This window comes from Talpa europaea (assembly GCF_964194135.1).
Source record: "Talpa europaea genome assembly, chromosome: 12".
NCBI classification, from domain to species: Eukaryota; Metazoa; Chordata; class Mammalia; order Eulipotyphla; family Talpidae; genus Talpa; species Talpa europaea.
In genome coordinates this window covers 8299517-8431758 of record NC_140079.1, presented here as the reverse complement: position 1 = coordinate 8431758, position 132242 = coordinate 8299517, and the positions used below count along the sequence as shown (strand labels likewise).

The 132242-nt window shown below is 55.6% G+C and overlaps 5 protein-coding genes across 7 annotated transcripts; 2 read left to right on the top strand and 3 right to left on the bottom strand.

Moving 5' to 3' along the window:
- Positions 1–2875: 2875 nt before the first annotated feature.
- On the bottom strand, positions 2876–21854 carry GNA15 (G protein subunit alpha 15; the record flags this gene model as incomplete). Its single annotated transcript, XM_084248669.1, has 7 exons — positions 2876–3300; positions 4976–5129; positions 6168–6297; positions 8387–8515; positions 9225–9379; positions 16079–16263; positions 21710–21854. 7 exons carry the CDS (start codon positions 21852–21854, stop codon positions 3074–3076), a joined length of 1125 nt encoding a protein of 374 aa, XP_084104795.1. The 3' UTR covers positions 2876–3073.
- A 10069-nt stretch (positions 21855–31923) lies between these two features.
- On the bottom strand, positions 31924–51335 carry GNA11 (G protein subunit alpha 11; the record flags this gene model as incomplete). The annotated part of the gene is made up of 7 exons (XM_084249540.1): positions 31924–32129; positions 32908–33061; positions 33152–33281; positions 35385–35513; positions 35973–36127; positions 38608–38792; positions 51200–51335. 7 exons carry the CDS (start codon positions 51333–51335, stop codon positions 31939–31941), a joined length of 1080 nt encoding a protein of 359 aa, XP_084105666.1. The 3' UTR covers positions 31924–31938.
- A 29801-nt stretch (positions 51336–81136) lies between these two features.
- Positions 81137–88557, top strand: TLE5 (TLE family member 5, transcriptional modulator; the record flags this gene model as incomplete). The annotated part of the gene is made up of 7 exons (XM_084249041.1): positions 81137–81304; positions 82473–82570; positions 84916–84979; positions 86189–86233; positions 86787–86849; positions 88162–88236; positions 88336–88557. The coding sequence occupies exons 1-7, from the start codon at positions 81278–81280 to the stop codon at positions 88555–88557; spliced, it is 594 nt and encodes a 197-aa protein (XP_084105167.1). The 5' UTR covers positions 81137–81277.
- Positions 88558–103078: 14521 nt separating this feature from the next.
- Positions 103079–122003, top strand: TLE2 (TLE family member 2, transcriptional corepressor; the record flags this gene model as incomplete). Of its 3 annotated transcripts, none has more annotated exons than XM_084249040.1 (20): positions 103079–103102; positions 103174–103271; positions 103612–103675; positions 104130–104174; positions 106193–106255; positions 108109–108150; positions 108425–108608; positions 108842–108861; positions 110935–111042; positions 111306–111350; positions 111870–112019; positions 113761–113899; positions 114727–114890; positions 115906–115982; positions 116496–116745; positions 116918–117165; positions 117302–117449; positions 118922–119072; positions 120065–120141; positions 121765–122003. In XM_084249040.1, the coding sequence occupies 20 exons, from the start codon at positions 103079–103081 to the stop codon at positions 121870–121872; spliced, it is 2205 nt and encodes a 734-aa protein (XP_084105166.1). In that variant the 3' UTR covers positions 121873–122003. The 3 variants fall into 3 exon arrangements, with proteins under 3 accessions (XP_084105166.1, XP_084105165.1, XP_084105164.1); XM_084249039.1 differs by having other exon boundaries at positions 108109–108183; positions 108428–108608; XM_084249038.1 differs by having other exon boundaries at positions 108109–108183.
- A 1717-nt stretch (positions 122004–123720) lies between these two features.
- TLE6 (TLE family member 6, subcortical maternal complex member) lies at positions 123721–131989 on the bottom strand (the record flags this gene model as incomplete). The annotated part of the gene is made up of 11 exons (XM_084248627.1): positions 123721–123825; positions 123966–124042; positions 124296–124446; positions 124815–124956; positions 125449–125699; positions 125787–126039; positions 126604–126641; positions 126737–126843; positions 127655–127808; positions 130931–130972; positions 131978–131989. 11 exons carry the CDS (start codon positions 131987–131989, stop codon positions 123721–123723), a joined length of 1332 nt encoding a protein of 443 aa, XP_084104753.1.
- Between the last annotated feature and the right edge of the window lie 253 nt (positions 131990–132242).

Sequence of the window (132242 nt, the reverse complement as noted above, 5' to 3'; positions counted from 1 at the left end):
CGCAGAGGCCGCGGGCAGCTTCGCAACCCAGCGCTCAACCGCTGCGCCACCGGGGAGGCCCCTATATTACATAAAATTTGCCATGTTAACCACGTAAGTGCAGAGCTCAGTCATATTAGCACATTCAGAGTTATGCAATGCTCTCCACCCTCCATCCCCAGAGCTTTTGTGTCTTCCCCAACTGAAACTCCATCCTCATCAAACACTAACCCTCTTCCCTTCTCCTCACCTCCCCCAGCCACTGGCACCCACCACCTACCTCCTCTCTCTATAGATGTGACTCCTCTGGGGCCCTCCTATGAGTGGATCACACAGGATTTGTCCTTTTGATTCTGGCTTATTTCACTGAGCATCATGTCCTTCCTCAAGGTCCATCCATGCTGTGGCCTGTGTTAGAATGTCCTTCTCTTATAAGGCTGAATAATAGTCCCTAGTGTGCATGGACCACCTTGTATTTATCCATTCATCTGTCCATGAACCCTCAGGTGGCTTCCTGGCTTAGCGAGTGTGAATCCTACTGCTATAAACACAATGCACAAATATCTCCTCAAGACCCTGCTCTCATTTCTTTTAGATGAGTGTTTTTTTTTAAATAAAATGTTTCTAGACAACAAATGCAGAAGAAATGTAAGTATTAAAACCCCTATTTTTGCAACTCCATAATGATGTATCCAAGCAATGCTCATCAATGGCTGCTAAGGCATTTAGAAGTTCGATCATAGAGGAGAAGCATTTATACCTCAACTTTCTGGGGGCTCTTATTGGTTCTGATGGTTTCTCTGATTTGTCTTGTTTTTGATCACAGCTTTGATGGAGTGTTGGCCAAGGATCTTGTTAGTTTCTGGGAACTGCATAACAAAGCATTGCAGACAGGAGGTTTAAAACAGCATATTTTTATTGTCTCCTAATTCTGGAGGCCATAAGTCTGAGATCCAGGTGTCAGCAGGTCCTGCCCTGACTGGAGGCTCCAGGTGAGGGTCTTTCCTGCATCTTCCAGCTCCCGGTGGCCCCATGCCTCTCTTGGCTTGTGGCCACACCCCTCCAACCTCTGCCTCCGGCGTCACATGGCTGTTTTCTTTTGTGTGTCTGTGTCCAGATTTTCCTCTTCTTACATACACCAATCACCATGGACTAGGCGCCTCCCAATCAGTTCATCTTAACTTGATCATATAAGCAATGACTCTAAATACGGCATGTTAAGATGGAAGTGATAGGTTTTAGGGAGGAAGACTGGAGATGTGTGCCATTTTCATCACCGCACCCTGTCAAATGACTGTTGCCATCAGTGTTGACCTCACCTGGCTGAGGTCATCACTCAATCTTTTTTTTTTTTTAAAGATTTATGTATTTATGTATACAACAGCTAGAGTACAGGTCAGAGGATTGAGGGGTGAGAGGATTCACCAGAGACAGAGTGGGGAACAGAACAGGCAGACTGACTGAAATCCACTGCTGAGGGGAGCAGCGGGCAAGACAGGAGAGGTCTGTGGCGCCATGTGGGTTGCTCCCTGGCCAGCTGGGGATCGAACTCATGCTACAGAGGCTGCTGATTGCTTCATAATGCTGTGCTTAACCCCTTGCGCCACCAGGGAGGCCCATTGTTCAATCTTTTTTAAAGCTCTTTAATTATGGAAAATTTCAAAGCTATGAAAGCAGGGAGACAAGTTAGGGCCATACTAAGACTTATACAGGGGGGCCTCCCTGATGGCGCAGGGGTTAACCACAGCGCTATCAAGCTATCGCCAGCCACTGCAGCACGAGTTAGATTCCCCGTCCCGCCAGGGAGCTGACCCATATGGCACAGCAGACTTCTCCTGTCTCCTTGATGTTCCCCTCAGCAGTGTATTTCAGCCGATCTGCCTGTTCTGTTCCCCACTCTGTCTCTGGTGAGTCCTCTCACCCCCCACACATCTGGCCTGTACCCCAGTTCTTGTATGCATAAATAAATAAATCTTAAAAAAAAATCTTAGCTATGTCACCGCCCAGGTGTGTGGCCTTAGTCAAATTATTCAATTTCTCTGCGAGGGGGCATCTTCATCTGCAAAGTGGGGCTGTAGGGCTTGTGCCACTTAAGGCTGCTATGAAGATGCAGCACCATCTGGAGTCAGTGGGGCAACCTATCTTCTTCGCCACCAGAAATAGGAGGTGGCTGCTGTTGTAATTTTTGGTGGGGAGCAGCAGAAGGCAGGCTCCAAATGTGGCCCCAGGGCCACGGGAGAGATTAGACCCCACCTCCTGGCTGCAAAGGGCACACTCCCACTCAGGTTACCTTGTCTTGCACATATCCGGGGACAGCGAGCAGAACTGTCCCCTCCCCCCCAAAGCTGCTACTTCCATCAGGGACAGGTGACCCGAGAAGGGAGCTTGAGAGGATAAACAGGGCACCCTGGAGAAGACATAGGTCTACAGAACGTTCTGGCTTTAACGTCTAGCATTAGCTAAGCGAATAAATACACAAGATCGTAAGGCTCGGCGCGCCCAGCTTCCCGCCTGGGGACGAGGGGTGTGCCTGGGGCCCTCGGTTGATCCCGCCTGCCGCCCAGGGCACGCTGGGAGCACAAGCTTCTAAAAAGGACAGTGTTTTTCGGGGGGCTCTTCCCCCTTCCCGAGAAGCGAGGGCCACAGGCCGCAGGCTGGGCGATGCCCTCTCCCGCCCGCCAGGGGGCGTCAGAGCCCGTGTCCCTCGCCCGGGCCCCGCCCAGGCCGGGCCCTCCGGGTTCCCAGACGCCGGCCCCAGAGGGGACACCCCTGGAGGCGGGGCTTACCCTCCCCAGTCCGCGAACCCCGCTCCTGGCCGTCCCCGCCACCCCGGCACCCGGAAACGCCCCTGTGCGCCTCCTCTGGAAGGTCACCTGGGGCGAGGAGGGGCGAAGGGCGGAGCTGGCGGGGGGCGGCTGCCCCGCTGAGGGGCCAGCGGGGAGGGGCCGGGCCGTCCAGCCCCCGCACCCCGCGCGGCCCTCGCGCCGTCTGGGGTGGGGCCGCAGCGCCCAGCGGGCCCGGGGCCCACGGAGCGCCCGCGCTCTGCACCCACCAGCCCGCAGGTCCGGTGCGCCCAGAGGCGGCGGGGCCTGGGTCACAGCAGGTTGATCTCGTCCAGGTAGCGCGCCAGGACCGAGTCCCGAACGTCCTTGAAGACCTTGCGGATGTTCTGCGTGTCCGTGGCGCACGTGTAGTGGCTGAAGAGGCGCCGGGAGCGGGCGCCCTTCCTGCCCCCGTCGGGGCCGTCGGCGCAGCGCGCGTACATGCCGGCGTACATGTCCAGGATGAAGCTCTTGGCCGCCTCCGAGTCCTGCTTCGGGCCTGGGGCGGGGGAGGGGCCAGTCAGGGCGCCACGCCAGAGCGCAGGAGAGACCCCCCTCCCGGGGCCGAGGGGAGCTCTGGACGCCTCTTCTAGGAGGGCCGCGTCAGGGCTGGGGGACCGTCCACCATGGGGTCTGCACTAGGGCGCCATCTTTTGCTTTTGGGTCACGGTCACCTGGGCCCCGCCAGCGGGAGCATCAGGGACGGACTTGCAGGAGTCACTCGAGCTGGAGGAGCTGGAATGGACCGTGGGACTCCGCTCTGGGAACCTGGGCAGAGCTGTCTTCAAGAGTGTCTCTTGGCTTAGCTTGGAACTAGGGAGATGGAAGCCGGGAGTCACAGAGACAGACAGGGCTGGTGGTACAGAGGCGGGGATGGAGCCTGCTGGGGTGCCTGGGGCCCCGAGCACACACACATGTGTTGAAAGCTCACAGTGATGTGACTCAAGGACTTCAGGAGCCTGAGAGGTGGCTCTGATACTTGCTAGTTCTAAGTGACTTTACGTTACTGTGGAGCCTCTGAGCCTGTTTCCTCACTTGTAAAATGACAGAACAGCTCCAGGCCTCCCAGGGTCATTGTAAGGACTGAGCATAATCATGTGGGGGGCGTGACAGCCAGTAAGCGGAAGTTGGTGAACAGGTGCTGTCAGCGTCCTTGCAGAAAGGCCTGGGGGTAGCACAAGGTTAAGACCAGGGACTGGTGACCCAGGAAGCCTGGGTTCGAATCCTGAAAGGCAGAAGCTGCTCTCACGTGGCTTTTAGGAAGTGCTTGCTCTGCCCTAACCTCTCTATGCCACTTGTATCATCTTTATGAACCTGCACTTGAACAAGACACTACAGAGACCTGTGAGCGCCACGTGCAGCGTGACAGTCAGTGTGTCTATGAAAACTGTGTGTACTAGGAAGAAATGTTAAAAGGGTAATCACAGATTAAAGATTAGCCTAAAATAAAAGGCTGTGTAATTAGGTATGGAAGAGGGGACTACAAAAGATTAGAAAAACATGTTTTAAAAATCTAGTTGGGGCCTCCCCGGTGGCTCAGCGGTTGAGCACTGGGTTGCAAAGCTGCCCGCGGCCTCTGTGGCGCCGATTCGATCCCCGGCTGCTCCCCGGCCACCGGAGGAGGGTCCCACATGGCACGCAGACCTCTCCTGCCGCCCGCTGCTCCCCTCAGCAGTGTACTTCCGTCCTTCTGCCTGCTCTGCTCCCCGCTCTGGCTCTGGTGAATTCTCTCACCCTCCCGCGCCTCTGACTGTACCCAGTGCATGTATAAACAAAAACAAACAAACAAACAAATAAATAAATAAAACATGCCTCTATTAAAAAAAAAAAAATCTAGTTGGGTGCTGGAAATACACGTCCAGCCTTCCAGGTGTGGGCTCTGAGGGTGAAGTGTGTGCAGCAGACCCACACTCAAAAGGTCTGCAAGTAGTGTCAGAATTTCCCTTTTTAAGCAACTGCATGTAATATAAAGCCTTTTGTTACTTCGTCCCCATTCTAGAGAGGGGTAGACTGAGACTCGGAGAGGCCGGGCCATGGAAAGGTCTGAAACTCACAACTGCAAGGTCTTATTTGAAACTCCACTCATTCTGGGATGGGCTAGGGCCTGGATTAGCATCTCACTTGGGAGCTGTTTTGGGAAGGGGAAGGGGAGAGAAAGTTCTAGAACCACTTACCCTGGAAACTGGGGAAGTAGGTAGCCAAGTGCGAGGTGGGAATCTTCTCCTCCAGGATATCAGTTTTGTTCAGGAAGAGGATGACGGACGTGCTTTTGAACCAGGGCAGCTCCAGGATGGTTCCAAACAGGGCCAGGCTTTCCTTCATTCGGTTCTGGGGTGGGCGGGCAGGCAGTCATTGCCCCAGCAAGCTGGCATGGCCCAAACAGGAGCCCTCCCCCATGCAGAGATGGGGCTGTGGGTCTACTGTCCCTGGCTTGGGGCCCCTGGCTTCTGCCTGCTGGGTCTGAGGGAGCTATAGCAGACTGTCTGTGTGCCCGGCAGGGTTTTGTGCTTGCACTAGCTTGCCCCCCAAAATTCAGGTCCACCTGGAACTTTAAAATGTGACCTTGCTTAGAAATGGGGCCTTGGAGGATGTCATTAGTTAAGAAGAGGTCACGCTGGATTAGTGGCAGCAAGCAAATGACTGGTGTCCTTCTAAAGGGGACTTTTGGACCAAGACACATACGTGGGGAGAGCCAGAGATAGAAGATGCATCTACAGGCCCGTGATTGCCAGTGACCCCAAAGCTGACACCGTGGGCTCAGACTTGCAGCCTCCAGAGCTGTGAGAGAATAAATTTCTGTTGTATCAGCTCCCGCCCACAACGCAGCCCTTGGTTAGAGTAGCCCCAGCAAATCAGGTCATCTGGGGTGGCTGCATTCCAGCAAGAACGGTGTCAGAATGACCTCGAATGCATGGACCTCCTACTCCATCTGAAAGTCAAAATTACAGCAACTGACCCTCAGTTCCCCAGACTGTCTACGATGGGACCCCGAAAAGTGAACACCTCGGACGTGATAACATGCGGACCTCCAGCCCCAGTGATAACCAGGGAAAAAGCCCATAAAATGAGGGAAGGCCTTCCTGTCCCTGCAGCGTGACCTGCTTTCCCAGAACAGTTCAGGCCATGCTTCCGGGGGAGGGGCCCCCCAGGGCCTCTTGTCCCTCTCAGGAGCGTGGTGTGTGTGTGTGTGTGTGTGTGTGTCTACACAAGTGCTCAGTGGTCTGACCAAAGATGGTGGAGAGCAGTACTAGAGCCACGGGGCACACGGCCCACCGAGGCGGCCCTGGGGCACTGCAGGTGACATGGTCGTTGCGCTCCGCTGGCCATAGGGGACACAGGGCCCCTGCACCCTCGGTGGCCTCTCACCTCCTGATTGTTCTCTTCCAGGCACTGGTCATATTCGCTCAGGGAGGCCAGGTAGATGAGGGCGATCACATTCTCGAAGCAGTGAATCCACTTCTTGCGTTCTGACTTCTGGCCCCCAACATCCACAATCCTGCAGGGAGCCATCCCCTTTCAGAGCTCGGGGTCCAACACGTGGCACCCCGGGCCCCAGTCACGTGTGGTGTTGCCAGCACCGACATTAACAGCAGCGAGAGGAGGAGTCAACCCCGAGCTGTCTCACTTGTGTGTGACAGCAGGTAACTCCCACCTATTTTATAAGCGAGGAAGCTGGGGCTTGAGGAGAGGGGACTTTCCTGCTCTCCTGCTACACCAGGTTGGACACATCCAGAGCTGGGCTCTGGCTGCGTGGCCCGTGGGAAGTTGTGGAATGGCTCCAGAACCGTCTGCCCACCTGCGAGATGGGGAGGCTGCGTCGTGACACACAGGACTGTCCACTGGCCTCACAGAGGGGCGTGAGGGCCCCCAGAAGGGGCAGATACTGTCCCCTCTGTGTGTGGCCTGGGACAGGACTGGCCACCACCCCACAGAAGCCTGAGCCCTCCCGCCTTCCTGTTCCCTTCTAAGAAATGTGGGTCACTGATAACAGGTTCCGCGTCATTTCCCCAAGACTCAGCCGTTACTCAGGCAGCCGACGGGAAATGCTTGAGCCAGAGGCCTGAGCAAGAAGAGACTTGCCCGCTGCACAGAGGGAAAGTGAGGCTGGTGCCTGCAGCTCCTGGGCTCAAGACCTGCCGCTCTCATGTGACTTCAGACACCCCCAAATCTCCATATCCAGAGTGGAATTGGGGTACACTGGTTGAGAGTGGGGCTCTGAAGACTGGACTGGAACAGATGTGGGGTACGATACTTGCCAGCCTCTTGTCTCCAGGTCTCAGTGTCCTCTGCGCCCTCACTCCAGCGATTAACGCCTCTTCTCGGCCTAAGATCAGACTCAGGTCTCCCCACCTAAAAATCCCCTCCTCAATGCAGGCTTCCTTGCAACTCCCCCAAGTTCCATCTACCTTCACTTCTAAACTCTCAGCCATCCACCCGTCATCTGCCCGTCCGTCCGTCCTTCCACCCATCCATCCCCCCACCCACTCGTGAATTCACTTATCCATCCATTCACTCATCTACCCGTCCCCAAGCCCACCCTTCTCTGCATCATCCACTCATCCACCCATCCACTCACTTACCCACCCCCCGCCCTTCCAGACAGCCACCCACACTAACTCACACACTGACCCTGTGCTAATTAGCACTGGTAAAGCAAGTCCCTAACTCTGCGGGGCTCCCCACCTACTGGAGGATACCCATGGCGAACAGATAATTATGAACTTCCTGGTAAGGACGATCACCTCAGTAGCATGCTTGGGAGGCGGGGCTCAGAGAATGAGGGGATCAACGTGGGTGAGCTGGACATAGCCCCTGGGTCCTCCGAGCCGTCCACAGTCCCCTGCCATCAGCCCACAAGCACAGATCTTGCTAAGTCACCAATGACCTTTTAACTGACCATTGTAAAAGTTGCTTATCTCCCTGTATGCTTCCTGGCTTCTCCTTGGCCTTTGCCACTGACCATCGCGCTGTCTGGACAATCTGTTGCTGCACTGGCCTCCTGCCCCTCTGTCTGGTGTCCAGCCACCTCCCAGATGCCCCAGTTACCTCAGAACCAACCTGCCCCAAATGACTTCATTGTCTTATCTTAACAGCCCTCATCCTGCTGCTGCCACGGCAGCTCTGCCGTCCCGCTGTCACCGTGATGGGACACCTAGAAGTCATTTTTGACTTCCTGCTCTGATTCCCCCACTCTACTCCTCTACTCCTGCCCCATCTACGTCACAAACAAATCTTGCACCATCCCCCATTTCCATTCCTATGGCCTTCCCCACCCTTCCTGCCTGGACCCGGCTCCCATCTCCTCCTGCATCTCCTAATCTCCAGCCGCACCCCCTCGCCAATCCCTCTGGCCTAGCCCTGACCACAGCCAGTCTTTTCCTGCCCAGAAGCCCCTTGAAAGTTAGCATTAGTGTACCCCTATTCATTCTTTAACCCCCTAATACCGGTGTTCCCTCCTCTAAGAAGACCTCCCCTTCTGGCAGCCTCTTGAGGACTGAGACTGGGAAACTCCTCCTCATCCCTTAGTGCCCCAGCTCCTTTGCCCCTCCTACTGGAAGCCCTCCCCACTCCCAGGCTGTGCTCACCGCAGGTTGGTTTTCTGCACAGAGAAGCAGTACTCGTTGATGCCAGTGGTGGGCATGCGGCTGCGGAGCACGTCCTGGGCCGTGGGGATGTAGTCCTCCTCAGTGATCCGTTCCAGGTGGGACAGGTAGCTGTGGAGCAAGGAGCCCTGAGGCCCAGCCTTGCAGCCTTTCTTTGCTTCTCAGACCCCAGAGCCTAGAAAGGACCCTGCTAGGTGAGGAGGCCCAGAGAGGAACTAGGACTGTGGGGTCTGCTGGTGGCCCACGAGCACCATCCTGGGAATGTTGGGAGTGTTGGGGAGAACCAGTTTCACCCTTGGAGCTGCATGACCTCAGGGGCAGCATGAACCCAAAAACAGCCACATTGGGGAAGGGTATCACCTTGGGGGGCTGCCCCTAGAACTGGGAATAGGATCCTCATCATCAATCACCCCAGATGCCCAGCATCTTCATAAGGACAGTGTCATTGGCATGATGATTAGTGTCACCCCAGAAAGGGTGTCACCCCAAGAACAGCATCCATCCAGGGTCAGTGTCACCCCAGAAGCAGCGTGCCCCCAGGAACTGTGTCACCCAGGGTAGCATCACCCTAGGAGCTGTGACATCACAGGAGCCGCAACATCCCAGGGCAGTGGCATCCCCAGATTGTCACCCTGGAGCCAGACCACCTGGCAGCCATCCCGGGCCCAGAAGAAAGTCCCTGCAGTGGCAGTCGCCAGCCAGGCCCCTACTGTGTGTGCCCCCTCGGGACTGCGTCCTGGCCGGGGGCTTGCCCTGTGACTGCCCCACCCAAAGCCCTTGGGCCCCTCTCGCACCCACTGTCCGGGCACCCCAGACTCACTACACGGCAGAGTCGAGCAGGTGGAACTCGCGCCGGCGCTCGTAGCAGGCCCGGATGCCCGCGTCCCGCCACAGCCACTGCATGGCGACCGCGAAGCGCTTCTCGAAAGTGGCCACTTTATAGGGGTCCTGGCTCATGACCAGACTGGCGTGGTGCTGGGGAGGGAGGACAGGGGTGAGTCGCAGCGTCCACTGCCCCCCCCTTTCTCCACGGCTCGTCCGTCCTATGCCAGAACCATCACCACGCGCCCTGCGCGCAGCCCGCCCGCTTCCCTGACTCGCGCCGGCCCCTGTGGGTGTGTGGAGACCCGCAGTGCTGAGTGACCACCAGAGCCCAGGCAGCCCGGGCACCTCCAAGGCCAGGCACCCCCTACGTCCTTAGGCACCAGTTCTTTGGCACCTGAGAGGCAAGTCCCACGACTGAAGCACAAGAGAGGACGCGATCTGCCCGCTGGCACATGGGCACGGGCACGCTCCGCCCCGCCGCGCAGCCCCACGCCCTCGCTCCTTCCCCACAGCAGGCTCTGCGCCACCAGTGCCCCGTCCCTGCTCCAGGAGCAGCCACGAGTGCTGCTCAGATCTCTGCACGGCCCGCGTGTGCACACATGCACATCTGTGCGCGCATGCGTTTGTGAGTGCCTTTGCACGTGTGTGCAGGGTGTGTGAATATATGTGGGTGTGTGCCTTTGTGCTCCTATACACATGTGTGATGTGGTGTGTGTGTGTGCCTTAGTGTGTACACTCACTGGTGGGTGCTCACACATGGGCCAGGGTGTGCTTGCATGTGAATTGGGTTTATTCATGTGCATGTGCTTGTGTGTGCATGTGTGTCTGTGTGTGTGCGTGGACACATACATGCACACTTGTATGATGTGCACGTGCGTGTGTGCGCATATGCAAATGTGGGCACGAGTGTGTGTGCTTGTGCATGCATTTGTGTGTGTGTGTTGTGTGTGTGTTTAGGTGGGTGTGTGTTGTATATGCACTTCTACAGCCCTGACCCCAAACGCCATTGTCTGGATGTTGGACAGGAGGTCAAAGGAATTCAGAGGCCTGGGTAGGCTCTGGGGTCCAGTGACCAATTTGGCCTTCCCTCTGCATCAGGCCAGGCAGGCACAAAACGCAAATAGCTGGGATGAGGGTGGGGAGCCAGTAGAAAGTGGTCCCTGAATATTCTCCCCATCAGTCCCAGGCTGACCAGCAGGAGTGGGAAGAGATGATGGTAGATTATGCCCCTTCGGTGCCCCACCGAACGTGAGTGCCTTTCAAGCTTCTACTGAAAGTGGTTCGTGTCTGAGTGACTGTGGGTGAGGACTTGGGACGGACTGGCCACTAAATAGTGGAAATGTTTAAAAGTTGAAGTCCCATTCACAGTTGCATCAGCACCTATGGAAAGTTTGCAGTCTGTTCTGGGCTTGGCTGTGTTCTCTGCAAATCCATGTGTTGAAGTCCTAACCCCTCCTGGGCCTCAGAAGGTGGCTGTTTGGAGATAAGGGGGTGGGCGCTAATGAAAAATAATGGATGTCCTTATAAGAAGAGGCGGCGAGGACAGACAGACAGACACCCCAGCAGGATGACCTTGTGAGGACACTAGGAGACTGCAGGAGAACCAACCTGGTTGACACTTTGACTTCAGACTGTCAACCTTCATGACCACAAAGACTTTAACTTCTGTTTAAGCCGCCCCTTCTGGGTACTTTATTATGACAACCTGAACAAATACTCTATTTGAGATTTTAAAAAACACAATCAAAATGAGTAATCGTTTAAAAAGCATAACTTTGGGGCCTCCCCTGGTGGCGCAGGTGGTTGAGCGCAGTGCTGTAAAGCTGTCCGCAGCCTCTGCAGCACCGGTTCTATCCTGGCCGGCCTGTGAGGATCCCACATGGCGCGGCAGACCTCTCCTATTTCGCCCACTGCTCCCCTCAGCAGTGTATTTCATCAATCTGCCTGTTCTGTTCCCCACTCTGTCTCTGGTGAATCCTCTCACCCTCCCGCACATCTGGCCTGTACCCAGTTCTTGTATATATATAAATAAATAAATCTTTAAACAAAAATGAAAAGCAAAACTTTGGAGAAATGTTTTTTTTTTTTTAAAGATTTATTTATTTTTAAACAAGAACCAGGGTACAGGCCAGATGCACGGGAGGGTGAGAGGATTCACGGGAGACAGAGGAGGGAACAGAACAGGCAGACAGACCGAAACACACACAGGCTCTCAACCACCTGCGCCAACAGGGAGGCCCTGGAGAAACATTCTTTTAAAAATTAAAAGTAAAAATTATATTCAGTGAAGGTCCTGAATTGATTAATATATGGTCAAAGACTGTGGGTCTTTTGCTGTTGAAAGTCAGGAGACAGGGGCCTCCCTGGTGGCGCAGCGGATTGAACTCCACACTGTGAAGCTGTCCGCAGCCTCTGCAGTGCAGGCTCGATCCCCGGCCAGCCAGGGAGCTACCCACATGGCACAGCAGACCTCTCCTGTCTCGCCCACTGCTCCCCTCATCAGTGTCTTCCATCCGTCTGCCAATTCTGTTCCCCACTCTGTCTCTGGTGAATTCTCTCACTCTCCCCCGCCTCTGACTGTACCCCAGTTCTTGTATAAATAAATCTTTAAAAAAAAAAAAGTCAGGAGACAGGAGGCAAAAGGACAGCCCACTCTCACCGCTTCTAATTACCACAATATTAAGGACCTATCCAGTGTAATAGGCCAGAAAAAGACATGAAATCTGTCAGTTTTGGAAAGGAATATATTAAACTGTGGTTATTCGCAGATGACATGACTATACATAGAAGATCCTAAATAGTCTAGAGATAAACTACTAGAATAAACAAGTGATTAACAAAGCCGCTGAATACAGATCAACATACAAAAGACGTTTGTGCATCTATACACGAGCCACTAGCTAGTGAACACTTTAAAAAGTTTAAGTCCCATTTACAGTAGCATCAAAAGATCCCAAGTATCTAGGGATAAATCTAACAATAGATATAAAACATTCTCTACACTGAGAACCACAAAGTGCTTAAAAGAAAGATTTAAAGATCTAAATAAATGGGAGGCCCTGCCACATTCATTTCTAAGCTGTAATTCTCTCCAAATGAACCTACAGGACTCAAAATGCAATCCTAACCAAATCCCAGAAGAGGGGAGTGTGTGTGTGTGTGTGTGTGTGTGTGTAAATAGACAAGATAATTCTAAACTTTATGTAGAAATGCAAAGGACCTAGCGTAGCCAAGGCAATTCTGGAGAAGAACAAAATGGCAGGATTCCACTACCAGATGTCAAGGTTAGCCTACTAAGAAGTTACAGTCACTAACTTAGTGATATTCACTCAAAGACCGTTCAATAGACCAATGGAACAGAAGATCAAATGTTGATGGATCCAGGCATCTTTGAATACATGATTGATCACACAAGTGAGACTGTAGTGCTGTGGGGAAAGGGTGGCTTTTTCTGTCAATGATGCTGGTATAATTAAATATCTGCACTGGAAAAGAAAAAGAAAGAAATTTGATCCCAGCCCCACACTTTACACAAAAATCAATTCTAGATGGAACATAAATCTAAATGAGAAACAAGGCCTCCCTGGTGGCGCAAGGGTTAAGAAGCAACTGATGAAGCAATCAGCAGCCTCTGCAGCACGAGTTCGATTCCCAGCTGGCCAGGAAGCAACCCACATGGTGCAGCAGACCTCTCCTGATTCACCCGCTGCTCCCCTCAGCAGTGTATTTCAGTCAGTCTGCCTGTTCTGTTCCCCACTCTGTCTCTGGTGAGTCCTCTCACACCCCACACCTCTGGCCTGCACCCCAGCTCTTGTATGCATAAATAAATACTTAAAAAATATATATCAATGTGAAACAATAAAGCTCCCAAAAGATTAAGTATAGAGATTTTCATCATGACCTCTGAGTAAAATAAATATCTTAAGTTGGTCACAAAAAAATTTACAAAAAATGGCTGATAAATTGGTCACCACCAAAATTAAGAACATCTATCCATCTGTTTCTGGTGAATCCTCTCACCCCCCTGCACCTCTGGCATGCACCCCAGGTCTTATATGCATAAATACATAAATATTTAAAAAAAAGATTTGAACTGTTGTTTCATGAAATAGAATATCCAAGTTCCCAACAAATGAAAAGTGCAAATATCCTACAGAAATGCATATATTCTCATCATAGATCTGCAGCTGACCCAGTGCTGGACAGTACTGGGATGGGTAACACACCATGGCACACTTTACGGCAGAAACCAACCACAACTATGTCCTAAAAGACAGGCAAACCTGGGACATAGGACTCAGGCATAGAGGAATATTCTGTAAAATGTTATGAGAATTTCAAAAACAGGTAATCTAACCTCAGGTGATGGAAAATGGGTAGAGGCTACCCTTGGGGAACAGTGACTTTGAGAAGGGACCTCTGGGGACATGTTCTGCTTCTTGTCCTGGACAGGAGCTCCATGTGTATGTTTGCCTTGTGATAATCCACTGAGCTTCCCAGATGGGCCTTTTTCTGCATGGGAGTTATAGCTTAACAAAAAGTTATTTTCTAAAGAAAGGCAGTGAATATCTGCTTCGGTTATTGGGTGCTTATCTGTTGTGTTTTCCTTATGGACTGTGAATCTTGAGCAAAATGCTTTGTGTTCCGTTGCTTATCTATAAATGGGGTGAGGGCATCCAGCTGAAAGGGGTTAATCCAAGGATTAAAAAAATTACACCACCTTCTAACACTTACTGAGCGCATACTACATTCCAGGTGGTATGTATTAAGCCTATGCACTAGGTACTATTTACTAGTCCTCAGCTACCCTTCCAAAGTCCTTGGACCAGCTCAAATCCACAAATCAAAAGTTTTACGATTGTAGAAAAGTAGTATGACATTATATCTATTAGTATGGCTATTATGAAAAACAAACTTAAGCATTGGAAAGGAGGTGGAGAAATTAGAACCTTTGCACATATTTTGTGGGAGTTCAAAATGGTGCAGTCACTATGGAAAACAGCATGGAACGTCCTCAAAAAGTTAAAAATAGAGCCTTTATATGATCTAGCAATTCTACTCAAGGATATTTATCCAGAAAAATGAAACCTGGATCTCTAAAAGATATTAGCACTCACATGTGTACTGCAGCACTAATAGAACATTCAAGATGTACAAGATGTCCATCAATGGATGAGTGGGTGAAGACAATGCCGGAGACAGTCATCCACTGCTTGACAGCACAGAGTGGTGTCAAAGGACAGACCACACAAATGAAGATGGTCCCAATAGGCTACACCATATAGCCTAGGTATATATTACACTATATCATCTAGGTTTGCGTAATTACACTCTGACGCGTGTACAGTGATGAAGTCACCAAACGAGGCATTTCTCAGAAGGCATCCTGCTCACTAAGTGTTACGTGACTGTGTATATAAAATATTGGAATATTGTTCAACCGTAAGAAAGAAGGAAATTCTGCAGCAAGTGACAATATGGAAGAAACTTAAGGACACAGGACACAGATAAATCTTGTATGATCCTGTTTATACAAGGCATATAGGACAGATAAATTCTTGGAAATTGAGAGAATAGGACTGGGGGAGAGGAAATAGGGAGCTTTAGTTCACTGGCCATAAAATTTAGTTACAAAAGATGAATGCATTCCACAACTCTGCTTTTAAAAATTGTGCCTCTAGTGAACACTACTGCAATGTGCACTTACAGTTTCTTGAGAGGGTAGATCTCATGTTAAATGTTCTTAACACAATAAAATTAAATTTAAAAAAAATAAAATTGAAGTTATGCAAGATTAGTAGCACCTCCAGCCACAGGATGGGGCAGAACTCAGCATGGGTCAATTGTATTAGTTTCTGTAAAGGAGTCGATGCCAGACTCAGGACACCACCCAAGCAGTTCGGGTTCCAGTAAGAGAAGACCAAGCCCTGGGGAGTCCACAGGGAACAAGGGGGCAGCTTGCTAGCTTGCTGGCATTAGAGAGGTGCCATCTTCCCCACCCCCACTTGTAGGCAGCCGTCTGAGACTACAGGTCCCAGTGTGCCGTCCACTGGACTTCCTGAGCTGGGGTGTCACTGGGAATTAGGGACAGAGCTAAGCACACAATTGAAACTCTATAATAGGGAAGGAAGGTGGGCTCGGGGGCTCTTGCTTCTATAGCTTTGACTTGCAGCCAGGGATTTGGGGGGACTTGGAGAGTTGTGGAGAAGAGACATGCAGAAACACTTGAGACACATGGGTAAGAGCCACGTGGGAAATCTGTCCTTGGCAGAGACATTGGGGGCCATTATCTTGATTTGTACTTTGATTTCATTCCTTTTTCCCCAGAGTTGCCTTACCCCTTCCTTGCTACTCCCTGCCAGAAGTTACCTACTGGTGGCAAGCCAGCCCTGCTTGGTGAGGCCGTTGCCCATGAGGGAATAGATCATTTTCAAGGTTTTATTAGAAATATCCTTCCTGCTCCTCTCTCCCTATAAACATTAATTCTATTAAATATCTATCACCCCAAGAGTTTACTTCCTCTGCCTTTATGTACACAGATGGCCGGATCCCTTTAAAGTATGCACCCCTTAATAGTTTGGGATCCCTGGGTACCCCTCAGTTGGGGCAAACTGTTTTGTATCCCTTAATAGTTTGGGATCCCTGGGTGCCCCCCATAACGGGAGGATACCAGGAATCCCCCTGGAGGGTGTTCTCAACGAAGGCCCAGGTGTCAGACAGAGCACAACCCTTGTGGGTGCAAGAGGACACAGTCTTACTTGGGGGTCTGTGGGGATATGATCTCACCCTAAAATCTTAAGGGACAGGCCTTAGCAAGACTCACACATGGCAAAGTCACAGGACACTCACCTTGTTCTCAGGCCTACTGAAAGGGATCTGCAGCCGGTCCATGGCCTCGATCATGGTCTGCATGGAGACGAAGATGTTCTGGTAGACCAGGGGCCGAAAGCCCTTGCGGTCCTCCTCCGAGTAGCCGGCCCCGTGGATGATCCGCATTTGCTTGATGAACGTGCTCTTCCCACTCTCGCCAGGGCCTTGGGAGACACAAGGTTGAGTCAGTGTTGGGGGCTCTCCCCACAGCCCCCCCAATTCAGACAGGGCCTCACTTTGTGAATCTGGGCAAGTGTCCCCAACATTCTATGGCTCTTTCCTCATCTGTAAAACATAGTTTGCCAAAATCCACGTCTGCCAGGCAGATGTGAGGCTAAACCAGCGCTTAGCAAGGTATTCCCAGGAGAGGCCTGCAAACCTCGGCCCAGACACCACCCCGTCTACGTCTCATGTGGTCTTTGCATTTCCAGTAACTTTCATAGTTGCAATTTGTACATTTTTAAGGATGTATTTATGCATACAAGAGCTGGGGTGCAGGCCAGAGGTGTGGAGCGTGGTGAGAGGATTCACCCGAGACAGACAGGGGAGCAGAACAGGCAGATTAACTGAAATACACTGCTGAGGGGAACAGCAGGGAGACACTAGTTCAATCCCCAGCCAGGGAGGAGGCCCACATGGCGTGGCAGACCTCTCCTGTCTCACCCTGCTGCTCCCCTCAGCAGTGTATTTCAGTCATTCTGCCTGTTCTGCTCCCCACTCTGCCTCTGGTGAACTTCTTACCCCCTGCATCTCTGGCCTGCACCCCAGCTCTTGTATGCATAAATAAATACATCTTAAAAAATAAAATTTCAGGTAGAGGAATTTTGTAAAGAACATAAAATAGGATAAAGAGTGTAAGGTGATGTGATAACTAAGTATCAAGGAAGACCTCTCAGTAGAAGTGGCTTGTGAGGCTGAGTTCTGAAGGCTGGAAAGATTATTCTTATGTCAATATCTAGAGAAAGAGCACAATAGGCAGCGGGTACAGTCAGTGCAAAGGCCCTGGGGCAGGACCTGGGTATGGGAGAAATAGCAAGGAGACCCTTCTGTTGGAGGGAGGGGGACCAGAGGGAGGAGATGAGGGTAGGGAAGGGTCTGACAGGTCAGCAGGAGGACGGGGCTTTGACCACCAGTGAGGTAGTCCCCCAAGGGCCGTGGGCGTAGGAGGGGCAGAATCTGACTCAGGTGCTCACCATCACCCCTGCTATCTCCTGTGGAAAGTACAAGTCACCGAGGGCAGTGAGGGCCTGTCTGAGACCTGGGCACTGTGGACTGCTGTAGCGGGACAACCAGGTGCAGGACAGGCAAGGGGCTGGGGATCCGGGGGGCCAAGGGGCTGGGAGGCTGGCAGCAACCAAACCCCCCAGCCCCAGCAAATCTCTTTTTTTTTTCAAAGATTTTTATTTTTTTATTTAAACAAGAACCAGGGTACAGGCCAGATTCGCGGGAGGGTGAGAGGATTCACCAGAGACAGAGCGGGGAACAGAACAGGCAGACTGAGGAAATACACTGCTGAGGGGCACAGCAGGGAGACACGAGAGGTCTGCTGTGCCATATGGGACCCTCACCGGCCAGCCAGGATCAGAACCGGCGCTGCAGAGGCTGCAGACAGCTTCATAGCGCTGCGCTCAAACACCTGCGCCACCAGGGAAGGCCCAGCAAATCTTTACACTTTTTCTCTGGGCTCTCTCTCTCTCTTTCTCTCACTGTCTCGTGGTCTCACCTCTCTGCAGTCACGACCTCTCGTAGCCGTCCTTTTGTCTCGAGTGACGCTGCCCTTAGAGCCCTGGCCTCTAGGCTCAGGTGTGCACAGTTCCGCGTGCCCACGCCATAATCCAGGTGTCCACCATCAGGTACGCATGCCCTCACCCATGCGCCTTCCACATTGATAAGACCAAGGCCACAGGTGATAGTCACAGAGGCCAATGGCACAAAGACCTAATCACCTTCATTTACCCTACGAGCGCCTGGGCACACACCCACAAGGCCACCTTGGGTTCTGGCAACACTAGAGCCAGGAGCCAAGGGCCAGAAACTCAGGAACCAAGCCTGGGCCTGCTATCTGAGTGCAGAAAGCTCCCTCTTGGGTCTGTCTCTGAGGCTCCTGCACATGGCGGGGCCTGCTGGCTCCTGGGGACACTGGCCTGGGGCCCTTCCAGGTAGCGGAGGGGTGCTGGTGCAGGAGGAACTGGAACAAACATCAAAAAGGGAAGAGCTCGCCTGACTGGGCCCAGAAAGGAGAAACAGGAGTAGAGGCAAGCAAATGAAAAGAGGTAGAGTGTGGGGTGCAGGGAGGAGCAGGTGCTGTATTGCATGGCTCCCCGGGGCTCTCTGATCCTACAGACCCCAACACACCGCAGGCAACCAGGGCAGGTCTGGGTTGACACCAACTGTTGATAAGTCTGCTGGTCTCCATGTTCAAGAGAGTCATGGTTCCCTCCCTGTGCATGACTTCAGTGGGGGAACCGGGAATGCTGGCAAGGTGGGAATCAGGGGTGACCTCCTGACAGGGGGGCAGACACTGCTGCCTGCTTCTGATCATGACTTTTGGGGCCTTTGCTTTCTAGAGGAATTAAACCTATCGACAAATTTAGGAGTCAAATGGTGTCAGGTTGCAACGTACTCAGAAATGGTTCAAAGATAATGGAATTTGTATGCATTAAATATACATGCATACGTAAATTATAGATTAACTATGCATTCTACAAATTAAACGCACATTATACACTTATGTATAGTGTGTATATGTATATATAGTGAGAAAGAGACAGAAAGAGAATAAAGAAAATATATAAAATTTGACATTTATAGAAGAATGCGGTGCAACTTTTCTATAATTCTGAAGGACTTCAAAATAAAAATTAAGAATGATTTAAAAAAAAAACCCTAAATGTGGGCCTCCCTGGTGGTGCAGCAGTTGAGCGCTGGGTTGCGAAGCTGCCCGCAGCTTCTGCAGCGCCGGTTCGATCCCCGGCTGCTCCCCGGCCACCGGAGGAGGGTCCCATGTGGCGCGCAGACCTCTCCTGCCGCCCGCTGCTCCCCTCAGCAGTGTACTTCGGTCCTTCTGCCTGCTCTGCTCCCCGCTCTGGCTCTGGTGAATCCTCTCACCCTCCCGCGCTCCTGACTGTACCTAGTGCTTGTATAAATAAATAAATAAATAAATAAATCTTTAAAAAAAAAAAACCCAAAACCGTAAATGCAATGTGAGATGCTGAATTGGATACTGGAGTAGAAAAGGGATTTTAGTGGGAAAACCCTGTAATCCAAATTTTGGTGTGTCATTAATAGTAATGTAATAATAGTAATAGTAATGGGGCCTTCCTGGTGGTGCAAGGGTTAAGTCTCAGCACTATGAAGCTGTCCGCAGCCTCTGCAGCACGTGTTCTATCCCCGGCCAGGGAGCTACCCACATGGCACAGCAGACCTCTCCTGTCTCACCCACTGCTCCCCTCAGCAGTGTATTTCAGTCAATCCGCCTGTTCTGCTCCCCGCTCTGTCTCTGGTGAGTCCTCTCACCCCCGCACCTCTCTCCTACACCCCAGCTCTTGAATGCATAAATAAATCTTTTGAAAAATAGTAATAGTAATGTAAAAATAGGGTAATTTCTCAGCCACGACCAGTTCAGTGAGGTTGCGTGAGATGTGACTGGGAGGGGAAGTTGTGTAGCGCAGACAGGAACTCTCTGTACTATCTTTGTCCCTTTTCTGTAAATCTAACATCATTCCAAAATGAAAAGTTCCCTAAAAAAATATAAGCCAAAAAAGCACCCTGTGAGCTCAACTTCTCCAATGCAAGGCCACATGCGTCTCAGATTCCAGACTTCCCTGGGCCTCCAGGAGGGGCCCGATCAAGCTCACAAATGCCCTGGTTGCCATGGCAAGTGCACGTGTCACTGCCACAGGACAAGCAGCTCCAGCAGAACACGGGGAAATCTCAGGCCGCGCACTTCACGCGTATGGAAACTGAGTCCCAGGTGCATTACACGGCCAGCTCGCCAAGCCGGTGCCGTCTGAGTCCAGCGCTCGCAGGCTTCCCAGGATCACACCCGTACGCAGGGCTAACCACAAAGGAGCAATCCTCACCCTCCTCCCCATCAATGCCGTCACCATGACTCAACTCTTAGTATCTCCCAAGCCCAGGTACTCTCTGCAAGTCCTCAGCCAATCCTCACAAAGATATCCACTGTTTTCCCAGGTCCAGGGAAATATGGGGGCTCAGAGGGGTAAACGAATCCCCCTGGAGCCACACAGCGAATGGAGAAGCAGCAGAGTCAGCGCAAGTCTTCCGAGCCCCTCACCAACAAGACACAGGTAGTGAGGGCAAGTGTCATCAAAATACCAGTTAATGTGCCGTTTCCATGGACACGTGGAAGCTGGACAGCTCCTGTGGGGTACAGGGACCCACAGCAGAGAACTAGACCCCTGGCCCCTCCTCAGTTGCCTCCAACTCTCTGATCTCAGGTCTCCCCCAAAAGCATGGAGAACAGAGTTTTTACCAAGCACCCGCTAACCTAATTTTTTTTTTTTGCAATACATTCATTTCCCCAATTTTTGTTTTATTTAAAAAATGAAGGTTGCCACCCACCACAGGCACGTGTGGTGTGTGAATGGATCACAGCCCCAAGTCTGAAAAACTCGGAGGTTCCCCTCTTTGTAGCCCAAGGAGGACCCTCGCCCGCCCCCCCTGCTGGGAGGGCAGGGAGACCGGCCTGCTTCAGGAAGTGACCCCACCCCGGCCCTGCAGCCCAGGGCAGCGCGGGAGGCTGTGGGGAAAGCTGGTCCACGTGGCATGGCTTCAGGACCCAGACGGGAAGTGAAAGCTTCCTCCTGGGAAGGATGAGGAAATGGAACCCAGCAGGGGCTTGGGAGAGGCTGCCAAACCAGCATCATGAGACAGCCACGTGGCTGCTCCCGGGGGCTGGCAGGAGAACGCCCTCCCTGCCTCTTGGGAAGCGGGGTCCTGGAGAACAGGGGGGCAGCCAGGGCAGCCAGAACAGGGGGGCAGCTCCAGCATCAGGCTCAGAATGGTTCCGGACCAACTCCAGACCAACCCCCGGGCCTCCGTTTCCCCATCTGCCCCCGGCGCTCTGTGGCTCTTCTCTCCCGAGGCACATGCTCAGGCCCACCAAGCATGGGAGCCACACAGTACATCTCGGATGAATGAATGAATGAATCTATCAGTCAATCATTCAATCAGGGCCGGTTGGCGATGCTCTGCCCAAAAGACTTGTGCTAAGAAACCAGAACAAACCCGGGCCAAGTCCTGGCTGAGCTAACCATCCTCGCAGGGGAGCCTGGACAGGGGTGGAGAAGGCCAGGGCTGGCCGGCACACCTGAGATCATCATTCCCTTCCCATGACGCAGGAGCTGGTAGGGCGTGCTGGGCCTGCCAGGCAAGCGCCAGGCCCCCATGACCCACCCAACCAGGCCAGCTCCGTGCCCATAGAAGCCTCCCAGGTGGAGGGCCTGGGGCCGGAACCCTGCTCGCGCCTTCCCTGCGCCTCGGTGTCTCGCCACACAGTGGGCTCCCACCTGGAGGCGCCCCTGGGTCCCCCCCCCCTCCTTCTCCTTGCCCCAGGGTGCGTCGCCCATCCGGCTGCTCCCAGCTCACCCAGCAGCAGCAGCTTTAGCTCCCCACGGTCTCGCTTCTTCTGCTCCATGAGGATCCTGTTGATCTCCTGGTCAATGCGGGCGGCGGCCTTCTCATCCTCCGTCAAGCACCAGGGGCAGCAGCGCCAGGTCAGGGAATGGGCCATGGTGCCAAGGCTCAGAGGGCACCAGGTGGCATGGCCCCAGGGTCCTCTGGGGAGGGCACCTCCAGCCCTGCGGCTCCAGAGGGGGGCTTCTGGCAGCGGACGTGAAGGGGCTGCCTTGGGGGTCACCCCCCCAAGGACGCCTTATTTCCCGGCCTTGGGCACCTGGGCAACCCAGCTCGGCAGTGTGGAGGGGGAGAAGGGGAGAGGAGAAGCAGGAGAGAGGGCGTGGAGGCTCAGGGCTCCCCACCCATCTCCAAGACCTGCCGGGACCTGGCCAAACAGGTTGTCTGCAGAGGTGAGGTGGGTGCCTCCAGGGAGGGCAGGGCAGGGCGCTGAGAGCCAACCGCTGTTTGGCCCAGTCCTGCAGCCTGCCTGCCCTCCTTCCTCATTCTGGTAAAGGGGCGGACCCCATCCTCTTTGGACACCACCCCCAGACCGTCCCCAGCCACCACCCCCATCCTCGGAGCCAATTATGAGCAAGTTATCATAACACTATTGATGATCTTTATTCAAATCAGCCGAGGCCAAGTGACACCTACAGCCTGAAGGTGTCTGAGTGGCTCAGGCCAAGCTGCCGCAGCGCACTGAGGATGTTGCCGAGGCGCAGTCGGGAAATGACTCGCCCAGGGGCCCTGGTGGCTGGGGTGAGACAGCCCGGTTTCACTGGTGGGGCCCAGGGCCTGGAGGCTAACTGGGCAACTTTGAGGAGGGGTCATTTGTCTTCTTGCCCACATTTATTAAACACCTACTGTGTGACAGGAGTGACCGAGAGGACCCAAACCCCTCACCTAGCTGCCTACAATCTAGTCAGAGAGACAGAGAAGGAAAAGCATCTAAAACTTTTATTTGAGTCTGTTAGGTGACTATCAACTCAAAGTAAGACAGGAAGGGGGTTGGGAGATGTCAGAGGCTGGGGTTATGACTTTAAACAGGGGTCAAGGACAGGCAGGCTGTGCAGAGGGGCCCTGAGGAGCTGGACCTATTAGTCCAGGACACCGTCCCAAAATCCACCCTGCCTGACCTAGTGGCCCTTGGTATGCTGGAAGGAGAACCACTGCTTCCACAAAGGTGAGGTCCCCAGTTATCTCCAATGCAGCAGATCTCTGCCATTTATGGGTGCAAAGCCCACTTTGCAACTTTCTAGAAGGTGCTAGAATGTTCTAGAAAGTTCCAGATTTTATCTCTCTCTCTCCCACACACACACACGCACGCACACGTGCACAAACACACACACACACACAGAGATATGCGTCACTGGGGTCACATGAGCTCCTCATAGGTGGCACCAGTGAGACTCAGAGAGGGTGCGTGATAAAAGGGTCATCACACAGCAGCAATTATTCCCCCACCCCCACAGCCAGCAAGCCAGGCGCGAACTTGCGGTTTTCTCTGCTGTTGATACATAACGGCACTTGGGAAGTTTGATAGGGGCCCCTACTGGGTCACTAGGACCGCCCCAACCGGATGGCAGTGAGGAGGGGAGGTCCCCAAGGCCAGAGGCCTGGGTAACTTCCCACTCCGGGGAAGGTGAAAAAAAAAAGCAGAAATGGTCTTGGCCAAGCAGAGCTGGAAATGCTGCTCCAGAATAGAAATAACCAGCTTGGCAAAACCAGGAGATGGGCTGAGTCATAGACCCCAGGGGGACAGCGTGCGGCTGGGGCCTGTGCCCTGTTATCCATCTCCCCATCAGACCCGGGGCCCCAGCTCTTTACGACAGGACCAGAACGCCAAGCCCTACTTACAACTTCTGTAGCTCCCGTTGACCGCAGAACAGGGCCCCAGAGCCCTTCACCCCTCAGTCTCAGGGCCCCAGCCTCTCTGAACCCCTATAGCTTCCAAGTAACTCTCCCTTCTAGTTCCCCAAACAGGCAAGTCGATTTCCTTCTATGTGCCAGGCCCTGTGTACAATGTTTATCACGTAGTAGTTCATTCAGGAACATGGGGGTGAGCGTACTTTTAAAAAAATAACACACATGGGCCTCCCTGATGGCGCGGGCAGTTGAGTGCAGCTCTGTGAAGCTGTCCGCAGCCTCTGCAGGGCCAGTTCGATCCCCACCAGTCACAGAGCAACCCACATGGTGCAGCAGACCTCTCCTGTCCCGCCCGCCGCTTCCCTCAGCAGTGTGTTTCAGTCTGTTCCCTACTACATCTCTGGTGAATCCTCTCACCCCCCCTCACCTCTGACCCCGTACCCTAGTTCTTGTGTGCATAAATAAATCTTTTTTTTTTTATTGTGGGTCTACTGGTAATGAATTCTTTCAGATTTTGTGCATGTGTGTGTGTGTGTGTGTTCAGAAAGTACCTTAGTTATACCTTTTTTTTTTTTTTTTAGTTTCACCATTTTTGAAGGATAGTTTTGCTAGCTATACCTTACTGGTTATAATTTCTTTTTTTTTTTTTAAGATTTATTCATTTATACAAGAGCTGGGGCACAGGTCAGAGGTGCCGGAGGGCGAGAGAATTCACCAGAGACAGAGCAGGGAGCAGAACAGGCAGACTGACTGAAGACACTGCTGAGGGGAGCCTCGGGCGAGACAGGAGAGGTCTGCCGCGCCATGTGGGTTTCTCCCTGGCCGGCCGGGATCGAACTCAAACTGCAGAGGCTGGGGACAGCTTCACAGCGCGGCACTCCACCTCCTGCACCACCTGGGAGGCCCAATAAATAAATCTTTAAAAAAAAAAAAGAGGGCTTCCCCGGTGGTGCAGCGGTTGAGCGCTGGGCTGCGAGGCTGCCGGCAGCCTCTGCAGCGCCAGTTCGATCCCTGGCCACCGGCGAGGGTCCCACATGGCACGCAGACCTCTCCTGCTGTGCCCACTTCCCCCCCCTCAGCAGTGTACTTTGTCAGTCTGCCTGTTCTGCTCCCTGCTCTGGCTCTGGTGAATTCTCTCACCCTTCGGGCTTCTGACTGTACCCAGTGCTTGTATAAATAAATAAATAAATCTTTTAAAAAAAATAAGATTCCACAGATAAAGGGCTCATCCCCCAAGACTGCCCTCCGCGTCAGGTCCTCACCTGGACTCCTGACCAGCTGGGTACAAATCAGAGATTTCCTTCCATGCCTCTCCTTCAGGTTGGATTAATTTGCAAACAGAAATGAGGAAACCCGTTTGGATGCGAGGTCACTGGTTTTCACAAAGGCTATAACCTGGGACCGGCCAGATGGAAGAGCGCATGGGGCAGGGGTGGGGAAAGGGCGCAGGGCTTCCGTGCCCTCTGCAGGCACACCGTTCCCCCCGAATCGCCACACACCCACCAACCCGCAAGCTCTCTTAAGTCCCTGTCTCTGGGTTTTCATGATGGCTTCATCACATTGGTATGATTGATTAACTAATTGGCCATTAGCCATGAACCCAGCCTCCAGCTCCTCTCCCCTCCCCGGAGGTTTGAGGTGGGTCTGGAACTTTCAAGCCTCTAATCAGATGGCAGGCTCCCCTGGCCACCAGCCCCCACCCTTAGGTGCTTTCCTCATTGACATAAAAGAGATGCCTTTATCACTCTCAGCACAGGAAATCCCAAGGCGTTGAGGAGCTATGAGCCAGGAGCTGTGAAAGAAGAAAAAAATTTATAAGATATGGGGGCCTCCCCGGTGACGCAGCGGTTGAGCGCTGGGTTGCGGGGCTGCCTGCTGCCTCTGCAGCGCCGGTTCGATCCCCGGCTGCTCCCCAACCCGGGAGGAGGGTCCCGCATGGCGCACAGACCTCTCCTGCCGGCTCTGGTGAATTCTCTCACCCTCCCATGCTACTGACTGTACCCAGTGCTTGTATAAATAAATAAATAAAATAAATAAATAATTTATAAGATACATAGTTCGGTCATCTGTATGACCACATTTATATAGTTCCTATAAATCACTATGTCACAGATGTTATGGGTTTGTTTTTTTTTTTTTTTTTTTTGATGTTCTTGAGGATGTTGTATAAGAGGGATTATACCTTATGCAGCCCTTGAGACCGGCTTCTCTCACTTAACATTTGGTTTCCATCTCTGCAGCAGGGAGCCCATCCTTTTCAGCTGCTGAATACTTTTCCATTGTGTAGACAGGTCATCTTCTATCCCCTTACCTATAGGTTGTTTCCAGTTGGAGTGATCATGAATAGTGCTGCTATAACGTAGATGTTCAGGTTTGACATGAACAGCGTTGTTCATTTCTTTGTTTTTTTTTAAAGATTTTTTTTTATTCATACAAGCACTGGGTACAGTCAGAAGCGCGGGAGGGTGAGAGAATTCACCAGAGCCAGAGCGGGGAGCAGAGCAGGCAGAAGGACCGAAGTACACTGCTGAGGGGAGCAGCGGGCGGCAGGAGAGGTCTGCGCGCCATGTGTGTTGCTCCCTGGCCGGGAATCAAACTCGTGCTGCAGTGGCTGCGGATAGCTTCATACATTGCATCTTAACCCCTTGCGCCACCAGGGAGGCCCTTTTCATGGATTTAATCTGAAATCCCCTGATCAAATAATGATGTTAGATATCTTTCCAAGTGTTTTAAGTGCCATCCGTGTATCTTCTTTGGTGAACTGTCTATTCAAATATCTTGCCATTTCTTTAAGTGGGTTCTTATTACAGTCATGCACTGCATAACAACATTTTCATCAACGATGGACCTACTACACAATGATTGTCCCAATAGATTCTACCCGTACAGTCTCGATGGTAGATTATACCATCTAGATTTGTGCAATTACTATTCGTGATGTTCACACATTAATGAAATCATCTACTGACACACCTCTCAAAATGTATCCCTGTTTTAAGAGACACATGACCACATTATATGTTAATAATTCTTTATATATTCTGGATACAAGCTCTTTTTTAGATACGTGGTTTACAAATATTTTCTCTGACTGTGCTTTGATTTTTAAAAAAATTATAAATGGTACTGTTTTTTAAATTTTAGTTTCAGATTGATTACTACTGTATGGAAACATGTTTGATTTTTATACACTGATCTTGTATTTTGCAACCTTGCTAAATTTACTTATTTCCAAGTACTGTTTTTGGAGATTCCTTAGGATTTTCTATGTGGTATATACCCAAACAAAAGACTAGAGAGCAAAGATTCAAAGTGGAACTTGCACACCCGTGTTCACAGCAGCAATATTCACAATTGACAAAGAGTGGAAACAACCTAGGTGTCCACACTCAGCAAGCAGGGTCAACTAATGAGCTGGGGAAGGCTGTTCGTCTTGAAATTCACTTACTTTTGTAACAAGAGGTCTTGGGGTTTCATTGTGCACCAGCCAAGCTAGACAGCTTCAGATGGTGCCCAGTTACCCCGCAAGTGCTCATGGGCCCTAATATATACACACACACATACACACACACACATATACACACACATATATATATACACTGGTCTTGTTATTTATACACTGCTCTTGTATTTTGCAACCTTGCTAAATTTACTTATTTTTATATATACATGTATATTAAAGATTTATTTATTTATGCACACTGGGGTGCAGGCCAGAGGTGTGGGGGTTGGGGGTGAGAAGATTCACCAGAGACAGAGTGGGGAGCAGAACAGGAAGATCTACTGAAATACACAGCTGAGGGGAGCAGCCAGCGAGACAGGAGAGGTCTGCTGTGCCATGTGGGTTGCTCCCTGGCTTGCTGCAGTGGCTGCAGATAGCTTCACAGCGCTGAGATTTAACTCCTTGCGCCCCCAAGGAGATCCCCAGGTCTCCCTTCTAAAGCAAAGATGAGCGGAGGCCCACGCCCAGGGATGTGCCTTAAAGCCTTAAAGGCAGGAAGGTCGGAGAACAGCAACTAGCGACACCTGCTGGAACTGGGTGGCATGACAGCATGTGCGCCCGCGATGCCTGCCTGGCTTCCTCCAGGCACCCCACTCCCTCGGGACGCCCATCCCCACCTCTGCTTCTGCCGGGGGCCCACTGCCATTCTCAGCGCCTGGACTGTGCAGTCGCATCCATCCTGGTCCTGGCTTCTGCCACAGCATCTACGCCATCCTTGCTCCTCTAGACCAGCGCGCTCACCGGCACCCAGGACCCTGCTTGTCCGCCCGGCAGTGGCCACCAAAGGTGTCTGTGCACCTGAGTCAGGTCCTGCTAGCTCCTCTGCCCACAGCCCCTAGGGCTACCAGCCCCTGGGGCACAAGCCTAAGTCTTCCCAGGACTCACACAGCCCAGCACGATCTACTTGCCCTTCCTCCCACTCCGTCTGTCTGCTCCAGCCATGAGCCTCTGGCTGTTCCTCCTCTGCATCAGGCACGGCCTCCACAGGACTGTGCCCTCTACCTGGGAAACCCTGCCTTTGGGCCACAGGATGCCCCCTCGCCCTCTGGTCTCCCAGGATCCCATTTGTGTGTCACTGCTCAGAAAGGACTTTCCTGAACAGCCTGTTTGAAAAGGCCACTCTCACGCCCCATCCTGCTTCCGTGTTCTCTTTTCTTGGGAGGCTGCACGGTGGTCTACAGTAGCACCTGCCTCACCCCGTGCCAAGGCACATGCCACTGATGGGAGTAAATAAAACTGGAAGAGAATGGGGAGAAACTGGGACCCTGCGCACTGCTGGGATCGTGAAAAGGAACAATCGCTGCGGAAACAGGACGGTGTCTCCTCAAAAAATGAGATAAGAGGCGGCAATTCCACCCTGGGTATCGACCCAAGAGAACTGAGAGCAGGGTCTTAGAGACAGGCCCGTCACAGGAGCGTGACTCACAGTAGCTCTACGCTGGGCGCAACGTCTCCAGCCCCAGGCGAATGGATACACCAAGGGATCCATCCACACAGCGGAGCATCTTTCAGCCTTAAAAAGGCCATTCAGACCCAGCTGCAAGGTGGGTGGGCCCTGGGACACGATACTCAGGAGAATCAGCAGACCCAAGGACACTGCTGCGGGACTCCGTTCACGGGAGGGCCCCGGGAGTCAAAACCCCACTGGAGGAGTCACAGCAGGACAGTGGGTGCCAGGGGGCTGGGGTGGGGGCGGGGAGTTTGTGGTCAATGTTAACAGTTATCAGGAAAGATGAGAAAGTTCTGGAGCTGGAGGGTAGCGAGGGGTGGGGGGGAACGTGGCGGCTGCACAACAGTGTGTGTGCTAATGCCCCTGAGCTGTGCACTTGAAACAGCAACTTTTATGCTCTTGCAGAATTAACTCTTAAAAAAAGAAGTGCGGTCAAAGGGAGATGGCAGACATGGCTGGTCCCACATTGCTACACAAAGTGGGGGGGGGGCGGTGGAGGGGAACGGCTTCCCAAGTGTCTCCCTTTCCCCCAATCCAGGGATTAACCAGCATGTTGAGCCCAGAACCCGAGCTCCTCCCCCATCTCAGCCCTCGGCCCCTACGAATGAGGTGCTTCTCCCACAGGATAGCCCAGCTGGGATGAACTTGAACTCAAGGGTGAAATAAAAGGACCACAGAGCAGGGGCCCTGGTGCTGTGGCCCCACCTGAGGTGGTCACCCCAGAAAGCCACGGCATCGCTCCCTCGAGCTCAGACCACAGCTTGAAGGTGCCAGGGGTCGCTAACAGTACAGGGTCCAGGTGACACTTTCAGGTCCCTTTCCATGCACCCCCCGCCCCCCCAACGGAGCCAGCACAGGAAACAAGCCAGAGGGGCCAGGGCATTTAGGAACAAAATTTATTCCAATTTAAAACAATTCATTTCAGAAGATATTAAAAGTCGGTTTTCATCAACTCTCTGGATTAAGGGGTCAGGGCCCCGACACGCCGAGCAGTCTGCGCTCCCACCCACCTGCACTCACAGTACATGCATTTCCCATGACAAAAAGTTAAAAACGTCATTTTTATATAATATTTTTTAAATAGCTGTTTAAATCGTCTGAAATCAGGACTGTGTAATAATATACAAGAATACCCGGACAACGTCCCCCGCTGCCGGCACGCTCCCTGCACCGCCACTAGGGGGCATTGGCACTAGGACGTCTCTGGGGAGACGGGGCTCCCCACGCAGGACTCGGATTCTGCTGAGGGCTGGCACAGTGGAGCGATGGGAGGTGGCACTCCATTCGAGAAAGCATCCGCGGAGATGAAGGTCATCCAGGCGAAAGCCAACCTCCTGTGCGGGGAGGCACAGGCCCCGGAACTCCCACACAGCCGGCATCGCACAAAACTGGTCTGGATCCTCCTGGAGAGTGGGTCCCAGCTGCGCGGGGTTCCAGAAGGGCCAGGCTTCAGCTCTGGAATGCTTGGCACTGCCCTCTCTGGGAAGTAAATACTGTGGGTCCCCTCAGGAGCTCACGCCACCTCCACCTCCAGAGCCCAAGTCCAGTCCTCTAGAGTGACTGGGGCCTAGCCATGGAGAGGGCCCCGAGGCCCCGGGGAGGGCCCCCCACCAGGAGCACCCCCGCCCCAGGGAGGGTGCACATCAGGTTCCGCACACGCAGCACTTGGCACAGAGGGGCTCCTGGGAGAGCCGCCAACCGGCGAGGGTGCTGGGCCCCCGGCCGGGCCTGATCAGGAATGTAGTGGCCCCTCGTCCAGAGTAGCCCGCCAGGCCGTCTCCTTAGGGAACCAGCAGGCCCACCCCGCCCACCAGGAAAGCCCCAGGGAGGCCGCAGAGGAAGTGGGGGGCCCAGGCACACACTGGCCATTTGGGTAGATTTTTCCATTGTTCTTTTACACTTGTCGACAGACCCAGGAGCAGCAGCCATTCGGACAGCTCCTGCGGCGGGTCCCGAGGGAGGGGGCTGGGGCCAAGGCATCGCTGGCAGTCCATTCTCGTTACTTGTGCAAAAAACAAAACCCACAAGTCACAACACGAACACTGTAGTGTCATTCATACTGTACTGTTGTCTGTAGAGTCACACTGTGGTGTTGGAAAGCCCCCCACCCTCCCCAGCTCCCCGTTTCCACCCTCAGAGAACCTCTGGGAGAGGACGGCTGGGCCAGGGGCCCCCGGGCTCCGGCTCAGTGCGTGGCCATGGCCGTGGCCAGACCCAGAGGCTGCCTGGCGAGGACCTCGCTGCCCCGAGACGCTGGGAGCGCGCAGGCTGCCCACTCCTTCGGGGCAGCAGCTCGTGGCGGTGGCTCAGGAGAGGCGGAGCCAGCGCCGCGCAGAGCCCCGTGGGAGCTAGGTGCTGAGCCACCAGCACCTCCCCCGGCCTCTCTCCGCCTCTCGGGGACAGACCTGAGAATATTCTGAAAAAGTCCCCATGCGCCCTCACTGTCAGAGCAAGTGGCTCCCGGTCCAAGCGGGCCTCTGTCCTTGGGATCACATGGGGGGACCATCCCTCCAGCCGCCATCCTGGCCTCCCCGCTGGGTACTCTCTGATCTGGGCGGGTGGGCACATGGCCCTCGGCTGTGCCTGGATGGCAGCCTTTGGGTGGGAGGTGTTGGGGATAAGACCTTGGGAGCCCCAGAACACTCAGGGGTGGCTAGACTGGTTTAGAGACAGCCCAGAGAAGCCCGAGCCCCAAGGGCTCCCATGAGATCTAGAACAGACCCTCCCACCCAGGCTGGAGACAGGGATTTGGCCTCTGGGCACCAGGGATACTTTGTTTCTTGTTTTTTTTTTTTCCAAAAAAAAAAAAAAAAAAAAATTAAAAACAAACAAAAAAAAAAAGGTTAGGCACTTCCAGGGCGGGCAACAGGGGGCGCCACCCACCCCCACATCTTGGAGTCCAGTGAGCAAAAACAGAGGGCAAGGCGTGAGGATATCAATAATTTAAAAAAAAGGGGGGGAGAAAAAGTCACAACTCCACCTCCCCACGCCTCCGCGACGAGGAGGGGCAGCGATCTGTGTGTCCGGGCGGCGACGCGGGCAGGGAGGCCTGGGACCAGCGCGGGCAGGCGGCGTGGGGCGCGGTGTCTGCTCTCCCCTTGTTTCTTTTTCCTTTTTTTTTCCTTTTTTTTTTTTGTAGAAAAAAGCGAGCCACAAGTCAAGGCCAGAAAAAAGGCGGCCTGAGCCAGGGACAGAAGGCGGGCGGGGCAAAGTGCAGAGAGAAAGATGGCATCCCTGGTCGTGGAGCAGGGGCCGCGGCCGAGGGCAGGAAAGAGCGAGGCCTTGCGGGTGACCGCAGGCCACCGGGCAGACCCGCCGCCGCGCCGCTGAAGGAGGGGCGCCCCAGGGTGGATCTCTGCTCCCCGTCCCCGCGGGGCCTCGTCAAACCAGATTGTACTCCTTCAGGTTGAGCTGCAGGATGGTGTCCTTGACGGCCGCGAACACGAACCGGATGTTCTCCGTGTCGGTGGCGCAGGTGAAGTGGGAGTAGATGATTTTGTCGCTGTCGGGGTTCAGGTCCACGAACATCTTCAGGATGAACTCCCTCGCTGCCTGGGCATCCCGCTGGGGCCCTGGGGAGGGGCAGGGGTGAGGAGCCTCGCCGGGACCCGGCTCTACAGGCTTCTCCGCCGGCTCCTGCGGTGACAGCCCGGGACCGGCTCAGGCGGCGCAGCCTGGGGTGCTCCGCAGCCGCTCGCTGACGACAGCAGCCACCTGGGGTCACCCGCCCCCTCACCCCATTTCCACCCACCAGACGCCACGGCCCACCACACCAGGGATGCACCGGGACTACAGATGCTGCTCATGTTGGAGGCTCCAAACCCCTCCAAACCCAGGCCCACCTTCCTTCTTGGCACACGTCCCTTCTTGCACACGTCCCCCCAAACACACCCATATCCAATAGGCACACATCCCTCCACGGACCTGCCCGCACCTGCGCAAGCACACACACACTCACCCCCTCCAGAAGTCCCGACCCACAGGCGGGCTGGCCACTGGTCATTCCTGCTACAGGGGGCACTCCCACCCATTCATGCCCATTCCTCGGACCAGCCTGGACAGGGCAGGCATCCAGCATGAGTACTGAGCCCTGAGGGCAGCCGGAAGTACCCTTGGGGCCTGTGCCCACTGGGGGAGCTGGGGGCTGTGACAAACAAGCAGAGCGAGCTGAGCTGCCCCACAGTTCTGTCGGGAGCTCAGGCCAGTCCAGGGTCAGGAAGGTGCCCTGGGTTCTTGGCTTCCCAGCCCCTCGCTCCTTCCTGTGGCTGGGTCAAGAGTCCGGGTGGAAGCCCTGACTGGGCCAGGAGAGGCAGTCAAGTGGGAGTCAGGGCAGTGGTGGGGGGTGCTCACCATCAAACTCGGGAAAGTAGTCCACCAGGTGGGAGTAGAGGATTTTGTCCTCCAGCAAGTCCTTCTTATTGAGGAAGAGGATGACAGAGGAGTTCTGGAACCAGGGGTAGGTGATGATGGTCCGGAAGAGGGCCTTGCTCTCCTCCATGCGGTTCTGTGGGGGGGAGGACTCTAGGTTCAGATCGGGAGCCCACGGCACCCCCGCCCCCACGCTCCCTGGAGCCATACCTGGGGGAGGCCTCACCTCATTGTCTGACTCCACCAGGACCTGGTCGTACTCACTGAGGGCCACAAGGAACATGATGGAGGTCACGTTCTCAAAGCAGTGGATCCATTTCCTCCGCTCTGACCTCTGCCCACCCACGTCCACCATCCTGAAGGAACAGGGGTGCACAGGTTCAGCAAAGGGGCCCTCCAATGAAGCCCTTCCACCTCCAAAGACACAGCCAATCTCTGCCAAGGCCACGGCCCCAGTATCTGTCAGAGCCTAAAGCCACGCAACACCATTAGAATCACAAGAGTTCCCCAAAACCGGTTAGAGCCACAAGGATCCCAGTATCTGTCAGAGTTCTGAGTCCCCCAATCCCTTCCAAAGACCCAAGTCCCCCAATACAAATACAGTCCTGAGAGCCCCCCAACACTGTTCAAGAGCTCGAGAAGCCAACAATACCCATTTCACTGAGAGCCCCCACGTCCGTTAGAGCCAGCGGAGCCCGTGTCTGCCAGGGCAGGAGGAAATCTCCCCGCGGTGTGCAGTGCGGGTGGCCACTATCCGCTCTGACAGAGAAGTCAGTAACAAGGCTCCAAGGGTGGGGCTGACAGGGAGAACCCACAGACTGAGAGGGAGCCCAACCATGCCTTAGAGGACCCAGCTCCCTCACCCCCACAGGGTGCGAGACAAGCAGGCGGGCAGATGCCCTCCAGCCATGCCAGAGAGCAAAGCACTGCCCTGGCACAGGTGAGAGCAGCAGCTGCAAAGGTTTCTAGCCAGCGAGCGACGCAGGCACCAAAGGAACAGGAACAGACCAAAGGGGTGGGGGCGCGAGACTGAAAAGACAACTAAGACAACGCCTGAGTGACAGGATCAGCCACTAGTTACAGGTTTTCTTCTTGTGCTTGGAATTCCCTATGTTTTCTGTAATGAGGGCAAACACCATTTTTTAAAAAATGTGATGAAGGAGGAAGGGAGGCCTCCTGACACCACTTGGTCCCTAGGCTGGCCCCCTGAGGCCCCGCCACAGGGTGGCTGAGACACAGGCTGCGCTGGGCATGGCAGGCCAGATCCCACAGAGGCGACCCTGTGGGCTGGGGGACGGCACATGCGCCAAGGCGACTGAGGGACCGCAGGTGGAGACAGGCCGGGGTCTGTGTTCAGGTGCCAGCGGCAGCCAGCCTAGGGACACTGGCAGAATACATCTGGAACAGGACGTCTCCTGGAGCAGCTGGGCGGGAGCCAGGCCTCCCATAGCATCCCCTACCGGGACCAGGCTCATCCCCTCACAGAGTGGGGCAACCACACTCAATTCGGTCCATCTGAGCTCCAGCTGGGGGCTGCAAGGAGCGCCGAGTCAGCGCCTCCGCCCGTGGTCAGAGAGTACCTGGACAAGGGGACTGCGATACAGGGGCTGAAAAGTGTCCACCCAAATCCAGTCTACCCGGAGCCAGGAGCACAACCTGACCTGGAGAGAGGGTCTTTGCAGATGTGACTGAGATGAGGTCACACCAGAGCAGGGTGGACCTAAATCCAATGCCCAATGTGCTGGCCAGAGAGGGACACTCGGACACAGAAGTCACTTGCTCAGAGGCAGAGACTGGGATGACGCATGTACAAGCCCAGGGGACACCAAGGACTGCGGCCACACAGAATCCGGACCAAGTGTGGGACAGATCTCCCTGGAGGACAAGCCCTACTGGCACTGTGACCTTGGCCTTCTGCTCCAGAGCTGGGAGAGGACACCCCTTTCCGCAGCTGGAGTCACCCCTCCCTGGTCATCTGTAATGGCCACTCCCGGAGACTCACGCCGGCCTTGCCACTTAGCAACTCTGGACAAGCTGTGGTTTGGCTGAGTGTGGGCCTGTGTCCTCAGGAACGGCACCAAATCTATTCCAGTCATGTGCCAAGGACAGGGCCCGAGAGAACTCTGTGCTGCCGAGTCACAGTGGGCCCCAGAGCTGCAGAGGCCAAGGAACCGCCATCTCCTGGCAGAGCACAAGTCCATCTCCCGCTCCCAGAACCACCGCCGCATCGCTCCTAAAGCCCACAGTGGCCACACCCTGTCACGGCTACATCGCCACAGGGGAATGGCTCATTCTAAAACCCAGACAGTTAATTATTTATAAACCCTATCTCCAGGTCAGAAGATCCCTGAAGGCAAGACCAGGGCCCACCAAACCTTTTGATGCCCTACCCAATGGGCACTCAGGGTCAAGGGGACGAGCGGCGCCCCAAGGAGCCCAGAAATGCAGGGCATGGGTACCTGAAGATGATGTTTTCCAGGTCAAAGGGGTACTCGATGATGCCCGTGGTGGGCACACGGACCCGCAGCACATCCTGCTGGGTGGGCAAGTAGCCGATGGTAGCGATTCGGTCCACGTCGGTCAGGTAGCTGCAAGAGGACGGGATGCAGCTTCTGAGGCAGCTGCAAGGGGGCAGGGGCACGAACTCCTGGCCACCGCCCATCACCCTCCAGCCAGAAAGGCCCCACAGGAGCCTCGCTAGCCAGGGCAGAAGAAAGACACGGCCCAGGGGAGACTGGCAAGCTGAAGACGGGCTCGGAGGGCCTTCCTGAGGTGCTGCCCTAGGACAGCTGCCTGCAGGACAAGGGTGCTGGCGCAGGATGATCAGCTGGTGGGGCAAATAAACCCACCACTTTAGATAATACAGAAAGCCCCAGAACACACCCACTGTCCCCGGCTGTGTGCATCTGCGATGTTAAAGAGCCAACATTCCTACAGGGTAATGCCCCAGCCATCCTTCCCTCGTTTCCCTCTTGATCTGATGTCACAGGAGCCCTCCCAGATGCCAAGGGGCCCTTGGGTGTCCAGGTGACCCCAAGCCCACTCACTACTTGGCGGAGTCCGAGAGCTGATACTCGCGGCGCCGGTCGTAGCACTCCTGGATGCCCGGGTCATTCCACAGGGTCTTGATGGCGTTGACATACCGGTGCTCGAACGTCGTCACCTTCTCCACATCTACCTCCCGGATCAGGAGCGCGTTGGCCTACGTGAGGGGAGCAGCCCGGTACTCAGCATTCCCTCGCTGGAGTGGGAACCTTAGCCTCCAGATTTGGAGAGAGCAGCGAGGCCGCCAGCGGGAACCCACCTCCATGCAAAAGTCCTGGGGCAAAACTGAGCCAGTGTGCGGGCCCCTCCAAGCAGAGCGGCCTGCCTCCCTGAGCCCAGCTTGGGCGAGCCCAGTGAGAAAACTGGCTGTGGTTTACTCTTGAAGGTGTGGCGGGGGGCGAGAAGGGGAACTGAAAGCAATGGCAAACAACTACACTCTTTAAAAGTGACCAAGGAAAGACCCAAAAAAGGGCCTTCAGCTTCTAAACAAACACTGCCATGGCCACCTCGCTGTACTCCCGGCAGCCTCGGTCCCTGCTCCTAGCGCACAGGCAGGAGGGGAGCAGAACTGTGGTGTCGTCCAAGCACGTCCTGACCCAGAGCTCTGAAAACCTCTGGAGCCCCAGAGTCATGGGGACAGCATCTTCCGTATGTGGATGAGATGACTGGGGTGAGGCAGGGGTGCTGGCGGCCTGAGGAAGCCTAGGAGGAGACAGGGACTGGAGTTCGGACTACTCCCCAGTGTTGAGGATGTAACCATCTGAGCCTGAGTGACAAAATCCCCATAAATAGCCCTCGGTGACAGGGTTCGGGGCCCTCCTCCTCCAGAAGCACGCACACGAAATGCTGCTTCAGAGACGCACGCACACACATGCACACGCACATTGGAGACACATGGCTATTGCACACACACACACCTGTGCACACAGGCACGCACGCGCACACAACATGCAGGGCAGGGGATTCTTGGAGATGGCCCACTTCTCCAGGCAGCTCCATGCTCCACATCCTGCCTTCAAGGGTGGTCTGGCTGACACCACCAGCCACATTCTGCTGAGGGACTGGGGTGGAGACATACCACAGTAGAGTCTCCACACAACCCAGCAGGCTCTCCTGGGCCTCCAGGCTGGTCCCTGCCTGACCATTTAAGCCACGCTCTCCGGCCGCTCAACCTGGGCCTGAAAAAGCAGAGCCTGCCCAGAAAAGCCCACGGGCTGGGTACTTGTAGATCAGGGCACACTGGCCTCCTGTAAAAGCCAGAAAGTAGTATTTCTAACTTTGTTGCCATGCTGACCCTGTATGTGGCAAAGGTCACCAAGGACAGTGTGTAAATGAATGGGTGTGAAAATAAAACTCTATTTACAACAACAGGCTGACCCTCGGTTCTAGAACTGATGGTAATCTATCCCAAATGCAAACATGTATCCCAGAGGCCTCCTCGGGAAAGGGTGCTACAAACTGAGACCCAAGAGGCAAGAGACTCACACAGGCCTGTGGCCCAACAACCAGGATGGCAGAGGCCCCAAGCCGATGCGGGCCCCAGGGGTTCCTGACCACTGTACTGTGATCATGGTGAAGAGAGGAGACACCCATCTGAGATCCAGCAGAAATCTAGGCGGTTGGCCTTAAAGCAACTGAATTAATATAAACCATCTTTGGACAAACATGGACTCCCATGACACATGTTAGCCCTGGGCAAACCTCTGGGGTTGAACGACAGGCCCCTGAAAACAGAGGAGGCCACCAGCAAGAGCACCCCGCACCTCACACAGCTGGTGGGAGGAGCACGAGGGGAGCCGGTTAGTTAGCCCTCGAGAGATTAGGCCCAGCACACGGCAGCACAGCCCACGCCACACCAGAGACATGCCCACACTGCATGTCACAGCACAACTCCCAGTGGCCAAAGGTCTAAACACCCAAATACCCATCAGTGATGAACAGATACACACAGTGAGTCCCCACACACACGGACCATCACCCGGACACAACAAGGGGGGCAGCTCCAACACGCGCTACCTCAGGAGGGACCTTGAACACACACTGCTCAGGGAGAGAAGCCAGACACGCAAGGCCATGCGGTGTGAGGCCACTGACAAGAAATGTCCAGGACAGGCCCAGCCAGAGCCAGGGAGTGGGTTCATGGTTACCAGGGACTAGGGGAGACTAGGGGAGAACTAGGGTGGACTGGAGACGAGGCTGCTTTTTGAGGTAATGCAATGTTTTGCAATCAGACAGAGGTGATGTTTACACAACTCTGTAAAAATGTTAAAAAACAATGGTTTATACACGAAATGGGAGAGTTGTATGGAAACTGAATTTTACCTCAATAAAGCTGTCACTAAAGAAAATGGGAGGAATAACCTTCCCCACGGGGTCACTGGGTCACAGAAGGGCCAGAACAGGAGTTGGTACCACCTATGCCTAAGGCAGCAACCCTGATGTAGAAAGGGTGGCTCACAGCAACCTGAAGGGAAGTCTGGGCTCACTGAGGACACCCCATAATAGGCCAGTGGCCTCCCAGAAGGCAGGCCCCTGGCAGGGAGGGGGACATTAGAGGGAATAGCCCCAGGGTGGTGCCTGCCCACGCCCGCACCCGAGAGCCCAGGAGCTCCGGCTACAGGCCCACAGCCACCTCACCTTGTTCTGCTCGTACTTGTACAGGATCTTCAGGGTCTCCATGGCCCGGATCATGGCCTGCATGGCGGTGAAGATGTTCTGGTACACCAGCTTGGTGAAACCCCGCTTGTCATCTTCCGAGTAGCCTGCCCCGTGGATGATGCGCATCTGCTTGATGAACGTGCTCTTCCCGCTCTCTCCTGTGCCTGTAAGACCGGACGTGGACGTTAAGGGTGGGCCAGTGAGGTCAAGGGTGAGGACCAAGACCCACAAACTTGTCCCCAGAGCGCAAAGTCCTAGTCAGAGCGGTCTGCTCCCGGCTGGAGTAGCTTGGTCCAGGGGGCAGCTACCCTGCCAAGCTCCTCCCAGGCTTCACCTCCATCACTCCATCATCTGCGCTGCATGAGAGGAAACTGAGGCCCAGAGGAAAGGTGCTTGCCATATGAAGGCAGACGGTGCCCTGGTGCCCTAGCGCCCTGTTGGGACAATGACCAGAGGCGAGAGGCACTGCGCTTGCGACAGCCGGGATCTAGTTTCACGTGGGCTGCAGACGAAGAAACAGGCAGGAGGGAGAGTGTCTCTCCACCAGGCGCCACCACCTCCTCACCGGACGGGTGGCCTGTCACCTTCCCCTGTGGAGTTTGCTTAGCGCCTTCAAGATGCCAGCCCCTCAGCCCAGCATGTCCAACCTGACCACAGTCCCCTCAGCCCCCAGTGGCTCACTTCCAGGAGGCACTCCAGAACAAACTTCCCTTCAGGGCAAGGGCTTGGTATTTGCATCCAAGGCCACAGCAGTCTAAGGTCAAATCAAATTCCAGGGCACCATGGGGTCACCCCAAAAGTGCTTTTTCCCTTAGTGCCACTGCCCCAGCAACTGAGTGCTCCCTGGCTCCACCCAGTGACTACAGTGCCCGGATCCCAAGTCCCGTCCACGCCCCACCGCACCCAGAGTCCCAGCCAAGAACCTGAAAGTCGGCCCGTGGCTGTCCCCTTGTCCTCTCTGTCCCACTGCCCTGGTGTCTGGCTTCTTGCTCTAGAAGTGTGAGGGGGTGTGGCTGCCCCAGGAGGCTCCTCCTAGCACCCGCTCACCAGCATGAGACGTGTGATAAGGCCCTGCTGCCTGAGGACCAAAAGGGAAGCTGAGCTGGTAATCACCTGCAGAGGGGCGACCAGGCCACTGCCCCCACCTCACAGCAGTCTGCATAACCCGGAGCCCCACCCCAGCACCAGCACGGCCCCAGATCCCCGTCCCGCCAGTCTCTCACTCCCATGCTTTAAACAGCAAATGTGTCCCCTACTTTCCCTCACCCCACACAGCAGGACACCAACTGCAGCAGCTTCCAAGGTGCCCACAACCGCCGTCTCACCTCCTTCTGGAGTCGCAGCCCAGCACCCACCTCCTGAGGGCGGCTTGCTGAGCGGCTCGCTTCCAACAAACAGTATGACAAGTGACCAAGACAAGGTCATGACAAGCGGAGCGGCGTCCTCCTTGCTCCCTCTGAGGAGGCTCCCTGGGGAAGCAGGCCGCCATGGGGGGAGGACACGCAAGCAGCACCAGGGAGGAGCCACACAATGAGGGGCTGAGGCCCCCGCCAAGAGCCAGGCGAGGGCACCATTGTAGAAGTCCCTCCCGCCTCCCCTCACACCTTCAAGGAGGCAGCCCCTACGACAGCCTGACTGGACTCTGATGCGAGACCCTGAGCCAGGACCTCCCAGAATCTGCCTAAGATACTACATGCCTGTTTTCAGTCACAAAATTCTGGAGTGACTATCACACAGCAAATCTAAGAATTCATGTCTCAAACTCCCACTCAACAACCCTCCCCAGGTCCTCATTCACTCGAACTAAAGCCCCAGAGCCCCCTCTTAGAGACTCAACAGTCTCCCAAGCATGCCCACCTGGCGTCCCCAGGCTTACCGTCGACTGCCCACATCCCTGCATCTGCCCAAGTGCGCCTGCCATCTGCAGGACCAGCTAGTCACAGCCGCTGACCGAGCCGACCACCCAGGGTCCAGCTCAACTGCCCCAGGAGGCCGAGTGCCAGAAGGCCCTGCACCTCCCGATGCTCTGGAGGTTCACTGCTGCCTGGGTGGGGTCTCCACAGGGCCCTGATGCTGGCCTCCAGTTGGGAGCGCCGGGGGAAAAGACTTGTGCACCCCACGATGAACACTGTGCCGCGCCCCACGATGAACACTGTGCTGCACCCCACATGCCAGCAGCCACAGGGCTGACCACAGGCTTCCACATGCACTCGAGGAAGCCAAGTCACTACTGACATGTCACAAAGCAGGACTCTGGCTGCAGTCACCCTCTTCTGATACTTTTATCAACCACCTTGGGTTCTTCCTGGAATAAATAACAAACATAACTAGTTCTGTCGTTGGTGGTGATCACCCCACCCAGCCCCCAGCCCTTCACTTCAAACAACTCACCTCTGTCACAAAAATGACAAGATGCCAACCGCCCACTCCCACCAAACCCACCACGAGATCTAGAGGCAGGCAGGGGAGGGATGTGCAGGGGAGGGATGTGCATGCGATCCCACAGCTCTCCAGAGGGGGCTCTCCAGAGGGGGCTCTCCAGAGGGGGCTCGCCAGAGGGGGCTCGCCAGAGGGGGCTCGCCAGAGGGGGCTCTCCAGAGGGGGCTCTCCAGAGGGGGCTCCAGAGGGATCCAGGCTGCTCCCCTCTCACCACTCACTATGGGGAGGGGCAGGAGGGGTGCTAGGAATGCAGCATCTAGTGTGTCTCCCTGCACCCATGCAGCCCCTTTCAGAGCTCCCCAGAGGCAGTAGAGGCAAACCGGGGTATGTGGTGGGTGTGTCTTACACACACATCACACACATGCACTCGCACAAATAGCGTGCACCTGTGAGCACTTGGACACACATGCAGATGCACGTGCACACAGCCCATGCGCGCCGGGGGCCACCTATCACAAGCCAGCCCTGCTGTGCGGCAGCCACGGCTGCTGGGCGGGAGGACAGAAGGTCACAGGTGAAGGTGCCACGCGGGGAGAGTGTTCCGAGGGGGACTTGGCAGGGCAGTTTCACCTCCTTAAGAGTCCCCCACCCTTTGGGAGTTCCCAAAAATTCATCACAAAATTGTCAGGGTCTGCTTGCGGGAAGTCTCTGTTCCGCATGCACCCAAGTCCACCGCAGTCAGCTGCAAGTTCACCTTCCTCCCGTGCTCAGCACATGCCCCCCAGTAGCCCCATCATTACTCCTGGGTGCTGCCCCAGGTTGCAGAGCCAAACATGAGCACCCCTGGACAGCACCTGGAATCCCAACAGGTCACGCACACTGTTTCAGAGGGCACACGCCCAAGCAGACCCAGGGAACCTTCCACGCAGCTGCCCGGGGGGCTGTAGCAGGACACTCTGTCAGAGCTCGGGCAAGTGAAAATGAAAGAACAAGTCAATGCACACCCGGTGGGGAAGCATCGCTGCAGGCGCCGTGTCCCCACCCTCCCCGGAGCCGGGAGCATGGTGCTCCTGTCAGACAGGCAGAGGCAAGGTTCCGGGGTGATGCTAGGGTCCCCAAGTCACACAGTGGTGTAACACGGGCGCCCAGACCAGGCTCCCTGTGGTGACGGGAGAGGAAGGACAGGCAGGGCGGGCTCTGGAGGGAAGACGGTGCAGGTCAGGTCCACACAGAGGAGGGCGGGCAGGCAAGATGCCAAAAGGCCCAACTGAACACGACTCAGTCTTAAAAAGGAAGGAGATTCTGATACACGATGCCGTGTGGAGGGAACCTGAGGCCATCCTAATAGCGGAATAAGCCAGACACACGGGACAATCCTGCGTTGCTCACGCACACTTGCGGGAGGGCCTGAGGGGAGTCCCAGCCACAGACAGGAGGCAGGTGCTGGGTGCCAGGGGCTGGAGTTCCAGTTTGGGAAGATAAGAAACTTCTGGAGATGGAGGGTGGGAATGGCTGAAAGACACTGTGAATGTGCTTAACGCCACTGAAATGTGCACTGAAAGGTGGTTCAGATCGTTTGTGTTATCAACATTTTACCAGAATATGGATATTTAAACAGAGGCCAAGGATGGGCGATCGCTCCACGTGGGGCGAGGACAAGAGCGCCCAGTCGCGGTGGGGGCCCTGCTGACCCGGGCCCTCTCCGGGCAGGGCCCCCGCTCCTTTGCTGGGATGACCCATGGGGAGGGAGAAGCAGGAACAGGCATGAGCCAGGGACCCCCTCAAAACACTCCTCCCCCTTCAGCAGATGGTCACTGCAAGCACCCCCGCGCCCTCTGCCCGTCGGCAGGTCCCACGCCAGGGGCTGCACGGCGCCAGGGCCGGGTGGTAAACCCATCTGCCGGGGACACGGCAGAGCAGACACTGAAAACAGGGCACGTGACTGACCTCAAAAGGCGCGCACACGACACAGCTACGTGAGGAAGTGGGGGGTATTAACTACCTCGCTGTGGCCACCACTTTAGACACATCTGTGCATCAATCATCGAACTGCAGCCTGAACTCCCCCGGTGTGGATGCCATTCTATCTCAATACAGCCGGGGAAGCAGCAGAGGGGCCAGACCAAGAACAGCTGGTCTGAGATGTGGGGCGCTGTCACTTTGCCAGGACAGAGAAAGGAGGGTACGGGGAGGGCTGCCACAGAGTGAGCATGAGCCGTGGGCTCGGGGGAGCAGCCGCTGAGCAAGGAGACCGCACAGGCTCTGGGCACAAGCTCTGAGGCCAGAAGCCAGTGGGGCCTCCGCCCTGAACAGGTCCAGCCCTCCTAGCCACCACTGTACCCAAGAGGGGAGGACAGGCAAGGCTCTGGGTGACCCCATGTTTGTTTTCCTGATGCTCTGGTCTGTCCCGAGCACCAGCTCAGCCACAGCCACCCCTCAGCACAGGGGCGCTGGGACACAGGCCTGCGTGGAATCTTTGGCACAGATATCCTCACGCGCCCTATCTGATGTCCAATTGCATGGGCCTCCCCTGAGGTCCATTCTGAACTGGCCGCGCCTCCTGGGAGAGATCTGGTTACAGACACCCTTCTGGCTCAAAAACTTGAACAGCTGCCCACGAGGGAGAAAGCCCCTTATCCCTGCAAACAGTCTACGAGAGCCTCTCATTGGGCCTCACTGTCCAGGGGGATCCAGAGCACCCCACCCACCCCCACCATGCAGGGCTACCCTGACCCAGGGGCTCTGAAAAAGTGCCAGAGCCAAGACCTGCAGTTTCTCAGTCAGCCGCATACAACCTTCCAAGCAACTATATTCACCGCTGCCAAGAGGGCCTCAGCCCAGACACCTTCAGCCTTAAGGTGCTACATACCCTCTTGGGCGCACCCTGGGAACTTCTCCGCGTGACCCAGGAATACTCTCCCAACAGCCAAGTGGGTCCCAAGCAATAATGCTGCGGGGGGAGTATTCAACCCCAGAGATTACACAGTGCATACTTCTGTTTGGGGAGCATTTCAGCAAGAACAAAAGGGAACAGGTGGAGGGTGTATTGGCGGGGCCCTGGAGGGAGGCCCAGGTAGAAATGGGGGGCGAGAGGCCCAGGTATGGCGGTGGACCCACACAGGTGAGGAAGCTGCAGGAACTCGCACACACTCAACTCCCCGAGGAAGCTCCAAGCCCCAGCTACAGGCCAGACTTCAAGTTCACGTCCAAGTGGCCATTCCCTGTCCATTCACTGGCTGGGATGCCAGGCCCCCGGGGCGCGGGTCCTGCCTGCAACTCTGCGCCCCCAGTCTCCGGCGCAGGCTGGTGCTCAGAAGACTCTGTGCAAACTTTCCTGGGATGAACCAAATGAACTTGGCCACGAGCCACCCCACTGGCTCCCCCATGCATCTCCAGCGGGTCCTCTGCACCCCCACACCAGGGGGCAGCGGCTCCACCAGAGACCTGAGCTCCTGGAGACAGCCCAGAAATGCCACGTGAACCCTGAGTGGTCAACACTCCTGAGGTCACAGGTGGCTTTACATGGGGAGTAGAGAAATGCAAAACCCCAATGCAGCTGGCTCTGTGCTACAACTGTCACCACACCTCCTGCTGGGCGGGTCAGGGAAGCCAGGCTCCTGCTTGGGCCTGGAGGTTAGGCAGTGGTTAAGCAGCCTCACAAAGGTGACACAGCTACAGGGGGATCGACAGACTCGGGTCTTCTGGCTTCCCAACCCCACTCCAGGATGTCCGTCTCTGTGCTCCACAACCACAACCCCGGAAATGCACAACAGAAGCGCACTGGGGCAGCGCCCTGCGGGCAGATGCCCACACTGCTGGGACGCCCACACTGCTGGATGCGATCACTTGCTAGCCCAAGGCTCTGAAAGCCACAGGTGGTGACAGATGACCTCTGGACACATCCTAGCACCTTATCCCCACCACTGTGGCAGGAGCCAGTGCCCTCGCCCAGGTGTCTTCAAGGTGCAGACATGATGGCCCGAAGGCAGGACCACCCACCTGGTGCAGGCAGGCCCAAGCAGTTCAAGGGGCGTGCTTTCACTCAACAAGTGTTTGTGACCCCCTACTGCTGTCCCCACAGGATGGGGTATTAGCTCAGCCCTTCCTGATGCCCCCTTAGGGCTGGGAGGCCCCTGCCCTGCCCAACCCCAACATTTAACCCGGGGGGGGGGGGGGGGGGGGGCGGCCGAGCACCAGAGACGGACACCTGCCCCAGGAGCCCAGCCCCCACACCTCCCAGGGCTTGGAGGAAACAACCTGCAGGGCGCGGCGGGCACCAGCAGGCCCGACCCGAGTCTGACCGATCGTCCCTTTCCCTCTACACCCTGCCTGAGGTCTCCGAGCAAACCCACTCAGGTAGCTGAAGGGGCGGTCCCCCCACCCCAGTGAGGAGCACGTGAGGATGGTGTGGTGCAGCCACCACGGACACTCCCACTCAGGCCCCGGGGGCCAGGAGAGGAACCCTAGCAGCTGGACGTCAAGGCTGAGCTCTAGAGAACCCTGCTGGGGGGTGGAAGAACCCTCAGCCGCAGGGGGGACCCACAGACCAGTGAGGGAACTGCCAGTAAAAATAACAGAAGCAGTGACACTCCTTAGTTTTTGACATCCATCACCCCTGACCCGCCCAAGCCTGCGCATCACACCGGTCAGGGTAATTATTTCCACTTCACGGAGAGCAGGCTCGGGAGACAGCCAGCAGGGGACAAAAAGCACCAGTTTTGGAGTCAGGGCAAGAAACCGCACTCCAACATTTTTCAACACTTTTCAGTTCAGTCCTGGTATGGATGACGGACCGGGGGGGGGGGGGGGGGGGGGGCGGGGAGAGGGACCCGAGTCCCAGGGTTGTTCTGGCAGCTTCTAAATGAGAATTTATGCAAACACCCAGTCAATGACACAAGACCACACAGCTCTCCTGCCAGCTGAGTTCCTACTGGGTGCCAAACGCCAGCCGGCATCACGGCACGTGATTGGAAGGGGGCACGGCATCACTGCCACCTGACAGATGAGGAAACCAAGGCCCCCACCCCCCAGCACTGGCCTGAGCAGGCAGCCCTTAAGAGTGAGCGCACCCCGAGCACCTCCACACAGCAGAGCAGAGGAGCACAGGCAGAAGCCCTCCCAGCAGACCCAGGGAGCTGGGTGGATACCCAAAGTCGGGGCACCAGGGGACGGGGTGGGGGGTACCCCCACCCAGACGTCCCTGGGGAGCGCCGCGAATGAACAGACAGAAGTCAGCAAGCATGTCTGCGGCCGCAGGGCTCGGTGCCACACACACCGGGTGGGAAGGACCCAGCAGTGGGCAGCAGTAGAGAGAATGGGGAGGAGACACCCCCACAGGGTGACAAAGCCAGGCCCCACAACTGGCAGCAAGCCTGGCGCCCTGGAGAAGGCGGAGGCCGGGAGCGAAAGGGCTCAGAGCAGGTACACGCGTGCCCGGGCCGGCCAGCTGGAGGGCTGAGACGCTGGTCCTGCGAGCAGCTCAAATTCCTCCAAAAAGTCATCCCACACACGAGCCCGAGACAGCAAATCCTGTCCAAGGCTGGCAGACACCGGGCGAGTAAGCCGCCCAGGCTCGCTGTCCCCAGTGACCAACTGCCAGCTAGCAGTGACGGGCGGGGGACCCAGAGACACCCACCTCCCTGGCCCCCGGCCAACGCCGTCCCCTGGCTGCACTCAGGATCCCAGACAAGACCTGCTGTCCCAGGGCCTGACTTTGCACCCAACGCCACCGGGGACAGAGAAGGGACAGCTGGCTCTCCCCCCGCCGCGCTCCTATGCGCGCTGTCTGGCCGCCCTGTGCACCTTCCAGCACCGAGGGCAGCGATACCCAGGAAGCGCTCGGAGCCATTCGGAGAAGTGTTGCACCACAAAGGCAGAAAGTGAAACTTCAGTGGTTAATACTGGAGGCAAAGTACTTCCTCCAGTCTAACCACAGCCCACAGCCCGCAGCCGGCAGCGGGCTCAGGCAGGGGCACCCAGGAAGGAGCACAGCGCAAGCTTGCGGACATCTGTGCAAAGGGAGTCGGGGCAGCGCCTGCCCAGAACCAGTGCGGACCTGACAGGGCCAGGCTCTGGGTTCCCCACGACGCTAACTGGCCTTTATGGGGCGCCGTATGCAGGCCCTGCTAGGAAGGGGAGAGAGCCCCAAGGCCCTGGCGTCCTCCCATGCATGCAGGGAGATGGAGGGGCAGGTAGCCCGAGCCATTCTCACTCCTGCTTACAAATCACTGCCGGACGTGACCGCCTCCCGAGAAGTCAGACCCGCTCAGAAGATAAAAACTGTAATTTAAATTTAAAAGACTTAACAGTCCCAGAGCGGGTTGGTCTCAGTCCCCGGCTGGGCCAGGGACTCAAGAATGGATGCAGGCCGCCCACGGCTCTTCCTGCCGTCCCAGGCTGCAGAGGACACAACAAGCTGCTCTGCTCCATGCCCCAAAGTACTGGGAGGCGCCCTTCCCGTCGGGGCTACCACACCCCACACTGGATTCCGGGCCTTTTCACTGCCCTTTGGGGGCCGGCCTGGGCCAGACAGGAAGCCTTCGGAACTAACCACCCTGCTTTATTTAGAAATCCCGGAGCCGCTCCGGCTCAGCCTTGCCGGAACACTGGGACTCCAGGAATGGGGTTCCCATGGAAGGCTTCCATTGTCAAAGGGAAGCCAGGAGGGCCTACTGGGGGCCCCCACGCTCCCCACCTCAGGGATCTCACGGGACGTGGTGTGAGCTGTCGGGACGGCAGGTCGAGGGAAGCACAGTGGGGACGCTCGGAGCGCACTCAGGCCCCCACTCCCCACCACCGACAAGTGGGCGAGGCCAGTACGTTCGCAAGCGGTCACCCCAGCTAGCCGCCTCCACGCACGGCCCTGGATGCGGCCACGAGCACACGCGCGCGCACCCGCACGGCGCTGGACGCGACAAACAAAAAGGTTCACTTTTGTGAGCATTCATGAAACATCTGAGAAAACGATTTACCCTGATCATTTACCAGCTTGGGAAGCCACATGTTCTACTGCACATGCCATGGGGTCGGGGGCTCAGACAGAGGAGATCCTGACCCTGGGAGACACCGGGCCGCGCTGAGGGCAGCTGTGGTGGTCGCACTTGGCGGCACTCCTGGCATCAAGGGAGGGGGTCAGGGATGCCGCCCAGCTTCCACATTGCCCAGGGTCCCCCCGCCACCCCACCAGGGACCTGGCCCCGGTTATCTGCAGTGCCAAGGAGAGAGCCCTTTTGCAAGGAAATGTCTCTCTGAGGCGTCAAAAGCGACCTTCAAAAAGGAGTCATGGGGCAGTACAAGGGTAGTCCACACAGGGTCCCCCTCGAAGGAGCTGAGGCTCATAGTCACATGCAGCCCAGGGAGACACTGGACAGATAGACACAACCGAGTGGACAAGGCACTTTCCTGGTGAGGTAACTTTCTCTACCTGGTTCCAAATCCAGGTGTCAAGGCGGGGCAGAGTCAGAGCCACACAGAACCCCCCTCTCCCCCCGGAATGATGCCACAGGGATGACAGAGGATCCCCACTGCTGAGGAGCGGAGTCCGGCAACAGGGAGTTGTGAAGATAATCACACTCCACAGAGGCATGACCATGTGCTTGTGGCTCCCCCAGCTGGGAAAGCTCAATCTGCCCCTCAATTTTCTCCCTGTGAAATGGGAACAATCACCTGCTAGTGGCTGGTGTACCTGGCAGAGGTTGAGGGAATGCATGCCACAGACAGGAGAGAAGAGTGCTCAAAGACAGGCACCTACCCTGTGCCCCATCCTAGTCCTGGGTGCAACCTGCAAGGCCGCCTAGATGGTCAGTTTCCCCTGAGGCCCCCAAAACCTGTGAGATCATTGAGCGAAACAATGCCTCAAGGCTCCGTCCCCACCCCCAGAGAGTCCCCGGGACCTCCTCGAGGCTCTGATAGCTGTTCTTGTGTCATACATCTTCTCCTTGGCCCTGCAAGTTCACGTTGTCTGCATTTTCCTATCTGGCCCTCCATTCCTAGACCTTAACAACCTTCAGAGACAGGTGCTTGATTCCCCAGATTGCAGGTGTTGGAGGGGGAGGGCGGAGCACCTCTCGGGTCATGCAGTGGGGGAGGGGTGGGGCAGCAGACACAGGGACTCCTGCAGCGACTCCAGATCCAGATCTGCAGCAAGTCTCCTCAGCACAGTCCGGGAGACACATGCACACCAAGGCGACAAGCGCGCCAGCCACTGACCTGTGTCCTTAAACCCCACTGCAATCTGAAGCCTGAGGGGGCTCAGGCTGGGGGCAGGCGCGTCTGGAGGTTCATGCAGCCCCTAGGCAAGGCCAAGGCAGTCTGGTAAGATGCTGGTCATTTCCAAACCCTCTCCCAAAACAAAGTGCCGTGTAGTGCTGTCCTCCCCAGAGCCAGTGGACCCCACTGCAAGTTTCCTCCAAACTTTTTGAGATTATTTCTCTGCCCATCTTTCCTGGAAAGATGGCCAATTTTATAGCACTTAGGGAAATTAGAACATATGTTTAAATTAAAAAAAAAACAGGAAGGCATTTCACCAAAAGCAGGGACCCCTGCAGGCAGAAGGAGCAACAGGTTCCCGCCAAGACCTTTCACCTCCCAAAGGGCCACGAATACTGTTCCCTCGCTACCAGACCTGATACCACAAACCCTGCCCAATTTTGAGGTACACCCCCTCCAGGACTGCCACCCCCAGTCCATGAACGATCCTCCTCTGTCCTAGACCTCTGGATGCTACCTCTGAACAGCGTGCAAGATTTCCAGCCTTCCCCTAGTCTGGGAACCGAAAGAGGTACGTGGTAGGACAGGGCAAGGGTTTCTGTTTTGTAAACGGCCTTCTTGCCTTTGATGGCAAAGGTAAGTCCTGCAACAGCCCTTATTTGGAGTGACAAGCTTTGCCGACAGCTGGGCCAACTTACTCCCTGCAACAGGTGTGACTTGGGGAGCCAGCAACGGCAGTGGTGATGTAGGAGTCTTCTCCGGAAGGAAAAAGAGGACCAGGGAGACACCCTTCCAGCAGCTATTCAGGAGCTGGGATGGGGGAGGCGGGAAGGTTGAAGACTTTTGAAAACCTACAGAGGCTCCTTAGGGGTCCATCTGCGCAACCCCACCCACCAATGCCCCTGCTGAAACAGAGTCCCTGAGAAAAGGGGAAAGGCTGTCATCTCCCCCATGGTGGATTCTCATGCCGAGGGAAAGGGGGCAGGGAAAGGGCCTGAGGAAATGGGGGGCTGGAGGGGGAGAGGGCCTGAGGAAATGGGGGGCTGGAGGGGAACAAGCTCTGCCTGTAAGGAACAGGGCTCCACCTGGTGGGAAGAGCTCAGACAGGATCTCGGAAGGTGAGGGGCCCTGAAGAGATGCCGGGACCAACAATGTGCAGAGCCTTGGTGGGTTTGGGACTGAGAGCCAGCCCCGTGCAGAGGGAAGGCTGATCCTCTGAGAAGGGGCAGAGGGCAGACTCTGGAGAGTTCCAGGAGCCTGACCTGGATAGCTGAGATAGGAAACTGACCCTGAAGGTGGGGTCTGATCTGAACATCAGAGGCAGCGGCCAGGCCTGCCTGCAGGCATCCCGGGGGCCCAACCTGCACAGCAGGGACAAGGACTCGCCCTGAAGGAAGCTCAGGCCCCACCTGCACAGCACGGGCAGGGGGCTAATCCCAAGGACGCAGGATCCCACCACAGCCAGCACAGGCAGGGACCAGGGCCCCTCCGTGGACAGCACGGGCAGGGACTGGGCCGCCCCACCACGCACAGCCGGGCAGAGCCTGGCTCTGGGCTCCCAGAGACCCAGATCGCCACCATGCACAGCAGAGGCAGGAGCTGCCCCACCATGGACAGCAGGGCGGAGACCCAGGGCCCTGCCGTGAACGAGGCAGAAACGGGGTGCCGGGACAGCACAGGCGGGAGCTGCCCAAGGGCACGGTCCTCGCCGTGGGCAGCGCGAGCCGGGGCCGGGGGCCCGCCGGGGGCCGCACGGGCAGGGCTGACTCCCGGGACCCAGCCCCGCCGCGGCCGGCACGGGCGGGGACCGCGCGGCCGGGAGCGAGCGCGCTCCGGGGACGGCCGGGCGGGCGCGGGGCCCCGCCGTGGACGCGACGGGCAGCGCCCGGGCGCCGTCGTGGGCCCGGCGGGGTCGGCCCCGCCCGGCCGCGCGCGCCCCGCGGGCCGCGGGCCGCGGACCCCGCCGGGCCGGGCGGCCACTCACCCAGCAGCAGCAGCTTGAGCTCGCGCCGGGCGTCGCGCTTGTCCCGCCGCAGCTGCTTCTCGATCTCGGCGTTGATCCGCTTGGACTCCTTCACCTCGTCGCTCAGGCAGCACGCCATCATGGACTCCAGAGTCATCGTCCCGGCCCGGCCCCGCCGGCCGCCCCCGCCGCCCCCGGCCGGGCCCCGGCCCGGAGCAGCGCGGCCCGCCCGCCTCGCCCTCGGCGCTCGGCTCCCGGCCCGGCCGGTCCGCCTCGGCCGCCGCGCGCGCCGGTGCCCGCTCGGCCGCAAGTCCCGCCCGCGCCCCGCCGCCGCCAACTGCAGCCGCCGCGACCGAGCGCCCGCGCCGCGCAACCTAGCCCCGGGCGGCGGCCGACGGGCGGGCGGCGCGGCCAATGGGAGCGCGCGGCGGGCGCCGCGGCGGGGCTGGCGGCGCGGGGGGCGGGGCCGCGGCCGCGCGGGGGCGGGGGGCGCGGGCGGGCGCGCCCGCGGGTTTGGTTGCGCCGACGTGGGAAGGGGGGACGCGTCCGGGAATCGGGGCGGGGCCGCCCGGGATTCTGGGAATGTGGCGGACCAGGCGGCCGGCTCGTCCGCGCTCGGCTCCGCTCGGCCCGGCTCGGCTCCGCTCGGCTCGCGCCGCCGGGGACCGAGGCGCCCACCCGGCTGTGGCGGGAGCTGGGGGGCCGGGACCCCCGCCCCGCGAGGGACGCGGGGGTGCCGGCCTTCTCAGGCGCCCGGAGCGCTCTGGGGTTGCCGGACCTTTAACCCAGCCATTCTTAGAACAGCATTAATGGGACGCCGCCTGTATACCGCGGCTGGTATTGATGCGGCGCCTGCTGTATGCACGCCGCGGAATGCGCGGAGTGGAGGGCCTGCTGTGTGCAGATGAGCGGGACTGGACATTAGCGCAGGGCCTACTGCAAACCAGGAATGAAGGCGACGTTCATGCAGCCCCAGCTCCACATCAGGCAAAAAACAAACGTTAGTGTAACGCCTACTGTAAACCAGACGTCGGCCAGGTTTTAATGCAGTGCCTGCAGTGTGTCAGACAGGGGGAAAGCACTATGGTACCCACTGTGGCCCAGGCAATAGTGCAGTCCCTGCTGTCTTCCAGGCAGGAGCCAAGCATTAATGAACTGTCTGCTGCATACCAAATGCTGTTTTAAGCCCTCTAAACCAAGCCTTCTACTTGGTTGATTTTATTGGAATGTAGCCACACCGGTTCATTTACCTATTGAGCTTGGCTACCTTCATGCTACATCGGCAGAGTTGAATAGTTCTGACAGCCCTATATTATTCCCTCGCTGTTTTTTTCCTTTGCAGAATGAGACCTAGAATGAAGCCCAAACACAACAGGAGTTGCTCAATCAATTGTTTGGGATGATAGAAAAGAATAAGAGCCTGGAGTTTCCTGGTGCTGGAAATCCATTTCACAGATGAGGAAACTGAGGTTCACAGTTCTTTGACTAGGGCCTCTCCTAGCCTTGGCCCAGGCAGACTAGACCCCCCCCACCTGCTCCCCCCACCAGGCCCTACCCAGATCCTCCCGAGCTGCACCTTGACTTGCAGTTCTCACCTGTCTGGAGATAAGCAGTGAGGAGAGGGTCAAAGTCTCCCCTCATTAGTTAATCAGGTGTGTGGGAAGCTTAGCTCCTTGAAGCGCTTGTCCTTGGGGCTTCCATCCACCTCGCTGGACATACAGCCAGGGAGGGGGGTCTCCTGGCCTCCCTCACAAAAAGACAAAATCTCTGCTTGTAAAAGAACCTACAACTAGGGAAACTGATCAAAATCATTGTCATTTGGGCCTTGACTCAAGCCCACCATCCCTGACTACCCGGTCACTTTCTCCCGCTACAGCCTGTTGGGTTGGTTCTGTAGCCCTTTCCACTGCCCAGCATCCTCCTTTTTATTTATCTTTTTTCTTGTTTATTACCTCGCCCACCAAAGTATAGAGTGTCACACAGATGCCTGCTGTCTCTAGAACCCAACCTGGTACATGGTAGGGACTCAACAACTATTGAAGGAAAGCACTGACTGTATGGCAGGTGCTGTTTAGGTCCTGGGGACGCCGCAAGGACAAGTTGGCAAAGTTTCCTGCACACACGGAGGCCACACGGGTGAGAGATTCTGCTCATCAATACCCAACTCAATACCCAGCACAGAGCAGCGCTGGATGAGTGAGTACCTATAGCAAGCATTTGATGTCTTCAATGGCCTCCCTCACGGCTGTGATTCTTAGTACTAGCAGTTGTACGTGCATATTTATTTGTCACATTATTTACTGTTCTTACCACCTACTAGTGGACTAGATGTGTGTCTTGGTCACCATGGGGACCCCTGTGGCCAGCACAGAGCCTGGGCCTCTTCCCCCATCAAACAGCACTGCTCTGTGCTGGGTATTGAGTTGGGTATTGATGAGCAGAATCACTCACCCATGTGGCCTCCGTGTGTGCAGGAAACTTTGCCAACTTGTCCTTGTGGCGTCCCCAGGGCCTAAACAGCACCTGCCATACAGTCAGTGCTTAATAAATGTTTGCAAGACCCTGACTCCCCTTAGTGCTGCTCTTCACCTGACTATATCAAATATCACCATAGTGCCCGCTCCTGCTGCATCTGGGGAGCAGGGAGTGGGTAAGCAGCAGGGAGGAAATCAATAGAGGTTGTCACAAAATGCTACTATCTGCCAGGAGCTGGCAGGCACTAGGAAAGCCTACAGTGGGCAAGATGGGGAAACTGAGGCTTATGAAGAGAAGAAGAACTGGCCCTGGGCCCGGCCAGTTGCTAATTGCTGACTTTGGCCTCCCCACCCAGCAGCCCAGGGAGGCAAAGTCCAATGGCCACACCTTCATGGATGGGGGGCCCCACCCTCTCGGGTCCCAGCAGCCTCCTCCCCTCCTGCTATCCCTGAAGTCTATCTCCCATGCCTTCAGGAGTTAACTTTATCAGGGGGCCCAGGGGCTAGAGAACAAGGCCGTCTCCCACAAAGTGGCAGAGCAAGAGCAAAGGTGAACTGGGCTGGGCAATGGGCAGGCAGGTCGGAGGGGCGCCCGAAACCAGAACACCCAGCCCTGGGGTCAGATTCCACAGCTCTCAAATCCCTGCCCTTCACCAGGCCTGGTCACCAAAATTGGGGTGCTCACCACCCATGCCCTAAAAAAGAATCTCCAGTGCCATGTGGATACATAGTGTAAGAGTAACCAGAGAGTGGGTTCACATAGTTAGCTTGCCTATTCTCCAAGCAGTGTCCCCAGTTTGCAGTCACAAGGCATATTTGTTTCTTTTTCTTTGTTTGAACAATGGTGTGACCCATGAAGACTGAGATCTGAGGCTCTCTAGGTCCCAGTTTTGGTCCCCTCCTTCACATGTGGCCTGGTATACAGCAGGCTCCTAACGTTTTTCTGCACAGCTCCAGAGTCCACAGTACCCCAAAGAGTATTAGACTTACCCAAGTATTACTCAGAGTAATACTCTGAGTCAGTAAGCTTGTTAGGAAAAAAGCACATGAATGCCACAGTGAGAGGCCAGGCACCAGCCCCCGGGATGGTTAAGACAGAAGTCTGACCTCACTGAGTGCTGGCAAGAATAAGAGGCCACAGGAACTCTCGTTTATGCCTGGTAGGAATGCAAAATGGTGCAGCCACCGTGGAGAACTGTACCAGGTTTTCCAAAGGTTAAATATACATCTGGCATAAGATATGGCCCTTTTATTTCTATTTTATTTCTACTCAACAGAAATGAAAATACGTTCATATAAAGCTTTGCGCGTGGATGCTCCTTGTAAACAGTAAGAGTCAGGTTGTCTGGGTCTTCCTAGTGGTGCATGGGGTTAAGTCTCAACACTATGAAGCTATCCGCAGTCTCTGCAGCACGAGTTCGATCCCCAGCCAGGGAGCTGACCCACATGGCACAGCAGACCTCTCCTGTCTTGCCTGCTGCTCCCCTCAGCAGTGTATTTCCATCCATCTGCCTGTTCTGTTCCCCGCTCTGTCTCTGGTGAATCCTCTCACCCCCACACCTCTGGCCTGGATCCCAGTTCTTGTGTGCATAAATAAATAAATCTTTAAAATATATAAAATTAGGGCCTCCCCGGTGGCGCAGCGGTTGAGCGCTGGGTTGTAAAGCTGCCAGCAGCCTCTTCAGCGCCGGTTCGATCCCCGGCTGCTCCCCGGCCACCAGAGGAGGGTCCCACATGGCGCGCAGACCTCTCCTGCCGCCCGCTGCTCCCCTCAGCAGTGTACTTCGGTCCTTCTGCCTGCTCTGCTCCCCGCTCTGGCTCTGGTGGATTCTCTCGCCCTCCCGCACTTCTGACTGCACCCAGTGCTTGTATAAATAAATAAAAAAAACCAAATCTTTAAAAAAAAAAGTCCATTTAAAAAAATATATATATAATTAAATAAAATAGGGATGATGATAACCATTTCCACATTCCAACAAGCACATGAAAAGATGCTCTGCACTTTGCAGACACACAATCAAAATTGGCTTGTATGAGTTAGGAAAAAAAGATACTTAAAATGATTAGCCACCAAGGTAATACAAGTCAGAACCACCAAGATTTGACTCCATGTGCACTGGATTGGCTAAAATAAAAAAAGACACAATCATTCGTGTTGGTGAGGATGTGGAGAAACTAGAACCTATGTGGGTGTTGCTGGTGAGAATGTGACATGGTGCAGTTTGCTTGGAAAGCAACTTTGCAGCTCCTCAAAAAGACAAACATGCACTAAGGCTGTTCAGAGCAACTGCGGACCCAGGATGCATTTCACCCTGATGCCTCTTCCCTCAATAGGCCTCCTGGGGAAACTTCAAGGTCCACCCCCAGGTGGATTTCGGGAGGACAAACGCTGGGGTCTTGTGGTCTTTACATCCCCAGCTTCCAGCTCAGGGCTGGGGACCAGGAAGCTGGCATGGAGGGAACAAATGGCTCTCCTGACTCTCCCTGGCACAGCCCTGCCTAGCTCCCCTGTGTCCCTTTGTCTGTCCTGACGCTGTCCACACAACCTTCTTCCCTAGATTTGGGCTGCTCAAGCAGCAAGTCCTATTCATTCTTGAAAACCTCAACTCAAATACCCCTTCCTCTACTCGGCCTCCCTCAACCCTCTGGTAGAAACCGCATCTCCCATCCTACAGGCCATCCCTCCAGCTCAGTTCAGTATGACCAGGTTCCTGGGAACACCACTGTCCTCAAATCCCCCATAAATTCCCCTTCTAGCCTTGTTCCTTCCAATTAAACTAAACTTGCCGCAGTCTCCGCAAATACTCCATGCGGGTTCACACCCCTGAGCTTTTGCATATGTTATACCATCTGCCTGGAATACTCTCCTCCCTCTATTTATTTTGCCAATTTCCAATAACTCAACTCCAACATCTCCTCCTCTATGTGTCCTTCCCTGCCTCGCCACTACACACAGCACCAAATTCCTCACTCCTGAGCTCCCCCAGTCACAGATACCGCCCTCTGCACCAACCCCTACCCTACAAGGCTGGGAACATCTGTGTCTCCCATAGACTGAGGTTTTCTTAATAGTCAAGTCTGGTGAACTTCTGTTCATCCTTCAAAACCCGAACTTAAATGCCCCTATCTATGCATAATCTTTACCAGTCTCCTAACAAATGCTTCATACCTTCTCTGCAATTTTCCCAGCCTCAAGTTCCTTCTTCTGACCCCTTGGGTCTGAGAGTATCTGGGTTCAGCTCATTCTTCCCCAAATTGGGAACTTTTCAACCATCAGGCCTATGAATCTGGTTTTACTAGTCCCAACATGTGACCATCACAGAGGAGGGATCAAGGAGTGTACTATATGTGAACAAATGATGAATGAATGAATGAATGAATGAACACCAAATTGAGGCCTTGCATTTTACGAATTCTAGCTTCTACCAAAACTTCAGGCATGTAACTAAGCCAGACTTTTCTTAGGTTATAAACAGTTTTTCCTGTGGGCAGGTTGAGTTTCTTATTCCCAAGTTAGGGCAAAACAGTTTGCACCCCAGGGCTGTAGGCTCTGGCAGCGCAGGAGGCCTCCCACACAGCTTCTTCCCTAAGGCTTCACTCATCCTAAGCATCAGAAACTTCTGGAATGTGGTTCCTGGCTCTGCCCTCACTCCTCTGGATTAGACTCTGCCAACAGTGGGGCATAATTAACAAGCTCATTCTGAGTCCAGGGGGGGTCTGAAATGCCCCCATGTGTAGCTGGGGACAACCTTGGTTGGTTCCCAGGGGAGACAGATCCAGTGGAGACATCTCTTCCTTTTGAAATTGTAAGTGAATTTAAATGTGCGTCAGATCCCACCTCTACTTGCCCACAGCCCTCCAGGGCAACCACCTGCCTCAGAATAAAATTCCAAATTCCTGCCACCAGATCCACAGGACCCTGCGCAACCTGCCTGTCCCCTCCCTGACTCCGCCTTGCTCACCCTGCTGAAGGAGCACAGGCCTCCTGGCTGCCTCTTTACCTTGCCAGGCCCTGCTCCGGGGCCTTTGCACTGCCTGTGCCCTTTGCCTGGAATGTTCCTCCAGGATAAGCTCCCTCCCTCCACAGCCTGACTCTGATAGCCTCTCTTATCTCTCCCCTCACTTTCTTATTTTTCTCTTCCTCCTTCCCTCCCTCCCTCCTCCCTCCATCCTCTTTCCTCCCCCTCCCTCTGTTCCCCCTCCCTCTATCCCCCACTCTCCATCTCTCCTCCCTCCATCCCTTCCTTCTTTCCTTCTTTTTGGAATGACCTCATGAATCCTCACTTTTGAAAAATGGTCTAGAATTTATCATTGCCTTTAACTATTTTGGTGCCCAAATTGGCCCACATTTGCCCCCAAGCTGGTTCTGGTGTCCCCTGACAGGTCCTTGTCCTCTGGGAACACTTGCTGACATTCTGATATTAAAAAAATGCTTTCAGGCCTCCCCAGTTGGCACAGCGGTTGAGTGCTGGGCTGCGAAGCTGCCCGCAGCCTCTGTGACGCCGGTTCGATCCCCGGCTGCTTCCCGGCCACCGGAGGAGGGTCCCACATGGCGCGCAGACCTCTCCTGCCGCCCGCTGCTCCCCTCAGCAGTGTACTTCGGTCCTTCTGCCTGCTCTGCTCCCTGCTCTGGCTCTGGTGAATTCTCTCACCCTTCCGCGCTTCTGACTGTACCCAGTGCTTATATAAATAAATAAATAAATAAATAAATAAATAAATAAATAAATAAATAAATAAATAAATAAATCTAAAAAAAAAATGCTTTCTGTTCACCTTGCATTGTCATCTCCCAGAGTCAGGATCAGCCATTTCTCCAATGAGCTCTGGATCTATTTTAAAAGGTACCTGGGATTTACTTTACTCAAATATGATAAGACACACAGACATGGAAATGCCTGTCCTGAAGAAAAAGGTCTATCCTCACGGTCCTTGTGGAAACAGGAGGCAGAGCACACACGGCCACACAGGGATGCGCCAGGGCTGGTGAGGGTGGGAGCGCAGGCCAGGCTTTCGCTGTGGTTTCCAAGGGAAGGAACAGGCGAGGTAAGCAGCCTTAGGATGAACAGGTTGAATAATCTCAGTGGGCTCCGGGGAATAGGGCTGCCCTGTCTCTCTCACTCTTGACTCTGGGGTGATTAAGATAGGGGATGGTGGTTCCGAGTATGAGGCTGCATAGAGGAGAAAGTTGGGGAGCATTAGCTTTGAGTCAGTGGAAAGGAATAGGAAAGGTGTGTTCATCCTTGATGGGGATGTTGTTTCACTATCTTAATTGAACCAAATGGGTAGTAGGACAAGACTCATCAAATTATACATTTTAAACAAGTGCAAGTCACTGCGTGTCAATTATACCTTAATAAAGCTGTAAACTAGGCATCAATGCACTGCCTACTATCTCTCTGTATCTGTATCTCAGGCCCAAGCCAGGTATTAATGCAATGCCTGCAATATTGCAGGCAGGCACCAGCATTAATGAGGTGGGAGCCTGAGGTGGACATAACCAAATCTCTGAAACTGCATCTACCACAGACCTGCAAGTCGTTTGCTATCACTAGGAATTAGCAATCCCTTGGCCCCATGATGTAGAAACATGAGAAACTACAGAAAATAAACAGACATCATTAATTCAGGTTCCTTTTATTGGAGAGTGGTATTTAGAAGCCAAAATCTGGGCACTAAGTGTGTTCAATGTACACACTTTGGGTGTCTTTGCCTCTGGGGCCTCTTGGCAGAGTTGGGACCTATAGAACTGGAGATAAACTAATGTATATACAGAGGCTCTTCATCATTCACCAGCTCTGCACTCACAAATTCACCTACTCACAAACATATCTTGGTGACCCCTAAATCAACACACAAGTCATTTGCAGACACTCACATAGTGGCAAAAATTTGAGTCACCGAGCAGACACGGTCCCACCCGAGGTCCAATAAAGCATCGCTCTGTCTTCTGGCTTCAGCTCTGAGTCTAATGACGGTGTTTCCCAGGGGTTACACTTCTGTTGGTGTTCTCGGTATTTCAACTGGCCCGAGCTCAGTACTGACATCTGCCTGGCGTTGCTGAGTGCAGGAAGGCCATGGCGTGCCTCACAGAGAACACGCGGATATTTAGTTGAGCTTTGTTCAGGCATCAGTTACAGCTCTTGAGTTCAAAGTGAACGAATCAATAATGTATGTTAACTAAGGCGTCTTTAAACAGAAACACACCTAACACAAGGTTCTGGGAGAGAAAAATGTGCCTGGAGCCCACAGGAACCTAACCCAGAATTTCTGTCATTCAGTGTTTGCGGCAACTTTCTAGAACGATCATGAGTGACAAGAATGGGCTGGACGTGTAGCTCTGCATGGCTTAAAGATGTTTTGGTCAATGACAGATCACGTGGAAGCCCAAGGTCTCAAAGTGACAAAATCACCTAAGGATGTATTTCTTTTTTTTTTTTTTTAAAGATTTATTGATTGATTGATTGATTTATACATACATACATACAAGCACTGGGTACAGTCAGAAGCGCGGGAGGGGGAGAGAATTCACCAGAGCCAGAGCGGGGAGCAGAGCAGGCAGAAGGACCGAAGTACACTGCTGAGGGGAGCAGCGGGCGGCAGGAGAGGTCTGCGCGCCATGTGGGACCCTCACCCGGTGGCCGGGGAGCAGCCGGGGATCGAACTGGCGCAGCAGAGGCTGCGGGCAGCTTCGCAACCCAGCGCTCAACCGCTGCGCCACTGGGGAGGCCCTAAGGATGTATTTCTCGGAACGTATCCTCATGATCCAGGGACACATGGCTGACATCTGCCTCGCTCTATATCACGACCCAAGACAAATGGTTACATATGCTTCCTTCACTGCCACCCTCCCTCTCCCACTCCACCCAGCGCTCTTTAACACCACACTGTGCTTCTGGAATGTAATTGCTCAATCAATGCCACCTTGCATGCCTGTAGGAAAACCTCATCTGTCCCTATTCTTTTCTTTTTTTTTTTTAAGGATTTATTTATGCACACAAGAACTGGGGTACAGGCCAGAGGTGTGGGGGGGGGTTGAGAAGATTCACCAGAGACAGAGTGGGGAACAGAACAGGCAGATTTGCTGAAATCCACTGCTGAGGGGAGCAGCAGGGAGACAGGAGAGGTCTGCTGTGCCATGTGGGTAGTTCCCTGGCCAGGGATCAAACCTGAGCTGCAGAGGTGGCTGATAGCTTCACATTACTGTGCTTAACCCCTTGCGCCGCCAGGGAGGCCCTGTCCCTATTTTTTCCTTCAAAGAGGGGATCTGAGACTCGGTGGCTGGACCTGGGCCTGGTGCCAGGCCATGCCCCTCACAGGTGTTGGCACAGGGAGATTCTCACAGGTGTGGCTGCAAAGGCTTTCGATTCTGAGTTTTATTTGAAACTTTTCCCATCTCGGTTCCCTATTATCCTTTATCTGTGGCTGGCAATAAAACTCGTCAAGGTTCCCTGCTGGGCAAAGGGTGAGGACAGATAATGGTGGACATGTGGGTAGAGTCAGCCCCAGGCTGCCCCATGCCCTGCGAGAGAAAGGGATGGCTCTGAGGGCTCTGCTTTCTGTAATGAACACGCTTACTGCTGGTGACAGCTGTCGGAGTGGGTACTTTGGTTCTTGAAAGCACATAGAGGGGCCTCCCTGGTAGCACAAGGGGTTAAGACGCAGCACTCTGGGCCTCCCCTGGTGGCGCAGCGGTTGAGCACTGGGCTGCGAAGCTGCCCACAGCCTCTGCAGCACTGGTTCAATCCCTGGCCACTGGCAAGGGTCCCACATGGCGCGCAGACCTCTCCTGCCGCGCCCACTGCTCCCCTCAGCAGTGTACTTCGGTCCTTCTGCCTGTTTTGTTCCCCGCTCTGGCTCTGGTGAATTCTCTCACCCTCCCGCGCTTCTGACTGTAACCAGTGCTTGTATAAATAAATAAGTAAATCTTATTTTTTTTTTATAGAGGCATGTTTTATTTATTTATTTGTTTGTTTGTGTATACATGCACTGGGTACAGTCAGAAGCGCGGGAGGGTGAGAGAATTCACCAGAGCCAGAGCAAGGAGCAGAGCAGGCAGAAGGACCGAAGCACACTGCTGAGGGGAGCAGCGGGCGGCAGGAGAGGTCTGCGCGCCATGTGGGACCCTCCTCCAGTGGCCGGGGAGCAGCCGGGGATCGAACCGGCGCCGCAGAGGCCGCCGGCATCTTCGCAACCCAGCGCTCAACCGCTGCGCCACCAGGGAGGCCCTAAATAAGTAAATCTTAAAAAAAAAAAAAAAAGACGCAGCACTATGAAGCTATCTGCAGAGCTGACCCACATGGTGCAGCAGACCTCTCCTGTCTCCCCACTGCTCCCCTCAGCAGTGTTTCCAGTCCATCTGCCTGTTCTGTTCCCCACTCTGTCTCTGGTGAATCCTCTCACTTCCTGCACCTCTGGCCTGTACCCCGACTCTTGTATGCATAAATAATAAATCTTTTTTTTAAAAAAGCACAGAGAACCATGAGGGTTGAGGGGTGCTGCCTACTGGCCCCACTACTGAACCCACCTGCCTCTCAGAAAAGGACCTAGAAGGGATTCCAAGAGGGAGGACACAGTCAGTGGGCACAGAGCCACCTAAGGAGGATTCTTGGGCTTAGCAAATAAAAACTTCGGATGCCCAACTGAGTGGGAATGTCAGAAAATCAACAAATAGCATTTTAGTACAAGAAGGTCAGTGCAGATATAACTAGGCAGCTGTGGTTTATCTGGCTGCCCTAAGTCCAGGCAAAGTCCTTGTTCCCCCTTCCGCCCCCAGCAATCCTGGCCCAGGTCCCTCCCTCTCACCCAGCCCAGACCACAGGGGATGGTGATGCCCCAGCCCAGTTTAAACTTTTTAGTTGTAGTAAAATATGCTTAATGATAGTTACCATTTTAACCATTTTTCAGTGCATAGTTCAGTGGCATTAAGCACATTCACACTGATGTGCAGCCATCCCTGCCCTCCCTTTCCAGAACTTTCTCATCTTCCCCAACTGGAGCTCTGCCCCCTTAAACACTAACTCCCCTTCTCTCCCCCACCCTTGCACCCACCTTCCACCTCCTGTCTCTGTGGCTGTGACTCCTACAGGGTCCTCCGGCGAGTGGGTCACACTGTGTGTGTCCTTTTGTGTCTGGCTTATTTCACTCGGTATCATGCCCTCCAGGTCCATCCCCACTGCAGCTGTGTCAGAATTTCCCTCCTTTTTAAGGGTGAATACTACTCCATTGTATAAATAAACCATCTGCTGATGGACACTTGGCTTGTTTCCACCTTTTGACTATTGTGAATTATGCAGCTGTGACTGTTGGTGAGCAAGTATCTATTTGAGCCTCTACCTTCAAGCCTCTTGTGTGGACACCTAGGAGAGGCATTGCTGGATCTTTTTTTTTTTTTTAAGATTTTTTTATTTATTTATACAAGCACTAGGTACAGTCAGAAGCGCGGGAGGGTGAGAGAATTCACCAGAGCCAGAGTGGGAGCAGAACAGGCAGAATGATGAAGTACACTGCTGAGGGGAACAGCAGGCGGCAGTAGAGGTCTGAGCGCCCTGTGGGACCCTCGCCTGGCGGCCGGGGATCGAACCTGCGTCACAGAGGCTGCGGGCAGCTTCGCAACCCAGCGCTCAACCACTGTGCCACCAGGGAGGCCACTCAGTTTAACTTTTTAAATAACTGCCCCTGGCTACACCCTTTCACATTCCCACCAGCAGGCTGTGGGCAGGAAGGTTCTGATTCTTCCACATCCTTGCCAGTATTTGTTACTTTAGTTTTTTAATTTTTATTATTTTTTTAATACAGCAGTTCTAGCCATTATGAAGTGGTGTCTCAAGGCGGTTTTGGGTTTTTTTTGTTTGTTTGTTTGTTTGTTTGTTTGTTTTTGTGGGACCCTCACCGGTGGCCGGGGATTGAACCAGCGCTGCAGAGGCTGCAGGCCTCACAATCCAGCGCTCAACCGCTGCGCCACCAGGGGAGGCCCTCAAGGCAGTTTTGATTTGTGTTTCCCTAAGGGCAAATAATGTTCAACACCTCATGTGCTTGTCGGTCATTTGTGAATCTCTCTGGAGAAAAGTCTACTCAATCCCTCTGGCCATGCTTTAATTTTGGTGCTTTTGCCCGCTCTTGAACTTCACCTATATGCAATTGGCCACTAATTCTGCCTTCTGCATCACACTGGACATAGTCACGTCTTGACAATAGCTACTGACCATTCTCTATGTAGTGACCCCATCAAGAGATCTTAACTGCAGTTGGAGGATGTCATGGTCGGGGTCCTTCCCAGCCTGTACTGGGAGAACCATTGCTTTTGTCCACGTGTGGGTGGAAAAATCAATTTAGTGGATCATGACCCATTTTTTATTTTAAATGAAAGAGAATGGGAAACAACGCATTGTGCTTTGTAAGAGTAAGTGTTACCTTGTGGCACTTTTACTGGTGTGATGGATGTATTTAAATATGTGTGTGTGTTCATGCATACGTAGGAAAAACACATATACAGCTGACCCTTGAAAAGCCATAGGTTTGAACTGCTCTGCGCAATGTTTATGCAAATTTTCTTGTAAACAATTAATGTAAACTCAAGGCATCCTCTAATACAATACTCTTCCTTATGATTTCCTTAACATTTTCTCTTCTCTAGCTTTCTTCACTGTAAGAATACAGAATATAGTACACATCTCATTCAAAATACATGTGTCCTGGACCTCCCTGGTGGTGCAAGGGGTTAAGCACAGCACTGTGAAGCTGTCCGCAGCCTCTGCAGCACGAGTTTGATCCCCCAGCCAGCCAGGCAGCTACCTATATGGTGCAGCAGACCTCTCCTGTCTCGCCTGCTGCTCCCCTCAGCAGTGTGTTTCAGTTAGTCTACCTGTTCTGTTCCCTACTCTGTCTCTGGTGAATCCTCTCATACATACCCCTCCACCTCTGGCCTGTCCTTGTATGCATAAATAAATGTTTAAAAACAAGTATGTGTGTCCTGGCTGCTTCTGTCCCTCATGAGAATTCTGGTCAACAGCAGGCGATTAGCAAAGTTCTCAGGAAGTCCAAAGTTACATGTGGAGTTTTGAGGGGGGGTTCAGCACTTCTCACTCCCGTGTTGTTCAAAGGTCAACTGTAGGGGGGTCTGCCTGGTGGGTAAGGGTTAGTCTCAGCACTATTGTTGCTGCAGCACAAGTTCAATCCGCAGCCAGGGAGCTGACCCACGTGGCGCAGCAGACCTCTCCTGTCTTGCCCGCTGCTCCCCTCAGCAGTGTATTTCAGTGGATCCACCTGTTCTGCTCCCCACTCTGTCTCTGGTGAATCTTCTCAACCCTCCCCCCTCTGGTCTATACCCCAGTTCTTGTTTACATCAATAAATAAAAGTAAATCTTAAAAAAAAAGCAAAGGTCAACTGTGTATATGTGCATATATACATATTTTTTAACTAGATGGAGCTATCATGACCAAAACAATAAGTTTGAAGCCAACCTGTGCACATACAACTGCTTATTTCACAATTTAAATCGGTTTGTATGTGATGAGTTGATGCATTAGGATGGAGATTCTCTTCTAAGTGTAATTTTGCCCTGTCACACCCAGCAATGGGGTGACATTTCTGGTTATCTGGAGGTGATTCTGCCTTCCCAGGGGACACTGTATCGAGTGGGTTAGGGCCACAGAGGTCTCATCCACACCCCAGGGTGGCCGGTTTGGCCCCTCCACAGAGAAAATGCAGCTTCCATGTCAACAATGGGTGCAGTGGGAGGACCCTGTGTTAATTATTTGGGCAAAAAATGAGTCTGAACCCTGCTCCTGTACACTGCAGAATAAATGCCCAGGGGGTCAGACGGCGCAGATGAGGGTGCCCTTGGTGTGTGAGTCACTTCCTCTCTGCCCCCACACTGCATGTTTAAATGTGTAGCATCCCAGGACCTCAGAAGATCAGCTGATTATGTGATACTGTCTCCTGGGGGTTCCATGGAACCCCCTAATTTGGGGGGAATCTCATCTCCGGGTAATCCTGCCCCCACAGGACACTGGCCAAGCCTGTAGACATCTGTGATCCTGCTCCCGGCACCGAGGGGGTGGGAACCAGGAAAGCGGCCTCCCACAGAGAGCGACCCGGCCCGACGTCCACAACGCAGGGGAGCCTGGACGAGACTGCCCCGAGCGCTGGCATGGCCGGCGTAGAGCCTGGCACGCACAGTCTGGCACACAGCCTGGCACGCGGCGGGAGCGCGCCCGGGGTGCGGAGCCGAGGGACGCGCTTTGCGCTGTCCGTGCTCCCGGGAGAGACGCGCCCCCGTGTGGACGGCGGTGGAACCGCGGGCGCCGCCCTGGCGCGCGGGGGAGACCCCGGGGCTCTCTGCCTGAGCTTGGGGAGGCTGTGCACGCTGGGCCACCCACCTGCACTTTCTGCCTGGCATCACCCTTGCTCGGTGCTGACCCACAAGGCAGCCGCTTGTGGCTGCGGAGCCAAGATGTGGCCAGGGCAGCCGAAGATATGCATCGTTAATGTCACTACATTTTCATCATTTCAAGTGTAAAAGTATTTAACTGTGTATCGTCCATGGCTGCTGTAACTCTAGACTGGGGTCTCTCCCTCCACACTGTGGACATCGGGATCTGGTCACTTTCTGAGGGGCCTGCCCGGGCACCCTGGGGCTGAAGCTGCACCCCGACCTCCCCTGCCCAATGCTAACAGCACCCGGGTGTGATAACCACAGATGTCTCCTCACAGCACCTCCACACATCTGGGGGCAGGACCACCGTGGATTGAGAACCACTGTTCTAGAACGTTCAGTACTCTCTGTAGAAAGTCCTGAGATGATGGGCATGTTCTACATCCTCCTTCTTCCCGGTGGGAATGCCACACGGCAAATGAGCACCTGAAAGTGGCCCTTGTGCTAAGGAACTGAAGTTCAGTTTATTTCAATGTATTTAAATTTTATTGGGGAGCGGTCCTCTCCCTGGTCGTGCAAGGGGTTAAGATGCAACCTATGAAGCTATCAGAAGGCACTGAGGCATGAGTTCGATCCCTAGCCAGGGACATGACCCACATGGCACAGCAGACCTCTCCTGTCTCGCCTGCTGCTCCCCTCAGCAGTGGATTTCAGTAGATGCACCTGTTCTGCTCCCCACTCTGTCTCTGGTGAATCCTTTCACTCTCCCTCACCTTTGGCCTGTACCCCAGTTCTTGTGTGCATGAATAAATCTTTAAAAAAATTCAATTGTGAAAAAAAAAAATTCAATTGTGATTTCCAGGTGTGCCCCCGGGCAACAGAAAAAAAGCCTGGTTTGTAGAAAGCAGCCTGCCTCCCTGGGCAGGGGCTTTCCTTGTGTGTGTCCAATGTCTGCGTGTCTCTGTTGGTAGACATGCTTGTGTTTATGACATTATTGTCATTTCTTGAATTAACACAGGCATATTTTCTATATTGTACTTTGCAGATATTGCGTTTTTTACAAATTGAAGGTTTGTGGCAACCGTGTGTGCAGCAAGATTATCGGTGCCATTTTCCCAACAGGATCTGTTCATTTCCTGTCTCTGTCACATTTATTTAAGATATGTATGTTGTGTTTTAGGCATAATGCTATCACACACTTAATGGACTACAGGATCATGTCAACATAACTTTTATATGTATTGAGCAACCAAAAAACCCGGTGGCTCGCTTTATGTGAGCCCCGCTTCACCGAGCTGGCAGGAGCAGAAAACCAGGACGACCCCCAGGGGTACCTGTGTTTACATGGGCCTCACTGGTCCTGCTCTGAGCACTTTACTCCCAAGGACTCAATTCTTTCACTTCAAGCACTTTAAGCAATGGTTGGGGACTAGGGGAGGGGTTTTGGGGAAGGTTGGGGAGATACCTGCAGGATGTAAGACTAAACCAGCCAAGTTCAAATCTCACCTCTGTCCACTTCTGGCTGTGTGATCCTTGGCAGGTGTCTTGCCCTCTCTGAGCCTCTGGACCACCTCACTATCACCACTTCCTGGGGCTAGTCTGATGATTAAGTTGCATAACTCATTGTCTTAGTCTGCCTGTACTGCCCTAAGGAAATACCAAGACCAGGTGTTTCGACAAGCAAAATTCATTTCCTCACAGATCTGGATGCTGGATCTAGAAGTCCAAGACCAAGGTATCAGCAGGATCAGTGTCTGACCCTCCTTAGAAGTGTAACAGGGTGGTCCCCAGGAAAGGGGGAGGTTCCAGGTTCCCTGCCCCACCCAAGGAAGGGTGGAGCTGAGCAGGAAGAGAAGCTGAAGAAGAGACTGAGGAAGGAAGCAGGATGGAGCCAGGAGACCTGGAGGAGGCGCATGGAGCCTAGAGACACGTGAAGAAACTGCGCTTGACTTTTGGTCGTGGACGGGGTGACACAGATGTGGGTGAGACCCGTGGGGAGGTGACAATGGCAGCTTTTATCTTGATGTTGATTTTGCTCTTTTCCTTCCGGACTTGTCCGGTTGTTTGTGACCCTTTTCTGTGGGTCCCCACTGGAAGATGCTTTAGACTTGTAGCAGGCTTTGGGGCCTTGTTCTGGGCCGATCCCATATGGATGGAGTTTTACCCACGAGGGGACGGGTAACTTTGGGTGCTTCATTTAGAAACTAGACTCTTTGCCTTACCTGTATTGTTTCCTAGTTTTATTAAAGTTCCTTCCCATTAAAGTCTCCTATGTTTTGTGTTGATGCGGCGGATGGCAGAACCCATGTAAAATAGGCAGGTTTGCGGTGTTTGGGCTGCCCCTCTCCCTGTCCTACAACAGATTGACACTAACCCTATCGTGGAATCCAGCCCTCCTGACCACATCTAACCCTTACGGATTCCCAAAGGTCCCTCCTCCAAACACCATCCCACAGGAGGCTGGGGCTTCAATGGATCAAGAGGGGGTGGGGGTGGTCACAACTCATTTCATGGCACTTATGCAAAACATGTCCAGCAGGCAGTTGGGAAATGCTTGCTGGTGGTGTTCCCATAGCAGTGCAGGATACACTCACTGCTGTTGGCATCTGGGCCCATTTCTCAGATTCTCTGGGCCTTGGGTCTTGATTTCCTTGGTCACAAAATGGCAGTGGTCACTGCGTCTGCCCTACGAGCTTGGGACAGAGGAGTTTGGTAAGACGTGGTCATTTACGATGAAAGTGCTGTTATTTTGTTACGTGGGAATAAGGGAGATCCAGGCACCAGGGAGCCAGGCAGGGGTCCCAGAGCCTGCAAGGGTCACATTATATGTCCTCACCCACTAAATGTTTGGGAAAGCAGACACCCAGTGAGGAATTTGTCCAGAGCCACACAGTCACAAGCTGAAGTACTTGACCTCAGCTTTAGGGACTCAGGAAAGGCAGTGGGGGCCTCTGGAGGGCAAGCCAGGTGGGCAACCAAGCCTCCCTTCTTCCCACAGTCCCCAAATATCCTCAGGTATCCCCAGAGATAGTCATGCAGGAGCTGGCCTCCTAATCACCCTGCCTAATTACTGCACAGCCCCAGGGAAACACCGGGAACACCTTTTAAAGGCCTTTAAACACCCCCAACAGCCTTCCAGGCCCTGCCAACACCAGACTCCCCAGGGTGCAGCTGGAAGCTCTGGGGAGAAAGAAAAATACAAAAGCAAAACATTCATTGTCAAGTTAGGCCCTGGTGATGACAAAGATCAGTTCCATTGTTATCAACTCTCCTGGAAAGAAATTCCACACCCTCTTCTCTCAATTTGCCATTTGGGTTTTGGTGTTGTTTTTTTTTTAAGATTTATTAATTTATACAAGATCAGGGGTACAGGCCAGAGACGCAAGAGGGTGAGAGGATTCACCAGTGACAGAGCAGGGAGCAGAACAGGCAGATGACCAAAATACACTGCTGAGGGGAGCAGCGGGTGAGACAGGAGAGGTCTGCCGCGCCATGTGGGTAGCTCCCTGACTGGCCAGGAATTGAACCCCCACTGCAGAGGCTGCAGACAGCTTCACAGCACTGCGCTCAACCCACTGCGCCACCAGGGGAGGCCCCCATTTGGTTTTTATTAAAGCAGCAAAGTCCCTCGCCCTCTACATGGCTAGTGTTCAAGTGGGGGGGTCATTCTTGGAGAAGGGAGCATGTTGGGTACTGAGGGGTGTTGAACAGGATCCCTGGCCCAACCCACGCAATGCCAGCGCACCCTCAGTCACGACAACCACAGATGTCCCTGGATGTTCCCAAATGACTTACAGGGCAGGATCATGCCCCATTGGGAATGAGGGATGCCTGTCCCCATCCACTCTGTGCACCCAGCAGAGCGGGAGCAGATCTTTCTTTCACTTCCTGAGGCTTGAGGGCTCAGCACACTGAGAAGTAAGCAGCATTAGTCATTCCCGAGCTAGCTGTGCTGGCTGCGAGGCAGAAGGCAGCAGAGCTGAGCTGCAGCCTGAGTGGGGTCTCCCTCGGATTGTTTGATGCCACACCCCCCAGCGTGGTTGTATTTGGAGCTGAAACCTTTAGGAAAGGATTATGGTTAAATGAGATCATAAAAATGGAGTCCTACTCTGAATCTCACGGGATTGGTATCCCTAGAGGGGAGAAAGACAGAGCTCTCCCCACATGCATGTACCAAGGGGACTGTGTGAGGGCACAGTGAGAAGGCAGCTGCCCCAAGGCAGGAGGAGAGATCCTAATCCCTAGGAATCTTGGTATCATCCTTCCAGAAGCGTCTGTGGTTTATAAGCCACCCCATCTGCGGTGTTTCCTTGGGATAGCCCTAGCTGGCTAAGCTGCATTCTGCCTCACCTGGGCAGTCAGATCCTAGGAAAGATTTCCATATGGACGAATATTCATTGAGCACCCACTGTGTGACAAGTTCTGTGCTGGCAATGAAACAGATAAGATCCCAGCCTTGGGCCTCCCCGGTGGCGCAGCGGTTGAGCGCTGGGTTGTGAAGCTGCCTGCGGCCTCTGCGGCGCCAGTTCGATCCCCGGCTGCTCCCCGGCCACCGGAGGAGGGTCCCACATGGCGCGCAGACCTCTCCTGCCGCCCGCTGCTCCCCTCAGCAGTGTACTTCGTCATTCTGCCTGCTCTGTTCCCCGCTCTGGCTCTGGTGAATTCTCTCACCCTCCCGCGCTTCTGACTGTACCCAGTGCATGTATAAACGAACAAGCAAACAAACAAACAAATAAATAAAACATGCCTCTATTAAAAAAAAAGAAAAAATAATTAAAAAAAAAAAAAAAAGATCCCAGCCTTGTAGAGCTGACACCCCAGTAGGGACAATAAGCATATAAATGAAACTGTAAAGACAGGTGTTGTTATAAAGAAAAATACAGGAGAGCAAGTGAAGGGGGGAGGGGTGTCAGGCTATTTTAGGGAGGGCCAAGAAGGCCTGTCTGGTGAAGTGACATCTGAACAACCCAAGGAAAGTGAGGGAGCAGGCCAGGTGAGTCTGAAGCAAGAGCCTTCCAGCACAGGGCACAGTCATGCAAAGGTCCTGGGGCAGGCCCTTGCCTGGTTTGGCTGAGCAAGAAGGAGAGATGAAGGAAAGGAAGATGGGGCAGGAAGAGGCCAAAGGCAGGTTGTGCGGTGGACATAGTAAAGATGCTACAAAATTTAAGCCAAAACAAGTCAAAAATGATAGACTTCTTGACTTATTTTTCACTAAGCAGAAAATTGAAATACATGGTACAATGAAATGGACAAAATAGACATTCAATTTAATTTTCTATGAGAAATTCACAATAAAATCTGTTTATCTTATAATGATATCTATATCTATATATGTATACATTCATCTGTATAATAGCAATTATACATATACTTTTACTTATTTATTGGGGAACCCAAGGAGGATATTGACCAAGGGAAGACATGGACAGCTTTCATTTCTGATTTCAAAACTCGCCCTCTGAGCCAGGTTCCCCCTACTGGACAAAGAGTTAAATGGAAAGCAAAAGAAGTAGGAGGAATAAATTCTGAGGTGATAGTGGTTTTGGAGGGATCAGTGTAAACACACATGGGGGGCAGGGAGGAGAGAAGATAGATTAGTAATAGATGATTGATTGATAGATAATATATAGATGATAGCTAACACATAGACAGATACAGGTAATAGATGATAAACATATGGATAGTTGAGAGATAATAAATTATAGATAAATAAGTAGATTTAGATGTAAATACATGAACATACACATGTGCCTATTTATCAGCTCTATTTGTTGGAAGGATGTGGCTGCAGCAAAATCCCAAAATTTGAGCGCACCTGGCACCCAAATCGTAGTTTCTAACCACCATACTTCGTTAACAGGAATCAGACTCCAGGAGAGGTGACTAAGACCAGGAACGGGATAGGGAAGACAAGATGAATTTGGGTCATCTTGGGGCAGAACATAAAAAAGTGGTCAGAAAGTGGTTGGAGACAAGACAGATGACACAGGCATTTGACTGTCAAGTGACTCAGAGGGTTTCCTAAATAGTGGACAACTGGATTCTGGTAGCAATGGGACTGCTGATGGATGGTAACAGCATATTTGTTGATACAGTTATATAATGTCTGGCTTCCCTGCTAGACTGTAAAAATCCAGGTCTGTGTGGATCACTGTGTCCCTAGTATCTTGACCAGAGTTGGGCACACAGTAGGTGTTCAATAATTTTTTTTTAATTGCTCTGGGGATGGAGAAGAAGGCAGAGAATCTAACGATACATGAATGAAATACTCTATCACAGCCCCACTCTGAGCCTCAGTTTCCTCAACTGGAATATGGGGATAAAAATTGCTACCTCGGGCCTCCCCAGTGACGCAGCAGTTGAGCGCTGGGTTGCAAAGCTGCCTGCAGCCTCTGCAGCGCCGGTTCGATCTCCAACCACCAGACGAGGCTCCCACATGGTGTGCAAACCTCTCCTGCCGCCCGCTGCTCCCCTCAGCAGTGTACTTCGGTCCTTCTGCCTGTTCTGCTCCCTGCTCTGGCTCTGGTGAATTCTCTTACCCTCCCGCACTTCTGACTGTACCCAGTGCCTATATAAATAAATAAATAAACAAATAAATAAATCTTTTTTTTAAAAAAATTGCTACCTTGTTCCTTCATTTCACAAATACTAATTTTTGTACTGAGCATAAATCCTTTGCTAGGCCCAAACCGTGTGCCAGGATACAGCATTAAACAAGACAGGCCATTCCTTGCTCTCATGGATCTTTTAATCTGATGGGGTTCATGATAATAAAGAAAACAATTAGGGCCTCCCTAGTGGCTCAAGGGGTTAAGCACCATGCCATGAAGCAATTCGCAGCCTCTGCAGCACAAGTTCAATCCCCGGCCAGCCAGGGAGCAACACACATGGCGCAGCAGACCTCTCCTGTCTCGCCCGCTGCTCCCCTCAGCAGTGTATTTCAGTCAGTCTGCCTGTTCTGCTCCCCACTCTGTCTCTGGTGAATCCTCTCATCCCCTGCATCTCTGGCCTGTACCCCAGCTCTTGTATGCATAAATAAATAAATAAATCTTTAAAATAAAGAAGACAATTAAACATGATAACTTTAGAGTGATGAATGCTATTTTAATACGAATAACACAGAATAATGAAATAAAGAGTGATTTGAGGGTCTCCCTTGTAGTGAAAGGGGTTAAGTCTCAGCACTATGAAGCTATCAAGCTATCGCCAGCCACTGCAGCATGAGTTCAATCCCCGGCCAGGGAGCTGACCCACATGGCACAGCAGACCTCTCCTGTTTTGCCTGCTGCTCCTCTCAGCAGTGTATTTCAGTACATCTGCCTGTTCAGCTCCCCACTCTGTCTCTGGTGAATCCTCTCGCCCCCCACACCTCTGGCCTGTACCCCGGTTCTTGTATGCATAAATAAATAAATCTTTAAAAAGAAAAAAAAAGAAAATTAGAGGCCAACCTGGGTGTATAAGGTATAAGTGGTGCCTGGTCAGTGCCAGTTTATTTCCCACTTTTTTACCATAGCAAGTAGGCATTTGTAAAACAAAGGAAGGTAGAAGAAAGGAAAAATAATAGTAATATAGAAAGAATAGTCACTCACGTCCTCATTTAGTGAACTTGAAAAGTCATGTGACTTAAAGCTGACCAATCAGCGTATCTATTCAACCTTACTATTGAAACAACGTGGTCACATGACCCACGTCTAACCAATCAGAACACTAAGTGTGAGCAATCAGAGAATTCTATCAGGCTATAGGTGGTGAATTCAGGGTGTCCTGTTAACCAATCCTGCCTGGCCAATAGAGGATTCTCTCAGCTCATGAACCTTGAATCCAAGACGCCATGTGCCGGACACTTGTACTAGATGCTTTCCCTTGTCCTAACTTATTTAATTTCCCAGTAAATCACTAGGACCAATTCATTCATTAATCATGTGTTCATTCACCATTTATTCATCATTTGTAGCAAGCCAGGCACTCTTCTAGGTGTTGGGGATACAGCACAGACAAAAATCCCTGCCTTCTGGAGCTGCCATTCTAGTGATTGAAAAAGTCAACAAAATAAATAAAGTACACCACAGTTCACATGGTGATGAGTCCTGTGGAGCAAAGCAAATGTTGAACTACTTAAAAGGGGCATTACCATAGGGCTGGGGAGAGAGGAGGCACGAAAGTGGGTTATGCAAGTCCAGGGCTGGATCCTCTTTTTAATTAAAATGTGGAAATTTTTGCATTAGATTTGATTTATTCAAATACTGCCCTCTTCAAATCAAAACCACAATATTACTTCATATCCACTAAAATAGTTGTTACACACCCACACACATATATATTTTAAAGAACAATAACAAGTGTTGTCGAGGACGTGAGGAAATTGTAAACAGTGTACCTTGCTTGTGGGAATGGAAAATGGTGTGGCCACTGTGGAAAAGTCTTGCAATTCCTCGCAAACGGAGCGCAGCATTACTCTGTGACTCAGCACTTGTGGGTATATACTCAAGAGAAATAAAAACACACAGCCACAGAAAAACGTGGATGTGAATGTTCACAGCAGTGTGATTCAGAGCAGCCAACACTCAGGAACAGCCTGAGTGTCCATCTCCAGATGAAAGGACGCACGCGACCGCAGCCCATTCATACAAAGGAAAGGGATTCCGTGGCACTGGGGACGCGGTCACTGGACACCAGAGCAGGCCAGGCCCTTCAGTCTGATCCCACCCTCCAACTGCACAGGAGTGGGAGCTGCTCGCCACTACTCCACCCCTGGGATCAGACAAATGGACTGGGCCCTGCTCCCAGGTCGCGAAAAGGCTCTTGAGACCTCTGCTCAAGACTGAAAAGTGAAGCCTCCCTGGTGGCACAAGGGGTTAAGTCTCAGCACCATGAAGCTATTCGCAGCCACCGCAGCAGAATTCAATCCCTGGCCAGGGAGCTGACCCACACAGTGCAACAGACCTCTCTTGTCTCACCAGCTGTTCCCCTCAGCAGTGTATTTCCGTAGATCCACCTGTTCTGCTCCCCACTCTCTCTGGTGAATCCTCTCACCCCCAGCACCTTGGGGCTACACCCCAGCTCTTGTATGCACAAATAAATAAAATAAATCTTAAAAAAAAAAAAGACTGAAGGGCCTCCCTGGTGGTGCAGGTGGTTGAGTGCAGCGCTGTGAAGCTGTCCGCAGCCTCTGCAGTGTGGGTTCGATCCCGGCTGGCAGTGGAGATGCCCACATGGCACGGTAGACCTCTTCTGACTCGCCCACTGCTCCCCTCAGCAGTGTATTTCAGTCAGTCTGCCTGTTCTGTTCCCCACTCTGTCTCTGGTGAATCCACTCACCCTTCAGCACCTCTAGCCTATACCCCAGTTCTTGTATAAATAAATAAATCTTGGGCCTCCCCGGTGGCGCAGCGGTAGAGCGCTGGGTTGCGAAGCTGCCCGCGGCCTCTGCGGCGCCGGTTCAATCCCCGGCTGCTCCTCGGCCACCGGAGGAGGGTCCCACATGGTGCGCAGACCTCTCCTGCCGCCCGCTGCTCCCCTCAGCAGTGTACTTCGGTCCTTCTGCCTGCTCTGCTCCCCGCTCTGGCTCTGGTGAATTCTCTCACCCTCCCACGCCTCTGACTGTACCCAGTGCATGTATAAACAAAACAAAAACAAACAAGCAAACAAATAAAGAAAAACATGCCTCTATTAAAAAAAAAATCTTTAAAAAAAATAAATAAATAAATAAATAAATCTTTAAAAACAAAAAAAAAGACTGAAAAGAGGATTCTATAGACACCAGTGAGGGCAGGCAAGGAGTCAGGGCTTACTGATTACTGGAATGTCAAGGAAAGAGAGCTCCAAGGAGACCTCCCTGGGCACGAGAGACTCTCTGAGGTTTTAGGGCTTAGGGTCTATACAGGTGTTAGGGCTGGGGTTGGTAAACAAAGGAGTTCCACTTTATTGGCTGAGAAAGCAAGGCAAATGGACTTGGCTAAAGTCCGCTTATTGGTGCTGGTTGTGGGTGCCCACCAGCTGCAGCGCAGGGGGCGTGCAGACTCATGACCACCTCCAGAAGGAACATCTCACAGAGGCCGTGTGCCGGCAGGCCAGCGTGAACCAGCCTGGCCTCAAGGTCTGCAACTCCCTTTTCGTCTGGGAGTGCAACTCCCTTTTCTTCCCGGAGCAGCCAACTTGATAAAATGTGGGAAGATAGCTCAGAAATGGCAAAACCCAAACAGCCAGGGAAATTTATGGCAGCAGGTGTCCAGGCCTAGAGTCATCAGGTTTTTAACCTCTTGTTTACCAGCCCCTGGGAACATAAAAGTTCTTGCACATTTTTTGCCGTTGAGTCCTAACTGGTCTTTGCTCCAGAACCCATCCTGTCTTACTACGAGGGAGGGCCCTTGAACACATGACGCTCAAGGACAGAAGCCAGACACACGAGGCCATATGTATGTGAGTCCACTGATACAAAATGTCCAGAATAAGTCCATCCACCAACAGAAAGCGGGTCATGGTGCCAAGGGCAATGGAGAGAGTAGGGGTGACTGCTGATGGGAAATGGAGTTTCTTTGGGGGGTAATGAAAATGTTCTGAGACTAGATGGAGGTGATCAGGTGTACAACCTTACAAATATATTTAATGTTGTTTTACACCTATTTTATCACAACAACAAAAAAGATTACATTAAAATATTATGATTTTACTGAGATTTTGTCCCCTTAAATTTTATGCGTAAGGAAAGTACCTCACCTGAAAGCACACTCCCTCACGTCCTGGTCCTGCCAGAATTATACAGGGGAGTCATGGAGACGCCTCATTGACCAGGTGACATTTAAGCCTAGACTGGAAGGAGAGGAAGGAGTTAGTCAAACTGGAATCGGGGGAACCCTATTCCCAGCAGAGGGCACAGCCTGTGCTGGGGCAGGGGCAGGACCTTGCTGGGCACGTAGTAGGACCACGGTAATAGGAAGGCTGTGCTGCAGCAGAGTGAGGGATGAGGAAGGGGGGGCGTGTAAGGGTGAGAGGGGGTAGGGCTTGTCAGGGCCCTGGGGGAAGGACTTGGCAGTGGGAGGTGGGAGCCTGCAGGGCTGTGGCCAGAGGAAGGTCAAGACCTGAGTCAAGTTTTTCAAGCCGGTCAGCTCTTTGAGGGGAGGGATTTTCATCCTTCTTAGTCACTGTAAATCTCCACTTAGAACCATAGCGGCACACAGTATGTACATGAACATTTACTGAGGTAGGGGATGAATGAATAATAGCTCCATTTTTTTTCAGGGGGAGGGCTCAGTGCAAAGCAGCAAACTCTATGCCTCAAATCTTCTAGCCAGGTTAAAGTGGACTAGGGGCTCCAGTTGAACCCAGAGCCAGAAAGCTGAGACTTCAGTTCCCCTCAGGCCTATCAGAAGGAGGCCCCTGTGCCCGAGTGACAGCCACCTGTTTCCTCCCCTGCCTCTGATTAATGGCCATGCAGCCCCATCCATCACACGCCAGCCAGCGCCTGCTCTGCCCTGGAGGCCGCGAGGCCCAGCGCTCATTTGTAAGCAGACTGTGAGGCTGGTTTCAGACTGTTTGATACAGGAGACAGATCCCAGCCCCAACCTGGCCCCAAATGTGGCCCTGAGAAGCCCAGGAGAAGAAGGAGCAGAGCGGCCCTGTGGATTTGGTGTCGGATGGCAACCACCCAGACAACCAGATCTTCCAAAGACACAGCTCCCCCCAAATTAATTACCAGATCAAGGCAGTTCCTGCCCTGCCCAGCCTGTCCTCTCCTGAACCTTGGTCTAGGCAGCACCCTTGTCTACTGCCTCTCTTCTCACCTTCCTCCAACCTGACTACCAGGAGAACCTTCTTCTAGGGGCCCTGGAGTGCTTGCTCTAAGCCAGGGCTTCTCAGCTGGTGGTAATTTTGTGCTGTGCCCCTCCACTCCCCCCACACACTCAGCAAGGTCTGCAGGACAATGCTTGTCAAGACCTGGTGAGGAGGTGCTAATGGGTGCTAGGGGGTGGAGCCAGGATGCTGTGCTCAACACCCAGCATTGCCAGGCCCCCACCAGAAAACAACCCCTGCCTCCCAAGGCTCCCCAGTGCCCTCCGGAAAAATCCCAGCTCCTGCATCCACTTGGCTCCTTGCTCGCTCTTCAGCACCCCAACATGCCCTACCTTTATGCCCCAACCAGAGGGCCACCACTACATAGTGGCATAGGGCCAAGTGCCTGGGTTGACATCCTGGCTCTGCCACCTACCAGCTGTGTGATTTTGACCAAAGGGCTTACCCACCCTGTGCCTTAATTTCCCCATCTTTGAAAGGGACCTAATGGCGGGACCTAGATTAAAATGCGTAAGGCAGAGCCCGGCACATAGTAAAATCGTACACTATCGGTTGGTTTATTAATTTTTCATAGTTTGGGTCACACTTTGGGGCTTCTCTCCATGCTGCAAAGACCCTTCTTTCTGAAAATAACTTTTCATGATTATTCTCCTTGAAATGCAAAGCTCTGGGTCCCTTCCTGTACTCCAGCCCCGCTCTTACTGTGTTGGGGCTGTCTGTATGGAATTCTGTACCCCCTCTGCTAGTCTGAGAGAGTCTCTAATACTGGGAGGTGCCTGCTGAGAGAAGGGTCATACAGGTGGCCTCCGGGGAGAAAGGGCATCTGGTCTCCACGGTGGGGGTGAGGGAACAGCAAGGCTTGGGCAAGGTTGGTTTCCCGGGTCAGGCCACTGGTGCAGGTCAAAGACCCTGCACTTGTCTGCTGTCACCATCATGACGCTCCTAATCCATTTCATCATGCTCTGGCCCCACAAATTCTGTAGCCTGTCCCGATTGGGGGCTTCAACATGATTTGTGGGGTCTCTCCGTTGCAAAAACCCACATGAATACTGAAAAACTTTCCTTTTTTATAAAAAGATTTGTGTATGCATACAAGAGCTGGGGTACAGGCCAGAGATGCAGGGGGGTGAGCAGTGGGCGGGCGAGACAGGAGAGGTCTGCTGCGCCATGTGGGTTGCTCCCTGGCCAGCCGGGGATCGAACTCGTGCTACAGAGGCTGCGGATTGCTTCATAGTGCAGTGCTTAACCCCTTGCGCCACCAGGGAGGCCCATACTGAAGAACTTTCTAAAGGTTTGTTTTTTCTCTCAGAGTTGGGACTAGGTAGACTGCACGTTTGCAACTCATCTGCAGTCCCATCCAATATTGTCCTTAACATGTGAACATTTTGGTCATCATGGACGGGGTTTTAATTTTTATTTAAATTAGGAAAGTTTTACAAACAGGGGCCTCCCTGGTGGCGCAAGGTCTTAAGCATAGCACCACGAAGCATCTGCAGCCTCTGCAGCACGAGTTCAATCCCCGGCCGGCCAGGGAGCAACCCAGATGGCGCAGCAGACCTCTCCTATGTTGCCCGCTGCTCCCCTCAGCAGTGTATTTCAGTCAGTCTGCCTGTTTTGCTCCCCACTCTGTCTCTGATGAACCCCCTCACCCCCCACACTTCTGGCCTGTACCCCAGTTCTTGTATGCATAAATAAATAAATCTTTAAAAAATAAATACATAAATTATGGAAGTTTTGATCACTGATTTTTTTTTAATGGATGGAAAGGGAGGTATTTTGTTTATTCATCTAACTCTCCAGTCCAGGCCCCTCATCTGCCAATGAACAGAAACTGGGAAGGTACTTCATACCACCATCCTGGAACAGAGCCAGGCACAGAGTAGGTGTTCAATAAATGCTCACAGGAGCAGGAATGGCTCCTAGGATGTCAGGTGGGTAGGGGCCCCAGAGGGGGAGGCAAGCTACCGAATTGATGGTGATAGTATTTAGGGGTGATAGTATTTAACACTTGCTGAGGTCAACGTGCATGTGCCGACTTGACCACATTTGGGGTCTGCAGGAGGGATCCTATCAAAATCAGAGTCAGAACCTGCCCCTCCTCTCTCCCCAGCCCTCCAGGGCTCCCACCTCCCTTGGGGTAAAAGCCACAGGCCCTATGTGGTCTGCCCCATTGCCAGTAGGCCCGAATGCAAAACAAAACTGTAAGGTTTCTTGTTCAAAAATCAGCAAAAATTTCCAGAGCACAATAGCAGATGATTAACCCAAGCCCGGGCCCTCTGGGCGCAGGGCATCTGTGTGGCTGCAAGAAGCTGCTGGCCCTGCTCTGTGCCCTCATTTGTGCCCTGCAGTGCCAGGCATGATGTTGCCTCAGGGCCTTTGCACTGGCTGTTCCTGCCACCTTTGAATAAGCCCCTACCTGCTCGCCTACCCTATTAGCTCCCTCTCCACCCTTTAAAATTGCACCTTCCTGGGCCTCCCCCTGCGCTCCCCGCCCCCCAAACACTATTTTTCTCCATAGCTGGTACAACCCTCTGACCAGCCAGGGATTTGGCTGGGGTATCAGTGTCTTGTCCGCCTCTTGTCCTCCTCCAGGGCCGGCACTCGGTACCCCCATCCCGCTCCCTCCCTCCCATGCTGGGGCCGGGCCAGGCACACAGTAGGCGCTCAGTAAATGTCTGTGGCGGGCCAGGCACACAGTAGGCGCTCAGTAAATGTCTGTGGCGGGCATGGCTGCTGCGAGGTCGGCGGCGTCCCCGCTGCCTGTCCACGGAAGAGGAAACCGGGCCTCGGAGACAGCAGCCTCTGAGCCAAGGTTACCGAGCATGTCTCTGGCACGCGTCCAGGTCGCGCCATGACAGAGCCGGCGGCTCGGATGCCACAGCCGGGCCCTTCCCTGACAGATGGGGAAACCGAGGGCCCGGCCGCGACGGGGGCCCCGGCCCCGAGGGGCGGCGCGCGGGGCGGGGGCGGGGCCGGCCGGGGCGGGGGCGCGCCGGGCCCAAGGTCACCGCGCCGGCCGCCCGGGGGGAGGCGGGCGGGGTGGGGATCCGCCGGCCTCCCCGGGCGCGCGCGCCCCCCCCCTCGGCGGCGCGCACGGGGCCTGAGCGGCGGCGGCGGCAGCAGCAGGTGGAGCCGGAGCCTCCGCAGCAGCCCAGGCCGCGGCCACTGCCGGCGCCGCCGCCATTAGACAATAGGAGCGGCGGCCGGGCGTGCGGGAGGCGGGCGGCGGGAGGGGCGGGGAGGGGCGCCGGGCGCGCAGGAAGCGGGGCCCGGGGCGCGCCGGGCCGGGCGCGCGGGGAGGGGGCGCAGGAAGCGGGCGAGGCCGGGCGCGGGACGCGGCGGCGGCGTCCCCGGGAGCTGCCGATCGGCGCCGGGACAAAGGCGCGGCCGCCCGGCGCCCGGAGCAGCCCGAGCCGGGGCGCACAGCCGGGGCGCAACCCGCGCCCCCCGCCGCGACTGACATGATGTTTCCACAAAGCAGGCATTCGGTAAGCGGGGCCTGCCAGCGGCCTCCCCCCCCCCCCGGCCCGGCCCCCCCCATCCGGCCCCCGCGCCCCCCCGTCGGGGCCCTGTGCTCCCCCTCAAGGTCTACGTGCGCCCCCCACCCCAGTGCCGGGCCCTGCGCCCCCGGGTCCGCGAGCGGCACCCCTCAAGTCCGGGCCTGGCGCCCCCCCACCCCAGTTCCCGGCCGGACCGTACCCCGCAGCTCGGGGCCCTGCGCCACCCCTCCCTGCGGTCTGCGCCCGGCACCCCCTCGCCAGCTCCCAGCCCGCCTCCGCCCCCCCCAGTCCGGGCCCTGCGTGCCCCCCACCAGCCCCTTTCTAGGCGCCTCCCCCCAACTCCTGGCCCGGTCCCCTCCAGCTCGGGGCCCAGCGCTACTTCCCCCCACCTTCCCGGGCTCCCCTGCACCCCCAGTAAGTAGCTCCAGGTCCCCCTCCCGGCTTCCGGATTCGGAGCCCCCCCCCCACCCCCAAGCAGCTCCCAGTCCAGGTCCCCCCAGCGCCCTGCACAGCCCCAGCCACCGAGTCAGGCAGGGCCTCGAGCGGCCTTGGCCTCGGGCCTGGGGCGCCCAGAGAGCCCCACTAGGCACCTCTAACTCCTGGCAGTCTTTGAGGCCTGGGAGTAGAGAGAAACCCGAGGCGCAACCCTCCCGGAAGAGCGCGGTCTGGAGGAAGGGTTCAGAGAACCTGGGGTGGGGGCCCCCCGGATTTCAGGTGCCGAGAGGCCCCTCCCCCAGAGGAACTTTGCTGGGAGGCCTCCCCCCCCCACTTAGGGAGGGGTATTCTAGGAAGCCTTCCCCCTCCAGGCACTTGGGGCCCTGGGATGTGCACCCCCTCCTGGTGTTTTGGAGGGGCGGTAGAGGGCGCACCCTGCCCCCATCAATGGCGGGCCTTAAAACGCACCCCCACAGCGGGGGTGGCGGGGGACGGGGAGCCTTAGGGCGCCCCCACCCCCTCGGGTCCCCGAGAGAGGCGGGGGCAGGAAGCGAGGGTGGGGACCACGCCAGGGGCTGTAAACACGGGCCCAGGAAGTGGGGCAGGAGGGGGGGCGCTGCAGCTGCGCCGGCGGCTGCCTGAGGCGGGCCGGGCGGGGTGGGGGAGAAGGGGGGGGCCGCCGACCCGCCTGGTCCTGACTTGGGCCGCCGCCTCCCCGTAGGGCTCATCGCACTTACCCCAGCAACTCAAATTCACCACCTCGGATTCCTGTGACCGCATCAAAGACGAGTTTCAGCTGTTGCAGGCTCAGTACCACAGGTGAGCTGGGTCTGGGTCCCCGCACGGGGAGAAGGCGGAGACCCTGCACAGGCGGCAAGGCTGGCATTATGGCCCCTACTGGAAACCTGCTTGAAAAAATCCAGTTAGTGTCCTCCTGCTTGCCTGGCGCCCTTCTGCGCTCCGCCAGCCCTGTCCTCATGGGCTCCAGAAAGCCACAGTGCACAGATGGGCAGACGGAGGCACAACAGTGAAGCAGTTTGCCTAGAGCAGGCTGTGGCCTCCAGAACTCCTCTCCCAGCCCACCCCCTCGGGATAGAACAGCTCCTCACAGCTGGAGTTGGTGTGTGGGCCTGCCACCTCCCCAAACCCCCACTCCGCCCCAAGGAAAATTCTGCAGCCTTGTGCATATTTTTCGGCCTAGTTTTGGGGAAAGGGCTCCTGGTATCCAGAAGATTCTCAAGGGTGGTTGTCCCTTCAGAATTTAACTTTCAAACACTTCAGAGGGCCGGCTTGGTCTTGCGCAGGGATCCAAGAGAAAGGGACTACTAGCACTGTCTTCTTACACGTGGAGACTTAAGCCCAGAGAGGTTAGGGGTTTCTCAAGGGACACACAGCAAGGAAGTGGCAAAACTGAGGTTTGCACCCAGTCGTATTTGGCTTGGAAATAGGAATTCTCGGTGACTGCTCTAGAAAGGGCTTTGCTGGGAATCGGAGGAGGGGTCTGTGTCCACACCCCCCGGGGGCAACTTGGGCTCGCTCTGCATTCAGTTTACCCCCGCACAGAGATGTGTTCTTGGAAGGATCCTGGGTTGGCTCCGAAAAGAATGGGGAAGTAATAAATAGGTAGACAGGTTTTTTTTTTTTTCTCCCCAAACATCCAGACTTTTAGGGTTACATCCCATGTGCTAAATTATGAACATACATTCTCTTGCTATCCTGTAATTATGTCTGCTATTAAAGGTGAAGAAACGGAGGCACAGACAGCTGATGGGCAAAGCCCCAGAAACTTTGTTGTGGCCCGTGATTGGAGGATTTGGCCATTTGCCTGCAGGCCTGGCCTTTGGGGGTGGGGGAGTTCCTTCCTTCCTAGTCTGGCCTGTGCCCACCTTACAGAGAACCTGAGGCTGTAAGCCCAGAGACCTAGGGCCTGCTTGGCTGCCCCTGTGCTGTGTGACCCCTCTCAAAACTTCGAGGTTCCCAGACCCTTGGACCTGGATTTCCTGTTATACATGGAGGGGTCCTTCTGTGTTGAGGGCACACATGCAATCTACCAGGCCCTCAAGAAGGTCCCAAAATCCAGGGTTTGGAAAATAAAATTGCCTGAAAATGCTTTATTATTTTTTTTTTTGGCCTGATTATTTTTAATGACAACAAATGTGCATTTTAAAGAGAATGGAAGAAAACAAACTTGGGGTGACCCCCCCCCTTGACTCTCCTCTGAACTGGGGGAATCCAAGTCATGGATGGCCCAGCAATGAGACCTCAGATGCTTAGAGTGATTATAAGATCAACAACCATTTATGGGGCACTTACTGTATGCCAAGAGTTCTAAGAACATTTCTTAATTCATTTCATTCTTACTCCACGGTGCCCTGGGAGGTTGGCACTAAACAGATGCAGAAATCTAGGCCCAGAGAGGTAAAGGTGTTTGCCCAGGGTCACACAACATTGCAACAGCAGGCTGCGCTTTCAGCCCACTTGCTCCCCAGTGAATGCTTTGTCATGTTCTGCCTCTCCCCCATGCCCTCATGGAGGGGCTTTGGGAAATGCTTGCCGTTCTTCTTGCTCGGGGGAACCTGAGAGAGGCAAGGGGCTCACCATCTCCATTGCCCAACAGGGGAAATTTTATCCCCTAGTGAAGTCAAGGCCAACAAGAGGAGTGGGCGCTCTTGGAGAGGCTTCCGCGAATCAGCCCAGAGCCCGGCCAGCCAGCCCCCCGTCACTCTCCCTCGGTCCTTTGCAATTTCTATTTCTTCCTTCCTTCCTTCCTGTTGGATGGTTTCCGCAGGCGCTGAGAGCATGGCCTCAGAAGCCAGCTTCCTGACTGTGTGACCTTGAGCCAGTTTCTCAACCTCTCTGGGCATCCGTTGCATCATCTGTGACATGAGAGTGACGCTAATAGTACTGACCTCATTGCGGGGATTGGTAAAAGGTCCTTCGAATCCCTGTCTGACAAGGAAAGGGGGAGTTTGCTCCAATTCTTTTTTTATGTGTGGCCTTGTCTTCCATCAGATCTGTGAGGCTGGTTTCATCGTCCCCATTTTATACCTGAGGAACCTCCTCTTCACAAACAAGGATGTTTGTCCCCCATCTAGTTAGGGGGTCCCATGCAAAATGGGGAGCAAGGCTCAGCCCCCACATCCTGTCCCCTTATTCTTCCACAGTCTGAAGCTGGAATGTGACAAACTGGCCAGCGAGAAGTCAGAAATGCAGCGTCATTACGTGATGGTGAGCCAGTCTGGTGGGGTTGGCCCGGGTGGGGGCGCCCCAGACCCTCCTCCACCACAGGCAGCTGCTACCGACCCCCAGCTACCTCCTCCGGGATGTGCGAGGATGCAGGGTCCACTCTGCATCCAGCTGGCCCCAGGGGCTCGGCTGAGTCTGCCGCGCTGGCCTGGCTGCCGGCCCAGGCAGTGGCTGAGGTGCCAAACCACCGGGCTGCAGCCTGGGCTCGCCAGGTCCCCTGGCTGTCCTTGGCAGCTGAGGAGGCAGCGGCTGTGAAAGCCAGAGCCAGGAACTGACGTGTGGGGTGTGGGGGACTAGCCGGATCCACCCCCACCCCCACCCCCACCCCCACCCCCACCCCCACGATCTAGGCATCCCAACACTTAACCCCTCCATGCCCGAGCCTTGGCAGCATGACCCCAAGGGCACAGGGGAGGCTGACCTCCTTGAGGTTCCCCGGGCGGGAGGATGCCATTTGATACTCTGCTGGTCGGTGCTGCCAGCATCACCTGCCCTATTTCATACCTACCACCTGGTGACTTCTGCATCTAAAACCCCTGCCACAGCTCACTCAGGCTGTGGGGAAGTGAACCAGGCCCTGACCCTCCCAGTCCAGGGGAATGGGGCAGGGAAAGTGACGGGGCTGGGGGAGCCCAGAGGGGCGAGACCTCCTGAGGAAGACTGCCTTAAATGGGAAATTACAGTTGGGGTTTTGAAGAAGGGGTAGGAGTTTGCTGGGAAAAGAAGGGGAAACCAGGCGCCCAAAAGAAAATAAATAGGCTTTTCTCCTGGGGGTGATGGAGAACCAGGAAGGATTTGGAGTAGGGGAGGGGGCAGGGTCAGATGCAGGACGTGGGGAGGGGGGTTGCTGGCCCCAGAGCCAGACCCTGCAGGCTTTGTTTATCTTGGATTATTTATACCCAGGAAGGCAAACTTCCCTGGAGTCTGGGGCCACCCGCAGACAAGACACATAAAGATAAAAGATTAGGAGTTTTGGAATGTGTGCGTGTCGGGGGAGGGGGCTCAATAATTATTCTAGAAACCAGGGAGCCAGGCCACGCCTGGGGCCCTAAAACTACCCCTGCTCCTGGTGAGGGCGTTTCTCTCAAGCCCCCCTCCCCCTTTATCTCCCTCCCTCTTGAGTCTTTGTCTCTTGAGCCCTCCCCATGTTTCCCACCCCCACTTCTTTCTCTCTGTCTCCTCCCCATGCAGTACTACGAGATGTCCTACGGCTTGAACATTGAGATGCACAAGCAGGTACAGCCCCCTCCCACTCTTCTCCTCCTGCACCCCCAGACAGGTGGGAGCCACCCCTTGGCTGAGCACCAAGGCTGCCCTGTTATCCTGTTACCTCCCGGGCACCCCTCCCTCTGTTCTTTCACAGGCCTCCCTTGGAGATTTTTCTCCCTGAGGAAGAGGGCAGAGACCTTCCTGGGACCTGCCACCCTTAGCCTGTGTGTCTCCTTTGTGACATTTGGGGACAGTGACGTGCCCACACCCTTGCAGTCCCCCCAATTGCATCTGGCCTTGCTCTGTCCTGTGCCTGAAGGAGCCTGATCAGGGATGTCAACTGACCCTCCTGGCCTCCTCCCGTGGAGACCTACTCCCTAGCCAGGCCCAGCATCAACTTCCCCGGGCTCCCAGCCCCCGAGCGACTGGGCTAGGATGTCGTCCTTCCTCTGCGCTGCTGGCTAAAGGGTCAAGTGCCAGCCGCAGAGCCCGCTTAGACAGAACCCCTGGGCCTCCTGGTGTGGGCTGCACCTGCCCCTGCAGCCTGCCGGGGACTGGAACGCCATTGTCTGTGTTCCAGGCTGAAATCGTCAAGAGGCTGAATGGGATTTGTGCCCAGGTCCTACCGTACCTTTCCCAAGAGGTGAGCAGCACCCCTGGGGCCATGGGGAGTGGGGGTAGAGGTCATGAACTTACCCTAGGGTCTCCCCACTGTAGCCACCTGGCACCCCAGGATATATGCCTCCCCCGTCTGACACTCCCAGACACAGTGGGCCTGTGCCAAAGAACCCTGAGAAGGTTAGAAAAACCCCAGTAGAGTAGTAGGGCCATGGAGGGAGGGGCCTCACCTGCTGTGGAATCCCAGCCCAGGGAAGGCCTTTCACTGGTAAAACAATGCCAGATGTGCTGACAACTGCGCCAAGAGTTTTTCATCTTTCACCCTCCTGAAATTCATCTGTGGGCCGCTTGGGGCTGGGGAGAAGGGGTGTGTTAAGCGAAGTACACATATGCACACATACAGCACACACGTGCACATGGTCAGGCCCACAGAGGCATGAACGTACAAACACACAAAGACACACTACACAGATAGAAGTGTGGACATTGGCATACAGATAACACAAGCAGAGACACAGGCACACATGGCCAGATGCAGGCACACCCTCAGGGGAACCAGGCACCCAGTTCTTCCTTGGATCCTAAGACTTATGGCGTGATACTCTCTGCACACCTCACCCTGGCTGATCCCAGGCCCTGCTCTCTGCTAATTCTTCATTTCCTCTTGAACCCATGTCTCCGGTTCCTTTGGGTGACACTCATGCCCAGAGACAATTCCAGAAGGAGCCTGTGAAAGCTCCAGAGAAGGAGGACTCCTGGGGCCCTGCAGACCTAGACTCGTGCTTTCCTTTTATGGCAATGGCTACCTGGTAGCCAAGGCAAAAAGGGAGATAGGCAGATTCTATAGTCTGATGGCAGGAGAGACAGACATGCAGCGAGAGGAGTGTGTGTATTGTGGGTGTAAATTGCCCCAAACCTGGGGGTACTCAACCCCCAGCCCAGCCAGAATTCACTGGGCCTCCCCGGATTGTGGAAGGAGAGACGCTTCAACACACAGTGCGTCGAGCTCTTAGGATCAGGACTTCCCATCAGCCTCTTATGCGCTGCCCTTTTCTTTGCACACAGCATCAGATCAGACACGACCTAGAACGTCTCTGATTCACCCAAAAGGCCTTTTCCTAAGCGTCTGACACAGCCTCTTTGGGTCCTCTGTACATCTTCACTTGTCCCCACTCTCCAGATGCAGAGTCTGAGGCTTGGTGAAAGGAGTCATCTGGAGAGGGGGGGAAGCCATGGGAGATTAGATAGGTAGGGGGATTCTCCCTGGCTCTGCGCCACCCTCCCCCTACCCAAATCAGAGTACTCACTAACCCTGGTCTCCACCCACCCTCTTCCAGCACCAGCAACAGGTCTTGGGAGCCATCGAGAGGGCTAAACAGGTCACTGCTCCTGAGCTGAACTCCATCATCCGAGTATGTCTGGGGTGAAGGGGCTGGGGTTCCCTGGGGGGGATTGGTGGGTGGGTGGGCAGGCAGGCCCGAGGCCTGTCATGCTACCCTTCTGCCCTGCAGCAGCAGCTCCAAGCCCACCAGCTGTCCCAGCTGCAGGCTCTGGCCTTGCCCTTGACCCCACTACCTGTGGGGCTGCAGCCGCCTTCGCTGCCCGCGGTCAGTGCAGGCACCGGCCTCCTCTCGCTGTCTGCGCTGGGCTCCCAGGCCCACCTCTCCAAGGAAGACAAGAATGGTCACGACGGTGACACCCACCAGGAGGATGACGGCGAGAAGTCGGATTAGCCGGCAGTTGGGATGGGGCGGGTGGGGGGACCACGGGGAGACAGAGACAGGAGAGAGGAACGTTCAGCGCCACACACAGTATAGCTCAGATTGGCTAACTCCGGTAGTATTTATGGTAGCCGCCTGCTGGGGCCCTGCTTGTGTGCCACCCCCTAGCTTTACTCCTGCCCCCTCAACTCCTGGCCTCACTCCCCCTCCCCCTCCTCTTCCCCTGCAGCCTGAATGGGTGAACACCTGCTTGTACCACAGGTGAGGCAAGATGAGGCCTGGAGGCACACATGGGAGGCCAAGACAGAAGGGAGCAAAACCTCAAGAAATCTAACTCCCCTGCACTTCCCTGTTCGCACACATGTAACTGACAGTCTGCTGTCCGGGCCCCTTCCGGGCACACGCCCCAGCCTCCCGCCCTGGCACTGCATGCAAACACAATGCTAGCTGCCCCTCCCCGCCCTGGGCACCCCAAGCCTCCCCCTGCCCCGCCACCTACTCACCTCTGCAAGCTCCAGACACCCACCCAATCCTCTCGACAGAGGGGGCCAAGGGAAGCTAGCTTAGCTGGGGTGAGCAGGGTGGGGGCGGGTAACCCAACACCCCCTTTATCCCCTTCCCAAATAAAGATGAGGGTACTCAAGTTGTCTTGGTTTTTGTTTTTTTCCTTTTTCCAGTATACTAGCTTGTCTTTTAAGAAAGGGGATATTAAAAAGAGACAGAAAAATGTTTAAAAAAAAAAAAAAGCAACACCCACACCTGTGTCTGTATATAGCCTTTTAGACTGTCAGCTTTTGTTGTGTTCAGTCGTTTGATCTCTGCAGAGAGAAGTGAAAAATGCTGTATCGAGGGTGGGCTTAGCTGTGCCTTTCAAATAAAGATGTGAGAAGGTTGGTTGCTGTGTTCCTGCCTTTGTGTTGCGGGCTGCCCGCGGTGCCCCCCTTCCCAGGAAAGGAGGGGGTTTCCTTCATGTCTGAGCCCCCCTCCTCTGTTATGGGCAGGGCACTGGAGTGCTAGGTGAGTCCAGCTGGTAAATGTTTTTCCCCCCCAAACCTGCCGCAGAGCCCTGAGAGGTCGACCAGAGGCTGCAGGTCATGTAGGCGGCTGGAGGGCTGGAGAGCCAGCTGGCCCGTGTCAACAGGTGGGCCACGGCGCTCACTGCTGAGGGCAGAGCTGGCTTCTGAAGCCAGGTCAGGGGTCTCCTAGCTGACAGTCTAGTTCCTTCCAGGATGCTGAGACCGCAGAGTCCTGCCCCGAGGGTACCCACACATAGACCCTTTCCTCAGGTCAGTGCACAGACCCGCCTCTGAATCTCGACTCCAGGGGACAGCTCGAAGCCCTCCCGGCACCCAAGTGGACCGCCCTGCAGAGAGCCAAAAGGCAAAGAGGTCCAGTGGATTCTGGTGCTTGGGTCAAGGCCTCAGGCTGCCCATCCAGCTAAAGGGGTGGCATCCAGGCTTTACAAGGGCTACCTGGCAGAGGACTTACACCCCTGGGAAGCTAGGACCACCCACGGAACTTCTGAAGCAAGAGAAACTCACCTGGCTTCCCAGTTTGGGGTTCCCATGGAAGGCAAGGACGCAGGCAGGGAAGGGGTGCGACAGACAGCTGACCTGGGCGGGGGGGGGGGGGGGGGGGGGACAGGTCCCTTAGGGAAGAAAAAGGAGGTGGAGGCTGCATTAGAGGATCAGCCCAGGTTCCTGATGCCCTCCCCCCTCCCCTGCACTGGAACCAGAGCACTTCTGAAAGGCCTGTGTGGTGGGGCCAGGCCCTGCTCAGCATTTATTCTGTGTCAAAAATCCAGACTCAGGCCTCCCCGGTGGTGCAGCGGTTGAGCGCTGGGTTGCGAAGCTGTCCGCGGCCTCTGTGGCGCCGGTTCGATCCCCGGCTGTTCCCCAGCCACCGGAGGAGGGTCCCACATGGCGCGCAGACCTCTCCTGCCGCCCGCTGCTCCCCTCAGCAGTGTGCTTCGGTCCTTCTGCCTGCTCTGCTCCCCGCTCTGGCTCTGGTGAATTCTCTCACCCTCCCCCGCTTCTGACTGTACCCAGTGCATGTATAAACAAAAACAAAACAAACAAATAAATAAACAAATAAAACATGCCTCTATTAAAAAAAAAAAATCCAGACTCACCTTTGCCACTTGGGGGTGTAAGTTGTTCATCTACTTGGGAAGACTATTTGGTACGTGGCTCTGTACCCCAACCGACATGCCACTTGAGTGTGCCAAAAAGTCTCCAACAAGAGTTTGTGTTCATGTTCAGAGCCAGAGCACTTAGTCACCACCGCCCTAAGGTGGAACTACTGGCTGTCAAGGAAAGAACAGATAAGCCTGACCTGCTGGTTACGGAATACAATGCAGAACTGAAAAAGGACGAACTGCCACGCTCACCGCCGTGCCTTCTGCGCACACACGTGTTGCTTTGTGACATTCTGGTCAACGACAGGCCGCAGAGACAGCCACATACACCAGGTAGCCTGAGTGTGGCTGTGCCGTCTGAGTTTGTGTCATTGCACTCTGACAGCCGCACAAGTGAAGAAACCAGCTAACCCTCTTGTGGTTGTGGGACCCAAGACTGTGAAACAGAGTGAATACTCACTGATTCCATGTATACAAAGAACTAAAACAGGGCCAACTGACCTGAGTTCACCCTTGGGGGGAAGGGCTAAGGGTCTTCCCATTGGGCTGTTTTGTCTCGCAACTGAGGGCTGAGTGAGTGGCTGAGTTCACTTTGGAATTATTCATAGAACCATTCGTCTACACTGGATGTGCTCTCCTGGGCTGTATTTCACAAGTAAAACAGTGATGAAAGAATGGCTTCTCTTTGGCCCCCTTGGCCCTTGAAATAAATTCTTCATACCTCACCCTGGCCAGGAGTCCCGGCAGGGCCGGTCCTGCCAGCCTCCCCTCTAATAGTCCCTCCTCCTCCGCAGGTTGCAATGTCTTGCTGTTTCTTGCCCTGAGCCCTTTGCAATGCTGTTCCCTCTGCCTGGAGCAGTGTCCTCTGTTCCTCCCTCTCAACAGTCTAATCCTCTCACATTCCTAAAAGTCACTTTTCTGAAGGCCTCCCTGATCCCGTCCGGAAAGCAGGGTCCTATGACATCCCTTATCCCCCACCCTGTCCTGCACTAACTGGTGCTTGGGCCAAGGCCTCGGTTATCAATGCGCAAGGGTTATCAATGCGCCCCACCATGATCCGAGGCATGGGGTCTCCAGGTTGAGTGTAAATACCAGCACACTCCCTCAGCAGCCAGGGATCTAGAGAAGAGGCTCCACCACCGCCGTTTTGACTTCCCTTTCTGTAAAATGGGTATAATTACAGAAGTGGAAAGTGTTTTTGGAGAACCTGGCTCTGCAGTCATTCATTCATTCATTGAGATACTGCTATGAGCTCCAGAGACAGGGAACAAAACTGACATAAATCCCTGTTTTCTGGCCGGGGTAATGGATAAATAAGGAGCCTATGAAATGTGTCAGCAGCTGCAACAGGAGCGCCGGGCAGAGACGCCATGGGGAGCGCTGGCTGCATTCTGAAATGTGTGCACAGAAGGACCTCAAAGATGAATGTGATGGGGCAGACCGGGCAGATCACTCCCCCGACCCTAAGGGGTGATCCGAGGAGGCTGAAGTCCCCAGTCTCATTTTAGTTTGGGGGAAATTGTAGTGAGAATCAGCAGAAGGGCCGGAGGAGCGCAGTGGCCATGGTGAAGTGTCAGCACCACGGATGCTGCTGGCAGACCCTGCGCGCATGTGGGGGTGTGTGTGCGTGTGTTGAGGGGTGTCACTCCCTACCGGGGGGCTCCTACGCAGGAGGGGTGTCTCCCCCGAGCACAGACAGGTCTGGGACCTGGGGCCTCCCGCTGGGAGGAGGGGGCGGGTCCCCCCAGGGCTTGGGGCGGGGCGGGAGACGCGGGCGGGCGAGGGAGCCGCGCGGGGCGGGCGCTGCGGGCCCGGAGCCCCCGCCCTCCCCCCCCTGCCGCGGCCGCCCCGCGCTTAACGACCGCGCCGCCGGCGACCTCGGCTAATTGATCCGCTAATGGGCCCCGCGCCGCGGCCGCGCCTAATGAGGCGGGAGGAGGGAGGGGGAGACGTGGAAGGAGGCGGGGGGCGGGGGGAGGAGGGCGAGGAGGAGGGGCGGGGAGGGCGAGGACGGCGTGGGGGAGGGGCTGCGCAGGGGAGGGGGAGGGCGCGAGAGGGAGGAGAACTGAGGGGAGGGGGAGGGTCGGGGAAGAAAAAGGGAGGAGGAAGAAAGGAGGAAAAGATGGACGGGGAGGGGAGACAGCAGAGGGGAGGGGAGAGGGGAGGGGAGGGCGGAGGGGGAGGGGCGGAGACCGGCGGGAGGGGGCGGGGCGGGGGAGGGGAGGGGCAGAGGAGCTGCAGGAAGGGGCTGAGGGAGGAGCAGGCGAAGGGGAGGGCGAGGGAGGCTCCCGGCTCCCGGGGCCCAGGATTGGAGGGGAGCCCTGGGAATGGGGTGAGCTCATCCCTTCAGTGCACCCCGCCCCCTCTCAGACTCCGTCCCTCCCGGCGACTTCTGGAAGGCCCCGCCCCGTCCCTCTCCCCTCCCCCCTTCCTAAGGGTCCTTCCTGGCAGGAGCCGCGGGTGAGGCTCGGCCTGGTGCTCTCCGAGCCCGTTTCCCCTTCCCCTTCCCACCCGGATTCTGATGGGCTCCGGGCTCGAGTGACTCAAGACTGACCCTTGCCTATCCCCACCCCCCCCCACCCCCCGAAGAGCAGAACCTCTGGGTCTGAGAGCACCCAGTGTCCCCAGAGCCCACATCCTCCTCCTGTTTGGCCTCTAGGATCCAGCAGGAGCAGCCTACGGGCTCCCGGCAGGGAGAGGAGCACCCTCCCGGCCGCCCTGAGGAGTAGCTGCGCCGCGCTGGACACGCGCAGGCCGGCTGGCTGCCCTGCTGCCTGACGCACTTACCTGTCTTCCTCCTTCCTCGGGGGTCACTGAGTTTGGCCTAACTGTGGTCTTGGAGGGGAAACAAAAAGCTGACCCAGCTTCTCAAAATGGTCTCACTTGCTTGTCAGGGTGCAGACAGGAGAACTGGGGGGGAGGCGGGGAAGGGCTGGACATTGTCCAGGTCTAGGTGGGGTGTGGGGGGAACTCTGCCCCACTAGGAGCGACCAGAATCAGGAAAGACCAGCAAATCACAAAGATGCAGGAACCGAGCAGCTGCCATTCACTGGACATTTAGGCCAGGTCTTAGCTCAGGGATTTAACCTCATCTCTCAATTCATTCCTGAAAATGCCTGCGAGGGGCAACCACTTTACAGATGAGGAAACTGAGGCCTGAGACTCAGTGTTTCCTCAAAGGGCACCAGAGACCCCAGAACCAGATTCTGGCACTTAACATAGGGTCCAGGCCCTTAGCCATTCCAGAGAAGCTGGGGGAGGGGTGCAGAGTGGCAGGAGGACCTGGAGGGTGCCAGGTGGGGTCAGGGTGCAGCCGGAGCATGGGCTGAGGGGAGACTGTTCCTACAGCCCTGCAGCACTCCCCTTGCTCCAGGCCTTCATCCCAACCACTCCTGGCCTCTTTCAGATGCCCTGGAAGGCACTTGGAGGGTGACCAAGTACCTGGCATCACAGGGACTTTCTCTCTGCTTGGACACACTGTCCCTGCAGTCGTCATCCCCAGTCCCCCTTCTGCTGGCTTTATCTTCACAGCCTTGATTGTACACACAACTTAAGTCTACAAACACCCCCTTTGTTCTCTGCCCTCCTCCCCCCTGTGCCCTGGTGACCGGAGATTTGGTCCTTTTGGTCACTTGGAGATCCCTAGGGCTTAGGGCTGTGTCTGGTACGCAGTGGGTGTTCAGTGATGATCGGGAGAAGGGGAGATGTGGCAGAGGAGGGGTCTGAGCCACTGAGAGCCAGGAGGTACTTGAGCAGGGCAGGGGACACAGGACACCAGGAGCAAGATGCAGCAGGAGGGGAGAGGGAGGGAGGGGCTGGGGGGCTGGCATCTTGTTTAGACTCTGTTATTAGGAGCTGTAGGAGGGAGGGTGCTGCATCCACCCCCCAACCCTTTGCCCTGAGGGTCCAGGATGCCCCCTGAGGGTCTCTCCCCGCCTCTGCCCTTCTCTGTCTCCAGACCCTCTACCTCCAGTTGAGTCTCTGTCCCTGCCCCTGGTTCTCTCTTTCCATTCTGCCCCTCCTGTCTCTTCTGTTTCTCCCCATTCTTATAGGTCTTTCTAGATGATCTCGGCTCACTCTAGATCTCTCCCATCTGCATCCCGCTGTGTCTCCCTCCCTGCCTCCCCCTCCCTTCAAAAGCCTCTGTCCCCACCCCCATCACCCCCACCCCGCACGCCTCCGTACCCTCGGTAGCTGGGCGCCAGCCAGGCCTGGAAGCCTGCCTCTCCTCCCCGCCCTTGACCCTCCGGTCCCCCTCCCCTTCCGCCCCTTCCTCCTCCGCCCCATCCCCCTCTCCACCTCCTACCCCTTTGTCCCTCCGTTTCCTCCTTCCCTTCCCCTCAGACTCCCGGATCCTGGCCCGGGAGGGGCGGTGCCCGCGCTCCCGTCCCTGCTGGGCCTGACCAGACCTGTTGGGGAACGCACAGGGCCGGGCCTGCGTGCTTAATGGTGGGTTCCCAAGCTGCCCAACAGAGGAGGGGGCGGCACCTGGCTCTGTGCCAGGGCAGGCCCAGAGGGCTTAGTCACCCCCCCAAGCCCCCACCCCTGGCCCACCCCCAGCAGGGCCCTGTGTGACCTTGATGTTGGTCCCTAGGCATCTCTGGGCCTGGCCACTCCCCCTTTTCACCCCATTCCCAAAACACAACCAGACTGAGGGAAGGAAAAACAAGGTTGGCGGAGCAGCAGAACTTTCATTCTTAAGGGCAGTCTTTACCGGAGCCTGTTGTGTGCCAACCTGGGGAGTGGGCACTAGGGAAGCAGACAGGGTTTCTCTCTGCTCTCCTGGTGCCCACAGCATCCTGGGGAAGATGGACAACAAATAAACCAGCAAATAGGATAATTTCCGAGAACAGTCAAGTGCTGGGAAGAAAAATCCAGCTGGGGCAGGAGATGGGGAGTGACAGGGAGCTACTTATCAAGGAAAAGGGAGGCCCCTTTGAAGAGTTGACAGTTGCGCTGAGACTCTGATGACAGAAGGAACCAGCCACACAGAGATGTGGTGGGGGGCAAGGGAGGGTATTCCAGGCAGAGGAATCCTCCAGGGCAAAAGCGTGAAGGCAGGACTGCCTATTCCACTATCGCAGATTCCCAGTCCCTACTTTGCTGAGCCCACTGAGCATCAAATTCAAGGCAAACTGAATAAACCAGCCAGTCTAGGAAGAATGGCAAGCGGCACCACTATCTAGGGCTAGCCCATTTTCCAGATGAGCAAACTAAGGCCTACACAGGATAAAAGTTCTCATAGCAAACCGGGAAGTTGGAAGAGTAAGATTCAGGTTGGGTGTCAAGGTGGCTTCTTGCAGTGCCCATTGAGGGCTGGGTGAGTCTGAGGTCCTGCAAGGAGCCCCCCAGGCGAGAGATGGAGGCAGTGTTTCCAGGGATGCTAGGAGGCAGGATGATACTTGGTTGAGCCCGGTACTTGGAATAGAGGAGGCTTGGATAGTGTGGGGAGCTAGGAAAAAAGTCATAGTGGTCAAGATATCCCAGGGATTGGAAGTAAAGGTACTTATTTAGCGCCAACTCCAACCCTGCTCTCTATACCCCATGCACCAGCTGACCCTGCACACTTGTAATAGTAATATATTGCTAAGGACAGATCATCTACTGAGCTATTTCCTACTTTGACAATGGAATGAAGAAATTTCCATCATTGCTCCCATTTGACAGAATCACCCTGACATAACTGCCGAGGTGGGATTTGAACCCAGGCCTACAAGGGTAGCGTGACTTCAGGATGGAGCTGACTCTGGAGGCTGGGTTAGTCCTGGGCAGGTTGTCAGGAGCCCTAGGCAAGGCTCTGCCCTCTTTCAGGCCCCCCTTTAGTCTCCTAACATTGTGTTCCCTGGCCTGGCCATAAACACATAAGCAAATAAACAGTTCTTTGAGTGATGAGGTTTCTGGAGAAGATGAAATGGAGAGGCCAGCCATGCATGGAGGGAGATAGGAGGCAACTATAATCAGGCTGGCCGGATAGGGCCTAGCCAGGGTCTGATGTTTGACCCAAGACTAGAAGGAAGAGAAGAGCGAGCCATGGTCCAGGAAAAGAAACAGCCCTTGCAAAGGTCCTGTATCTGGCACATGGAGACCCAAGTGGTTGGAGAAAGGTGAGGGAAGGTCACAGAGAGGAGGTGTGGAAGGGAGGGGGGCGGGTCAGATCATGTAGGCAGAAATGGGGAGTTTGGATTTATTCTGACCATGGGGAGCTATGAAAGGTTCTTGAGCAGAGATAAGGCAGGACCTGATTCACATTTAATAGGTGAGCAAAGATGTACAGGGGGAATAAAGTTCAGCGCATAACCAGCTGTGATGTCAGCTCTGGTGGGGAAAGAAGGACCCTTTGGGGCCTAGTGGGAGGGCAAATGATTACTCCTTGTTGAGCATTTACTATGAATTCTTTCCTGCCCTGGCCCAGGGGTGGTGGGGTCTGAGGAGGATACAGTTCTGAGCCCTCAGCCAATCCTAGTGCCTCCTGCACTCAGCTCCTGGATCCCTGACCAGGTTGGCCAGAACCTATTTCAACCGGACTTCATAGACCCACCTGAAAGTAGCCAGAGGTGCTTTACAGTCCACCGGTGTGTCCACCTCCCCATTTCACAGCCTGGGAATATTCAGAGATTTCCTCAACAAAACTAGGGGTCAGAGCTCTGCTCCTGAAGCCCAGGGGGTCGCTTTCCTCTGTCCCCTTCTTCCTCTTCACTTTGGGTCAGGATGATAACAATGCACTGCTCAGATGAGGCACTCTTCCTCATTCTGCAAAACCCTAGCTTAAATACTCCCCGACATCAAGGAAGCTGCTCCAACTGACCAAGCAGAGCCCTCACTGCTGGCCCTGGCACCATGCCCAGCGCTGATCCTTCCCTCTGCCGCTGGCCTTGACCACAAGGGGCTGAGAGTTCTGCTTGTTTCTGGTACCCCCACCTTACCCCAGGTGGGGACTTGAGAACCCCTTCGTGAGTCCTCAGCAGGGCCAAGTTCTGGCTACTTACCAGCGGGACAACAAAGAGCACAGGTTTCATAAAGAAGGCTTGTCCAACTATCTCGCTATACAGGTGAGTAAACTGAGGCCGAAAGAGGACTCAAGTCTCAAGGTCATGCGGGGAGATGGGAGGCTGTGCTGGAATATGGATGGAGGGCTCCCCATGTTCCTGGGCGGAAAGAAAGGCGTGTGTAATTTTTCTACAGGGAGGGCTCCCCGTCAACCTGGCGGGGAACCGAGGCTCAGAGGTCACCCGCAAGCCCCAGCCAGCCGACCAGAAGGGACAGGCCTGGCCGGTGGCCCAGCAGTTCTGCTGGGGCGGGGGGGGGGGGGGTAGCAGAGGTTGGCGATGTCGGAAGCCAAAGGCTTGGCCTCCCCGAGGGAGCCGCTTTCCCGGCCCGGGTCGGATCAATGGGCTGTAATTATACCGCGCCGGGCCCGGAGCCGGCGGGAAGGGAGCGGGAGCTGGCAGGAGCCGGGCGGCGGGCGGGGGAGCGCGGGTCGCAGAGGACCCACGTTACTTTGATTGACAGCCCGGGAGGCGCCGCGCGGGCGCTTCTGGGAATCGTAGTCTTTCCGAGAAAGCCGCCCGCCTCGCCGCCCGGGCTTGCGGTCCGGGAAAGCGAAGTACTGGGACTGGCCACCCCACCCCTCGACCGTGCCCAGGCCCACCCCTCGCCCCACGGACTGGAAGCCACACTGCGCGGTTCTCGGAGCCTCGCTCCTCCCCGGGAAGCCCGGCACGGCGACGCTCGGTTTCCCCGTCAGCGAAACAGGGCGACGGGCACGTAGGCCGCCCCCCGGCTGGCCGGGCTGGGGCGTGCGCTGGGCATGATTTCAAGGGGAGACCCGCCACGCCTAGGGGGGAGCTCGCTCGCTTCTCCCGGTTCTGGGCTGATCGTACCCCGCCCCCCTAAGCCTGGCCGGGACCAGGCATCCACGAGGGGCGCAGCTCCGCTCGGGAAGCGGGAGCACACGCGCCGCACCCCGCCGGGAGCGCCCCGCCGCCTTCCGATTGGCCAGCCCCATCCTGGTGCCCGCTGCCATTGGCTGCCGAGCCCTCGCTCCCCATTGGGCAGGGCCTGCTGTGGCGTCACGGACCCATGTGGGAGCGCCGCGGACCGATTGGCTGGCGAGGCCGACCAACCACCGCGGAGAAAGGAATTTCCACAGTAGCTGGGGCGGCGGGGCTGATTTAAGGTGGTCTGAGCAATCCGGGGTCCCAGCGCTGCTTCTCAGCTTAAAAACAACAACAAAAACAAAACCCACATCCACATCATAAAAGCTGGAACCTTCTGAAGAGCAGGAGGGGAGGGCGCGAAAGCTCGCCCCTTCCCTCGCTCTGCAGCTTCCACCATGACTTTCGCAGATGGGGAAACTGAGACCGAGCCTCGAGGCGGGGCGTCCCACAGCAGACGTCGCGGGGCGACCCCCCCCCCTCCTCGCAGCGCGAAGTTTGGGGAGACCGCCCTGGCTGACTTTCTCTGCCTCCTGCTCTGGCCGGATGTGGCATTTCAGCGAGTTGCGGAGTAATAAACTGTCTAGGAACCCCCCACCTCACCGTCTGCCCTCAGCTGAGCCGCCCCAAATCCCAAAAGCTGCTCCCCAACCCAGGGTCGCTGCAGTTCAGGGCAAAATACCTCCTTCCTGGCAGATCACACACAGGGAGAGAGGGCCTGTGGTGTGTGTGGCCTTGTGGCTTCTCAGGCAATCCACAACCTGTATTTACCCTCCCCTGTGGAATGTGCCTGACTGAGGGATCAAAACGCTGGTGGGTAAAGTTCCCTCCTCCAGGAAGCCTCCTCTGCGTGCACCAGGCTTCACCCCACTGCCGAAGCTGGGTCCCTTCAGCCCTGGGCACTCCCTCTGTCCTGGTATTTGTGGGTAGGCCAGGGAGTCTGTGCACTGTCCCTGTCTTTCCCCCTCACGTCCTGGGAACCCACCCTGCCTCGTCTGTCCCCCCTGAAAGACTTGGGTGCTCTCTAGGGCCCTAGCATCTTCCAGTATGAGGAGGTGGTTCTAGAATAAATATCCACTTCTACTACACCAACATTAGGCAGCCTGGGTTCCTTGTGTGTGTGAAGGGGAAGGCTGGGGGAGATGCCATTTGGCCATTTGGTGGAGATGCCTGGAGACTGTGCTTTTGGGGCTGGGCCTGGGCTTTCTCCAGGCAAAAAGGAATGGGAGGGAATCCCAGGAAGAGATAACATCAGGAGGCAAAGACTCAGAGGTGGGAAAGAATTCAGATTAGGTAATGTGGCTTTGTGGCTGCTACAGAATTGGGAATTTGTCCTGAGGGTAATAGGGAGCCTCAGGAGGGTTTTAAGTGAAGGAGAGTCCGATTTAAATGAAAGGTCAGAAGAGTGAAGGCTGCTTAGAGGAGGGAGGTGGCTGGAGATCCAAATGGGAGAGGATGAAGGGCTAGTGGAAGGGGGTAGAGGGTGGGAAACAGGGTGCTTCGCAGGTGAAAGGGAGGGAAGAGGCTGATGCTCTCTGTCTTGGGGATCAGGGTGGATTGTGGAGCCTGACAAGGTGATGAACAGGTTTGGGGGAGATCCTGAGTCTAGTGGCCTGAGGGACTTCAGGGGTGATGCCCAGTTGGTGGCCACACTCACAGGACTGGGTTTTAGGGTAGGGATGGGGTGAAGCCAGCTTGGAGCCACCTTCATGAAGCCTCAAGAAGAGGTGGTGACTCTGAGCTCGGGGAGTCAGAGATGCAGGCCAAGGTGACATTTAGGTGATAAGGCAAAGTGAAGAGAGCAGTTCTCAGAGAAGAAGCAGGCCACCTCAAGGGCGCCTGGGGACAAGGGGCAGGAAAGGCCACTGTGGACAGAACGGAGAGATGAGGGTCAAATAGGGCCCTCACACTTGAGGAGATTGAGGGCTTTTGGCAAGAGAAGTCCCAAGAGAAGTTACAGCTTGGGAAGGAGTAGGGGGGGGGGTGTCACCATTTGGACTTGGGTTCTAGGCAGGGGAGATGTTGTCTTCCTAGGGGAGAAGGACACCTCTTAGAAAAAAACCCCAATGGGCCTCCCCTGGTGGCGCAGCAGTTGAGCGCTGCACTGCGAGGCTGCCCACAGCCTCTGCAGTGCCGGTTAGTTCCCTGGCCTCCTGCAAGGGTCCCACAAAAAAAAAAAAAAAAAAAAAAAAGACAAGACCCCCAAGAACCTAGAATCTTGGCATTGTGGAATTGTGGAACTCCTTGTTGCTTAGGACTTTGCAGTAGGAGTGTGGCTTCTGGCTCTAACTGCATCTGCTGTTTCTTCTCACCCGCTGTATATTCATTTATTGAGCACTTACTGTGTGCCAGGCTCTGCAGGGACCAAGGCAGACTACCCTTACGCAGGCTGGTGAGGGACACAAATAAGAAAACAGAATAACCTACAGACACACAAACAGTGATAGGAGCGGGAAGGAGAAAGAATAGGATATGGTGTTTGCCAATAACTGGGGGAGCGGGTGGGGGACAAGTTGTGTCCTTTAAACAGGTGACCTGAGGGGTCTTCCTGAGGAAGTGAGCTGAGGCCTGAATGATGAGAAGCCAGGGAAGAGCCGGCCAGCACGTGCAAAGGCCCTGTGACTGGATGGGCTATTGGAGGAACGGCAGGAGGCTGGTTTGGCTGGAGCTGAGAGAGTCAGGGTAAGTGAGGGGAGGTTGGGATCCGGAAGGGAGGGTGGGTGGGATGTGTACAAGGCTTATGGCAAGAGGGAGAACTTGGGTTGTATTTTGATGGCAATAGGGAGCCATGGATCACCCCCTTCAACCTCCCTCCCTCAGGATCTCTTTCCTCCATCTTCCTGTGGCTCCCTACCTTAATCCTTCAGATTTCTTCTCCAGTGTTAACATAAACCTCTCTCAGACATCCCAGATAAATAGGTTTCCTCTTGTTAATCTGTAATAATGCTCCCTAAACTCTTACTTTACACACAAATAATTCCATAACCGCTAAGTTGTGGTCTTACCTTGTACCCTCCCACAACCCCCCCCCTTCCAAAGGCAGAGGAGGCAGGGGTCTCTTCTCCTCCATCTGCCCTTGTATTCCTGGTTCTGGAAGCATTCCTGCCATAGAGTAGATGCTCAGTCAGTACCTGTTCTGAAAAATAATGCCTTAAGCTTGATGAGACTTTTGCACCCTTTCCATCACTCACCTGCTGACACAGGCACACAGACATTAACACAGGGCAAAGCCTTTTTTGTTTTGTCCCCTGCTGGGCGCTGATGCCTAGACAGTGGCTGTTCCACAGTGGGCTCTCAGTGCCAGTTTGTTGATTGACTTAACAATCTTGAGGTTTCTCATATGCAATAGGAAATAAAAAGGTTCCACCTCCCAGGTGAGTGTGAAGAATGCTCACCCACACCCAGGACCCATGGGGATGGGGTCCTGCCCTCACCGAGACCTCAGCCTGGGGGCTACATTCCCTTCCCATGCTCAGTGGAGGGACTTCTGTCTTCTCTGAGCCAATAGTCTAGGAGAGGGGACAGCCCAGTCTGCTGGCGATGGCAGTGGGGCCGCCATCCCCATCTCCGGAAGTTTACTCTGTGCCAGGCCAGGTGGGTGCTGTTTGCATACCTGTACCTTCACATTTAAAAATTGCCTTTGCCATTTTTACATGAGAAAACGGAGGCACAGAGGGGCTGGGGGCTGGCTCTGCCCTCAGCTCCCCCTTCTCTCCGGGTCTTAGGTGGGTGCTGTACCCCCTCTTCCCTTTCCCCTGGCGCACAGGCTTCCCGGCCAGCTCGAGGAGGCCGCGTCCTCCAGCTGCTCTGGGCTTGGCTAAAGCTATTTCTGACCCCCAAGTGCCCGACTCCCCGCCAAGCGACTCCCCGCGGCGGGCAGCGGGTATTTATTTGATTCCCGGCTTCTCGCGTCCCTTCCCCGGGAGGGGGGTGGGGGCGACGTTGGGGGCTGCACGCGCGCCTCGGGTCCCGGCGGGCGCAGGGAAGGCGCGGGCCCCGCGGCCCCAGCCCCCGACGTCGCGGGCCGCGGGGAGGGGCGCACGTGGGGGTGGGCGGGCCGTGGGGGGGCGGCGGCGCCACCTTAAGGCCGCTCTGCCCGCGGCTCCCGGCCGAGCCCCGCCGGAGGGAGGCGGCTCCGCGCGGGGCCCGCCGCCCGCCCGCGCCGCCGAGCCCCGGCCGCTGCTCGCGCGACCTTCCGCGCCGCGCCCCCCGCCCGCGCCCCGGCTCGGAGGAGGGGACCCCGGTGCCCCGGCCCGGTCCCCGCCACCCGGCGCGCGCGCGCACTGGGGGGGCGGGGACTCCCGGGGCCCCTACCCCACGCCCCAATCTTTCTTTGGGTAGCCCCCTTCTCGCCAATCTCGCCCCCCAACACACCCCGCCGCCGCCTCGCCCCCCCACCGCAGCCTCGGCTCCCCCCATATTGTCAAGCTTCCTTGGCGAGGGGTCTTTCCGGATTGGCAGAATGTACCCCCAGGGAAGGCACCCGGTGAGTGGGGTCCCGGCTGCTGGGGAGGGTCCCCGGGCGTCCGGGCGCTCAGACCCTGACATGCCCGCCAGACCCCGCTCCAGTCCGGCCAGCCCTTCAAGTTCTCGATCTTGGAGATCTGCGACCGCATCAAAGAGGAATTCCAGTTTCTTCAGGCTCAGTACCACAGGTGAGGGGGGGCTGGGGCGCCCCTCCCCCAGGAGGACCCGGGAGTTCACCTGCGAGCCCCGGGAGGGGGGCGGGGCCCGCGGGGGGCCAGGGTTGGGGGTCGGCGGGGGCGTGGCCTCCGGGGTGCGGGAGGAGGAACCACGGAGGACCCCTGCACCCCCAAACCCTGGAATCACTGTTGAGGTGTCTGCGCCGGGACGTTTGGAGCCTGGGAAGGGATGGGGAAGGGCTGGGACTGGGAAGCCAAACCCTCACTTTGGGAACGGGCCCCAATGGGGGGTCTGTGGATCTCCCGCCGGGGGGTTAGGACAGGTGGAATCCCCTACCTGTGTCCTTCCCAGCCTCAAGCTGGAATGTGAGAAGTTGGCCAGCGAGAAGACCGAAATGCAGCGACATTATGTCATGGTGAGGAGGGCTGCGGGCGGGCGGGAGGGAGGGAGGGCCTGGGGGGAGTGAAAACAACCCCGTGACTGAGGACTCACCAGTGACCCTCAGGGGTAAGTCCCTGCCCCCCTCTGGGCTTCCTTTTCCCTCTCTGTGAACTGGCCTGGAGGGAGCCCCAGGTGGTCTCTCCTCTTCAGAACAATGACGCAGGCTGACCCTGTCCCCATGGACATCCCCGAGGGGCCAGGGGCTTGGGGTGCCACCTAACTGCCCCACCTCTTTGGAGAGAATGGAGGGGGCCCTGCTTTCTCCTTTGGGCTCCCTCTCCGGGGGTGGGGGGCTCTGGGTTCTGCTGTGATCTCCCTCCTCCCACCCCCCTGCCCCCCGGGACTCCAGGAAGACCCAGCCGCACCCAGTGCAGGCTGGGCACTGGGCACTCGGCATGCAGACCTCCCTGGCGCCTTTTCCTTTGCAGTACTATGAGATGTCCTACGGACTCAACATTGAGATGCATAAGCAGGTGACTTGTGCTGGGAGTAGGGGTGCTGGGTAGGGCGGGCTGGGGTCTGGAGGCGCAGGGTGGGGTGGGGTAGTGTAGGCCATCTGGGGCAAAGCAGGGCACAGGTGTCTTATCTCGAATCTCTGGGGCCAGGAAGGTGGGTTTTAGCCTCATGAAAGGAAAACAGTTCTGAAATCGGACTTTTTCCAACAGGATGCGAGTGGTGGGCGGGGGCCAGGCTTCCCCAAACAGGTCAAGGTGGTTGTGGAGGTGACCTGGGGGGGGGGTAGCTTTGGAGGTCCCTTTCAGTCCGGAGTCTGACGTTTGAGGGTCTGAGGTGGACCCCAGGGTCTGTTGCTGCTCTGAAGGTTCTGAGGAACGTTCAGATTGACTGACGTTCCCAGGGTTGGAGACTCCTAAGTTTCTGGAAGTGATCCCCAGGGACTAAGATAGGCCCAGAGGTTCTGGAATGGACCCCAGTTGTCCAAGATTAATCCTGAGGCTGATTTCAGGGTTCTCAGATGGTTTCCTAAGGGGATAAGTGGAACCCTAAGATTCTGAGGTTAAGGGAATCTTGCATTTTCTTTATCGGAAGAATAGTCAGCGGTGGAGCCTCATTGGGGGGGTTCCTGGTGGGTGGAGAGAGGAGGAGGGTAGCCTGGGAGCATGGGGACCCTTTGCCGTGGTGTGTCTTTCTGGTTTGATGTGGGCTGTGCTGGTTCTGGTATGGGCAGAAGGAGGCTTGTCTGCCTGGAGTATGGTGTGTCCCATGGGTGCACAAGATACACCTGCTCACGGGGTGGGAGGCATGGAGTAGGATTCGGGGTGCCCGAGCCTGGTCTGCCCTTCTGGTTGAAACACAAACCGCGCGGGAAGTAGCACACAGCATGCCCGTAATTCAGCACAGCGCACTTACAGCCAAGCCACCCCCAGTCCTTGCCCCACCCCACGGCTTCCCCTCTGTTCAGCCTCTGAGAGACCCCCCCTGATCCAGACCCTGACCCAGAGCCCCGCAGAGCCACACTTCGCACTCCACTGCTGACGCCCCCTGCACAGGTTGGTGCTCAGCTTTGCCAAGGCTGCGGCCTGCTGCTCAGTTCTGTGGGACCTGCCTGCCCGGGGTGAGCCTGCATTCCACGGGTTCAGGGCTCACCCCAGTCTCCACTCTGAAATCCTGGTCACCCATTATAGATTTGGGTTCCTAGCAACCCCTCTTCAAGTTAAATAATTTGCTAAAACAGCTCACAAAACCCAGGAAAACACTTCCCTTGCTGGGGTCCGTTTATCATGCAGCATGTAACTTGGGGACATCCAGAGGCAGAGACCAGAGACACAGGGGCCAAGGTGTGGGATGGGGGTCCCTGGGGTGCACCTCCCAGCAGTTCCACATATTTGCCCAGCGGGAAGCGCTCCTGACCCTGCAGTTAGGGGGCTCTATGGAGGGCTCCTCAAGTGGCAGGTTGATTTGGTCATTCGCCCCTCAGCCTGCAGCCCTCACCTCTCCCTGGAGGTGGAGGTCTGGGAAAGGGGTGGAAAGTTCTATCCCTCTATAAGCTCAGGTTTGCTATAAGGGGCTTACTATGAATAAGCAAGACTCTCCTCCCCACTGCTCAGAAGTCCTAAGGGTTTTAGGGGTTCTATGCCAGGAATTTTAGGCAAAGACAAAATATTTTTATTTTTGGATCTGTACCCGGCAACAGACCCCAACAGGGGCTGTCTCTGTGGAGACGTGGCCTAGCCAGGGCTGGAAGCCGGAGCTCCCGCCGAGGCCCCCTGGTTCAGTGTCAGAGTATCCCAGTTTGAGTGGGTCATTGTGCAGCTGCTTCCAGGGAACCTGCTGGAGGTCGCCTGCCTGGGGCCGGCCAGGGCTGGGGTGTCTCACTCTGTCCCTAAGCCTGTGCCTTAGGGCCTTCATTTCCCTCCTTGCACCTGTGGGTGACAGCTCCCCAGCCTACACTTTTGCAAAGTTTAGCTATGCCCTGGAGAGCCAGGCCTCGGGGGGCCTGGCTTGAGCGCCTTCTCCCTGTGCCTCCTGGTAGGCCGAGATTGTGAAGCGCCTCAGCGGGATCTGCGCCCAAATCATCCCCTTCCTCACACAAGAGGTGAGTGGACCGGAGCGGCATGGGAGGGGAGTCAGAGGGAAACTGAAGGAGGTGGGTATGGATGGATGTCTCAGCACTGGTTTTTGTGGGTAGCTGGGGGCCTGGGCATAGACTGGGGCAGGGGCTTCAGGGATGGAGAGCGGGGTGGGTTGAGGGTTAGGAGTGGAGGCTTCAGGCCCTCCAGTGAGACTGCTGGGATCCCAATCCTGGCTGTGTGGCCTTGGGCAAGTTGCTTGCCCTCTCTGTGCCTTTGTCATGAAGTTTAAACTAGTTTATACTTAAATATGCTGAGAAGGATGCTGGGTGCTTACTAAGCACCCAATAAAAGTTCACCTTTACAGGATGCTCAGTGAAATAAGCCAGACACAAAAGGACAAACACTGTGTGGCTCCACTTATAGAGGAACCTGGAATAGTCAGACCCCTGGCACCACAGAGTAGCGTGGCGGGAGTGGCACTCCCGCTGCAAGAGCCCAGAAGCCACGCGTGGCTTCTTTATTCAACGGTACAGAGAAAATTTTATTAGAGACAGTTCTACAGCCCTGAGTGCCGAGCACACCACAGCCACTCATCGTAGGTGAGGCTTAAGATGGGGAGGGAGCCAGGTGCAAGTGGACAGACGGGATGAACCCATAAAATGCACTTGACCTTGAACAACAGGGTTTGAATCGGGCAGGTCCACTTAGACATGGATTTTTTTTAGTAAATGCAGCCAACCCTCCACCCATGGTTCTACCCTCACAGATGCAGCCAGTGGGTCGGCTTGTTGAATCTGTAGGTGCAGAACTTGTGGAAGTGGGAGCAGGGGGCTACTTTGAGGGACTGAAGTATGCATGGATTTTGGTATCAGAGGAGGGTCCCTGAAGCCAATCCCCAAGGAACCACTGGTTAAGTTCTGGGGGAGTGAAAACCTCCGTGTGGATTTTCAACTCCTTCGGGGTTCGCGCCCCTGTGTTGTTTAAGGGTCAACTGTAGTTCAAATGGCAGATTCAGGCAGGTTTATGAAGGCAGCCTTAGGCAGTAAAGTGGAGAAAAACAAAGGAATGACTGTGTGAGGGGGGCGGGAAGGAGGGTGTTACCTTTCGCTAAGTGCTGGGGGCTTCTAGGAGCTGCCAGTTTCTAATTTCTGGCCTGAGTGGTTGGTACCTGGGTGCTGGCTTACTACTGGTTAGCGGTTCTTTACTGGGGGTGATCCTGGCCAGTAGACATCTGGCCATGTCTGGGGATATCTGTGGTTTCCTACTGGTGGGGGCCAAGGATGCTGCTCACCACCCTCTCCCCAGTGTCCATGGGGCCCCCACAGAAAGTGACTTGGCCTCAATGTCAGCAGTGCCAGGGAGGGGGGGGCTCTGATTTCTAATGATTAGGGTTTGTTTTTTTTTAAAGATTTATTTATGCATACAAGAACGGGGTGTTGACCAAAGGCTCAGGGGGTGAGAGGACTCACTGGAGACAGAGTGGGGAGCAGAACAGGCAGACGGACTGAAATCCACTGCTGAGGGGAGCAGCGGGGAGACAGGAGAGGTCTGCCGCACCATGTGGGTGGCTCCCTGGCCGGGGATGGAACTCATGCCACAGTGGCTGCGGACAGCTTCATAGTGCTGAGACTTAACCCCTTGTGCCGCCAGGGAGGCCCAAGATGACTAGTTTTAACTGTACTTATATGCTGTTTCTTTTTCTATGTGCTTGTTTCATGATTTAAGAAGGGAGAGGGGAGAGAAAGAAAAGAGAAATAGCAAGAGCCAGGGTGAGGAGGAGGGTGGGAGAGGAAAAGCAGAAGGCAGTGTCTGGGCAGACGGGGGGCGGGGGGAGCTTCCCTGAGAGCCCCCTTCTCTGTACCCCTCCACTCCCCAGCATCAGCAGCAGGTGCTGCAGGCCGTAGAACGAGCCAAGCAGGTGACCGTAGGGGAGCTGAACAGCCTTATCGGGGTGAGTCCCCCCAGCCTCTACCTCTCGGTGGGGGGTCTGGTCTGTCCCTGCAATCCCTGGCGCGCAGCGGGTGCTATGGCTGGGTGCTGGGTGGGCAGCTGACCTAGACTCTGGGGCCCCCCCAGGCATTCCCTTTTGTCTGAACCCTGCCCCTCCTCTTGCTGGGTGCCCACCCCCTCCCCACCTCCACCTCCACCGCCCCACCCCACCCCTGCTCTGGCCCAACTCTCCTCCTCTCCAGCAGCAGCAGCTCCAGCCCCTGTCCCACCATGCCCCCACTGTGCCCCTCACCCCTCGCCCCGCCGGGCTGGTGGGTGGCAGCGCCACGGGGCTGCTGGCCCTGTCCGGAGCGCTGGCCGCTCATGCTCAGCTGGCCGCCGCCACCAAGGAGGACCGGGCTGGTGTGGAGGCCGAGGGGGCCAGAGGTGAGTGGGCCCGAGAGGGGTCTGGTGGAGGGGGTGGGCATAGGGGTGGCAGCTTTCCTCCTGGCTAGTGCCAACCTGGGCAGTCACCCGAAGGGGCCGGGCAAGGGTGCTGAAAGAGGGCAGTGCAGAGCTGGGAGCGGGCTTGTGGGCCATGGAAGGCTGCGCCCCCCACACCGTGACGACGCATCCCTCGTTCTTCCTCCTGCTCGCGCTTCCTCACTCCCGACCGCCAGTGGAGAGGGCCCAGAGCAGGGTAAGTTGCGGGGTGTCTGGGGACTTGCCCTCTGATGTGCCTGCTATTTGCTTTGTGTTCAACTGCGGCTGAAGCTGTGTATTCTGAGCTGATAGGAGCCCCAGGAGGAGCCCCACACCCCGCTTTCCCACTGTCACCTCGAGCCTTTTTGTGCAGGCGATGACCGCAGGCTAGAACTTCATGCATTTAATTTTCAATTTTGCGCTATTTTGGCAACTAATAAATGAATGGACGTGGGTTCTCCTGTCCGCCGTTCCGTCCCTTCATCCAGACACCCTGCGCTTGCTGTTTCCACTGTCTGCGAGCACTTGGCCCCGTAGAGATACGTGTGAGCCCGTTGTGTCATTTTCAAAAGTGATTAAAATTATTGTAGAGGTGGCAAAGAAATGTATATGGAGGCTCCCAGGGCAGCCCTCGCTCGCCCTCCATGGTAACATGTTGTGTCACTGAAATGCAGCGTCAGGCCCAGGCAGCAGACATGGGTGCAGCTTCGAGCTCACTCAGACTTCACAGTTCCCTCCCACTCGTGTGTGTGTGTGTGTGTGTGTCCCGTGGTTCTCTGCAGCCTGGTGACATGCTTAGCCATGTCTCGTTGGGTCCATTTCAAGGGCTCAACAGGCTCAGGTGGCCACTGGGTACCTTTGGCTAGATCTTCACTAGTCTGTGCTGGAAAACAAACCAGCAAGTAACTAGACAGTGAGACAAACAGAATCAAACAGTACAAAAGGTACTGAACAAAGGAAAAAAGTCTCTTCGGTGACCCCAGAGCCTCATCCAGTGCAAACATGGTGGTTTCTGGGCATCCTTTTGCAAAGCTTTGGTGCCTCTGCAGTGTAGCTATGTGTGTCTTGCGCATGAGCAGAGGGGCAGTGACACGGGTCCTAGTACTGCCACGTCTTGGGTACCTGCAAGTGCAGGTGGTGGTGCCGTGTCCTGCACTGCGCTTATTTAGCATGTGTTGGAAAGATCCATTTCACCTGGATGATTCTGCCCCCACATGGCAATGTCTGGGGACACCTGTGGTTGTTAGAACTGGAGGTGCTCTCTGCCAGGAATGCTGCTGACACCCTACAGTGCCCAGCTCCCCAGAGAATGCTGGTCCCAACGATAGCAGTGCTGAGGGGAGAGATCTGGTGTATATATATTTAGTGGGCTATTGCTAAGGGGGGCTAACTGTAGCACTCACTGTGTTCCAGGCAGTTTCAAGCTAAGCTTTCCATAGCTATTACCTTGTCCCTTCCCAGCAACCTCAGGAGGCAGGTACCCATGGTACCCATGTTACAGATGAAGACAGTGAGGCACAGAGAGGTCAAGTGACTTCTCATTCACACAGTCAATGAGAAGCCAAGCTGGCTTTTGCTGCTCGTGTTTTTCCCTTCAGTGATAGATTGGGACATTTTCTGTGTCGTCTCTTCTTAAATGGCCACATGGCCTTCCATTCTGTGGCTGTGCATACTTTAATTCCCACTGCTACCACCGTGCTGGTTGTGGCATTGAATCCTCCTGTGTGTATCTGCATCTCTACCAGCTACTCTCCAGGCTAGATCTCCTATCCGGCTGCTAAATTGGGCTGCCAGAAAGGATATCAACTGAAGAGAAGTCTCACAATCATAATGCTCAGACGTCACTGTGTGGGCAGCTCCCGTGTGTGGCCGGGACACTGAGGCTTCCGTGGGCAGCTGGCGCTAGGGGTGTCTTGGTGCCAGCTCACCCAGCCTCTGCCCGGCCTTGCCTGGGGGTCCCTGTTGCCTGCTGTCCAGGGCAATGCCATTGGCATCTGGTGCTCTGAGTTCCCACTAGCCAGTTCCCACCTTGGCTCCCGCCTCAGCACAGCCCTGCCTTCCCATACCCCCAGGTTCCCCATCGGTAGGGTGCGAGTAACCATAGCTCCTGAGAAGTTGGCGGTGAGTCAAGAATTTAGCATCTAGTCAGCCCTTTGGAAGGCCCCGTTTTCCAGGTGGAAGCTTGAGGCACAGATCCTAATAACATCTGCGGGGACTGTCTTGGCTAGGCCAGGACAGGCTGGGGGCCCCGGCCCTGACCGTTTCTCTCACCTGGCCCCTGTCTCTGCAGAGCGCGTCCCCTTCGCCCCCCGAGAGTGTGGTGGAAGAGGAGCGGCTGAGCGGCCCTGGGGGCAGTGGGAAGCAGAGAGCTGAGGATAAGGAACTGTCTGGACCGTATGTAAGTTGGGGGGCTGCGGGTGGACGGGTGGGTGAGTAAGAGGGACGAGCAGAGGTGGGCTGGAGGGCTGGGCCAGGGCCACACAGCAGACTTGGGCCCCGAGCTCCTCCACTCGCCTCCACCTGCCACCCCCTGAGCCCTGAGCACATAGGCTGCCGTCACCCCAGAATCCCAATCAAACCCCAAGACCCACGGGTGAATGTTCCCTTCCCGAAGAGATGTAGGGGGGATGGCTAGGGTGACCGCGCCCCATCTCTCCCCAGGAAAGCGATGAAGACAAGAGTGATTACAACCTGGTGGTAGACGAGGTGAGTCGGGGTCTCCATCTTCCTGGCTCTGGCCCCGGGGACTCTGCCTGGAAACTAGGAGGACCAAGGACAAGTGGCAACTTTTCTGGAGTGAGAGTCTAGGGTGGAGTGTCTGGGTCCCTGGGATGGGGATGGTGCAGGGCCAAGGGGAGCAGGGATCCTGGACTCCTCAGGCCCACTGCCTCTCTGTAGCACAGTTGGGGAAACTGAGGCCTAAAGAACACTAGAGATGGGCAGCAGAAGTGGCTTCAAGCCCTGGCACACTGTGACACCCCTTCCCTGGCCTCATCTTTCCCCATGTTTAATGGGGGGAGAACCAGTCCCTCATGTGTGCTTATGGAATACAGCCTTTTATGAACCCATTTTACAGACGAGTAAGCTGAGGCACAGGAGGTTTCATAATCCTCCCACAGTGGTTGTAGGTGCTTAATCTGGAAGTTGGAGTAGGGCTTGGGAGGGGGATAGACAGGGGTTCTCCTTCTCCCTCTTCACTCCTCAACCTCACCACCTCAAACCTAGGACCAACCCTCAGAGCCCCCAAGTCCAGCCACCACCCCATGTGGAAAGGCACCCATCTGCATCCCCACCCGTCGGGACCTTGTGGATAGTCCGGCCTCCTTGGCCTCCAGCCTGGGCTCACCACTCCCCAGAACCAAGGAGCTCGTCCTGGTAAGAATAGGGGCAGCCTTGAAACTCACTCTTTTTACCCTGGGGGCCTGGACACAGATATTACCCGTTAGATGTGGAGTGAAGATACATTGGCTAAGCTGGTGTAATAGATAATGTTGCAGATTCAATGCCTTCCTAATTTTTTTTGCCACCTTCCTAAAAATCACCTTTACCTTATTCAGGTAATTTTTCCCAAGCTGACTCATTCTTTTGCACTTGAATAACTATTAAAAGGCAGGCTGGTAAATTAACTTTGGAAATACATATTAAAAGGCAACTTACCACCTTATATGGAAACCATCTCCTGTGATAAATAGGGACACTCATGGAAATTAACGAGCGTAACTATAGAACTGACAACTCGCCGCTGGACTCCAGCTCTGGAAGGGTTAAGACCATTCCTGCCCGAAGACTTTGCTCCTGAAAGGGAAGGGGACTGAAATCACAGCAACTTCCCTGCATCTCCAGATGTTGAGCCAGGCGTAGGGACCACCCAAGAGCACCCCCCCACCCCCACCCCCATGGGTACCTCCATCCCCTTTTCAGAGTCTCCCCAGCCTCCTGCCCTGCACTCATCTGGGGGGACTAGGCTGTGGTATGGCTGTTTCTAGGTCTCCCCTCCCTGCAGGTTGCTATGGCAACTGCCTGAGGTTGGGGCTCACACTATAGCCCGGGTGGGGCGTAGGGCAGCACTGTTCTAATGAAGAAGCCCCCATAAGACCTCCCTGCCCCCATACTGTCTTGGGGTGCCAGCGTGCTGTCATAACACGAGTGACTGTGGCTGAAAGAGGGGGTGCCACCCACACAAGATGAGGATGTGAAGCCTCTGGAAAGTCAAGGTAGTTATGGCAGAGAGCTGAGACAGCAGAGTGTGCCCTGACATGGAGGTGCCTTCTGCTGTCCTCCACTGCCCCCCCAAGGGGTATCCCCTTCCCAGGGGAACAAGGTGGAGTCTGCCAGTCCTAGTGCTGTTCCTTCATCCGGGAGCACCGGGTGGACTCCTGCTTCACGAGTCCATCCCAGAGCTTCTCATTGCTTGCCCTGAAGGATCTGACAGGCCCTGACTGTCTCCGTCACCTCCTTTTGGGAGCCCCCCTGCACAGGGTGTGCCCTGGCCTGTGTGCCTGCCTGGCAACACCCTCCACCCCAGGTCTCCAGCTATGTCTGCACAGCATGCCTTTTCATGTGTGTGCAGAGTTCTTGGAAACGACATGTGTGGTTCACTTTGGCAGGCGCTGTGTAGCGGCTGCACGCCCATTCCTGCTCAGGACACTCACGTGTGCCCCAGGCCCGAGGGGTCAGCTGTGGGGCCCATCCCTCTGGTGCACACCTGAAACTGCAGGGGTGTGCTACTGCCACGCACCTCCCGTGCGCCCCAGCTACCTCCCCTGTGTGGGCTCCCATTCTGTTTCTTTTATTTTTATTTATGCATACAAGAGCTGGGGTGCAGGTCAGAGGTGTGGGGGTGGGGTGAGAGGATTAACCAGAGACAGAGTGGGGAGCAGAACAGGCGGATCCACTGAAATCCACTGCTGAGGGGAGCAGCGGGGAGACAGGAGAGGTAGCTCCCTGGCCGGCTGGGGATCGAACTCATGCTGCAGTGGTTGGCTATAGCTTCATAGCCCTGAGACTTAACACCATGTGCCACCTGGGAGGCCCCTCCCTTTCTGTTTCTGACTGAATCCTTGGGCCACAAGGTGCCAGGGGTCTTGCTACGCTCAGCCCCGCCCTTTCTCTGCAGAACGATATTCCCGCCAGCACTCCTGCCTCCAAGTCCTGTGACTCCTCCCCACCCCAGGACGCGTCCACCCCCGGGCCCAGCTCGACCAGCCATCTCCGCCAGCTTACTGCCAAACCAGCACCTTCCACCGACAGTATCGGTGAGCACCCACTGGTGCCTGCAGGGCAAATGTGTCTCTAGGGATTCTAGAAAAATGGCATGGGGGTGTGGGAGGAGCTGGTTTGGACTCCAGCCCTGGCGTTGCCCTTTTCATGATTCTGAGCTAGATGCTGCCTCACTGTGCTCTCAGCGTCCCTGTTGTCTTGGCCTGGGGGTGGGGGACTGAGGCCCAGGGAGGGGAAGTGACTCACTAGGGGCTTCAGCCTAGCACGTTAGATGGGTAAGCTTTGGCGTTAGACAGGCTTGGGTTTGAGGCCAGCCTTGGACACTTGCAGCTGTGTGACCTTGGGCAAGTGACCCAACCTCTCTGAGCCTCACTTTCCCCATCAGTTATGTGGGGAGCACAGTGCTCTTCTTTTCTCCCTTAGGGCTGGGCCCTCTGTTGGTTCTGGGTCCGCACAAAGAAACCAGCCCCTGAAACTTGCCCTGAGGAGCTCCCACATAGTGGGGAAGAAAAACCACATCCGCCCATTTGCACTCCTTTGCGATCTGAGCTCGGGTAGAGAGAGAGACCCAAGATAGGCAAGGTTGGCGCCCAGGGGAGGCTCAAGGATGGTCCTGAGATGTTGTCGGACATTGGTCGAGATTTTGAAGAATGAGCAGGAGTTCAGCAGCTGAAGAAGTAAAGAACTGACAGATGCAAGGTCAGGCAGGACAGCGCGAGGGACATTTGAGAATGTCTAGAGAAATGACAGGGAGGGGTGGTGCTAGGCCAGGGCGTCGGGACCTTGGCCTGGATGACACCCAGAGGGAGGCAGGGTCTGGGTCCAAGGTGTCTGAGACCTGTCTTTATCTCTTCTCCCTCAGCCCTGAGGAGCCCCCTGACCCTGTCCAGTCCCTTCACCACATCTTTCAGCCTTGGGTCCCACAGCAGCACCCTTAATGGGGACCTCTCTGTGCCCAGCTCCTATGTTAGCCTCCACCTGTCCCCGCAGGTCGGCGGCTCTGTGGTGTACGGACGCTCTCCCATGGTGAGTCCTCAGGGTGGGGGGCAACGGGATATCCCCAGGGCCTAGGGGGCAGGGAAAGAAACCAGGCACACAAGGAGACAAGGGAATGGGGGAAGGAACGGGAGTCCTGGACTCGGCAAGTGTGTGTAGGAGGAGGCTCTGAGGGTCTCAGTAGCCCACAAGCCGAATACAGAGGAGCCCCCGACTGGAGAAAGGAGCTGTGATTATGCTGCGCTCAAAGGAGCAGAGAGCCGCGGCCGTAGGAGCTGCGTCCCATGCCGCTTCCTGGCGGATGGGGCCTGGTTGCTGACCCTTGTTCTTAAGGGACTATGACAGTTTCGGTAGATTGCAGAGAGAGGGCCAGCCCATGGCATTAGGAATGGAGAGAGGACCGAAGTGAAACCCCGCGAGGAGTTGAAGGAATGAGGAGTGAGATTCCTGAGCTGGGGTGGAGGGAGAGGACGGTACAAATGGTTGACAGACTGAGCCATCCTGAACTCATCAAGATGCTTCCGGAGGGAATGAAATGTCGCCATTGTAGTTTCTCAGACCTGGGGCTGGGTGGGCACTTTTGAGGGATGCTGTAGAAAAGAGTCAGCAAATGTTTTCTGTAAAGGGCCAGACTGTAAATACTGTTGGCTTTGCAGACCCACCAGTCTCTGTCACAACCACTCACCCCTGCCTTTTTTAGCTCAGAAGCACCATGTAAATCAACGAATGTGCCTGTGTGCCAATAAAACTTTATACAAAACAAGCAGGGGGGCCATAGTTCACCAGCCCCTGCGCTGTGCACTGTATGGAAGACTTTTCAGGACCCTTCCAACTCTGGGGTTCCAGAATTCCCTCAAGTTCCCTCCCTTCTTCCTTCTCTAATATGGGCAGAAGAGGAGGCAGCTTTGCTTTCCTGGGGGCAGAGCTGATGAACAGATTGGGAGGAGGGGCTCTTATGAACAGAAGGATGTGGCTGGAGGGTGTAGGAGGGGCAGATGTGGCTCTGAGTCACCCATCTTGGGCTCACCCTTCGGCATTTTGGCAGATGGCATTTGAGTCCCACCCACACCTCCGCGGATCATCCATGGCCTCCTCCCTGCCCTCCATCCCTGGGGGAAAGCCGTGAGTACGGGGCTTGCGTCAGGGACGCTGCTCCACACCCTCTGGGGTGGCTCCATCCCAGACAACACCTGGCCCCAAGTCTCCCTAGAACTTTCTGCCACGATAGGAATGTTCAAGACCCGGCGCTACCCAATTTGATTGCCACCAGCCTCGCGTGCCTCGTGAGCACCTGCATGTGGGCAGCGCAGCCGCAACTGAACCTTTACGTTTATTTAAGTGGCCACACCTGGCTGCCGGGTACTGGTTTCGTACAGTGTCTCCGGAACTCGGGGCGTTTTCCTGAATCCTGCAGTAGACGTGTGTTGAGGCTCACTGATACCCCACTTCCTTTCTATCTGATACTGTCACCTTTGAGCACGGGGGCGTGTGTCCTAAAAGCACTGGGGGCCCGAGGGCGGGGAAGGCACCTAACCGCCCTGTGTTGGTGTCGGGTGGTTACCTTAAGGGGGGCCCGGCTCCCCCCTCCAGGGCGTTCCCTCTGGAGCGTCAGGTCATGCCGCATCTCCTGCCCAGGGCCTACTCCTTCCACGTGTCTGCGGACGGGCAGATGCAGCCGGTGCCCTTCCCGTCGGACGCGCTGGTGGGCGCGGGCATCCCCCGGCACGCGCGGCAGCTGCACACGCTGGCGCACGGAGAGGTGGTCTGCGCCGTCACCATCAGCGGCTCCACGCAGCACGTGTACACGGGCGGCAAGGGCTGCGTGAAGGTGTGGGACGTGGGCCAGCCCGGCGCCAAGACCCCCGTGGCCCAGCTGGACTGCCTGGTGAGGGGCGGCGGCTGCGGCCCGGCGGGGCGGGGCTTGTTGGCCAAGCAGGGGCGGGGCTTGCCGGCCCGCGCTGGTGGGGCTGGTGGTCACCCCGGGACCAGAGGGACAGGGCTCCTGGACGCAAGGCCGGGATGTCCAACCTCACTCTTTTCTTCCCTCCCCGCCCCAGAACCGGGACAACTACATCCGTTCCTGCAAACTGCTGCCAGATGGCCGCAGTCTGATCGTGGGCGGGGAGGCCAGCACCTTGTCCATTTGGGACTTGGCGGCCCCCACCCCCCGCATCAAGGCCGAGCTGACCTCCTCGGCCCCTGCCTGCTATGCCCTGGCGGTCAGCCCGGACGCCAAGGTCTGCTTTTCCTGCTGCAGTGATGGCAATATCGTGGTCTGGGACCTGCAGAACCAGACCATGGTCAGGTGGGTGGCGGGTGCCCTGTGACCTGGGGCAGGTGTCTCTGCCCGCCCTGTGCGCGGTGGGGCTGGTGGAGTGGCCTGGCAGGATGCTGGAGCAGAACCCACTCCAGGAGGGACGCCTGGGCCCTTCTCCCTCCAGGCAGTTCCAGGGCCACACAGATGGGGCCAGCTGCATCGATATCTCCGATTACGGCACCCGCCTCTGGACGGGGGGCCTGGACAACACGGTGCGCTGCTGGGACCTGCGGGAGGGCCGCCAGCTGCAGCAGCACGACTTCAGCTCCCAGGTGCCGTCAGGCGGGAGGGAGGGGGGCGGGAGTCCTCCCCTCTTCTCCCCAGAGGCCCCCACTTCCAGAGACTGGGCAGAGCTAAATGCCTGCTGTCCATGTCAGTCTTTCCTGTCCCTCAGACAAAGCCACAGGCCTTCTCCTTTAATTTTCTGAAGACAGACGTGGAGACAAAGGAGCAGATGATTATTAAGCTGTGGGGTGCTGAGACCCCTCTGATCTTCCTCTTGTATGCGCTTCCAAGCCATCCCCCCTTTTCTTTGTCTTCCTGTATAGCTGGATTTTCCTCCCTGGCTTTAACCTCTTGACCTTACTGAGAACTCCTGGACCCCCAACTCATGAAGGGGAAGCTGCTGGCCTGGGGGGGGACAAGAAGGTTGATACAGGAGCTGGGCCGAGATAGGGTACTGCGGGGGTCCAGGCTGAGCACGGGGAGGAGGGGCTGGGCAGAATCTGACTCAGAGCGAGACCAGGGGCAGGTCTTCAGGTACCGTCCCCACTGCCTCGGGTCCGTCAGGTCCTCCGTGCTCCGGGCTCACACGAGGCATGCCTGTGACACCTCCAGACCCCCCTACTTGTTATTGTCCCTTCTGGCCAATGTGTCTTTCCCTTCTTCCCTCCAGTTGGTAACCTGTTACCCATCTCCAGCACCTGTGCGATTTGGCCCTTTTCTTGAAGCCTGTAGGCAGCTAACTCCGAACATTCTGTTCTACCTTCTCTTCCCGTTAGCTGGAAAGTTTCTTTGATAGGGAGTTCAGGTGTGCAGGTGGAAACAGTTGTTTATCCCCAGCCCCTGAGACTTTGGTGGGGTATATACATATCTGGGGATTCCCAGGGTGAGTATCCCGCACCCCACCAGGCCCTGATCTTGTGTATAGCCAGGAAGAATTTTGGAAACCTTCTAGTCTTCTCTCTGCTGTAAATTTATGATTCTTTCCACACGTCTCATTTTTCATAAAGAATTGGTAAGGGTTAGGGTGGAACAGGACCTTAGTCCTCTCTGTGCCTTCACTGCGGTGGGTGCAGACGACAAGTCCACAGGTCCTTTCCAGTCAAAGTGAGAGGAGGTGTTGGCAAGTGGGGGAGTTCCAGGCAGGGAGCGGGAAGGCCTGGTCTTCCAGACTTGTTTGTGACCTTGAGCTAGTGGTGGCCTCAGCTTCCCTCCTGCCATCTGCTCAAGGGGAGCCACTGTCCTCACCCGGCTTCACCCTTTCCCGCCCGCCCTCCCAGAGCTGTTGTGCTGTTGAGCGGATAATGGATGTGAGGCCCCGGGGTTCCATGTAATTCTGATTAATATTAATGATTCGACATGCAGTTGCCTGCTGTGTTCCAGGCCCTGGGCCAGCTGCCTCTCCAGTGAGCACTGCAGTGGGCAAACTCTGGCCTCCTCCCCTCGCCTGTACCCCTAGATCTGGGCACCCCCTACCGCCCCACGAGGTTTCTGACGCCAGCTCTCGCCTCTTCAAACCCAGATTTTTTCCCTGGGCCACTGCCCCAACCAGGACTGGCTGGCTGTTGGCATGGAGAGTAGCAACGTGGAGATCTTACATGTCCGCAAGCCGGAGAAATACCAGCTGCACCTTCACGAGAGCTGCGTGCTGTCCCTCAAGTTTGCCTCCTGCGGTGTGTCTGCCTGGAGCTGGGGCGTGGGGCGGGGCTGCCAAAACACACAAGACAGAGTGCCTGGTTCCTTTGGAAGCGTAAACAACAAATCATTTGCTAGTCTAAGTATATCCCGAATAATGCACGGGATAGACTGACACAGAAAAGCAGCTACAGCAAGTTCTCAACATTTTCATGAGGTTTCAGGAAAGCACAGTTTTAAGCAAAATGACTTAGAATGAAAACAGATCCTAGAATAACAGTTTTATTCACCATTGGGCCTGGGTGGTTTGTTCTTATCAACAGTATAATGAAATGAGATCAAACAAAAGGACATTATTTGAGGGCCTCTAATTTGTTAGGCCAAACACATCCTGCATTTTGCATGGGACATACTGACACTAAAGATGGCTTTTTTAGTTAAAATACAGTCGTACGTTGCTTAGTGATGGGATACATTCTGAGAAAAGCATCATGAAGTGATTTTGCCTTTGTGCAAACATCATAGAGTTTAATGGTGCAAAGCTAGATGGCTCGCCCACTCACACTGGGCTGGAGGGTCCTGCCTGTCGGGACCCCACCCCAACGAATCTGCAGTCCCTCATTGACTGAAATGTCGTTAAGTGATGCCTGACTGTATACCCCAAGTCCTGCACAGGACAGGACGCACATGTACCAACAACAGGCCAGAAGAGCAACTTGGGGCACTCCTATCAAAAGGATTTGTGGTTTATCTGAAGTGCCGGTGTGACAGGGTGTCCTGTAATCTACGTGACCATCCTCTTCTGGGAGGCCAGATGGAGCCCCATGGGCTTTGACTGCCCCATCCGGAAAACAGGGCGAAGCATGGGGCCTCGGCGTTCTAAAAAACCCATGTCCCCCAAAGGAGGGTGGAGGTGTGGAAAGGGAGAGGCCAGACTCAGCCTGGCCCCGGGGGCCTATGGCCCCCAGCCCTGAGCTTGCCTCCCCCTCAAACCCCCCCCCCTACTGAATTCTTGCCCTCCCTCCCGCAGGGCGGTGGTTCGTGAGCACCGGAAAGGACAACCTGCTGAACGCCTGGAGGACACCGTATGGAGCCAGCATTTTCCAGGTACCTGGGGTCTGGAGTCCCCACCTGTCGGGACAGTCCATGCCCAGGGGCCCCAGGGTGCCTGTGCTGATAGTTAAACAGGGGAGCCTGGGGCCCTCGATCCCTCCTCACCATCCCCTAGCTGCTAAAGCAGTCGTCGGCAAACCTGCGCCCTCAGACCACATCTGCAAGCAGCCAATTGTACTTTTAAAATTTTTTTAAAAGATTTATTTATGCATACAAGAACTGGGGTACAGGCCAGAGGTGCAGGATGGTGAGAGGATTCACCAGAGTGGGGAACAGAACAGGCAGACTGACGAAATCCACTGCTGAGGGAAGCAGCGGGCGAGACAGGAGAGGTCTGCTGTGCCATGTGGGTAGCTCCCTGGCCGGGGATCGAACTCGTGCTGCAGTAGTTGCGACAGCTTCATAGTGCTGACACTTAACCCCTTACGCCTCTAGGGAGGCCCAGATTGTTGTACTTTTTTAATGGTGGTAAAATACGTGGAGTGTAAATGTACGTGAGCCACTTTTAAGCGCACGGCTCAATGGAGTTAAGCATATTCACGTTGTCGTGTGCCCATCCCCACTCCATCTCCAGAACTCTTCCCACTGGCACTATCCTCATTAGACACCAGCTCTCCTCCCCCAGCCCTGGCAGGGACCCTCTCCTGTCCCTGTGGCTCCTCCGGGGTCCTCCTGGGAGTGGTCACACAGCATGTCCTTTTCTGTCTGCCTGTTGCCTGCAGCATCAGGCCCTCCAGGCCCGTCCACACTGTAGCTGTGTCAGGTTGTCTGTCCTTACCGAGGATGAATGACATCCCATTGTGTGTGGCTGGACCACAGAGCATCTGTCCACCCGTCGAGGGGCATTTGAGTTGTTTCCACTTTGTGGCGGTGTAGTCCACGCTGTTGTAACAGCCACGCGGTTTGTCTGCATGCTGTTATTTCTCCTGGGCAGCTAGTTCGAGATGGAATTGCTGGTAACTTTGGAGGAACTGCCAGACTGTTTTCCAAGCTTTCATTCCCACGAGCCGTAGGGTTCCACATTCCCCCATCTTCACCAACTCTTATGACCGTCTCATTTACTGCAGTCATTGTAGTGGGTGTGGAGTGGTTTTTACATTTTTAAAGGGTTGTAAAAAAAACAAAAGCCGGCCATGTGACGAAGACTTACTTGGCTCTGGGCTCATCTGGACTTTAGGCCAAGCCTAAAAATAATGTACGATTGGACCCTTTACAGAAAAGGCTTCCTGAAGCCCTGGCATGGGTCATGGTGCTGGAAGCTTTCACCCTCTGCCCTGCTCTTTCGTTTGGATGGCCGTGTTGCCTCCCGCCTGGGCACACCCTCGCTGAGCCTCCCGGTTAAGAGGAGGCTCAGTTCCATCTTTCTTGGCGGCAAGAGAGCAGCAGTCCTGCCCTTCCCCGGAGCATTGTCGCCTCTCTGGAGGCTCCATGGTACCCTCCTTCCCGCCACTAGGAGATTCCTGGTTCCCTGCTCTGGGCCCCCCTACCTTGAGCTGGGCGCAGGTGCTGGCCCCGCTTGCCTCCCCTCTTCCCTCTGAACATCGCGCGGGTGGTCAAGATCACGGTGCTGAGTCAGCCTCAGCTCACACCCTGTCTCTCCCCCGCCCTTGCCGACAGTCCAAGGAGTCGTCCTCTGTGCTGAGCTGTGACATCTCCGGGAACAACAAGTACATCGTGACGGGCTCGGGGGACAAGAAGGCCACCGTGTATGAGGTGGTCTACTGAGACCCCTCGTCCTGCGTCCCCGGCCCACTCCTGAGGGAGGGACATCCGGGACACTGCACCCACACCCCCTGCCCCAGGCGTACCTGTGAGTGATAAATCTAATCTACTCCCCGGAGGACCCCTCTCGTCTTCCCCTGCTGGGTGTGGGGCTGGGTGGGGAGGGGCCTTTGGGGAAATACATGTATTTATCACAGCTGCCTCTCTGTCTTGGATGGGGCTGGGTTCCACTGCGGTTAACTTTTGCTGGGCACTCCCCCGATGGACGCCACCTCTGGCCGTGACGCGGGGCTGCTTTTCCCTTCTCGGGACGGTCGCATCACTTACTCTGGGTGAAACACTGGGGTGTCCGCCGCAAGAAACAAGTGTGCTGGCTTGAGTTATGCCGTGTGACAAATGGCAGTTGAACACAATACGGTCTCACGTCCCTTAGCCACAGGGACACTTTCTGAGAAATGCAGAGTTAGGCGATTTTGTCTTTGTCCCGACATCACGGAGTGTAATTACCCAGGCCAGATGGCGCAGTCTGCCACACATCTGGGCTGTGAGGTGCAGTCTAGCAGGACTCCCCTTGTATTTCTGGCCCGTGGTTGACCAAAACATCATGGAGCAACACTTGACGTCCCCACCCATGCCCACAGCGCGCCAGGACCCGACCAGCACGCTCGGGCCTGGCCTCCTTGACACGTGGCTCCAGGGCAAGACATGTACAAGGGTTGGGGGATGTCAGGGAGTGGGTAGCTATTGGGGTGTAGCTGTTTCTTTGAGAGGCAGAGAAAATTCCAAAGAGCCGGGCATGATGCCTGGCCCACTGTAAGGTCCTAAGCAAATGTCACGGCCCCGAAGGAGGTGACACTGAGCCCTCAGAGAACACATACAAAGCCTCTGCGGGGAGGAGCCTGACCTGGTGCAGACCAGGAGGGGAGTGGAGTCTGCTCAAGGTCTCCAGGTGAGGTTTCAGCAGAGAAAGCCTGTGGGAATAGCAACCCGAGTTGGGAGGGGCTGCCGGGGAGGTGACATAATAGTCAGATCTGGCTTCCAGAAGCTCATGTGGGCTGCCACGAGGACCCTGACTTAGAAAGTGATGCCGGGGTGGCTGGAGACCTGGATGGAAATGACAGGGTCCCTGCTGGAAACACTCCAGGTGAGTTTCTGAGGCTCTTTATGGAAAGAGAATCCTCCAGGTTAGGGAAACTAGACCTGCCAGCACCATCAGGGGCCCTTGTGAACCTGGAAGGGTGGGGAGCAAATGGCAATTTCAGAGCCATGAGCAGAGGGAGGAGGGGAGCCAGTCACGCTGTTGTTGTGAGCTGGCTCATTCCCCCCCCCCGCCCCCGGCACTCACAGTAGGGCGGTGCCCCGTCTAGGGCGCCAAAGGGTATGGGGCAGCACCCCTGGCCCCCACCCACCTGAGGCGAGGGCACCCCCAGTTCTGAAATCCAGATGGCCCCAGGCATTGTCCAATGTTGGGGGAGGGGCATGATGCCCGCTGGCTGAATCGCACCCATCAAGACAGGGCACTCGGCCGGAGCCCCTGGGGATCTGCGATGGCAGCGCAGAGGTGTGGGAGGCAGTGGAGAGGCAGTGCTCCAGGTCCTCTCCTCCTGGGGGGGAGGGGTACGTCCCTCCCTCCGGGGGCGGCTTCACTGATTTTCAGCACATCCTCAGAGAAGTGGACAAGAAGGGCTCCCGGGCCCTGGCTGAAGGGAGTCCTTCCAGGTCTTGAGGTGCACAAGGCAGAGCAGGGCGCAGAACCACATCACCCTACTTTTTTCAGTTGCTTTATTACAGTGACGAAGATCAACCCGCCCAATGGGCCGGCGCCGAAGGAAGCCCTGCCCACGGGGTCCCTCAGTACGTGAGCTGGTACACCGCGGCCTGCTTCTGGGACCCCGTGATGATCAGGCGGTTGTTTGGGGACACATCACAGCAGACGATGCTGGAGGTCTCGGGGACCTGGGTGGGGGCGGGGTGAGCCAGCGGGGGCACACCCACCTTCGCCCCTTCCGCTCTGCCTCTGTTCAAGCCTGGGACTCCCCAGCAGGCTCAGTCCCCAGCACCGGGGACACCTGCACACGCCCCGCACACCCTCCTACCTGGAACACCTTGGTCCCCGTGGGCATGCTGTAGACGCTGATCAGGTTGTCCATCCCGACACTCACCCACCACCGCCCTGCAGGAGGCAAAGGGCACCAATTTATGTGGGAAATAAATTGGCAGCTGGCAGCTGAGGGTCAGACCCTTGGGGATCAGGGAACAGGGTGTGGGGGGGCCCCCATGATCCTGCAAGAGCTTTAGTTGCTGAGCAGATCCTGTGACGAGGGCTCTGGGCTGGGGGCAAGGGAAGGACATCAGGAGGGGTCAGGAGTGGGTGGAGTTGAACAGGATGGGGTCCTGGGGGGGCTTATCTCCACTCAGCCGCTCACCAAGTGGGGAGAACTGGAGACCCAGGATGGTGCTGTCCTTGCAGCCCACTGTGTACTTCTGGCCCCCGTGGGTGGGCTGCAGCCACTGCTGGCCGCTGGCTGTGCCCACGAGGATGAAGTCCTCCCAGGGGTGGGGGGATAGGCTCATTATCTGGGGGGCAAAGAGAGAGGGATCTGGTCAGGTTTCCACCCCGGGGGTCGACCACCCGCTCCCTGGCTGCGAGGCCCCCAGCAAGCAACTTCACGCCACGGCCACCCTCTGCCTGCTCATGTGTCAACTGGGCTTTGTCCTCTGTACCTGGAATGGCCATCACGGAGACCAAGCAAGTCTGAGTGTGGAAATGTCCAGAGTTGTTTTGTCAGTGGAACAGAATATTTCTAGTCACCCCATTCCTCCCGACATCACCGAGACTTGGGGTACCACTACCCTTCGTTCTTCCCCAACGTCTACCCTCCTCCACTCTGAGGGCCAGGAATCAGCTGCTACCTGGCCAGTAGGCCCCATACCGGCCTGCACACCTGAAAATCAAACTGGTATTCCTGGGGCTCCCTGGGGGACCTCAGGTCCCAGCAGCGCAGGCAGGCATCCAGACCCCCTGTCCAGACTTGCTGCTCTTTGACAACCAGGTTCTTAGCTCCATCCTGAAGGCCCGGCAGATCCCTGGCCAGGGGAGACATTGGGGAAAACGGGGCTGAGACTGAGCTCTGGGCCCCACAAATGCCACTTGCTCAGTCACACCCCTGGGAAGATGGGGGAGGGCCTCCCTGCTGGCGCAGGTGTTAAAGACGGGGCTATCAAGCCATTGGCAGCCACTGCAGCACGAGCTCCTAGCTCCGTCCCCAGCCAGGGAGCAACCCACAGACCTCTCCTGACTCCCTGCTGCTCCCCTCAGCAGTGTATGTCAGTGGATCTGCCTGTTCTGCTCCGCACTCTCTCATGGTGAATCCTCCCCCTGCCCGCCACCCCCCCTCCCCGCACCTCTGGTCTACACCCCAGCTCTTGTATGCATAAATAAATCTTGAAGAAAAAAAAAGGAAGTTGGGGAGCCGAGGCAGAGAAAAATACAAGTTCAAATAGACAAGGCGCTTCGGCTTTCGAACGCCGGGCCCTGCTGGCCGGCAAGCCGGGAAAGGGCCCGCCCCTGGGCCGCACCTGACCACATTCTGGTCCCGAAGGTCCCAGATCCTGACGGTGCCGTTGCCGAAGCCAGCAAAGGCGAGGTTGTCCTTAAAGTTAGAGGCCAGGGCCTGGCAGGTGAGCCCCGCGCAGGGCAGCTTCTCTCTCACATGCAGGGAAGGGGCCTTCAGGTCCCACACGGTCACGCCAGCCAGGCTGTTGCCGCCCATGAGCAGGGTCATACTGTTTGGGGACAGCAGGCAGGTACGCAGGTAGGCACCGGGGGTCTGGAGGGTAGAGTCACAGGTGAGTGTCCTCCCCAGGGACAGCCCTTCCTGCTCCCCTAAGCCCACACCCCGGGGCCACGCCCGCACCTGTATGCTCAGGTGGCTCTCCGGAAACCTGTCCTCCATCACCTGGCCCACCAGGCTCCACACCTTGATGCCGCTCCTGCCGCAAGTGAATGCGTGCCTGGTGAAGCTGCTGATGGTGGTGACAAGCAAGGGCTCCCCGGGTTTTAGCACCCGCATCTTCTCCATTCTGTGGGGGACGGCCAGCTTCCTGGATTGCCAGGGCAAGACATCCGGCCTTGTCCATGTGTCTTCAAAGTCTTCGGGGTCCCAGCATCTAGAAGGAAAGGTCTCAGGACCCCCGCCTGCCTGTGAGCCCCTCTGCCTGAGGGAGTGCCCCTCAAGTCTCAGAGGGGCTCTATTTTTCAGATGTTGGGGTTCTCTCTCAGGCCTTCTTTCCTCAAGGTCCTATCCTGTGTCCTCCCCGTATACCCTTGTCCCACAACCAAACACTGCTCCCCGTTGCCGGGATGCTTTGCCCTATCCTAGAACACTCCTATTCATCCTTCCAGGCCTTCACCAGATGTTCCTTCCTCCAGGAAGACTTCTCCTCCACATTTGGGATCCTTCAACTTCAGGTCACACAGCTGTGACTGCAACCAGCTCTGGCACAGCTCTGCACCGCTCCCTGCCATGGATGTTCCTTCCCCAAAGCCCTTGAACCTGGCTCTGGTTATATGGGGCGAGGCAGTGAAGCTGGCCGAGTTGCCCCTCTCTACCCAGATCCCTCGGTCCCCATTACTGAGAACAGAACCATGGTGACGGGGAAGGAGGGCCGACACCCCTACACCTCTAATCCCGGCTACCCTTGGACAGGGGGAGGGGCTGCATGGACACTTACATGGGCTTTAGAAATTGACAGGGCCTCCTAGCAGACTCCTGCGGGGGGAAGGGAATCACAGCTGAGCCCCATTGGCGCCTTCTGCCCTAAACCCCCAGCCTTTATGTGGGTGTTGCTCAGGCCCCGGCCTCACCTGGGCCGTGTGGAAGAGCATCCCCCCTGATGTCCCGCCAGAACCTGTGCTCCCGGTGTTTCCAGAACCCTCGGGGGTGCTGGGGGAGGGCGAAGGCAGGTTGAGCACTGGGTGGAGACAAAAGCGGGTAAGCAGCAGGCACCCCCTTTTTCAGGGGCAGGCTACCCCCCCCACTGGGATTACCCGGGGTGTCTTCTGTAGGAGGCTCTGCCCTCCGCTGGTGTGGTCCCGGCTCCTGGCTTTCCTGCCCTCGGGAAATGGAACCATCTGGTCAGACCAGAGCTTGGGTGAGTCTCCGAAGCAGAAACCCTTAGGACCCAGGCTTTCTGGGCTGACTCTCAGGGGGCTGGTCTGGTTTTGGGGTTGGGGGTGGGCAGGGAGAGTTATTCTGAGGGGAAGAAGCTAAAACCTGGGCTGAGGCCCCGCAGGGGTACCACCCAGCCCGGAAGCCCACCCTCGCTGGTCACTTACCAGGCCTGGCGCCTGTTCTGTCACTGTGACGAGGGGGGAGGGAGAGAGGGAAACAGGGCTGGCAAGGGCTGACCAGCTGCCCCTCCACGTGGCCGAGGCCACCCCATTCCTCCCGCCCTGGGAACACTCACTCCTGGGTCCTGGCCCATCTGCTTTATCAGGGAGCCCGACAAAAACCCGCCAGAGCTGCTCAGTCAGAACATCCTGCCAAAACTGGGGTTCGGAGTCCTGGGGGGGTTTCGTGTTCAGCTGGTTAGTTGCAGCCTCGTTTGCTCGGGAGAGCTGCTGGAGCCATTCGGACGACCTCGTGGCAATGACATCGCAGTGGGGTGATCCCCGGAGGCCGGAGGGCTGCAGGGTCCTGATCCTGGGGTGCCAGGAAGCCTCAGGGCTGGCCGGCCCGCAGGAGTCCTGGTTGGTCTAGTCACCAGGGAATAAACAGCTTACCTGGGTTGGCAGCCTCTGGGTTCCGAGAGACAGAGACACCTGCCATTGCTCTGAGCTCATCCCCTCCCTCCGAGAGGACCCAGAAACCCACCTTCTTGGGCTGGAAACCTGGGGGTTGGCTGCAGGTGTCCAAGATCCAGAGGAAATTTTCTGCCTAGACGGGGGCAGCGAGCAGTCACAGGGCGAGGTCGCCCTGTCATCGCACAGCCCGGTGTGAACCCCTCTCACAGGCCAGCTCCCCGTGTGTCAGCGGGGCTGCCCCACCTGTCGGGATGCTCTGGGCGGGTGAGGGAACCCAGAGCTCTCTGTACGCTGCTGAGCAAAGTCCTCACACACAGAACCCGCGGGGGTGCCGAGCGTGGTCCTAGTGGCCAGTCTCCATGAACATCGGCAGAAAGTGGAGTCAGATCTGGGTTTGCGGCCCAGATGTTTCTGGGGAAAGTGAAACCTGAACACTACTCTGCTTAGATTGGCTTCAAGCAACAAAACAGCCCGCACATGTCTCCACGGGTGGAACTGACTTTCACATTTGCCTAAGTGCTGGCAGGATACAAAGAAAGTATCTCTAAGTTTCCTTTTCCTTCCTACCCACAGGTGCCTTCTTGCCTTAGGACAGCCTCTCTGTGGCAGCAACAGCTCTCCCCATAGCACTTTCCAGCACAAGTGCCCACTCCTTCTTAACCTCTCCCTCCACCCGGCCGAGCTGCCCTGCACAGTCCATACCAGCCACAGATGGCTATCTAAATAGAAAGTACAATTCAAAGTGTAATTCTTACAGCTCCACCAGCCACATTTCAAGTGCCAGGTGGGACTAGTGGCTGCCAAAGCAGATGGGTACAAGCTCTGGGAAGAGCAGGGGTTCCTGGCATGTGCCTGGCATCAGGCTGGGGACACAGACCAAGTAAAATGGGAACCTCCTGGCCAGTGTTCCCAAGAATACACAGTCACAGGCCCACCTCCTTGGCACCATAAGGAGCTTTATGGGAATGTGGCTGTGCACCGCTCCAGCTAGTCCAGTGCCAGGCTAAATATAGTGATGCTGGGAATGTTTTAGACCTGCCCGTCGCAGGAAGCTGCGAGCTTCGTGGGCTCTTCCTCACGTGAACTGTGGCTAGAGCTGCCTGCTTAGCATCACCTGTGTGCCACGCTGCCACAGGAGAGCGTGGGTTTGGTCTCTGGCTAGCAGAGGCAGTGCCCGTGGGCCTTGCTGATTGATTCACTGTCCTCGTGATGAATGCCAAGAAGCTCCCCAGAGGTGTCTGGCCCAGAGCAAACTCTAAAATCCTGGAGAAATGTCCTGATTCAGGGAGGATGATCATTAATAAAGGAAAACAATGTAAACGTTGAGGATGGGAGTTCTGTCTGACAGGGAGGCTGGTGTTCCCATTTTGCAGAGGAGAAAATCAAGGCCCAGAGAAACCAGTTTCCCAAAGGCAGGAAGAACAGGTCCAGGTGTCACTGACCTGCTTCCACCCTGGCCCTGACACTCCCCTGCTTGTTGGGCAAATAGGTGAGTGGGAGACCCGAGCCTCAAAGCCCCCCTCAGGGTCCTGCTGTTCCAGGCTGCTGCCTCCTGGGGCAGCCAGTGACTGGATTCCCCAGCTGGGCCTCCCAGCAGCAAGGCCCCTGGGGAGCCTTCCCCAATTCGCCCTGGCTCGTTAATGCGCAATTTACTGGCACTTTAATGCACTCAGCATGAAAAGCGCTGCTCCCTCCTGCCTGCTAGCTGGCCCTCCCTGGGGAGAGCTGTTCAGAAGGAGGTGGGGAGCAGGGGGGCTGCTGCTGCTTGGGATTTTAAGTTCACAGCGAGGAGTCTGGGAAAACAAGGAGGGTGAGACAGGAGAGGTGGAGGTAGTCTGTGCAAGACAGCTAAGGAGCAAAGCCTGAGGCCTTCTGGGCTGGGGTGGAGGGGCCCTCCTAGATTGAACAGCAACAGAAGTGGCTCATCTGGGGGCCTTGCCCCCGGTTGCTCGATACTCAGCGAGTACGGTTAGGTTATTCTCCAAAACACATACACCATTGTTCATTTCCTCCCACCGAACTGCGCTAAGTGACCAGTGTACCAGACCTGAAATTCCCAACTGGTTCCCCCAGCACCACCCTCCCCACAACCACCACCAGAGAGCACCATCGAGCACCTGACTCATGGGGCCGCCCCTCCTGAGCCCACAGCCTTCCAGGGCCCCCACCTCACTGGGGTAAAGAGCCCAAGTCCTCCCCATCGCATCAGACCCTGCCCCTCACTTCCTCCCACTCTACCCTTCCTCACTCTGCTGCACCCACACAGGCCTCCCAGCTGGTCCTCCAACACATCAGGCACAGTCCTGCCCCAGGGCCTTTGCATGTGCTGTGCCTGCTGCCTGGTCCACTCCTCATCCTAGGCAGCTACACTCCCTCTGATGTACTTCAAGAGTTTGCGCGAATGTCAGCTTCTCAGTGGGTGTTCACTGACCACCCTGCCTTGCAACCCACTCCCACTCTGACTCCCACCCTTCCCTTGGGGCTGCTCTCATGCAGCCCCACCTTATACAGCCCTCGCCACCAACACCTGTTTCCTAAGCTCCACTCTCCCCATGGATAGGGGCTATTTCCTTGAACAACACTTGGCAAGCAGGCGATGGATAAGTATCTGTTGAATGAATAACCATGTTCTGGTGGTTTCCCGGGCCCCCCTCACTCTGGATCTGTCTTCTCCCTGTTCCCTGAGCTGCTCACTCCAGGCCCCGTTAAGTTGCAGACATGGCCCTGGCACCCTGCCAGTCACAGCTGGCACTGGCAGAAAGTCCTGCCAGCACCCAGGAGAAAGGGCCAGGTGGCAGGAGGACAGGCAGGGATGGAAGACGTGCTTCAGCTTGGGCAAGGCGCTGGGGCCAGGAGGCCGTAGCCTGGGCCTCAGAACAGACCTGCCCCCTGCCGGAGTGTGGTCTGTGCCCTTGAGAACTTGCAATAGTCTGGCGTGCGGGGCACAGAACAGGCGCTTATGAGCTGAAGTAATTAACCTGCAAAGTGCTGAAGCAGGCCCTGGCCTCATCCCAGCCATGCAAGGGCACTGGAAGCTGCCCCGGAAGGAGGAGACTCAGGAGAGATCACGCCCAGGTGTAGGGGACCCACTGACATTCTGGAGCCAGTCCTGGAGCCAGCCCCTCCCAACCCACAGCTCTTCAGAGCCCCCACCTTACTGGGGTTGAAGCCCAAGTACTCCCCATACCCAGCAGGCTCTTCCCGGTCTCCTCCCTGCCTTCAGCTTCTCCCATATCCCAACTTCTGCTCACTCACCTGTTTATGATATTCCTGGAGATCCTGCAGAATCTTCTGGAGCTGCAAAGGAACAACAGGATCACACTGGAGTAGTCGATGGCAGCGGGGAAAGGTCTGGGATGGAAAGCTGTGTGTACTTCTCCCTAGCTATGTTTCCAGGGCAAGCAGCTCTACCTCTCTGGTGCCTCCTCTCATCAAATGGGATGCACATACCATGTAGGGAGGGCACCCTTGGATTTCATTCTCCAAGTGAAGGTCAGAGGCGTCTCTGCAGCCAACATAGCCCTGCATGACCTTCCCCCATCACTCTGCTCTAACCACATAGGTCTCCTCGCTGCTCTTCACAAACATGCCAGAGACGGGCCTGCCCCAGGGTCTTGGCACATGCTATTCCTACTGCCTAGAATCCTCTTCCCTGTTCTCTCCAGGGGTTGTAAGAGCTCCTTATCTTCCATGTTTCACTGGTGAACATCACATCCTCTGAGAAGCTTCCTGACTACCTTATCTCAAAATCTTTACTGCTTTCACCCCAACTTCTATTTTCTTCGTAGTGCTTACATTTTGTAAATCTTGTTTCTCTGTATTTTGTTACCTTCCCCCACCCCGAACTGTCCTATCCAGTAATGTAGTCACACCAGTCCGATGTGGCTATTTAAATTAAATCAAGTTAAAATTCACTTCCTTACACGTGTTCAATGGCCACATGTGGCTAGTGGGTACCTGATTGGACAATGTTGATACAGAACATTCCCAGTATTTCAGAAAATTCTAGAAGGTCATACCACACTAGGAAATACACTCCTCCAGGGCAGGCACTCCAGGCATGCACAATATCCCTGAAGGACGAACCCAGGACCAAAGAAACATCTTTATGTATGGAATTTATGGTTTTTGCAGAAGATTAGTATGAAGAAAAATTCACATGAAGAAGGTAGGGTTCAACGGGTTAACTAATTCCCCTAAAGTAAGTAAGTAGAGGAGGGGTGTCCCCAAACCAGGTTCCTGTGACCAAAACCAGAACAGGATGGGGAGGGGCTGCCCAGAGAGGCTGCTGGTGGGGCTTACCAAGTGGTCCATGTTCTCCAACTGTGCTTGCAAATGTTCTGGAAGCCTGAGTGGGGGGGAGGGGAGGGAGACCAGCTGGAGAGGTTTGGATACCCCTGGTGGGAGCCCCACCCCCAGCCTGGACAAGGGATCAGCAAATGAAGCATTCCATTTACATTTACAGTGATATCAAAAGGAATTGGATTTTAATGCAGTCATTTTTAAATATATAATTTAATGCAAACAGAGTCATGCTGAATAACTGAAACATTTAAATAAAGGCCAG